General features: G+C 46.4%; 5 protein-coding genes and 1 pseudogene across 7 annotated transcripts; all 6 read left to right on the forward strand.

The window, feature by feature from the left end:
• The first annotated feature begins 10,048 nt into the window (after window positions 1-10,048).
• On the forward strand, window positions 10,049-16,878 carry LOC129085088 (keratin, type II cytoskeletal 3-like; annotated as a pseudogene).
• An 11,391-nt stretch (window positions 16,879-28,269) lies between these two features.
• Window positions 28,270-36,479, forward strand: LOC129084827 (keratin, type II cytoskeletal 2 oral-like). Of its 2 annotated transcripts, XM_054591074.1 has the most exons (10): window positions 28,270-28,878; window positions 29,939-30,159; window positions 31,505-31,565; window positions 32,267-32,362; window positions 32,915-33,079; window positions 33,188-33,313; window positions 33,925-34,145; window positions 35,565-35,599; window positions 35,995-36,193; window positions 36,272-36,479. In XM_054591074.1, the coding sequence occupies exons 1-10, from the start codon at window positions 28,270-28,272 to the stop codon at window positions 36,477-36,479; spliced, it is 1,941 nt and encodes a 646-aa protein (XP_054447049.1). The 2 variants fall into 2 exon arrangements, with proteins under 2 accessions (XP_054447049.1, XP_054447048.1); XM_054591073.1 differs by having other exon boundaries at window positions 35,995-36,479.
• Window positions 36,480-56,183: 19,704 nt separating this feature from the next.
• KRT77 (keratin 77) lies at window positions 56,184-67,924 on the forward strand. The gene is made up of 10 exons (XM_054591076.1): window positions 56,184-56,485; window positions 56,561-56,862; window positions 61,517-61,731; window positions 62,903-62,963; window positions 63,505-63,600; window positions 64,577-64,741; window positions 66,210-66,335; window positions 66,453-66,673; window positions 67,128-67,162; window positions 67,620-67,924. Exons 1-10 carry the CDS (start codon window positions 56,233-56,235, stop codon window positions 67,922-67,924), a joined length of 1,779 nt encoding a protein of 592 aa, XP_054447051.1. The 5' UTR covers window positions 56,184-56,232.
• A 9,232-nt stretch (window positions 67,925-77,156) lies between these two features.
• Window positions 77,157-82,282, forward strand: KRT1 (keratin 1). The gene is made up of 9 exons (XM_054591075.1): window positions 77,157-77,741; window positions 78,804-79,018; window positions 79,337-79,397; window positions 79,811-79,906; window positions 80,070-80,234; window positions 80,363-80,488; window positions 80,822-81,042; window positions 81,777-81,811; window positions 81,900-82,282. Exons 1-9 carry the CDS (start codon window positions 77,157-77,159, stop codon window positions 82,280-82,282), a joined length of 1,887 nt encoding a protein of 628 aa, XP_054447050.1.
• A 17,962-nt stretch (window positions 82,283-100,244) lies between these two features.
• Window positions 100,245-107,385, forward strand: KRT2 (keratin 2). Of its 2 annotated transcripts, XM_054590763.1 has the most exons (10): window positions 100,245-100,536; window positions 100,567-100,859; window positions 101,846-102,060; window positions 102,417-102,477; window positions 103,309-103,404; window positions 104,060-104,224; window positions 104,525-104,650; window positions 105,468-105,688; window positions 106,828-106,862; window positions 106,964-107,385. In XM_054590763.1, the coding sequence occupies exons 1-10, from the start codon at window positions 100,245-100,247 to the stop codon at window positions 107,383-107,385; spliced, it is 1,926 nt and encodes a 641-aa protein (XP_054446738.1). The 2 variants fall into 2 exon arrangements, with proteins under 2 accessions (XP_054446738.1, XP_054446737.1); XM_054590762.1 differs by having other exon boundaries at window positions 100,245-100,859.
• A 23,024-nt stretch (window positions 107,386-130,409) lies between these two features.
• On the forward strand, window positions 130,410-139,975 carry LOC129084567 (keratin, type II cytoskeletal 73). Its single transcript, XM_054590764.1, has 9 exons — window positions 130,410-130,856; window positions 132,367-132,581; window positions 133,378-133,438; window positions 134,146-134,241; window positions 134,982-135,146; window positions 137,292-137,417; window positions 137,776-137,996; window positions 138,958-138,992; window positions 139,725-139,975. The coding sequence occupies exons 1-9, from the start codon at window positions 130,410-130,412 to the stop codon at window positions 139,973-139,975; spliced, it is 1,617 nt and encodes a 538-aa protein (XP_054446739.1).
• Window positions 139,976-141,487: the final 1,512 nt, after the last annotated feature.

The raw sequence follows: 141,487 nt of genomic DNA on the forward strand, positions 1-141,487 counted from the left end.
GCCCTGGAGAATCTGGTTTGTGAAAGGCAGAACGGGGGCGAGGACAGTCAGAGGTGGGGGTTTGGGTATAGCCTTTGTGGACACACTGTTTCTATACTGGACCAATTCCAGGATACCTGCAGCAGCATAATCTTCCCTCCTCCAGAGAAAGACTGCACAGCTCCCCACTTGCAGTCTGACCCAAATCCCTCTTACTGAAGATACAGGAAACACTCATTTCTTTGCCCACCCAAGGGCATTTATTCAGACCCCAATCCTTCCAGTGTAGTGTCCATGGGGCCCTGATTGTGTGCACATAGACTGCACACAGTTTGCCCAAGGCCAGTCCTTGCCCATTGGGCCCCATGGAGACCTGCAGGTAGGCTCGGGTAGCAGGGGTGGCTCGGGTTGCAGGGGTGGAGCAGTGAAGGGTTAATCTGGAGGTCTTGGTTTCCCTGCACTGAAGTCTTGTGCCAGGAGCAGCCACTCCCTAGGCAGGATTCCTTGGTCCTCCACAAGCCCCTCCCTAACTTTCTCATTGTCTCAGGGGCTCACCTCAAATGTCAGAACAGGAAATCTTTGACTTCTTGCCACTGAACTCCTCCCCTAAGAAAATCCTAGACTGGCTTTTTTTCTGAGTTTCTGGTGTGTCTAGAAGGAGTCAAGGGTTGGTAAAAAGGGAAGGGCTTCTAAAGTTCACCCACTAGGAAGTTGCAGGTTACTATGGGTCACACTGAGAAGTCAGGGGTGGTGGTGGGGTTGCAGGGCAGGATAATGTATTATTCATGTCCTCTGAGCAAAAGAAGTATGAGGGCAACCACTGTGAGTGGCACTGCTGGGTCTCCAGGTTTCGGGTTTGTAAGGGAAGTAGTTATGTGAGTGTTTGTTTTTTAATTTATATAAGAAGACTCCTGTTTTACAAAAAAGAGAAAAAACATTCATGTCATCCTGTATTTCCAGAACAGTCCAGGGCAGTGAATCTTGGCCATGAGCCATAGGTTTGAAGCTGGTTGGTTAATCAAAGGGAATTACTTGGGGAGGAAATCCACTTCTGAGATAATTGGTGCCACCCTTCTCTCAGATCCCTTACATTGAATTCTGGCTAGCATTTTGTGGTCAGGCGAATGATAGAGATACAGGTTGCTTTACCTGCCCCTTGTGAGCCCCCTGCCCACCCAGTGCTTTCCCTTGACGTATACTGAAATTGTTTCTCACATCGTAATGGCTCAACTGTGGGCTGGGAAATCTTTAAATCAATTTACTTGGTTCATCTGCCCTGAATCCTGCTCTCCAAGCTCTTGACTTCTACCTGGCTGCAACCTCACCCTTGGTTGGGCTCAGGCTCCTGGCTCCCAAGCAATCACTACATTTGCATAGGCCCCTCTGCCTTTACCAAAACTCTCCGTTCTGGGTCGAATCTCAGTTTCAGCAACTTCTTACAACCAATTCTGAAGTCTCCCTCCCTTGTTGCTAGCAAAACCAGAAGGATATGGCAAAGATGAGTTTATTAGTGTTGTCCTACTGTCAGAGTTTGGTTTAGTTTACTGTTGGGACCCAGGCTTTGGATTCTAAGACCTTTGAATAAAGCATGTCTGCTATTATGTCTTGGGTAGATGGTCAAGGTTTAGTGACACAGATACCTGGGCAAATAACTAAGGGAGCTGTGCCCCTGTGTGACCTCTCAAGACATGATATTAGTGGGCCAGCCCAGAACAAAGGGAAGGAGCCATCTGGGCCACTGCTCCATCTCTTTGCTGTGTTGAAGGTAGGGACTGAACAGTCATCTCTTACCCCAGGGGGAAAAGACTGAGAGTGTAGGGCCATGGCCATGAGGGGCCTTGGTGGTGGTGAAAGTCCAGGGACTCAGGCTCATTGCTGCCCATGGTTTCCTGGTTGACTTGAGTCAAGGTAAAATTGTTCAGTATCTGTAGTTTTATTCATTGAAGTGTGGATTTGATCCTCAAAAATTCAAAAGAGAAGGTTAAGGAGAAACTAGATGAGCTAGGAAGAGGTTTTCTGGAGAAAAGTTTTTTATTTCTATTGGCCAGACACCTATCAACCATCTCCCCACCTACCCACCCATTCATTAACCTTTAGATTCTTTAAGGGCAGGGACTATGCTTTATTCATTTTGATAGTTCAGGGCCATTGTGCTTGATATATCGACATTTAACAAACAGTTGAACATGGACAGTAGTGTGGTGATTGCGGGTGACGGGGAGCAGCAGGAGAAACTCCCAGCCTCATGAGAGTTTGTTAGAGAGACCTATGGAGTCCTAGAATGTACATAAATCCACCCACCGGGGAATTAGCACCAGAACGGCCCAATTTGTTTGTGGGAAGCAAGGGAAGTGACTGAAAGTGAGCTGAGATCTGAGCAAGTGGCATTGTTCCTTCTCTGGCCCGTCCCCCACATACAGTACTACAACACAGCAACGTGGGTTGCTGCGCCCTGGCAAATATCTAAGGCTCTGTCCCTTACAACATAACAGGTGTATGGAGGCAAAGAAACATGGCCCAAATGAAAGAACAGATCAAAACTCCAGGAAAAAACTAAGCAATGAGAAGATAGCCAACCTATCAGATGCAGAGTTCAAAACACTGGTAATCAGGATGCTCACAGAAATGACTGACTATGGATGCAAAATAGAGGAAAAAGTGAAGGCTATGCAAAATGAAATAAAGAAAAATATACAGGGAACCAAGAGTGAAGGGAAGGAAGCCGGGACTCAAATCAATGATATGGAACAAAAAGGAGAAATAAACATTCAACTTGAACAGAATGAAGAAACAAGAATTCAAAAAAATGAGGGGAGGCTTATGAACCTCTGGGAGAACTATAAATGTTCCAACATCCAAATCATAGGAATGACAGAAGGAGAAAAGGAAGAGCAAGAACTTGAAAATTATTTGAAAAAATAATGAAGGAAAACTTCCCCAATCCGGTGAAGGAAAGAGACTTCTGGGAAGTCTAGGAAGCCCAGAGAGTCCCAAAGAAGTTGGGCCCAAGGAGGAACACAGCAAGACACATCATAATTAAATTATCCAAAGTTCAAGATAAGGAGAGAATCTTAAAAGCAGCAAGAGAAAGGCAGAGACTTACCTACAAAGGAGTTCCCACAAGACTATCAGCTGATTTCTCAAAAGAAACCTTGCAGGCAAGAAGGGGCTGGAAAGAAGTATTCAAAGTCATGAAAGGCAAGGACCTACAGACAAGATTGCTCTATCCAGCAAAGCTATGATTTAGAATGGAAGGGCAGATAAAGTGCTTCCCCCATAGGGTAAATTTAAAGGGGTTTAACATCACCAAGCCATTATTATGAAGTGTCAAAGGGACTCACTTATCTAAGAAAAAGAAGATTAAAACTAGGAACAGGAAAATGAAAGCAAACTCACAGCAAAAACAAACTAAGCAAACAACTGGAAGAGGAACGTAATAACAGAAATGGAGATCACATGGAGGGTTATCATTGGGGAGGGGAGGGAGGAGAATGAGGGAAAAGGTACAGGGAATAAGCAGCATAAATAGTAGGAACAAAATAGACAAGAGGAGATTAAGAATAGTATAGGACATGGAGAAGTCAAAGAACTTATATGTATGACCCATGGACATGAAGTAAGGGGGGGTGAATGCTGGTAGGAGTGGGGGTGCAGGTAGAGAGGGATAAAGGGGAGAGAAAAATGGGACAACTGTAACAGCATAATCAATAAAATATACTTAAAAATTACTCAATATACAATTTTAAATTGATTATTGAAGGGTCACTCTCAGACCATGGCAAAATATACAAAATATAAAAATAAACAACATTCTACTTTCCAGTACTGGCCAGGAAAGTTCATACAGACTTGGCAGCAGAAGCAAAGCATCCTTGACCTTGTCTGTGTGCCACAGGCTGGTGGACACTGGCCGGGGCCCTCAGGAGCTGCGTGCCAGGCAGGAGGCTGAGGTGCCAGAGCTCAGCCAGAGAAAAGAAGAGGTATCATAGAGTGTCTGAACAGGTGCTCAGCATTTCAGTAACTTACTCAGTATCCATACCCTTGTTTCCAATGCCACACCACCTCACCTGATCCCAAACCACCCTAACCAGGACAGTTAGTTGCATTTCTACATAAAAGTTCAGTGAATCCCATAATGCAGAAGGAGAGAAAGAGACTATCTCTGCTAAGGGAGATAGCGCCACTAGATGTTGTTTAGAAAAGGCTGGCAAAGCAGAGAGGGATAAACACTGGGACTTCCTGCAATGCAGTGTCCCTGCAGGCAGCACTCTGGTCGACACTTCAGTGAGGGTACTTGCGTTTTGGCTGAGCATGCAAGGGCTTTGCTCCTGGGTTCAGGTCACTGTCTGGGAACCAGTACTCTGATTGAGCCTTGCTGTGTGAGAAAAATCAGGCCCCTTTTTTCTTTTTTTGGTGGGTTGGACTCTACCATGCAGCCTTAGGATGCTGAACCATGTCCTGTCCTTTCCTTTCTTTTTGGGAAAACAAGACTTTACTCGACACTTCTGCATCCTGTGTCTTCTAAGAAGCTGGTCACAGGCTTTGTCTCCATTGAAAAGTCAGGTCGTGTCTCACCTTTGCTGAACCCTTCAAGGCCTTTGCCTCTCAGAGTGAAAAACCAGCCTTTTTCAATGTCTCAGGGCCTTGTGTGAGCTCAGAGCTTTGCCTCCCAGCTGCCTCAGCCCTCATCTCTGATGCCTGTCCTCCTTCCTCATCTGTTCCAGCTGTCCTGGTCCCACACTGCTCCGCAAACACTCTTCACACTCCTGCTTCAGTGCCTTCGCACTTGTGGTTTTCTCTGCCAGGACACCCTTTGTTCAGATGCTTGCATGCCTTGCTCCTCCACTGCATTCAGATGTCTGCTCGGGTCCACATGGACCACCGGCCATGAAACAGCACCCCTCCTCATGTCTATCTCCCTTTCCTGCTGCATGTATTTCATAGCAACTTTTCCTGCCTGACATAACATTGACTTATTTCTTTGTTGTCTGTCTCCCACTGGTATGTTAGCTCTAGGAGAGCAGGGACTTCATCTGTTGTGTCCCCTACTGCACTCCTCATGCCTAGAACAGAGCCTGGCAAACAGCAAGTGCCCAATAAGTATTCCTTGCATGGATAGAGAGAGCCAGGGCAGGCTGATCAAGGTGGACATGTTGAATCTATGGAAGAAGCAGGATATTAAATCAAGAATATAATGAAGGAAATGGGTGCTTGGGCCATGTAGATTTGGATGTGAACAAAACTAACTTCATCTTTGTGTCTGATTTCGTTTCATTTTTTAGTTTCATGCTGTGACCTTTGACCAACCTCACTGTCCTTAGCAAGCATATTAAAGCCTTCTAGCTGATGATTATCTGTGTTCCTTAAATGTAGCTATAACTATTTTTGTTAGTAATAGTCAGGATGGCAAGATAACCAAGATAAATATGAAACTAGTACTAGGATCGATTATAAGCAATCATAAGACCACCAGGAGGTATGGCCCCGAGGCTATAGCATTTTTTGTCCCTTTGCTTTGTCAATCATTAGTGCCCAAGTTATACCATAAAAAAGGACTACGACAGTTGTCTGTTAGTGGAGAATAACCTGCACAGAATACAGGGTCTTCTTTCCACTTGGATCCAATCTTCCCACAGGTAAATCACCCTTTAATAAATTCTGCTACAAAGCAGTCTATGAAGTTGCCTGCTTTGTTTTTTGGTCTGAAGGTGTCTTCTTATTATAGTGGCCATTACACCCTTGCTCCACCGTCAGACAGGTTGTCACAGGAGAATTAATTCATTGAAATAACCTGTGATTTTTCCAGAGCAACAGAAGAGGCTCTATTCTCATGTTAAGACAGAGGCAAATCCCACAGTGACACAAAATGACAAAAATTTCCCGAGTACTAACAATATCTAGGTACCATTTTCAGTGTTTGCCATACATTATTTATTCAACTCTCATAACAGCTATGGAAGATTAATCTATTATTTTCATTTCACAGATGAGGAAAGTTGCCCAATATCACACAAGTAAGAAGCAGAGCCAGGATTCAAACCCAGGACTGCCTAACTTTCATGGGTAAAGCCCATATCTTGCCCTGCAGGCAAGGTCGGTATGAGCCAACAGTTAAAGAAGGGGATAGAGTCTTAGTCTGAATTGGAAGAAGCAGGGTCCATATCACAGATGGTAAGGGTCTTCTTACTAGTTTTGGTGTACGTTACACCACGTCGAAATATTGTCTTAATTAGGCACCATGATTTTTAAGAGGTACATTAAAAAAATGGAGTCAGGATTCCTGGAAACCATGTGTACTAGAGACTGGGAGAAGCAAATTTTTGTATTTAATCTGCAGAACAACTTCTGGAATATGTTTTCTAGATTTTACCCCAAGAAGGTGGGGATCACAATGTGGGAAATGACCAAATGGTAGGAAAGTTGTTCAAGGATGTTGTGTGGAGACTTGCATTTAAGATGGAGGTGCTGGTAAACACAAGCAGCTATCACCCAGAATCGTCAGAAAATTGAGCTGTATGGAAATCAGACAACCAGGGAATTAAAAAATCACATTCAACCAGACAAGTAGGAGGGGTAGGGATGTGGAGACATGGAACCGGCAGTCCCACACCCATGTGTGGTGCATAAAAATCAATAGGGATAGCTTGGGAGTGAGGGATCCTGGCCACACACCAGACCACCTGGCCCAGTGTTCCAGTGCCAGGAAGATAAGTCTTCTGGCTGTGGAATTCAGTTGGGGCTGGAGTGGTAGAAGAAGCTGCAGGATTCTCAGGAGTCCCCTCTTAAAGTACCTGCAACAGACTTAGAACTTACACAGACTCACTCCCTCTGGGCTCTAGGACTGGGGCAGTAGTTGGAGGGGCACCAGTGGCATATGGGAAGAAACTTAAGTGTCTGGCATCTGGGAAAGTGCCAGGGGACAGCTTCCTGCCAGACAAAACTCCAGAGGCCAGGCAGCAGCATTGTCCCCTCTCTGAGCCCCCTCTCACGCAGAGCTGTAGAGTGGCTGCACCATATCTGAGACTCCATCAACCCGGTTCACATGGGTTGCCCCGCCCTGGCAATTACCTAAAACTCTGCTCCATCCAACTTATAGGTGCCCTTTTCTATGATAGGCTATGCTACTAAGACAAGGAGTCAAAACAGCTCTACCTAGTACATAGAAACACACACAGGGAAGCTGCCAAAATGAGACAAAGAAATATGGCCCAAATAAAAGAACAGAAAAAACTCCAGAAAAAGAACTAGATAAAATGGAGACAAGCAATCTATCAGTTGAGGGTTCAAAACACAGGTTATTAGGATGCTCAAGGAACTCATTGGGTACTTCAACAGCATAGAAAAGATCCAGGCAGAAATGAAGTTTACAGTAAGGGAAATAAAGAAAAGTTTACAGGGAATAAACAGTGGAGCATGTGCAGCTGAGAAGCAAATCAATGATTTGAAACATAAGGAAGAAAGAAAACATTCAACCAGAACAGAGTGAAGAAACAAGAATTCATAAAAAAGTGAGGATAGTATAAGAAGTCTCTGGGACATCTCCAAAAGTGCCAACATCAGATTCATAGGGATGCCAGAAGGAGAAGAGGAAGAACAAGAAATAGAAAACTTATTTGAAAAAATAATGGAAGAAAACTTCCCAACTTCCTGGCAAAGGAACTAGACATATAAGTCCAGGAAGCACAGACAGTCCCAAACAAGTTGGACCCAAAGAAGACCACACCAAGACACACCATAATTAAAATGTCAAAGTTTAGAGATAAAGAGAGAATCTTAAAAGCAGCAAGAGAAAAGCAGAAAGTAACCTATAAAAGGGGTTCCCTAAGTGATCATCTAATTTCTCAAAAGAAACTTTGCAGTCAAGAAGGGACTGGCAAGAAGTATTCAAAGTGATGAAAAGCAAGGACTTACGACCAAGATTAGTCGATCCAGAAAAGCTATCATTTGGAGTGGAAGGGCAGATAAAGTGCTTCCCAGACAAGGTAAAGCTAAAGGAGTTCATCATCACTAAACCATTATTACAGGAAATATTAAAGTGATTTATTTAAGAAAAATAGGATCAAAACTATCAACATTAAAATGGCAACAAATTCACAACTATCAGCAACTGAGTTAAAAAAACAAACAAACTAAGCATAATAACCAGAACAGGAACAGTCATATAGAGATCATTTGGAAAGTTATCAGCTGGGAGGGGGAAAAGGGAGAATGGGGAAAAAGAAGTACAAATTGGTAGTTACAGAATAAACAGGGGGATGTTAAGAACAGAATAGGAGATGGAGTAGTCAAAAAACTTATACGTATGACCTATGGATATGAATTAAGGTGGGGTGCCGGAGGGAATGTGGGGTACCAGATGGATGGGGGCAAAGGGGGAAAATTGGGACAACTGTAATTGCCTAATCAATAAAGTATATATAAAAGATGTGTAGCCACAAGAGACAAAAGTCTCCTACAGTCTTCCCTTCCTAAATCCAACTGTGCTTGTTTTCAGTGCTGAGCCTTGGCTCATGACCACCTGGGCTGCAATGCGTTTTCCTCCCGTCTATCCAAACCTGCCCTCCTTAAAAGTTTGAGCTTATGTCTCTTCATGAAGCCTTCCCATAGGATTCCACTTTTTCATTGCTTTTTTGATTATCCCACAGTACCTGCAACATAGCACTTAGTTTCACACAATCTTATATTGTTTGGTTTGTCTAGATTGCCAGCTGTTTGTAAAACATTCTTTCTATTATGTGGCAACTGAGAGAGTCTCTGCTCAGTAAACACTCCTCATATTTGTTCACTGATTTATCTTTGTTGGGCTGGAAGCTGAGGCCTGTTTCCCCTCATCCCAACTTGTGGAGTCCATGTGATTTCTATCTACCTAAACCCAAGCTGTGTTCACATTCCCTGTGGGCCTCACTGGCTAATTTGCAAATAGAAGCATCATTTTATTGGATGGATTCTTTTGACATGTATGAAAGTTGAAATTCTCTGTATAGCTTGCAAACAAAAATAGTTAAAAATAATAGTGAACACTGATTAAACACTTACAGTGTGCTAGATCCTATCTAGGCATGACAATGACTCTATGAAAGAGGTATCAAAGTTACTTAATTTTATAGATAAGGAAACTGAGGACATGTGGTGACAAAGCTGAGTTTTAAAAACTTGGTTTATGTACACCCAAAACTAATATGATGCATGTCAATTATACCTCAATTAAAAAATAATTTAACAAGATGTTTGGCTCTAAAGTGCATACTCTTAAATATTAATGGAAAAAGATAGCTTAATTTTTGTGATGTTTATTCAAACACCTGACAGAGATTTCATTCACCTAGCTATATTCCTGTGAGATCCAGAGGGACAGAGACGATGGATCATCTTCAATGGTTAACGATGCTGATGCACAGAATATTTAAACAGCCGTGGTTAGTCATGGGGTGGGGTCAGTCCAGCTCTGTGTTTTGCTTATTCTTTAAACTCTGGTTCCTTTGAGAGAGCAAAGACAAGGAGGCTATCTGTGTGTGGCCACCCTCTAGGGCTTGGGCTAATTTCACATGCCATCAAGGCTTGGGCAGCAGCTGTGGAAGATCAGCGCTGTAAGTCAGATATGCTAGAGGGGGAACCCCAGGACTGGGCAGGGGGCAGATTATGTGACCTTGGGTGCCCCATCAACTTCAAGTTGATTCTGTGATTGAATGATTTTTGGTATTGTAATTCTACCACATTTTTTTTTCCACTGGGGAGGAGGTGACACTCATTTTGCATGTATCTTTTCTTAAATCTAAACACCGAATGTGAGAGGTCTGGATTCGTCATGTTAAAATGATCTCAGTTAGCTTGGGCTACCAGGTGTAATGGGATTTGAACAAGCTTTTGACCAGTTTTAGTTGGTTGTAATCCAATATAAAGATGCAATTCATTCATTAGTTCATCAATTGATTGATTCATTCAACCAACCTTTATGAACATCTATTATTGACAAAGCATCCATTATTGGCAAAGGTGCTAAGAATGAAGGGAACAGTATATAACAAGACCTCCTGGAAAGTTTACAGCTTTATTCTGGGAAGGGGCTAGCATGTCGCATAACCTGGGGGTAACAAATGGGGAAGAGAAGGACAAGGTGGGTGAACCAGGCCATTGAAGAGCACTGCATTTCCTCTGCACTTGGGCTATCTCCAGCTTTCCCCAGTGAGTATTGCAAAATTCCCTGTTCTCTCCTCCTTTCTACCCACTCTGAGGACACTCCTGCTAAGGCCACGCAGGCCACTCCCTTAAAGTGCAGGAGACAGAATGAAAAAAGACCTGTCCTGAAGAGATAAGAGGGTACCTTTGGCAGGCACCACAGCTGTGCAGGAAGGTTTTCCTCTTGTTCAAGCCAAGCCCAGCCTCTAAGCCCTTGAAAAACGACAGGCTGGCAGATTCTTAGGCTTTTGGAATCAGACAGCTATGGTAGTGCTGCCGGCTCTGCCAGATCTGGCCTCCTGAGGCTGGTGGACTGGTCTGGAGGACAAGACCACAGACCTCCCACGAGCATGGTCCTTCCACCAGAGAACAGTCTGTCCCATAGGGGACCTGCATGTCTTATTCATGATTGAATCCCCAGACCCTGGTATGACTTAGGCCATCTGAGAAATTTGTCGAAGTGGTGGTAGAACTGATGTTTGGATTTCCAGTTTCCTGGAACTTGGATTGAAACCAAGAAGTGCCAAAAATGGGGGGAGAAAGAATGGAAGCCTTAGAGATATTCCAAGATGTGGATAGTGTATAGTTCCTCTACGAAGTTTTCAAAACAATGAGCAAACAAACAAGTAAACATTTTGCTGTTGAATTTTGCTAATGTTTCATCAAAGCACACAGGTGTTACCTGCCTTTTTTCTTAAAAGGCAAATGCCACTGCCTCATGAACTATAGGTTGGAATAGAGGGGGAACCAGAAGGCAGATTTGTGATCGTTCTGGGCTTTGTTTCCAGGAAGGGAGGAAGAAAGGTCACCAATTCATTACCAAATCTGGCACAGAGCTGGGCACACAGTGGGTTCTCAATGACCATGTGCTAATCGTGAAGTGAATGAATCACCCACTCTGTTGAGATATTTTCCTTGAGTCCTTGGCTGGGCTTCAATGTCTACCACTCAGACAAACATAGCCTCCCCAACCCACCTTCTACACCATCCTTTCCAGAGCTCAGCCCAGTGCTGGTAGGGCCGAGGGCACCTGAAGTGGATGAACATGCCTTCTGGGTCCTGTGAGACAAAGCTAGGAGGTGGCCGTGTGCAAGCATAGGCAACGTCAGGTACTGCCCCCTGCTGGGTAAGCTTGCCACCTTAGCACTTTTACCATTTCAGGTTATTTTTAAGGAGTGTTCAGCAGCCTGAATAAACTTATTGCCTTGGAGGCAAACCCAACCCATGACTATTTGGGATTAATTATCTCTTCTTCATTTCAGCCCAGCAACCTCCTAGATGTTTATAAAAGGATTTATTATGCAGAGATCTGCAGTTTCCTTCCCACTTCCTCTGACTCTAGGTTTCCTTGCTTCACTCTTGCACTCTTCCTTCACCAAGCTCTCTCATCATGAAGAGACAAGTCTGCAAGAAATCCTTCAGTGGCGGGAGCCAGGGTCTCCAGCCACTCTGCCGTGATCTCTGGCAGCAGCAGGATGAGCTGTGTGGCTCACTCTGGGGGAACCAGTGGGGAGCCTGTGGGGAGCCTGTGTGTTCCGGAGTGTGGCAGGTAGCTTTGGCAGTTGCAGTCTCTACAACCTGGGTGGCAACAAGAACATCTCCACCAGTGTGGCTGGTGGTTCCCCGACTGCTGGCTTTGGAGGAGGATGAAGCAGCTGTGTCAATGGCTTTGGAGGTGGCTTTGGTGGTGGGAGAGGAATGGGAGGTGGTTTTGGAGGGGCTGGTTGCTTTGGTGGGCCTGGTGGCTTTGGTGGGCCCAGTGGCTTAGGTGGGCTTGGTGGTTTTGGCCCTGGTGGCTTCTCTGGGGGAATCCAGGAGTGACAGTCAACCAGAGCCCCTCAGTGTGGAGACTGACCCTCAGATCGGGCAAGTCAAAGCCCAGCAGTGGGAGCAGATCAAGACCCTCAACAACAAATTCGCCTCCTTTATCGACAAGGTGATGAAGGTCCGACTGTGCTCTCATTTCCAGACTGGGAACTTTGAGCTCGACATTTAGACACAGTGCTTAGGATCAATTCTGGATGGGTCAGGCTGAGGGGGTTGGGGGTGAGGCAGCATTTCAGGGTCTGTGAAGATGTTCAGGGCCAATAAGAGTATCCACATGAGCATGAGAGTAGGAAAGGCAGTGGTACTCTAGTTGGACCAAGACATAACCAAGTCCCTGCTTGTCTGACTCTGTTCAAGTCTCCGGCCTGTTGCCTTAGCTAGGCCTGGGCTTGCAGAGCTGGCAGTGCATGGCAAAGGCCACAACCACTGGCAGGGAGGAGTCTCACAAGGAACTGGGGGCTTTTCAAACATAAGCTGCCCTCCAAGGCTTTCCAGGAGGCCTGTTTCCTACATGTCTCTGTGCCAGGCTAAGGAGGGGGATGCCCTAGAGGAAGGGTAAAAGGGGCTTACATGGAACCTTAGTCCCAAGGGCTGCGGGAGAGCAGGCAACCTCAGCTGTATCCCTAATCAACCTGGTCTGAAGGACAGAGGCGGTCAGTGACTTCCAGATGAGGAGAGTTCACACTGCCTGTCTCTCTTCTGTCATGATGATCATGGCGTTTCAATTAATATCAGTTCCTAGGGACTCACAGCCTTTGAAGGACTGGAGTGTCAGTGAGCCTTAGATGGAAACAACACTGCGAGGTTTAAGGTTTAAATACATTTTTGAAGAGTATACTGTATTTTTGGAAGTTATGATAGAGTCATTAAATCCCTGGGAGCACTGAAGGGTCATCTTTATTTCTGTGTCCAGGCAGGGGCTCTTTTCAGTTTCTCTGGTCATCTCTCTTCCTTTCGTTACTTCCCAAACCTTGCTGCGCTCTTAGTAGTCTGACTAATGGGACTGTCTGGCTATATCTAAGCTACAGTAAAATTCTATCTTTACAGCCTTTGTAGGTTTTTTTGCTGGGGTATGGGGGACAGACAGACCACTGTCCTACCTGAGCCAAGGCCCCTTGGATCCTCTGCTACAAGTGTTGCTTGATCTTGTTTTCCTTAATGTATTGCAGGTGCAGTTCCTGGAGCAACAGAACAAGGTCCTGAAGACCAAGTGGAACCTGCTCCAACAGCAGGGCCCAAATTCCATCTCAGGGACCAACAACTTTGAGCCCTTTTTTGAGAACTATATCAACTCCCAGAGAAGCTACCTGGACAACATCCTGGGAGAGGGAGGTCTCTTGGATTCAGAGCTGAGGAACATGCAGGACCAAGTGGAGGACTTCAAGAACAAGTGACAGGGACAGGAGTGAGTAGATGCCATGGGCCACCCTGTCTCACAGTCCCAGCCATTACTGCAGTCTTCCTGCCTGCTAGGCAGTGGTGTCACTTAGCCTAGTTTTCTCTCCTTATCTTCATAGAGGATAACCTGGTTTACTAGGTTCCCCTTCACCTTCCTTTCTCAAGGATAGTCCTTTATAAATAAAATAGTGGCAAGCAGGAGGAATGTAGAGCTGAGGAAACACTTCTTTTGAAGCCAAGTTGGGGAAGATCCTGGTTCTAGGATCTGAAGGACAACTTCAAGCTGGGACAACCCATGGTGTGTTGACCAACCATCTCAGTTTGCCCAGGACAAGGAACTTTCAGTGTTAAAGCTAAGACAGTCCACCTGGACAAACTGGAATGATTGGCCCTCCTAATAGGGAGATAGTAAAAAGAATGTGTTCACCTGAGTGGGTTGGGAGAGGGACAGAGGGCTGGAAGAGATGACCTTTCAGGGTTTCAGAGCATAGTGGTGTTTATGACTTCCACAAAACCCAACCTCAGCCATTTCTTTTTAACTATTACAGATATGAGGGTGAAATCAATAAGTGTACAGTTGCTGAGAATGAATTTGTGAACCTGAAGAAGGAAAGGGCTGTGTGTGAGGTTCCTGGGGCTTGCCGCACACATTTCTGGCTGAGTTGAAGGGAATCTCCTTACTCCACTGCCAAAGAACCACCAAGTTCAGGCAGTTAGAGCCAAAACAGAAGTCAGGTGCATCTTAGTCTGGAAAGATCCCTCAATAAGTCAGTTCATTTGCTTTTAGTTTTTGAGTGGGGTTGAACTTAAACCACCCCAATGAGATGTGAATTACTTCTTCATGTGGAGACCAGCCTGGGAAAAGGACTGATCAGTCACCAGCCCTGGTCTTCCCGACTTTTTTGCTGCAGCCATAGTATGTTGTTTGGTCTTTGGGAGAATAAGGCCTTCATGCTTATGTCTTTCTTAAGATGTGGATGCAGCCTACATGAACAAGGTGGAGCTTCAGGCCAAGTTGGACACCTTAATGGATGAGATCAACTTCCTGACAACCCTCTATGATATAGTGAAGATGTTTCCTACCGAGAGAGAGAGAGAGAGGGAGGGTGAGATGTTTTCAGATTTGAGGCTGGGGCATTTAGCATTAAGGCCTAGAAAGACTCAACCTAAAGTAAGACCCCTTGTTGGGGCTCCACAGGATGGGCTGCAGATACACTGGTTCTCTGAGGGGCTGGGGGACATGGTGGGGCTGATGCACATTTATCACTGAGTCAGTGAATGTGACTGTTGATCAAGAGTCTCTCTGGGCCTCTGGGTGCTTGTTGTAGAGGCCCCAAGACCTCTACACACATCTACACACAAATGTGTTGGCAGGAGCTGTCCCAGATGCAGAGCCACATCAATGACACATCCATGGTGCTGTCCATGGACAACAACCACTGCCTGGACCTGGACAGCATCATTGCTGAGGTCCATGCCCAGTAGGAGGAGATCACCCAGAAGAGCAAGGCTGAGGCTGAGGCCCTATACCAGACCAAGGTGGGAGATAGGTATCTCTCAGGGAGCCTGAAACCTGTGGGACTGCTGGATGATGAGTGCCCAATGTCACTGGGTGAGACCCTCTTGGTTCTACTTTCTGAAGACATCCCTTTAATGGTTGGTTGTTCAATTATAGAAAGTGCTGCCCTTGGGGGGATGTGGTTCCACTGTCTGCTGCCATGACACATGGGGCTGACTCTAGCCTGCTCAGGGACTGCAGAGCGGAAGAATCTTCTACCATGATAACCCAGATATTCTTTTTTCTGCTGCCTCAGAGGTGTCTCTGTTGAAACATGTCTCAATATCATTTTAATAAATGCTTACTAAGCACCCCAGGGTTGGATGGGCATTGTTAGGGATAGAGAAACAAGTCAGGCAAAGCTGCATGTACACCTCCCCTTCCCTTCTGTCCTCCAGGTGGGAGAGCTACATGGTCGGTAGACATGGGGATGACCTGATGAGCACCAAGAGCAAGATTGTGGAGCTCAACAGGATGATCCAGAGACTTGGGTCCAAGATTGAGAGCATCAAGAAGCAGGTGGGATGGTAATGAATGCTGGTGCCTGGGCTGGTCAGTGAGGGGTGGGGGTTAGGATCTTAGGAGCCACAGTCTGAAACGGGCTTCTGGGGTCATCTCAGGCAGCACTGGCTTCCAGGGAGTTCAAAAAACAAGCCAGTCTAGATGGCTGGTAATCCACAGGAGAAACATCACCATTGAGGAAGATGAGAGAGAAGTGCTAAGGGAAAGATGCTGTTGCCTGCCTTTAAGAAGCTTGCTCGAGGGTGATGTATTCTAAGATTCAGAGCACCTAAGACTCTCCTACTGGGCACATCCCTTCTCCTTCTTCCTCCTCCCCGAGAATGCCAACCTTTAGATAGCAACTGCAGAAGCTGAGCAGTATGGGGAGATGGCTCTCAAGGATGCCAATGCCAAGCTGCAAGAGGTGCACGCCACTCTACAGAAGGTCAAGAATGACCTGGCTCAGTTGCTGCATGACCACCAGGAGCTGATGACCGTCAAGCTGGCCCTGGATGTGGAGATCGCCACCTACTGCCAGCTGCTGGAGGGCGAGGATTGCAGGTGGGTCTCCAATTCCAACTCCTAGTCTCCTGTGACCCAAGTCACATGCTGAGGGCTAGATGAGTGACCAAGTATATGGGGATGGAGACCTGCTGTGTAGGGAGAGGGCCCCCCACCTTCCACAGGACTTACAGAGAAGCACTTGTCTTTATTAGCCCACTCTCTCCATAGTTAGTCAAAGCACATGTAACTAGTGGGTACAGGGACTGTTTACTGTGGCCCACAGAAGGGTAAAAAAGGGGGACTGATCTACCAGGCTTCTGAATTCAGTTCTGATTGTTATTCATCACGTTCATTTCTGGACTTTTTGGAAATTTGCTTTGTGATGGAGATTTCTCTTGCTTTCTCATACAGGCTGTCAGGGGAATGCCGGAATGCTGTCAGCATCTGCATGCACCCAAGGTAACCAAGACAATGAGAACTGATTCTGAAATATCTGTAGTAATACATGGCAGTAGCAACTAATTAAACAAATATTTCTATAAAATTGAAGGTGGTGGAAGGAGCAGCAGATAAGATTTTGTTATTTTTCTGGGTTCAGGCACTATTAATAAGTCTATAGCATGGGGAATATTTAATAGGAAGCCTGTTAATGGGAGGAGAAATTCTGATTCATCTCTAAGGGTTTCATCAAGAGTTGACCATACATAGTAGGAACCACTGGACAATTCATGATGTTTTAACACTATAGAGCTGAATACCTTCTGACATTAGAATGCATGATGGTCATCAGGTACAAAGCCTCCTTGAAGGCCTCTCAGTCATCCTGGGCCCAGCAGATCATTAATTATATTGAATCATACAGTGTCCTGGGTGCTGGGTGCTGGGTGCTGGATCCCTGATCCCTGTACTCTCCTCTTCCTTACAGCCATGGTTAGCAGCAGCAACAGGACCTCAGCCTCGGCAGGCGGTCATGGAGGCGGTTTTGGCTGTAGCTTCAGTGTGGCAGGGGGAGCAGTCAGTGGATTCAGCAGAGGCAGTGACTTTGGAGGCAGCAGTGGATTTAGGGGAGGCAGTGGCTTCCAAGGTGGCAGCAGCCTGGGCTCTGGCTCCAGGGCTAGCTGTGGGGCCAGGGGCGGAGGTTTCAGTTCAGGCAGCATCTGGGGCGACAGCATCAAGTTTTCCCAGTCCTTCCAGCACTGCTTCAGATAAATAACGTGCAAGGGCACCTTCACCACCCCAGCGCTTCCAGTTCCCATCTGCTTCTCCCTTCGACAGACATCAGCAACACCCTCAGCGCAGCTCCTCACCCAACCCCGCTCCCCGTCGGGCTGCTCTTCCGGGCTAGAAGACCCAGGCCTCTTGCTCCTCCATCAAGATCCCTGGCCAAACACAGCCACGAGAATTTCAGGCTCTCTCTGGCTCCAGCCTGTGTTTGTGATTGTTCAGGGGTGGCTGCAGCCACCACCTTCTGTCACCCTTGTGTTCCCCTCCTGGGTAGAATGGTCACCACAGTCCTGATGTGTGTGAGGCACTGGCCCCTCTACCCATTTGTTTTGTCACCAATAAAGTACATTGTGTTTCACATCAGGCCTCTGAGTCCTCTCTGGTCCCCTTTCTCCCTCCTGGACTGACATCTCTCATCTTCTCCCAGGGTGGGCTGTGGGCGCTCAGAACAGCTGGACTATGGTTCCTCCAAACCAAAGCAGTTAGTCCCTTTTGTCCATTGTATGGGATCTAAATGGGAAGGTTCTGGGTGTTCATTTATTGTTTGAGCACCAAGGGAAGGTCAGGGGCATGCTCCAGAAGGCTGTGTAGCCTCACAGTTCTAGGCAGAAGGCTGAACCATGCAAACATACATCTCTTCCTCGCTTTCTCTCATTGGGGGAACCTAAGAGGACTTTGAGTAACTGAGGGAATTGGGAACAGAGGGTTTCTTTCCTTGGTGTTGTCCTCATTCCAGCTGACATCCTGAAAGCTTTCCCTAATCAAAGTGTATCTGGTTAAGTGTGAGTTGCTAGAACCCCAGAGCTGCAAGGATTTCCTTAGAGTCACCTACCTCGAAATATGACCCATGTTACCCCAGTCTGTTGGGGGGGCACTGGAAGGAAGGGACCCTGTCCACTAATTCTTCCCTCTTTGGAGCCCATTTTAGAGGTTCTGAGAAGTCTTGTAGCAAAGACTACCTGTTACCTACATTTAACCCAGCATATTCCAAAGAGGCCTCCCCTGCCCACTTCCTGGTGAACAACTATTAACCACCTCAGAAAACGTCCTGCACCTGAGCACTGTCTGCAAGCTCTCGGGCCCCAGGCTTGGAAACTCTTGGCATTTGCCCTGCACCAGGAAGCTCTGAGACAGTGTTAGATGTCGGAATGCTGCCTGCACAATGCTGCCTGCAAGTTCATGGCTGGAAGGGACTCAGGCACAAGGAAGCCAGCAACTTCATTTGCAAACAAGAAGACTGAGGCTCCCAAAGGTGGAGTGGCTTACTTAGGGTCTTAGAGCATCTGAGGGTATGAGCCTGTGGTGCACCCAAGTATCCAAATCTGTAGCTCCTTTCACTTTCTCGCACTGCTGCTGAGGCTGTGCTGCTATACTCCTGGCATGACTGGTTACCTGGAGACCCACAAGACACACAGGCAATGGAGTAGACATGCTTAGCCAGGCCAGGCCAGGGAAGCAATACTTCCACCTTAGGCCAAGGCTGAATTTACTCCAGAGAAGGGGAATGATAGCTAAATAAACAAAGAAAACCAGTAGCTAGGGCCAGATGAAATTTGTGTGGAAATCCCATTGTCCATGCTTGGCAGAGCAGTTCGGTCAGTGCCAGTTTCACTCTGATCTCCGAGAAGGCTCTTTGAAGGAGGTGGGATTTAGTAGTTGTTGCCTTATTTTGGAGCAGGAAGACACCTTCTCTGGCCAGTATCCCTCTGTGTACAGGGAGAGATAAGTGGAGCAATGCAATGCCTGCCCCAGCTCAGAAGATTGGTCCTATGGGAACGTGCCAGCCCAGTTGCAACTGTGTCATCAGGATGAAGTCATTATTAATGAGTTCCTTCAACCAATGTTCATTCAGTGTTTACTCCCTGGTACTGGGCTAAATGTTGGACGTTGATTGGTGATCAAAAAACTATGTTGCCTGCTGTTCTCATTTTAGTGAGAGAGCCCAATAACATCAACAATGACAATGATGACAACAACAAAAACAAAGAGCTTCAAGTGTTGATTAAGTGTATGAAGAAAAGAAACCAGGTGCTGAGTTGGAAATATGACTGGACTTGTTAATGGATGGGATATTGGGGGTTGGGGTATAGGAGAGGGAAGATTTAACCAGGATGTCCTGTTCCCCAGAGTGAGCAAGTGAGTGGCTGATGATGCTATCTACTGAGGTGAGGAGAGATGGGATGGGTCTGAGGAGGAACTCAAGACCTTGCTTTTGGCAAATTTGAGCGGCTTAAGCGGCAGCCAAGTGGAGATATCCAGACTACAGTTGCAGATGTGAGTGTAGATTCATAAGGGAGGCTGGCCATGGCTGGAGATGCGCATTTGGACATCATCAGTGTAACAATAGTTAGGGTGGTTCCTAAAGCCATGGAACTGATGAGTTCTCCCAGAAAGCAGAGAGAAGAGTGCCCAGGCTGAGTTCCAAGGAAGCCCAGCATTTAGAATAAGGGAAAGGAGGACAGTCAGCCAGGTAGCAGAGCTGGTCCCTGTTTCCCAGAATGCCTGCACCTAAGAGGTTAAGGGTTTCTAAATGGGTTCCAACGGAAACTCAAAACAGACCTAGTCTTCCTCAGAACACTGTCCACTGGTCTCAAGGCACACGTGCAGACCTCCTGCCTTTGCTGTTCCTCCCTGCACTCTAACCAATGCCCACTGGCCCCTGTCTACTCAGTCCCCCACTACCTAAGTAGCCCTCTAGTGACAGGGGAAATCCAGGCAGTTTCTCAAAGGGGAGAGTAGCCAGGGCTAGCCTGGCTCAGGAGGAATGGCACTACAGAGAGGGCTATTTCTAGGAGGTGTTAACATGCCAGAAGAATGGCCAGGCAGGTAAGCTTGGAGCCAGAACTTGAGACTGAAGGTGTTAATTCCATGCTTGACTGGATATTCTCATCCCAGCCCTGACTATTTCTAAGCCAGGCTGAAACATCTCCAGAGAACTTCACCTGATTCGAGTGCTCCTTCTCTTCCTTTCACCTCAGCATTTCTTTGTGTGTTGAATTTTCAAGTGATCTTGAGTAGCTGGGCTTGGGTTTGCTTTCCTGTACTTGACTAGACTTTTCATTCTTTGAGTAGGAAGTAAATTGGTGCTGTGTTGTCCATTCTTGTCTTATTCTCTAAGACATTTTTTCCCCCACAAGGAAAACTCACAGAGGTTGAATACAGCTGACTTGTATGCCTGGGTCCTGAACTGGGATTTGGTGCCATTGGTCAATGGTCAAGTATTTCTTTTGCTCTTTATGCTTTGTTACACATTTCTTTTCCTTGGGGGTGGAGCAGGTACATCTTTCTGTGACAACAGAGGCAATGCAACTTCTCTTCCCTGACTCTACACCCACCCCCACTCATTCCTCTCTGTCTCCTCCTTCCTTGAACCCCCTCCCCCAACTGGGAAGAACACTAAAAATAGCACCATCCTGTTCTATGAGCTTGTTGACTCACTGGTTCACCCATCCTTTGATGCTAAGGAGGCCTAGAGGTGTTTTAAGATTTCAGGTCATTTCCTTTTGGGATGCAGCCTACACTACAGGCCAGAGCAAGTATCAACAGTGATGGTAACACAGTCACAGAAGGCTCAGTTAAGAAAATCAGGGGATTGTTTCTCATGAGAATCTCCCTGTGGATAATCCAGACATTGTTGATGATGAAGGTTTGTATATAAGGTTTTGGGTAATTTGTAGATAAATCTCTGTATGACACTTCTCTGTTTAGTCTAGAGCAGGGTGGGGTTTTTGTCAGCCAATCATCAGAAATCTTATCTTTTGGGATTTGGGCAGCTCCTTCTCCCTGTCTTCTCAGCACTTTAGCCCACGTACATTCTCTCTCTGCAGCCAAGATTAGAAATGTGGACACCTTGCAACAATCTTGGGATGACTGAGAAAAACTCAGAGCTCTGAAAACACTTCTTTACATATTTTATCTATCTCCTGCACAAGCCTCTCTGGAAGGCAAACTGCTTAATGCACATCTATTTTGTGCTTAAAATCAAGATAATCACTACCAACACTTCTGCCTAGGCTGAAGGCTAAAAGCTAGTTTGTTCTCCTAACCACTGATGGAGATATAGTAAGAGCAATCTGATACCCTTGGAATCCATGGCCACATCACCACATGGTGACAGCTTTATCAACTACTGGAGAAAGACGGGACAGGGAAGGATAGTTCTAGATGGCAATGAAGCAGTGATTCTTAGTGGGAGGCAACCCCACTCCCCCCCCAGGAAACATATGGCAATGTCTCATGGTATTTTTGGCTGTCACAACTGTAGGAGTGTTATTGGCATCTAGGAGGTTGAGGTCTGGTTGCAAATAAACATCCTATAGTGCACAGAACAGGCCCCACCACAAAGAATTCTCCAGTCTCAAAAGTCAGTAGAGCCTCTTTCAGAAACCCTGCACCTAAGCAAGAGGTCATTTCATTCACCCTTAGGAAAGAACCCATGGCTCTGATATTGGTTACAACTGAGCTGAACAGAGACCATTCTGAATTTGAGAGACATATACATATTTAGGAGATTGCTTGTTTTAAAATGGAAATGCCCTTTTATTCTTGGCAAAGGCATGGGAAGCAAACCAGGTGACCAGCGTGGTCTTACGTGGATATTTGCAAGACCCATGCCAATAGCCTGTGAGGTGCTCGCAGTTGTGGTATAAACCCTATTATTTGATACCTTTGTGCCTTTGATAATGTGTCCCCCTGGCCAGGAATACTCATTCCACATTCAGTTTCTTGACTAGTCTGGACTTTTCATTGAAGATCACTCAGGCACTGCTTCCTGAAAGCTTCTCTGAACCTCCCATATGGCACTGAATGTCTGTGTCCCCATCGCTGTCTGTTAGCCTCTTTGTGTCACTCACTATATTATTTTAAAGTGACTAGTTTCACTGTGCATTCTTCATACTGGAATCGAAGTTACTTGAAGTGATGCATGTACTTCTTCATCTTTGTGCCTGTCCAGCACAGTGTTTGGTACATTATAGACACTTTGAATGTCAACGAGCTAATGAGGTACTTGAAAAGGACAGGGGAGACTTAAATGCAGTTGTCGTACTGACATATTTAACAACATGATTAGACAGCTAACTTTTTTGGGGCTCATTCTAGTGCAAGTCATATACTCGACATTTGGCACACGTTGTCATATCATTTAATCCCCACAGCCACCATAGGAACAGGTAGTAATTATCCTCATTTTCCAGATGAGGAAACTGGGGCTTAGAGGCAGGGTAACATTAACATGTCTAGCATAAGAAAGGAACTGGCAGATCTGGGCCTCAAATCCAAAGAATACACTCATAACCACTGTGCTATGCTGCTGAACAGGGCCAGCTGACTTCTTCTTGACCTCCTGGATGTCCTCTCGTACCAACTCTGGCACATGGTGCTAACAACTCTCTGGAGTCTTGAGGAGCCAGAAACCAAACCTGAAGTTCTTATATTAGCAGGAGGGTTTCTCCAGCTGAGGCCCTGTTAGGATGGGTGGGCCCACCATCAACTCTGGAGAATTCTGATCTCCAGCAAACAGGTCAGAGATTGACTGGGAGAAGGAAAATACCTTGATAATGATGGGTGTTTCTCTTAGATGCCAAAGGAGAATTGGTATGTTTAAACCTATTTCATTAACACAGTTGATGATTTAGGGCATATCTGTCCATCACTTCCTATGGGTGGGCTCTTTAAACGTCAAAGTGGACTCTTCACTCTAGGATGATGTACTTTGGCATGCCGAAGCTCAAATAGATAAACATGATTCATGAATTTATGACAGGCTTTGGAGTTGGATAGTCTTATTAAAATCCTAGCACAATCAGCTAATTGATTTGGGGCAATTAACCTCACTAAGCTTGCTCTTATTTATAAAATGAGAATGAAAATTCTGACCTTGGACAATTTTTACAATTAGAAATGATACTTGAAAACAGCCTAATTCAGTGCCTGCTATATGGAAGGCACTCAATCAATGTTAGCCATTTTTATATTTTTTCACAAGCAGGTGAAAGAAACAAAGATTTGAAATAGGAAATTATTTTTACTAAATCATAGTCCTCACAATTCTGGGAAGTATGTGGTAGCTCAATAAATACTTTTTGATTGATGGATTGCATTACAGATGAGCCCCAAAGTGGGAAACTGGCATGAACAGGCTGGAGAAGACAGCTTTTATGTAACTCATAATTCAGAAGCTGTGATTCCTTGCAATTTTATGAAGAAATCAGACTTCTATGCTGCATTGATTTTAAACTGGGCTACCCTTTAGAACTCCTCCCTCCTCCTCAGCCTCCAGACTGACAGCTTCTAGAAGGGCTTCGTACATCAACATCCTCTTCACAAGGACTACCACATGCTCAGGACCTGCCCTGTGTAAGGGCTTTTTAACAGGGCCTTCTGTAGTCCTCGCTGGAACCTAATGAGGAGGCTATGCTAACTCCAATTTACAGACCAGAAAACTGAGGTTTGAGGGTAAAACAACTCCCTGGAGGCCATGCAACTGGAAAGTGGAATGGCTGAGCTTTTGATACAGGCCTAACTCCAAGGCCTTCATGTTTTCCACTCCTTCAAGCTTCAAGGAAAGAGAGGGAGGAGGTGCTGTCTTTTGAGTTCCAGAAACTCCAGCATGCCAATGAAAAGGGATGAGTTCCCTTTCCCGTGGTGCTCCCTGGAGGAAGATCAATAGCTTTGCAAAAGACCCAGCAAGATCCTTGGCTGGTGAGAACTACACATTGACATGAGAATTGGTCCTCATCCCAGATACTCTCTCCCAACCTCTGCACCTGCAGGCCTTAGTCTGCTCTAAGCTTCCTCCGTCTCTCTCACTTGCAGCAAGTGCTTTCTTTTCAGGGATGAGGCAGTTCTCCTTGACCTCATGCCTTAAACCTGACTACTCTATCTGAGCATTTTTTTCTATTCTGGATGCATCGTTGGACTAGTGTTTCTCCAAGTATATTCAATTGCATGTTAATAGGGATCAAGACAAAAAAGTTTTGTTGTTAAGTTTGTTTGGGAAGCTCCAATTAAGTAAAAGTAAGTGATTCTTTTCCAAAGGTCTTCTCAGGGCTTTTAATATGCGAATGAGCTTTATTAAAATCCCAAGAGAAAGCTATAGAATTTTCATTTCCCAAATTTATTTGACCCCAGACCCTTTTAATTAAGGGAATCTTGGGGGATAGACTTCTGCCCTAGACAAGCCCCAGGAGAGAATCTGGTACCAGATAAGGATTTAGGCATGAATTGAAGATTATTTTAAACATGTCTGGAGAGAAGACCAAAATTAGAATAAATTGTAATTGCTTACAGTTAAGACTTAGTAGCTAAAGGATTTAGCTTACTTTTTAACAAGCTTTAGCTATAAAGGTAGTTCTCTACATGGTAATATATTTTTACTGTTCACTTGTTAAAGTTATTTCAGTAATGATAAGTTTTTATTCTACCATGATAAAAAGGAGGGACAATGGTAATTCTCAGTCTGGGGGCAGCATATCCAGAATGATCTTGAAAATTGGATCTACACATCTACACTTTTAAAAGGGCATGCAGCTCCCAACCCTTCTTTCTTACCTCCAGGTGCAGAGGAATGTCTGCTCACTTTGACCTATAGGCAATGACTACTGTCTCATGATAACTCCACTCACAATTACATCTTAGGCATTCTCACTGCAGTGAATATCAGAGAACAATTTGGTTGGAGGAAATAACTCTGGTGACAATTCCCCCTATTTTATGGATGAGGAAATAAAGACCCAGAACACCCAGCCACCAGGTGAGTGACTAGAGCTCAGACTGTTGACAGCGGGCAGCCCATTTAGACACCACGGCTCTAAAAGATCCTGCAATGAGTAAGAAAAATATTGCTAACGACGCTAACTCTGGGTATTTCCAGCAGCTTCAGTCAACTGCTAAGAAAACAACCCCAACCGGCTAAAGGTGATGCTTTGGCAGGCTCAGGGGATGTGGATTAGGGGAACCCAACCCAAGCAGTGTTTTTGTGATCTGCCAGCCGCCTCTCTCCATTCCTCTTCTCCAGCATCGTTAGGATGGCAGAAATGAGCTGCACTTAGGAGGCTGCCACCGCTGCCTCAGCACTGGAGCCAAGGGAGGGGAAGGGCATTGGAGACACTGATGTCTGTCCCTGTTTGCTTTGGGCTCTCACCTGAGGCTTCAGGGGAGCCTGGCTCAGCAATTTTCCCGGAGGGGACATTTGATCTACTTTTAAAGGGATTTCAAAGAATAAGAATAAAGACTTCGGCAAGAGAGATTGGCACTCCATTAATGGATGGAGTAAATGTCTCCAAGAAGAACCTAACATAGAATCCCCTTTGTGAATTGTCTGGATGGGTAATTTTTTTTTCTTAAACTCCAAACATTTGTTGCTGAACACTATTTAAATATCAAAACAATCCTGCAAGTGAGGTAGAATCCTTATTTTACAAATAAGGGAAGAGTGTCTCAAAGAAGTCAAGGAACTTGTCCAAGGCCTCTACCTGGTGAGATGTAGGCAAAGGGATATAAACCTAATCTTCTGAAATCCATCATGATAGGCCTTCTGTTAGACCACAGTTATCTTACTATTGTGTGGCATTTTGTAATTTTCAAAGGACTTTCACTTACATTTATTCTGTGAGGCTTACTACAAACCAGTGAGGTAGGAAGGGATTTGACAGATCAGTACAGATTTATGTGTTAAATCACGTTCACCCAACCCAAATCCACCCTAACAGATGTCTTGCTCTCTACTCTCTCAGCTTGGTTTTCTTCCTTCCTTTTCTTCCCTCCTTTCCCCCCTCTTTCCTTCCCTTTTTTCCTTCCTTCCCTTTTGAAGAATTTATTTATTTTTAGAGACAGAGGAAAGGAGGGAGAAAGAGACAGAGAGATACATCAATGAGAGAAAGAAACATTATTGGTTGCCTCTTGTACATGCCCCAACTAGGGACTGAACCGGCAACCCTGGCATGTGCCCTGACTAGGAATTGAACTGGTAACCTTTTGTTTTGCAGGACAATGCCCAGTCAACTGAGCCACACCAGTTAGGGCCCCTGCTTGGTTTTCTTACTCTCCACTCACACTTAGCTTCCTTTCCCTACCATCCTTTCATGAATCCTGTCAGGGGTACAAAGTTGTCTTGGAACAGCTGAGGTCAGACATAAGTTATTCCCTTCCCCTACATCTTCAAATAGAGTACTAACAATAGCTAAATGTGAAGTTCATACTGTGTGTCAAGACCTGGACTGAGCATTTTATATTAAACTTTTTTAATGCTCACAACAACCCCACAAAGTACCCGCTATTATTATTGCATTTTATAGTCGAGGAAATCCAGACACATACAAGTTAAGTAACTTGTCCAAGGTCAAAGAGCTAGTGAGTGGAGCTGGGATTCTAACTAGGCCAGACTAGCTCTAGACAAACTGCTGAGCAGAGACTTGAGACTTAGCTGCAGAGCACTTAAAATTGGTTAACTTGGGGTTCTTCAGGGCCTTTTAGACCAATCCTCTGCCCGGATTGCCTAGTCTGGAAACTGTCTCAGAAAGATAGAGTGCTTGCTCCTGATTTGTCTGAAATTCTGGAGCTATACTAACCACTTATTTCTGGCGAAGTCTAGAATCACCGTCCTCTACTCCTGTTACACCTTGTCAAGTCCCATATGTAGATAACAACCTGGGAATTTCCTCTTGCCATGTGTGGTATGGTTGGGTGTGGAGGTGGGCTGCACTGGGATAGAGGACGGTTGAGCTGTTGGAAGTTAGAGCAGTAATTGTAACCACGTTACCACCAAGGGCCCCTCACTCCATCCCTCCTGGCCCAGATGGACTTCCCTGGTCATAAGGATTACCTGGAGGGCTCACTAAAAATAGAAACATTCAAGTCCTTTCTTTGAAGATTTTCACTCCATAAAACTGGGGTGGGATCTGGGTCTAGATACTTATATTCTTGGATACTGGTCATCAGTCAGTTAACACATGTTTGTGTTGTGCTTACCATATGCAAGAAGCTGGAGATTCAGAATGAGTAGGATTCAGTTCCTTCCTTCAATGAGCTAAGGGCCTGGAAGGATACTGACAGATAAATAGAGAAGTATACATTAACTCAGGGCCGTGGTGGGAAAAGTACAGGGTATGTTGGGAAAACAGGGAGGGGTATCTAACTCAGACCAGGTTGGGGAGGGGATAGCAAATACTAAGGTCTCCAGATCTGACACAGCACATGCTCTCAATTTAAGATGGATGGGGTCCATCCATCTTGACACTACTAGCCAACTGAAGGATGCCCACAGCATCCTTCTCTTGCTTCTGGACCCAGATATTACCTGCTGTTTGTCTAGGACGGTGGTGAAGAGGTTTGGTCTAAGACTCCTCTCTGCCCATGTCCCCTCCTTCTTCCCAAGCCTCACACTTGTTTGTTTTATATTTGGCCCTCACTTTTACCATGGGTCAGACATTTTATCTCCACTTTTGTTTCCCATGAGCATCATTGCTCAGTTCAAATGGCAGGTTAGCTTAAACAGATGCCTTTGGTTCAGGTGATGTCTGAGTGCTCCCTGTGGGGTCAGTGTACTTTCCGTTCCCCTCCCCCCATCCCAAGCCCTCCCCTGGATATTTCTCTGGAGAGGTGGGCACAGATAACATGGCACTGGGATGTGGCAATCAGCACTGCAGAAAGAGACTCTGTCTACCTGAAAGGATTTGTCTCATCTTTGCCTCTGTGTCATGGAGCTCAGTGGCTCCTAATCTCCTGGTGTTAAAACACAATTTAGCCTGCTGAATCAGGTGCTGTTTGAGTTCCCCAGGACCCCTAAGGAAATCACTGGAAGGGAAGGTGGAGAGCTCCAGTCTTTTGCCAACTAAGGCAAGTTTGGGTGATTAAGCTAAGAAAGAAAAATCATTTTGGTCCAGAGGATTATTTTTGAGGTGTGTTGGGAACTTAGAAGTAACTTATTGCCTAGAAGGCAAACCAAACCCAAGATGACTCTCAGCTAATTGCTGGCCTCTCCTTCTGCCAAGACAAACTGCTTGGTATATAAGGGCCAGTCTCTTCTGCTGTCCCCATGCACTGTCTTCCTTCCTATCAGCTCTTGCTAAGCGATTGCTAGCTCACCTCCAAGCTCTCTCACCATGAAGAGACAAGCCTGCAAGAAATCCTTCAGTGGCGGGAGCCAGGGCTTCTCCGGCCACTCTGCTGTGGTCTCCGGCAGCAGCAGGATGAGCTGTGTGGCCCGCTCTGGGGGTGCTGGTGGAGGAGCCTGTGGGTTCCGGAGTGGGGCAGGCAGCTTTGGCAGTCGCAGCCTCTACAACCTGGGTGGCAATAAGAGCATCTCCATCAGCGTGGCTGGTGGCTCCCTGGCTGGTGGTTTTGGGGGAGGGCGTAGCAGCTGTGGCCGTGGCTTTGGGGGTGGCTATGGAGGTGGCTTTGGCAGAGGAATAGGAGGTGGCTTTGGAGGGGCTGGTGGCTTTGGAGGGGCTGGTGGCTTTGGAGGGGCTGGTGGCTTTGGTGGAGCTGGTGGTTTTGGTGGAGCTGGTAGCTTTGGTGGGCCTGGTGGCTTTGGTGGGCCTGGTGGCTTTGGCCCTGGTGGCTTCCCTGGGGGAATCCAGGAAGTGACTGTCAACCAGAGTCTCCTGCAGCCCCTCAACGTGGAGATCGATCCCCAGATTGGGCAAGTCAAGGCCCAGGAGCGGGAGCAGATCAAGACCCTCAACAACAAATTTGCCTCCTTTATTGACAAGGTGAGGAAAAAGCCCAGAGACATGGTGGAATGTTTGGGCCATCCAGGGTGTTGGTATAGAGGGAAGCCAGTGGGATCTGGTAGGCTTAGAGGCAGGGGTGTGACATCTTGTCCTGGCTCTGCCTTGGCTCCTACAAGTCAGTAAGCCTGCCTTTCTTGCTCTTTGGGCCTTGTTTTCTCAGCTATGAAATGGGGGAAAGATTCCAGCTTCTGGTTTCCTTCTAGAAACAGGACCAGGAAAAATGAGACGACAGTCCAAACATACTCTTAGCTCTTGTTAAGAATAGGACATGAGCCATGACACGATTACAGCTAATTTTCAATTACTTTTGAAAAACAATTGTTTGATAATCTAAACTACCTGGAAATTAAGCTTGTACTAGTAGAAATCTTGAGACTGCCTCTCAGTGACGAATATTGGTAACTGACTTACCTTCCGAATGGTGCTGTGCTTCAGCCACTATTAAATTAAGGAGTCTGTGCTGGGACAGGGAAGTATGTGCTTGGTCTGGGGGGATGAACCTGGGATTAGAAGTTAACCCTAGATTACCTGTAAATCAAATAACTGAAAGGGGAAAAAACTTAAGAAAGTCTGAAACAACCTCAGAAAGGTTAGACTTCATTGACTGTTTTTACTACCGACAGAGAGGTGATAAAGTTTTCAATGATATGTAGCTTTATGTATGCTACTCTCTGTTAGTTGTATTCTGGATTCCAATAGACCAGGGAAGTGCTTCGTTCGACTCTTTGCTTTGTCACTTAGTAGCCATATTACTCTGGGCAATCTAATTAAGCTCTTTGAGCCTTAGTTTCCTTACCTACAAAATAAGGGTAATAACACCTATATAGGTTGTTGTGAGAATTAAATGAGATAGAACATGTAAAAATAGGTATAGAATAGGCAATTAACATATTCTAGCTCTCCCTTTTCTAAATCCTTATCCTTTTCAAATAACAAACAAACAAACACCCCCAACCAAACAACACAACAAAAATACCAGAAGCTATTGTAGTTTAAAAAACTGGGTTCATGTCCCACATTTCTACCCTTTGGGATGCAGGTGCGGTTCTTGGAACAGCAGAACAAGGTCCTGGAGACCAAATGGAATCTGCTCCAGCAGCAGCACCCCGGCTCCGGCTCGGGCCCCAACAACCTGGAGCCTTTCTTCGAATCCTACATCAGCTTCCTGCGCAGGCAGCTGGATTTGGCTCTGGGGGAGAGGGGGAACCTGGAAGGAGAGCTGAAGAACATGCAGGACCTGGTGGAAGACTTCAGGAAGAGGTAAGGGCCCCAACTGGGCAGTTTCCTCTCCTGGGGGATTAGCAAGGAGGCACGGCCCTTGCGGTTTTAACTTTTCCTGACTGCACCTTCAGTCAATACTCTTGGACATGTTTATTGAGGGAAGCATGACTAAGCAGAAGGGGGTGAGACAGTGGGGCTTGGGACTTTTAGGAGGATGATTATGGCATGGTTTTCAGTCTTCAGGCAGGTCCCTGCCTACCCCACCTCAGGTGGACAGGAGAGCCTCCCAGAGTTTGAAACCCTTTAAGATGGGGAGACCTACACACTACCGTACATAGGAATCCACTTGGAAGTTTGTAAAAAATACGCATTCCTGGGTTCCAGCCTTAGACACCCTGAGTCAGGGGTGTAGGTGGGTCCCAGAAGTCTGAGTGCCCCACAGGTCCCAGGGATTCTGGGCCGAGAGTCCAGGCCCCGCTTTGTAAAACACTCGCTCAGCGTGGCCAGTCCAATTCCCTTTGCTGCAGCATCAGTCAGTCTCCTCGTGTATGTTTAGTGCTGTAGTTGACATCCTCTGAGTCTGTGAGAGGTAAACAGGACCTCTTGAGGTGGGGAAGGAGCTCCAGACCTCCTTGAAGGTCAGGACCCATAGAAGTGGGCACACCTGCTCAGGGGAAACCCATTCCAATTCAGCTGCACAAACCTGGTGGACACCCCTCTGTGGCAGGCTCCCCACGGGGCTCTGCGAATCCAGTAGCCACTCATATTCTCATTGCCTGAAACCTCTTTTTTCCTGGAGTCATCCCAGTTTTTCATCTTCATGAAATCCAAACCCTTGGATGGGATATTTTAATTATTAACTGGCATGAACTCATAACTTTGATGCATTCAGAAGACACGAGTTCATTCTTATCCCAAATTCCTATAAGAAGCAACTCTAATTAATGAAAAGAGAAACAGAAACACCCCATCTGAGCAAATACCTCTTTAGGCCTCTATGCGCACACCACACGGAGCTTTGTGATGTCTGCTGGAGTGGGGCAAGCAGCTGGGCTCCTCGAAGCCTCCCTCCACCCTGCCTGCCCGCACCTCAGCTTGTCACCAGAACTCTGAGAGGCCTCTAGGCAGAACCGGCTATATACACTTTGGGGTTCAGGTGCAAAAGGACAATGCAGGGCCTTTGTTAAAAAAATTATTAAGAATTTCAAGATACTTCCAGCAGAGCATTAAACTGAGTGCGAGAACCTCCTGAGCCCAGGGCCTTGTATAGCTGGCCCTGTCTCTGAGTGAGGAGATTCTGCATGAGTGCTCGAGATCCTCACTTTTTTTTTTTTTAAACTTCTGAAATGTCACTCTCCAAGTGTGTGCCTCTTTTCTGTCCCAGGTATGAAGATGAGATCAACAAACGCACTGCGGCAGAGAATGAGTTTGTGGGACTCAAGAAGGTAAGTGAGCTGGGACAGGAAGGTCAAGGCTCCCTTTCTGGGCACTGCCATTGCCACCGTGGACAGAGGACAGAGCCAACTCTGGGGCACAGTGACCCTTTGCCCTGTGTGGGGCTTTCGTTTTTCCTTACATTTTTGGAAATGAGGTGTTTGATGAAGGAAGCTGCCCTGAGTACATTACTGGTGGGGAAGACATCTTACAATATGAATGATGAGCTGATTAGTAATGTCAACTAATAATTAACACTTTTTAATAACAGTAATCAAGGGTTTGAGCTCACAAATGTACTCGGATGTTATTAACAGCAACAGTCCTTAAATACTTGTTGCTTGTTTAAATCAGTTATCATACAGATGAAGTAATGATAAGAATGCCTTATTTCTATTCAGGAGGGTGGGTTTTGGTACTTTATAAGCAAAGTTGTATGTTAGATAAATGTGCTTTTTCTACCCTTATTCCATGCCTGGCTGATACGATTTATAGTTTGTTATAGCGCTAGGGTTTCATTGGTCAAAACAATGAAAAGAAAACCACATTTTCTTTCTTTTAAAAGGGAAAGTGGGAAGTCACAATGGAGAGGAGGGGTGGGCGAGGGACAAAGGGGAGAGATGAAGATAGGCAAAAGCTGAGCTAGGAGTGGCAGGGGAGCAGAGGGTCATTCTTCTGGTGTTCTGACCACCCTGCCCTCCCCACCCCCCAGGACGTGGACGCGGCCTACATGAACAAGGTGGAGCTGCAGGCCAAGGTGGACTCCTTGACAGATGAGATCAACTTCCTGAGGACCCTCTTTGAGATGGTGATTCCTTGGCTTGCCAAGCTCCAGAGCCTTCCCGTCTGTATCTCCCCAAACATATTTCTCAAGTGTAACTTTAGGGGACAGTCAAGTGGCAGAACACACACAAAAGCAGTGATAAGGCTCATAATGCAACTCCGCCCTACCCAGGAAATGCTAACATAGTTCCCGTAGCCTGCATGGTCCCTCTCTGTCCTCTTTACTTTCCCATTTTGTTCTACACCTTCCCTCTCGCTCCCATATGGGTATCACATCTAGCTCCTTCAGAGCACTCCTCCCTACTGCAGTCCCATGGAAACCCATGCAGTATGCTGCTGCCTGATACTTGCACAGTGATGCCTCATTATATTTGTGCATTTCCTTTTCCTTTAGCTTTGTTGTCTGGCATTCTTCAGTCTGTAGCCGGGCCTGAAATGCGAGCTTATTTTTCTAACTGTCCCACTCCTGGCCCCATTGTTGGGATATCTCTGCTGATCAAAGATTCTTGAACTTTTTCATTCCCAACATCCCCCGAGGCCAAGGGATAGTGAAGATGAACATCCATGTCCCCCACAGGAGCTGTCCCAGATGCAGAGTCATGTTAGTGACACATCTGTGGTCCTGTCCATGGACAATAACCGCAGTCTGGACCTGGACAGCATCATCGCCGAGGTCAAGGCCCAGTACGAGGAGATCGCCCAGAGGAGTAAGGCTGAGGCTGAGGCCCTGTACCAGACCAAGGTGGGAGCCCTTTCCTCTCCCCCCACTCTTGTTTTAGGTCTTGCTGACCTTCATCAGAAATGCTCCCACACTTTGCAAAACCATGTTGATTGGTTTCTCCTCTGTTAGCTTGGGGAGCTTCAGACCACAGCTGGTAGACACGGGGATGACCTGAAGAGCACCAAGAACGAGATCATGGAGCTCAACAGGATGATTCAGAGGCTACGGGCCGAGATTGAGAGCATCAAGAAACAGGTGATTCTGGGATTAATAGAGAGATCCTGGAGGCCTTCTGGACTCTGGGGAGAAGGAAAAGCAATGGATGAGCCTCTGCCACATGCTTTGTCTGATGGTATCACATACAGGCACATTCTGTTTCTCCAGATGGTCCTCCAAGGAGGCTGGGCTTCTTGAAGGCGCCCTAAGGAGAGGTGGTTGCCCATTCTGGTTTGCCCAGCAAATCTTGCAGCTGTAGGGGTGTCCTTAAACACAGCCCTCAGTAAAATCAGCCCTCAGTGAGCTATTAGTCATGTACTTCACGTAATCTTGTTAGCTAATTTGTATCACTGGAATGAAGTGATTACACAAGGGAGTTTCTGAACAGTCTTACAAAAAAGAACCACTCACTAGACCACTACTACCTTTATGAGCAAATCAGCATTCTTTTTTCGATGAGACATGAGTCAATTTCAATGGGCCAGATGAATGAACCACTGGCAAAACTGACTTCTGTTTTCTGAGCATGCTCCATTGAATTTTTAAGGAAGGGAAGGAAGGGGTGTTGGATGGGGAAGATATATCCTCTCAGGAAGGATCAGCTGTTTGTTTCTGGGTCATTATGATAATCCAATTTCCCTCTATTCCAGAATGCCAACCTTCAGGCCGCCATTGCTGATGCTGAGCAGCGTGGGGAGATGGCCCTTAAAGATGCCAATGCCAAGCTCCAAGAGCTGCAGACCGCCTTACAGAAGGCCAAGGATGACCTGGCCCGGCTGCTGCGTGACTACCAGGAGCTGATGAATGTCAAGCTGGCCCTGGATGTGGAGATTGCCACCTACCGCAAGCTACTGGAGGGCGAGGAGTGCAGGTGAGGGGTGGTGGGGTTGGCATTCTCCAGATATAAAGTGGCATTTGATAATGAAGAAAAAAGGCAAGATGATAAGGAGAGGACAACTGAGACAAAGGGTAAGAAATCTCCTGAATGACAGAGTTTAGCATTCAAGTCCCATTGTGGTTTGTTAATCAAGATCATCTAACTCTCCGCCTTACCATAGACATAAATATAGTATTACATACCTCTGATGAGCTTTTCTGTGTGTGATGTGTAAGAAAAGTCTTCGAGGTTATGAGAAAGTTATAATGCTGTCTATTGGAACTTACTGAGATGACAGAAATGTTCTATATCTGTGCTGTCTAATACAGTAGCCATTAGCCATTTAAACACCAGAAATGTGGCTAGTGCAAATGAGGAAAGGAGTTTTACATTTGATTTAATTTTAATAAATTTAAGTAGCCTTATGTGGCTAGTAGTTACCATATGGACAGCTTAATATACACAGTTCTGCAACCACTCACCCCTGAGCCCTAGTCCATGTAAGGAGGTGGCTGATACATACACACATACTCTGGAAAAATAACACACTATCAGATAGCAGAGTAGGGCTTAGTGAGTGGCTATCAAACGTCAAAAACATATCAAGAATTGAGAGATCTTTCTGCTGACTAGCTTTCCATGAAGCTCATGTTCATAGCCTCTATCCCCAGGCAGCTCCCAACCTGATGAAAAAAGCAATACTCAAGTGGGAGAAGAAAACTTAAGGATTTCTCATGAGTCTTCATGAAACAGAGTGAGAGTGAAGATGACGTTGTGTGTTTTGGGGGTTGTGTGATGAAGAGGGAGTGGTTGACACCAGTGGGGCCCATGTGGGCATGGTGTGCAGACACACTCCATGTCTGCTCTGATGTGAGCCATGCCTGGTCCATGAATGAGAATGAGGCATGGGAAATGGGTAGCATGGAAAGGGCATTTTCAAATTCATCATGTGTAGAGTGTCAGCTCCTCTCACATTTTACTCACCTCGAATAACTACTATCATCACCACCCTTACCACACCAGGAAAGCTCACTGAGAGAGGGAAGTCAGAAATAAAAAAGCCAGGGCTGGGTGAAGGAAGAGGGGAAGGTGGGAAGATGGTCTCAGCAGGGGAGGAACGGTGAGACTGGTGGCTAATCAAGGTTATTTGCCTGGAACAGATAACCTTGGGAACTAAGGGAAAGAAAATGAGATGGAGGGTGGCTGGTGGACATCTCAACCCCCTGAAGCAGCCCCATTTCCGGGGGAGGTCTGATCATGGAAACAGGCTTGGAATAGCCTTTCTTCCTGCTGGGAACTTGACCACTCATTGGGCAAATGGGAGAATGTGGCTCCCAAAGTTATGAACCCTCAGCAGTTTGACTAATGACTCATTGCAGAAATAATCCGTTTCTCCTTCTCTTCTTTTTTAAGGATGTCTGGAGAGTGTCAGAGTGCTGTGAGCATTTGTAAGTAGCCCTTCAAAAACCTTCTCCTGGGTTGTAAAAAGGGGAATTAGAAACATTCTCTCTGACCTTCAGGCAGGAGAACTTGACCCGTGCAAGTAAGCCAGGCCACCAAATGGCATCTAGGGTCTCTGGTCATGGCCACACTTTGTCCCTAAACTGGCAAACCCTTATGGTCTTGGGAAGTTCCCTAAGTTGGAGAACCAGAAATTTCTGTGGATATTGTGGGCTCCTGTTTTTGGAAAAGGGCACCAGAGGGCCAGGTTTATTATTATTTCTTTTTAACCAACTAAGGTCTTGGAGAAGTTGGGTTTTCTCTAAGTTACATAGCCCAGTGGGGTGGAGCTCTGATATAGACCCAGGTCGTTAGCTTGAATTGAGTGCTTGTTCTCCTGTAGCGGTGGTCAACAATGTCACCAGCACAAGCAGCAGCTCTGGTGGAAGCCATGGAGCCTTTGGAGGAGTCAGTGGCAGCAGCAGTGGCTACAGAGGCAGCAGCGGCAGCAGCATCAGCAGAGGCAGCAGCGGTGGCTATAGAGGAGGAAGCAGTGGCAGCAGCAGTGGCTATGGTGGCGTTAGCAGTGGCAGCTCTGGGGGCTACCAGAGTGGCAGCAGTGGGGGCTACCAGAGGGGAAGCAGTGGGGGCTACCAGAGGGGAAGCAGTGGGGGTTACCAGAGTGGCAGCACTGGGGGCTACCAGAGCGGCAGCACTGGGAGCAGGCTCAGCAGTGGAGGCAGCAGCTCTGTGAGCCAGAGTGGAATTGGCTCCAGCTCTGGTGGCGTCCAGTCCTCTGGAGGCAGTGGCTACAAGTCTAGCAGTGGAGGCGGCCCCAGTATACACTTCTCCCAGACCACCAGCTCAAGCCAGCACAGCTCCAAATAATCCTCCAGGGCCAAATTTCCAAGCTTACCTGCTTCCCTCTCAGCTTGCAACAGCGCTTCCCACTCTCTGCTTAGCATCAACAGATGCTAACCTCAACCTCGCTTTTCCTCAAGTTCCCTGGAGAAGGGGCTGAACTTCCTGACTCCTCCATGTTTAAGACGTCTCCTAGGCCTGGGAGGGCCAGCTGTTAGCCTGGGATGATGTCCTTGGATCTGACCTGGTGATGGCCCCTGATTTTGGGCAGCAACACTTGAGACCAAATCAGTGTGGACTTTCCCAGGTGGTCTGTTCCCTCTCTGGCTCATCGCCCTCTCTCACTGGGGGTGGGTGGTCCGAAGCTGGCATAGTTCAGCCCCACTTGGACTCTTGGTTCTCAGGGTGCCTTCCCCACATCTTGACTTACCTCTGTCCCCTTAATTACCTTAGCTGTGGATCCTCTGGTGATGATTATGTTGCATTTTCTTTTCTCAATAAATTGCACTGTATTTCACATTCTGGTGTTTGACTTTCATTCAAGGAGTCACAGAATAAATTGAGGCACAAGAGTGGAGGGAATCAGGTGTGGGTGGTGGTCTTCCAGAAGCTCAGTAGTGGTTATAAGGGCACTGAATTATCTTGGCTTCTCCTTTATCCATATGGTTGGGTTTCTTGGGATAGGTATGCCCAAGGGTACTTCTGTTACTCAAGAGAGGACTCCCCACAAAGAGGTCTTTTCATCCGTCCCCCCGCTGCTGGACAGGCCTCTGTGATCTGGTCTTGGAAGGAGAGTTTTGCAGTTCATCAAGGGAATACAATCTACTGGGACTTTGGCTCCTTTGCTCTGCTCCCATGCCAGGCAGACAGAGCAAATTTTCTTTCTGCAATCATAGCTCCTGGGATCTGAAGGGACCAGGTTCTGAGTCAATTAAAAAAGACAAAGGAATGAACAAATGAAAAGCCAATACTGCCTTTATTAACAAAGCAGATACTGGAAAACATGGCTTATACTTTGATGGAATGGGTTTTCTATTATAGGACCTCAGGATTAGGCCAGATTTCGCCCTTGAGCAGAAGCAGAATGGGGCCATGATGGTGTTCTCTGTGGGGTCAGACTCCTCATAGCAGATGGGAGAGTAGAACATAAGCTTGCTATAGACAGGCAGATCCTAAGAGATGGAAGGGCAAAGCTATACAAGCCTGGTTCTTCCTTCCAAGCTCACTCATCAGAAGAGAAAGGGCAGGAGTGCTGCCCTAGTAAACTCATTGTAGAGGGATATAAAATTGGAAATGAGTAAGATGCATGCATGCCTGACCTTTCACTGACATTTCCTCTCAGAAAGCTGAAACCTGGGGGTAATGGGACAGCCAGTGAGGTTTTGTAAGTCCTGGTAGGTCATGCAACACCCCCTCTGGCCCCATCTCCCTAGAAGTCACATCAGAGCTGGGCTAACGATGGGGCATCTGTACATTTGTCTGATAGTCTGAGGAGAGTGTCCAGACCCAGCCTCCTGTTCTTGAGCCTTCTGTGACCTCCTAAACTCATCCAATCAGATCTACAGCAGCCCTGGTCTCAAGACCTGAAGAAAGAGTTATTTTAAAATTCCTCTTCTTGAGGGTTCATTAAGTGCTTGCCCATCTTTTTAAAGTCTATAGACAGGAGGTAGCTCTCTTCTCCATTTGCACTTGGCACAGCTCTGGGTACTTTGGGAACAGGGCAGGCTGTTGTAGATTGTTGCACTTATGGCTTTTTAGAGACATTGCAGGAAAAACCACCAATCCCTAGGAAAATACCCCAGATGCTCCGTGTGTTGCCTAACTTAGTGGGAAGGGGCTGACTGTGCTGGATGAACCCAGCTTCTCATTAGACTGAAGCAGCAGGGATTGGGGACTCTGTGCTGTCTCTTATCCGTGTGCTGTATGTGTGGAAAGTTTGGTCCTGAGTACTGTCTCTGGGGCTCTGCTAGAGTGTGGGGCTCTCAGTGAAAGTTTGGTGGTCAATTGAACTGATGAATAGAAATAAATCAGGAGAACAGGACCAGCCATCCACCAGCCTGAAGGGAAGACAGAATGGTTGTACTCCATGGCAAAATGGAGCTGAGAGTTGACAGTGGGGGCCTGGAACTCTTATGGGGAAAGACAATAGATAGGACTACCGAGGGAGGCAGTGAAAGAGTGAAGGGCACTTGAAATTAGGAGAGGGGGTCAATCAAGGCATGTTGGAAAGGGAGCCTGGAGCAGGACTGGGAAGAAGAGAGAACCTGGGCATCATGCAGGAAGGGCCAGGGTACAGGGCAGAAGTCCAGGCTAGATCCCAGGAGAATTCCAGGGCTAGCATCATCTTCCATGTTCTTTTCAAAAAATCCTCACCAAAGGATAATTTTATTCATTTGGGGGACAGGGAGGGGGGACGGGAAGGGAGAGAGAGAAAGAGAGAGAAAGAGAGAGAGAGAGAGAGCCTCCCTTATGTGCCCCGACAAGTAATCGAACCTGCACTCTAAGTATATGCTCTGACCAGGGATTGAAGCTGCAGCCTTTTTTGGTGACTGGACGGCGCTCCAACCAACTGAACCATCCAGCCAGGGCATGGCCCATGTTTTTTTGACGCAGACTGGGACTAAACTGTGTGCAAGTGTATCAGGGAAGCTTCCAGGGTGAGGGAATCACATCTGAGGCCAGGCTAGGGGCTGGGGAGGAATAATTCTAAGTCTATGGGAGGTTGGCAATTCTGACATTTCTGAGCCTTGAGGAATCCCTCAAATCCACCTTCCATTTGAAGATAAGGTGGGGAGTCTCTTTGTCTTTGAAGGCAGCCAGGTTATGTAAAGTAAGTATTTACCTAAGTGGAATGGTCTGAGGGGTGACAGGAACCTCCCCAAATTGATACTTGGTATCCTACCAGCTATGTCTTTGGGATTAAATAATCCATGTCCCACTGGTGATTGCTTCTTTATTCTCCATCCTTTATCTTTTATTTTTTTATCTTTCACTCTTCTCCCTCTCCTTCTAAAGATCTTCTGCTAGATCATAGAAGCAACACAAGCTTATAGCAAAACTGCATAAAGTTTAGCAGTTAGATAAAGATCATCTATAATTTCACCACCCTGTGACATTTTTTCTACGTGTATGCATGTGTTTGCACACATATATACACATAATACAGATAGGTAAATGTAAATATACCATATTTTACAGAGTAAGGTCTTACAATACATACTGCTTTATAACTTGATTTTTCACTTCTATTGTGGAACTTACACGTTTATTCTTCAATGACTAGATTGAGTGCCTACCATTTCCTAGACCATTGCCAAGCTCAGAAATAGAGCAGAAAAGACTTATAGTCCCTGCCCTCATATTTACCAAATAATATTTTTCTATAACAGCAAATATAGATAAAGATCATTGTTTTCTTTTTCAGTGTTGGCTCCTATTACTGTTTTAAAAAGACCCAAAGATACACATTGGAAATTAAACTACTAATTTTTCCCCTTCTTTCTAGAGGCACAATGTTTTCTGGTCAGAAATGTCTTACTAAATATTTTATTAAATCAAAGCCAGACAAAGGACCATTAAAACCCTTTGCTACCCCTCATACCTAGGCTGACTTGGATGAGTGGAACACCATTTTGACAGGAAGACGAAGAGTTGGAAGTGCAGAGCCTGTAGAATGACACTTATACCACACTCACCCTACCCCAACCAAAACCTAAGCAACTGATGTTAAACAAACCAGCACAAATACACTTCATATACTATAAGAAAAGGATATCTTTTAGTCTATTTTCAACATATAGAGTATATTAATTGCTGCTTAGCAAAATAGTAACTCCAATGGAAAAAATATTTTTGCCTTCAACAACTAAAAAGTACAACCATTTAACACTTAGATCTTTAAGTGGGTAATCATTGAAATTTTAAGATTAAGTCTACTAGATTAGCCTGAGTAGTCAGCTATACATTTGTTTTTTTCAAAAATGGTACTTAAATAAATAGGCTTTGAAACCAGAAAAGCTGGTATTCGTGCTGCCTGTCACCTACTAGACCCAATAAGAAGAGACAGGGATTGAATTTTTATGGGCGCTTTGTTCAGATGGTCTCTGATCTGAGAAGATGGCAGATGTATACCCTAACAGAATGTCTTAAATTCCATTTTAAACTGGCCCTTTTTATAAAAGTGTAGGTAAGGGGATTGGAATTCAGGGAAAAAGTTAATCAGATAAAAGCTGCAGCATTCTTTCACCTGTGCCCTGGGCAGTGGTCTTTATCTGTGTCCTGAGTGGTGGGTGTCTCCCCCTGAGTACAATGGCTGAGATACCATCTTGATTGCTTGCAGTCCTTCTGAGGCACAAAGGTAGAACTGCTTATGGTCTCCTGGAGTCAAGGTGGGTCATACCTTCAGTTCCTGAAACAATAGCTTTTACATACACTGATTTGTAAGCTTATTAGCTATTACCTGAAACTAAAATTTTTCCAACATTTGAACCCCTCCCCCGCCCAGCCCCATCAGCTTCTCTCAAAACAGTAGGACTGCATCAAGGCTAGAAGACAAAGATAAAAAGAACTGCAAACTCAAGACTAGGAGTTGATTTTCACATGTAGATTTGGGGTAAAGGACATCTTTTGTTATTTTTTTCCCTCACAGTCCTGGCTAGTTCTAATTTTCCCATAATGGTAAACAAAAAATTAGAATGTGAGAAATCTGAAGACAGGGGCAGCTGCTTTAACACCCTAGATAACCACTCCCAAGTAGTCAAAAACTTCACACAGGTGGGCCACTGTGTTTGAAGTACTGAAATTCTTACCAGGAGCTGTGAGCACATGGCAGACACAGGCAGGGCCTGTTGTGGTATTTGGAACAGGCAGGGCTTGGGATGAAATTCTTCCACTTTGTTGACACAGGAACCTGTGTGCCCAGGGAAGGGCCTTCCAGGTGGAATGCTCCACATGGTCTTGCCCCAGGGCAGTCTCTCAGAAGCACCTGAGATGTCTACTTTGGCAGGAGTTCTAGGGGTTACTGAATACAAGAGGTGATTCAGGAAAAGGGAAGTCCTGGGAGAGTCAGATCATTATCTTTCTGTCCCACAGCACCTAATGTTAATGAAGAGCTGCAGCCTTTCAAAGATGTATTCTCCTGTCGTGAAGAGCAGCAGCCTCTCCCAGCTTACTGGGTTCATTCCATCCAGGCGGTTCCCATAGCCTGGAGGTGGGAACTAATGTGGCAGGTTGCTCTGGGAGGCTAACACAGAAGACGATTTGCACAATGAAGTCACCACTGAACCACTGCTTTGAGTCCTATATTATGCCACTTTATTGCCAACTACTGATGACTATCATTATAATCATCTGAGTTATAAAAATTGATAATATTGACCTTCCTTAATACTAAGCTCAATTTTCAAATCTATCACAAGTGTAACATCTGGTTTAAGTGATTTTTTGCTCCCTTAACCACGTGAACATGATATCAATATTACTAAATGTGATGGTAACTAATGAGAGTAATAGTGAAGCTAAGAACCCTGGTTCCCTGTTCCGTGCTGTCAGGATGTGGATACTTCCTACACGATCAAAAAAACTTAGAAGTCTGAGTGGAGAGTCTGACTGGCGAGGTCAACTTCCTGAGAGCCCTCTATGAAGCTGTAAGGATGTTCTTTCCTCTAGGATGGATCCACAACATGAGGTGTCAAATCTTTTTTGATTCCAGGGAGGTAACTTCCTTTGAGGAATCTATTTGGCATCATTTGCAAAGTCTTTCCCAACTTTATCCTCATTCCTTCTTCGTTTCTCCCATTTCACACCTCCTCCATCATATTGCCTATTTTCTCCCACTTCTTCCCATAGCTCCAGGCTTCCAGAATCTATAGTCTAGGTTTTTAGAAACCCATGCAACAGGCTCCCAAGAGAAATCTATATGGAGGGACCGAGAGGAGAGTTAGGGACAACCTCTTGTTGCCTGCTGGCAGTTTCCTACTGCCTGGGTCCTCTGGGTCATTGTCTTGTTACCCACCTTTACCTCCAGGAAGATTTAGCTTTCTAGACCCCACAATATTCCTGAGCCAGTGGATGGATGGTCCAGCACACCCCAGAGAGATGGTGATACTGCCCAATAATGTGTCCCTATGTTTAGAAGTACAATCAGGTCTTGATGGAATCCAGTGACACTTCTGTCATCCTATTCATGGATAAAAATCGACATCTGGACCTGGATGGCATGATCACTGAGGAGAAGGTTGAGGTGGAGGCGCTGTACCAGACCAAGGGAAATGAGGGTCAGTGCATCAACCTGGACCCTCAAGCCCTCCCCAGGGCTCCTGCTCCTTTACCTCCAGCCCATCCTGGCACCTTCTCCAAGAATGTACATACTATTCAGTGGGAGACCCACTGAAATTTCTTTTACAAACTCCTGTAAATTGCAGTGTTTTTTATTCTACTGCATAATATCTTTGAGAGTAACCACGATTTTCAGTTAAGTGATTCCACTCTAAATGCCTCGTGGACATTTATGTGACACTAGGACTTTCTGGACTGATTGCAATTTTATTCTCCTGTTTATATGCACATGTTTAAGATTTAGGGATAATCTCTTCCTAATTGCTCCCCCTCTTCCAGCTTGGAGACCTGCCAACAACAATCAGCAGGCAAGGCAATAACCTGAGGAACCAAGATTGAGACTGCAGAACTCAACAGCATGGTTCAGAGCCTGGGAGCCAAGACTGAGAGTGTGAAGAAACAGGCAGGTGCAGCTCCCCAAAACGCGGGATTGTAACTCTGATTACAGTGGTGCCCTGGGATGCCAGCAGGACACCTGGACTTAGCAGGATGGGCAAACTCTCAGATCCTCGATGGAACCATTAGTAATGGGGCATCCCAAGTGATACCATACAGAGAAAGGGCTTCATGTTACCTCTACTTCCGTCCATCATTTTCATGATGGAACTATGTTCCCCCAATTCAGTGGGTGAGACTCCAAGACTACATTAAATAAACAGGGTTGAATATTATATAGTATTATAATACTGCAACATTTAAAAAAATGTCTGAACTGCCCCGCCCCTTGTTTTTGGACTATCATATACATGCAGAAAAGAACACAGACCTCATGTGTTCAGGTTAATGACTTTTCATAAACTTAATCCATCCATGTAGCCAGCACCCAGAGCAAGAAATTGAGATTCCCATGAGTCCAGGCTCTCCCGCCCCATCTACCTTCCAACCACTCCCCAAGCCTACCTTATCCCAGGAAGCTGCTTATTTTGATTTTTAGTAGGAGAAGTTAGTTTTAAATGTTTTGTACTTTATATACATAGGATTATACAGTTTGTGTCTGGATTCTTTTGCTTAACACACTATAATGAGAGTCACCCAAAACCAGTTGTGCAGTTGTAGAATATTCATTCTCATTAGTCTGCCATTGTGGGACTAATCCCCAGTTTGTTTACATACTCTACTACTGATGCATAGATGTAGGTTGATTCCAGTTTTCAGCTATTATGAACAATGCTGCAATGAACAGTCTAGCACATGTCTTCGGTGAACATATACATGCACTTTATGGCTTTCTGTCTGTTTAGAAGTGGGATTGCTGGGTCCATAGGCTGTGGTATGTTCAACTATAGTAGATGTTCTAAACAGTTTGCCAAGGTAGCCATCCTAGCAGTGTTGAGAGTTCTGGTGGCTCCTTGTTCTTGTCAACACTCGGTATTTTTTTTCTTTTGTATTTTAGCCTTTTTTGCGGGGGGAGGGGGTACCATTTTATATCTTTATGGTTTTATTTTGCATGTCCCATAGTGGCTAATGATGTGGAACTCCTTTCGTAAGTTTATTGGACATTTGAATATTCTCTTTTGTGTCTGTTTTCTGCCCTTTTTTCTGTTGAGGGAGTTGTCTGCCTTTTTTTTGCTAATTTATAGGGGTTTTTAACGTGTTATACAGATAGGAGTTCTTTGTTGATATATGAATATTTTCCTCCACTTCGGTGGCTCGCCTTTTCACTCTGTATTGGAGCTTTTTGATAAACAGAGTTATTTAATTTTATTTAGTCAAATCCATCAGATTCTTTTTCTTTTGTGTGGTGCTTTTTGTGCTCTGCACTCTGCCCTCTACCCTAAGGTCCTGGAGACAGTCTCTGATGTCTTCTAAGAGGTTCAATGTTTACCTTTCACATTCAGATCTGCAGTTGACTTTTGTGTATGGCTTTTCCCCACACAGACCTCAAATTGGGGGTTCTAAAGAACTTTCATTATTAAACATAGATGGCCAGCTGGTTAATCTTGCTGGTGAGCACACAGATGTTTGTTACATTATTTTCTGTATGATTAGAATATTCTATAATGAAAAATAACATAAAACTATTTAAGCATTGATGTTTCCCTGGGTTTCATCTTTGATCTCCTGGGGTTCCCTCCCCCCCTGCCCCCCGCCATAATACATGTTCTTCCTGGGTGAGTTTGCCTACTTCCATTCTATTTATCTATTCACCTAAATTTCATTTACTATCAGTTCAGTTCATATACTGTTTGTTTGCTGACTACAGAGATGAGTCTAACATAGCTGTTGCCTTAAGAGACTTATGGTCTGGTATTCATAGGGACAAATAAATGCAGTAAAGTTCCTTGGAATAGCTATTCCAAGGAACAGCCCAGAGCACTGTTATCTTTAATGGAACTCTTCTGTCCTTGCTGCCTCCTTTTCCTGTTCTTTTTTAACAATCAACTTCATTGAGGTATAATTTGCACACAATAACAATACACCCATTTTTGTGTACGCTTCAGTGACTTCTGACAAAGTATATACCCATGTAGTTACAACCACAATAAAAATACAGGACATCCAAAATCCTCTCCCACATCCCTTTGCAGTTAGGCACCCACCACTCCTGAGGCCCAGGCTGGGGCTTGCTTCTGGTTAATTTTGCTTCTAGAATTGCATATAAATGGAATCATACAGAACATATTCTTCTTGTGTGCAGCTTCTTTTGCTCATCACTAAGTGTCTGAGATCCACTAGGTATATGCATTGCAAATATTTCTCCCCAGGCTGTGGTTTGCCTTTTTCTGTTCTCAGTATTTTGAAGCTTTTGCCCCCATTTAATCACTCTGATGGTTAATCACTCGGTGGTTCTTCTCTGGTGGTTCAAATCAGCTTCTGTGTCTACCTGGAAAGGCTGAACCCTCCTCCTGGCCTCTTGGACTAGACAAAACTCTACATCTGCTTTGAAGACAGGACAGGTGACTCTCCCTCATTGTTCTCCCAGGCTTTCATAAAAAGGTGGAGTTTTCCTCTCTTTTAAAAAAAGATTTTATTTATTTATTTTTAGAGAGAGGGAAAGGGAGGGAGAAAGAGAGGACGAAGAACACTGATTCGTTGCCTCTAGCACTGGCCTCATCTGGGGATGCAACCGGCAAGCCAGGTTTGTGCCCTGACCGGGAAATGAAGAGGTGACCTTTTGCTTTGGGGAAAAATGCCCAACCAACTGAGCCACACTGGTCTGGGTGGAATTTTTCTCTTTTAATAAAGTTAATTATAGGAATTAGTCCATCAGAATTAAAGCAAACAGTAGCTTTACAAAGCTGCAGGTGCCTGGGCCCCATTCCCTCAGATTCCGATTCAGGAGGTCAGGAGTGGGGCTTGAGGATCTGGATTTTTTAAAGTTGCCCAGTGGTCCTGGTGTGCAGTAAGCACCAAGTCCCAATTCTGCAGTTTAGCATGGAGAGAACATCATAATCAGTTTCAACCTACACCTTCAGCTCCTTTCCCATCACCTGTCCTCTTCTTTGCCCCTTATTCTGAAGGCATGTGGCATCTCTCACGAACACTTCCCTCCCCACATATCTGAAGTGTTTTCCTCTCCACCATGGGTATCTTTCTCCAGTTACTGGGCCCACTCTTACTCAACTCTCAATACCCTACTCAGAATTACTGATGGGGACTCAGAAGTTGGAAAATTTTAGATTAAGGTTATAGTTAATGCATGTAAAAAGCTTTTGTTTCAGGAACTGCAGATATGACCCACCCTGACTCCAGGAGATCACAAGCAATTGACCTTCGTGCTCCAGAAGAGATACTAAGCAATCCAGGTAGTACAGGAACCATTGTGTTCCAGGGAGAGACAATCCACTGCCCAGGACACAGATAAATAGAATTGCCCAGGACACAGGACACAGGTAAAGAAAATCACTGGTCAGCAGATGAAAAGGTGTTAGAGAAATTGCCAGACTACAGCTTTTATCTGATTAACCTCTTTCCTGAGTCTCAAATCTCTTATCTATACTTTTTTTCCCCTTGAGGTCCAAATCCCTTACCTATACTTTTGCCCCCTTATAAAAAAGACTGGCTTCAAGGGGAATATAAGATGGCCTGTTAGGGTACAAACCATGCTATTCTCAGATCGCAGGCCATCTGAATAAAGTGCCCATAAAAATTCAATCCCTGTCTCTGCTTATTGGGTCTAGTAGGTGACAGGCAGCCGAAACACCAGCTTTTCCAGTTTCATTACCTCCTTTATGATACCTTCTGCAGCTGTTCTCCCTCTTATTCCTATAGCAGTACTTTGTTTGATCTGCTATCAAAAACACTGAGTGTAGTGTGATGTGAGAAGTTGTTTACATAACTGACTCCTCCTTCAAACAACTCTGAACTTCTCCAGACCGTGGACCCTTTCTTGGGCATCATTGCGTTTTTATCCGATAGCCTGGTGCCTGACACAAGTGGTGCTTAACAAATGATTGCTGAGAGAATGAATGAATGTTTGGAAAGACGACTGAGTGTGGTCCATGGTACATCCCTGGGGGGAATGGAATCCTAGGAGGGGCACTCCTGCCTGAGTTCTCTAAAAATTGTTTGACCCTCACTCTCTGCTCTAGTTTTCATGCCTTTTGGCAAAAAGCACAGTCACTGGGTGGGTTGGGACTGCATCAGTTTTTAAACCCAGTTTACGCTTAATGCTTTTGTCATTTTCATTTAAGGTCACAGGTTGTAGGAAAGTGTTCTGTCTATGAGTCATAAAGAGGGTGTGGTCTGTGCGCAGCTTGTCTGTCAGCTCAGATCAGTGAAAGGGTTTTAAAAAGTTGAAGACACTCCACAAATGTCAGATATGAGTAACTGTTGGCACGTATGCTTGAGGCTGTGACTTGGCTTTTTGGAGGAACCAAGAACTTTCCAAGTTGTGCGAGACTGGCTGGGTTCTGGGTATGGCGGGGCTCTTCAAGGTCTGAGGCCTTCCCTCCGAGGGCTTCCACATTGGTTGAAGGGAATACAGACATTCTAGTTTGACTTATGGGCATGGTAGGGCACCAAATATCCCAGAAGCTGTAGGACAAGAAAGCTCAAAGGGACAGGCTCGTCACATAAGGCACCATGGTAGGGCTGGGCTGCTTGCTGGTTCCTAAATGATGGGTCGATTTGAGGTGTAAGGGAAAGGGGAAGAAGGGTTTTAGGTCAGAGAACTCTTGCTGATCCGTAGGGCAGTGGAAGAGGCAGCCAGGTCAGCGCAATGCCCAGCAGAGAGGTGCTCAGGAAGTGGTGGCTGGGGGATGGGTAAGGGGGCGGGAGGAGTAGCTTCACACTAGGGCCTCATTCACAGGCTGGGAGGCAACAGAGGTCACTAGTTACGAACTGCTTAGTGTCATGGTTGTCTGTGGCTCTAGAACAGCGATTTTTAAACTGTGTGCCGCAAAGATTTTTAAAACATACAGTATCTGACGATTTAGTCAGGGGCACTGAACTCTTTTCCCTTAGATTGCCAAATAAAAAAAATGACGACAGTCAACACAACAATACCAGTCCAGTGTGAATGATTCAAAATTATATTTTTTTGGTCAGACTGGCAAAAAATATATTTTTTGGTGTGCTGCAGAATTTTAGTCATTAGTTTTTGTGGTGATGAGATGAAAAAGGTTGAAAACTGCCCTTCTGGACTGCGGCATGTTGACTTGCAAAATCAGGCCCGTGATCCTCACTGGGAAGGCCTGAGATGGTGCAGCACAAACCCTACCTTCTGCTGGAGAATTAGTGCTGAGTCCTGGGGATCATGCTTGGACAAGTGGGGGTCCTGTTTGTTCCCCTTCCTCCTAGTCCACACTTTGTCATCTCCCGCTGTTTCTCAAACACGGTAAAGTCCCAGTCAATTGTTCAGAGTCAGCGCTTGTTCTGTGAGCTGAGCTCTGGGCAGGAACTGTTTGATACGATGTGGGATGTGTCTTCAAATATGAAAAATTATGAGAGCTGACAAAGAGCTTAGGCTGGTCCCGTGACAGGTCACCCCGCCCCCACCCCAGACACTGCACAGAATCCAGGCCGAGCCAGCGGTACTTGGATAGAACACGGGTTCAGCGCAGGGCCAGGGAGTCCTCTCTCAAACATGCAGGTTGGGGAAGCAAGATAAAAGATGGACAACGTAGGAGCACGAGTCTGAGTATTTCTTTATTTAGCGTGGCCCTCATTAGCATAAAAGACTGACAAAGGATGTCTGATAAATGGAGAGAAAGGACCCACCTTATGATCACAGAAACTCTTAACTAAGTAATCACATGGCTGCGAGAGAGCCAAAGGCTCAACCCCTAGAAAACACAACATATAATTGCAGCTTTGACAGAAAACGTTCTAGATATACAGTGAAAAGCTTACCTGGCATAGTCCAATTTGGAGAGAGAGAGCCTGGGGAGCCTGTGTTGCAAGGGGCAATACTGACGCCTCTCAAAAGCAAAACTGCTGTTGTCCACATATTGCCCCTAGGCAGTGAATGCAGTGTGGAGGAATCTGTCTTTAGCCTAGTGACAGGAGAGATGCTGTTGCTGAACAAATGGACCTGTGGGGCCGGGGTGGGTGCCCAGATGCCATTACTGAAACAACGACACCCACCTTCCCGTGGGGTCCCTTGGTTGTAGGTCCTTTGCCCGCTGCCCTTGGAATTATGGCTCTGAATGGCAGAATTTGGTGAAAAGGAAAGGAACTATTTATTCAAAAGTTATACAGTTTTGATTAATGGCTAAATGTCGCTCTTAAATCTCAAAATCCCCTTAAAACAACCACCAGCACACACACAGTCCTATTTCTCCAACTTTGCCCAGTTAGGCCAGTCAGGCCTGTCAGGGGTACCGTCCTTCAGAAGAAAAAGACCAGAAGTCCGGGGCTCAGCTAGGCAGGCCTCTCGCGGGTCTCTTCACCATCTGCTGCGTTGCCGCGATCTCCAGCTCTTAATCCATAACCATGTGGCACCTTCTCCCGGCCCACTAGCAAGAGTCCTTTCTCCCTTCTTTCTTCCCCCGTGATCTTCATACTGTTCCCCAAAGTCTGTGTCCCTTTGTCTCTCCCGCAGGCTCCTGTCTCTCTTCCTTCCTCTCCTAGTTACTTTTTGAATTCAGTCTTTCAAATCTTCCTGATTAGTCTTGGTGATATGCAAAATAACCTTCTTTGCATATGAGGAATGAAGCTATCCTGTTATTGACATGCAAAAAGACTCTCAACGGCCCTGCTTTAGGCTCCCATCCCTCATGGCAGCCCATCCTGGGGTGGGGGAATATATTTTTTCTTGGACACCGTAATCTCTAGACCCCGTCACAAATACCCTTTGCGGGGGCCCTGAATGTACCCTGTTACAATGCTTTTGATTTATTTCAAACTTACCAAGACATTGCCATGTTCCTTTCAGTAGATGATTGTGGAAAAGCTTTTCTGCATCTTTTGTATGACTTACAATATATCACAGGGCCGTATTTTCCTGCTCACAATGACCTTCTGATTTGTTAAGGGAAGCTGGTTGGAAAATACGGTTTGGTTAACAGAAACTGGCATATATCATGCAGCAATATAATAATTGCTAAAACCGATGCTTTCTTTGATTTGCTTGGCACTCTGCTAGCAGTTTTTTATACATCAACTCTTTTGATTTTAACATAGGTAGGGAGTGTTGTTACCTCCACTTTACAATGAGCCACAGAGAGATCCATGAACGTTAGGGTTATATGGCTAGTAAGTGGTAGAGCCAGGATTCAAACTCCAGCAGCCTAACTCCAAAGCCTCCCTCAACTGCCTCAGGAAGCAGAAAGTAATACAGTGTAGTGGAAAGTTCTCAGGCCTTGGCACCAGGCTGCCTGAGTGTGATCTGGGCCTACCACTTACAAGCTGTATGCTGTCAACAAATTGCTTGACAACTCCACCTCTCCTACCCTCCACAAATCTCATCCGTAAAATGAGGTTGTGTGGATTGAATGATATCATCTGTTTAACTTCTGACACATTGTAAGAGTTCAATAAATTGTCATTACTATTATGGCCAACATTTCAGGACCCCCCCCCCCCCATCCTTTAAATGTAGGGTATAATAATAAATCATTAATGCCTTATGTTTGTGCAGCATTTGAATCTCTCCTACCACGGACAAGGTGAGAAATTTCTGTACTGAAATTTCTGTACTGAAAATTTCCCACAGGTCTCATGCCCCTTTCCCCCCACCATGAATTTGGGATCCTGGTCCCCTGCCAACACCACTAACTACCCTCGTAACCTTGAGTCTGTCCTGTCTTCCTTTTTGGTCCAACATAGAGAAGCAGGCTCTGCCCAGATGGTCCCTGTTCCTGGCTGGGGCTTTGCAGTTTCTCTTGGAATTCAATCTGAGTCTAACCTGCAGTCTTACTTTCCTTTGAGCCCTCACCTGCACAGCTGCTCCCCGTGCCTCAGAGATGAGAGGGTGTTGTCAACTTTGTTAGTATTTGTATAAATAATCTTGGCTTCTAGCCTGTTGGATGGAAGAGCTTAATATGCTCAGGACAATGTCACCCCTGGACCTTGGCCATGAAGATGTGCAGGGCCGCTCTGACACCTTGCGAGGTCCAAGAGCACGTATTTGGTTTAATGAGAAAGAGAGACGCTGTCTGATCCTTAGTTTCTAGCTGGGCCCTGGGATTCTAGTTAAAAGGCTCTCCGAGGTGGGAGCCTGGCTGGTTTGGGGGCTGAGGAGGAACTTAAAGGTGCAGTTGTTGCCTCCAATGCCCACCCTACTCCAGAAATCAGAAGGATTTACCAGGCGCGTTGCTGTGTGCCCAGCGTCACCTTCCCATCCTGCAGGCAGGGCCAGTTAGAGATTAGAGGGGTGCTCCCTGTACGCCACCTCTCCAGGCTGCAGGAGCACAGAGGCTGCTGGGAATTCCTCATAGGCCCCCATTCTTTTTTGGATTGGGAGGGAGGATACCCGACTGGTTCTACCTGAACCACCAAGTTGTTTTTTCTGTAACTTTGACCAAGTCCTTTCCTTCTTTGTATTTATCTCCTTTTCATAAAATGAAGGAGCCAGGCTGATGGTCTCTGTCACATGTCTAGGTCTGACACGCTTCTGCAGTGAGAACAGTGGCCTAAGGTGTGGGGGGCCAGGGCTAGGAGTCTTGATGCAGGTCTAGGAGGCTGCTCTCGATGACCCCTGTCACATCACAGCCTTCCTCTGGTGCCCAGGGGTCCACAAGCTCCCATTGCAAGGAGATTAAGGGCCCCCATACCTACACCAGGGCTGCAGCTCTTCCTTCCTTTCCAGGCAGGGGTTGCTGAGTGAAATTCTCCTTCCTCCTCTTTCTCTGCCCAAGGGGCCCTGCGTCTTGGTCCCACACCCCTGCCATGCTTCTGTGCTTCCCACTGATAGCCACCCCCAGACCTGGGTGATGCGGGGTAAGATGGCGAGCAGATCTGTAGGGCCCGATCCTGCCAGTCACACCAGCAGCTCCTCTCCAGCCCTGCCTCCCACCGCTGCCCTGCCCGAGACTGATCTGCTGGCTGATAACTGCCCTGGGCCTCACCCTCTCAGCAGCTCTGGTTTCAGTCCCCAGGAGACAAGCAGGGCAAGCTGGAGTCTTCAACTAGCATCTTTCCCTTTAAAGGAGAGCAAGTGGGGAGAGATGCGGAGAGGGGGAAAGGGGTACTTCTTTCTCCAAAGATCCCCCACCTCTTCTGTGATACATGTGGGTCCTGGAGTCGGGGTGCCTGGGTTCAAATATCTATTCCACCACATTTATGTGTGTGTTCTTGAACAAGTTACTTTTTTTTTCTCCAAGTCTCTTATCCACGATTTGTAAGTAAGGATAATAATAATAATAATATCTTCTTTATAATATTGGTTTTTAGACTATGCATGCAGACCTAGCACAGTACGTGGTCCGCTGAAAGCACTGGATAAGAGGTTAGTTATTATTATGATGATCATTATTATGATGATCATTATTATTCTTTCATTCTCAGACCGAATGGAAATCTCAAGAGGCCATTTCATTCATCCTTCTGCTTCCTCCAGGCCAGTGGTGTCTTGACTTATCTGCCCATTAAAACCACCTGAGACCTTTCAAAAACCCCAAAGCTCAGCCCTGGCTTGTGTGGCTCAGTAGATTTAGTTCTGGCCTGCAAACCAAAGGGTTGCTGGTTCAATTCCCAGTCAAAGCATATGCCTGGGTTGCAGGCCAGGTCCCCAGCAGGCAACCATACACTGATATTTCTCTCCCTCTCTTTCTCCCTTCCTTGCCTTCTGTCTAAAAACAAAGAAGTAAATAAATATCTTTTTAAAAAAATCCCAAAGCTCAGACTATACCCCAAACCAGTGAAGTCCAGTCTAAGGGTGAGCCCAGGCACCAGTGGATTTAAGTCTGTCCGTGTGATTCCAACGTGAAGCAAGTTTAGAAAACACCGCTCTCAGCTGTCCAACTGGTTAAAGGCTTTCTTTTCAGGATAGAAATTTGTCCGAGAAACTTTGTCCACCACCTAATATTGACCTGGGGTTAAGTATCTCTTTTGGGGATACGTAAATTCTCTCATGCTTCACTTTGAGCCAATTTCCTCCTCTTATAAGGGGATTGAGAATAGTTATCACCCTACACCAAATGCTGAGTTAGTCGTATTTTCTGGGCACCTTTCCCCCACCTCGTAAGGGAGTGACAGCAGTCCCCCCCGCCAGGGGCCACCCAGATGATGGGACTGAAGTGTTGGCGTTGATGGTGGCAGCTGATCACAGCCAGAGACCAAAGAGGTTTTCTAAATTCTGCTGCCTGGGGCTTCCTCTTTTATTTGATCACAATTTAATAAATCCCCACATTCAGCAGAAGGGTAAGTATAAGCTGGGTGTGCTTCCTATTTGTTTAGTTGGCAATAGACACACGTGAAGGGGTTGGTTATTTGCATTCTTCAGGACGAGTTGAAAGTGAGCGATGCGGAGCCGTGCTGTGTCTGAGAGAGAGGAGGGCTCCTATGGTCTGGGGTCTTCAGGAAAGGCTGCAGGAGGTGGAGGGGGAGGGAACCACACTGGGAGGATGCTTTGGAGTTTCCAGCGTGTTCTTCCATATTTGTTCTCAGCTACTCATTATAGTCACCACATGAAGCTGGTATTATTATCCTTATTTTACAGGCCAGGAGACTGAGGCTGAAGGAGTTAGCCATATGTCTAAGCCAATGGGTCAGGAAGGGGCAGAACCAGGATTCAAGCTGTGTTCTCAAAACTGAACCCACGAATCTTTGGCCACCCTCCCTTTTCTCTGCCTCTTCTCCCTGACTCTGCCTGACTCAGAATCCTTGACTTCAGGCAACTCTCTCACACGGACTCATCCCGGTGCCTAGTTCCACTTCCCTTTCCTTCCTCTCACTCTGCTGCTTCCCTCCTTAATGTCTCCTTCCCTGGGCCCTTCCCTTTCCTACTAGAAGCTCCCTGAGGGGTTAGGGTCAGGATTAGGCTGTGCAGACCTGAGGTGCCAGGACTGGCGTAGCAACTGTCTTGACTTGCCTGGACCATCCTGGTTTAAGCACTGAAAATTTAGGAAAAGTGGGACAGCTGGCCATCCTACAAGGATCTAAAAGCAGCTAGCTTGTTGAGTGTAGTATAGTGTTCTGTGCTTTTTTTCACATGCCTTAAAGCATTGACTCCTTAAGAAATAGATACTCTGATTCCTTTAAGTATTTGAGGCTCCAGAGTCAGTGACTTGCCTAAGATCACAGGTGGGTAAAGGTAGGGCTGGGAGCTGAAACCAGCTCTTGTGACAGTACATTTCAGATTCACTCTCTTTTATCCCACGGTGTCTCCTGGAGATGGCCCACTAAAAGCTACTGAGCAGAGCTGAAGGTGTGGAGGCCGGAGGCTGCCCACACAGCCCCTCCCAGCCCTCGGGTGCCTTCTCCTCACCGCGGCTCCCCAACGCCTTGTTCTTTCTTACCGCCCACCTTTCCCCATCTCTATAGCTGTTGACAGCTGTGATTTCAGCCTCAATTTTTGCAAAAATATTTACTTATTGCTCAAATAGAAAGGCAAAGGACATTTAAAATATTAGGGAAAAAGTTCCTCTTATGACCCTTAATAAATCAATTCACCTTTTATGTTACTTTTTAAGTTTGGCTTCTCTGTATCCTTAATTTTTATGAGTTCATTTTGCACTTATTCAGCTTTATTTAACATTGTATCACAAGCATTGCCAGCGCCCCTACATGGTTTCCATGATGATAATTTTAAATAAGTGTATCAAAGCGGGCAAGCCATCATTTTTCTGAGTTTGAACATTTAGGGTTTTTTCCCCTAAGTTATTTGTCCACCACCATCATCATCAAGTTTTGGATGATAGCTACCATTTATTTGAGTCCAGAGGGCAAACACACATTTTTGTTGGCTGACTCTGATGCCTGTAATGAACTTCACCCCCTGCTTGCTCTCTGGGTCAGTGCTTCTCAGGACAGGGGCCTGCACACCAGCGCTGGTCCAGGGAACTTTGTTACTAGTTTGAGAGGAGATAAATACAGACTTTGAGGATAAGTACTTAGGAAATTAATTATTTCCCCCCTTTTTGCAATAGAATAATTTTATGTTTGTTGAATCTAAAATAAATGATTGAGGCTTATATTTTATATATCTTCAAAAAAATCTCTCTTTAAAGGTAATTCATTTTTACTTTCTTTTGCAAAAGCATTGGTCTGTAATAGATTGGAATTGAAAAGAACAGGAGAGGTTTCAGGAGAGTTTGTCTTTTGGTCTGGAAGACAATGATAGGTCCTGCCTGGTGGATGCTCAGTGAGTCTACAATCACAGACCTTTAATGCTACGGGACCTCATCTGTCTTGTATGTGAGGAGCCTGAGGTGTAGAGAGAAGCAGTAATGTGTCCAGCAAAATGTGTGCAGCCTTGGACAGAATCCCCTGGCTTTCACTTGCACTCAGTGACCACAATACCATGTTTCATGTGATTAAAATTTGGAGTGTGCATGGCAATGATAACAATGACCGGGAAGGAGCAAGGGGTGGGGACAAAACTTTTGCCCCGCCATAATTCTGTGGTAGCAGACGACTTCACCCTTGTCCCCGCTGTGGTCCCAAGGTGGCTAGACATCCCCTAACTTTGCCCCAGATCTCCTGGGCACATCCTCAAAATAAGCAACTCAATGGTGAAGTTTCTTCAGAAGATATCAACTAATAATTTGGGGTGATATTGTAGAGGAGTTTCCAGCAACTCAATCCTGAGAGATTACTGTACTCTGATCTCTAAATGGAGAGAGATGAATGATAAATGATCAAGTTGGGGAAGTTTGTCTGCACTGTGATTTCTGCAACTCATAGGTGTGAGATTTGAAACAGATGGTGCTGGCAGGCGAAGTAAACATAAATACTCCGCTGCCAGGACCAGGAAAGTGCCCCGCCCAGGTAATGCTTGTGTGTATATATAGAGGCTGAGCCAGATCACTTGCAAAGGAGTCTTGCTCCTTCCTGCCCTGGCCTCTGCCTCCTTCCAGCTGGGCTCTTCTTGTCTGCTTGCCCGGATGTTCCAGCAACCATGAGCCGCCAGTTTAGCTCTCAGTCGGCGTTTAGCTCAAGGAGCAAGCGGGCTTATGGCCTTGGCTCTTCCGCAGGCTCTGGTGGTGGGAGGTGTGCCGTGGTGTCTGTGTGTCAGGCCCGAGGGAGGTGTGGCGGTGGAGGGTATGGCAGCCACGTAAGAGGATTTGGCTCCCAGAGCCTGTACAATCTTGGTGGCAGTAAAAGTATCTCAGTGAACCTAGTGGAGAGAAGCACCAGTGGTCTCTGCCAGGGTGGGAGAGTGGGAGGGGGATGTGGAGGGCCCAGAAACTTTAGGGGCAGTAGCTCCGGAGGTGGCGGTTTTGGAGGTGGCGCTTTTGGTGGTTTTGGGGGCGGTGGATCTAGAGGTGGTGGCTTTGGAGGTGGTGCCTTTGGGGGTGGTGGCTTTGGAGGTGGTGGCTATGGAGGAGGTGGTTTTGGGGGTAGCAATTTTGCACTTGGGGGCTTTGGTTTTTCTTGTCCCCGGGGGGGCATCCAAGAGGTGACTATTAACCAGAGCCTCCTACAACCACTTGACCTGGAAGTGGACCCTGAAATTCAAAGGATCAAGACCCGGGAGCGGGAGCAGATCATGGTTCTCAACAACAAGTTTGCCGCCTTCATTGACAAGGTGAGTGCCTCAGGGGCAGGCAGTGTCACTGGTCCCTGACCGGGTGACGGAGAGGGCCCTGAGCCCTGCTGTCTCTCACCACGTTGTGCTGTCTCAGTTTGGTGGTGACAGTCACTCCTAGACATGTATGTCCTGGGACCTTAAAAAAGCATTTACCTCATTTAGGCCTCAGTTTAACATAATGAGGGAATTTGCCTCTATTTTCCTTTTGGCAGGGAAACACATAAGAGGTGTGAAAATACCCAATAGTTAAAATACATGGTATAGTAACTGCATTCTCATTCATCATTAGTCACTTTGCATCCATCCATCATTCCTTCCTTCCATTCATCCATCCATCCATCCATCCATCCCCTTATCCATCCCATAGACATTTACTAAGCATCTATTATATGCCAGACAATGTACCACAAGGTGACTCCCTGTCCTCAAAGAGCTGTAGTAGAGCCTAGGTGAACACACTGGTGAGTATGGCTGGGGGCTAATGTCAACAGCATACTAAGTAGAATTCTATCTGAGTTCCTCATTTTAGTTCCTTGAGAGCCAAGAACGGGCCAGATGAAGCTGTTGAGGCCCTTCTCCCTAGTTCCCTGATTAAACCTTAGATTAAGTCTGGCCCGGGCCCGAATCACCAAGCAGAGCCTAGTGGAAGACCTACAGTAAATACCTTCTTCCTGCATTTCCTTTTGTCCAGAGGTGGAGCCATGGTGGCTACTGTAGGATCCCCAAAAGGTTTTCTGCCCCAGAGATGTAGGAGGAAACACCCTGGATTCTCAGTGACTTTCCCTCAGTCCTCGCGGGAGTTCTGTGTTGAGGCCAGAGCTTGACTGGTGGTCTGACAGCAGAGTAGCCATGGCCAAAGACCAGCTTTGGGTTGTATACCCGGCCTCTGATATCTGGGTAAATGCTGGGGGTGGGATAGAGTGTGTGACTTGTGGGAGGAGCAGTAAGAGTGTTGAGGCCCGTAGATAGCCAAAAAGGAGTTTAACAGAGTAGAATGCTTCTGGCTATTTCTGATCACCTTGGATGGGAAATTTGGTTGAATATCATCACACCTCAGGCACAGGCAAAGGCCTGGGAGTGTTTGACTGGAGCAAGGAGGTGACAGGTGAAGGAGACACCATTGGGAGGTCAAGTGTAGACCAAGGGAGGGGCAAGGACAAAAGTGGGTTGGGGGAGGGGTCAGTGAAATGACCACAGGTGCTGGCAATTGATCTCCTGAGACTCATTTGGCTGCAGTTCCTGCCATTAATAGGATATCTGTTAGGACTTCAGGCAGAGGCCAACATGCAAGAAACTGTGGCTTCTTGTCCTTCTCAAGGACATGGCCTGTGGTGACCATGAGGAGAGAATTCTTATCCAGGAGGGCTTTGACCTAGCTAGAAGGGAGAGCTGGTCCTTTTGCTTCCACCCTTAACTCCATCCAGCCTATTCTTAGCATGACATGAGAGCCATTCCTTAAAAATATCACATCACTCCTCTGTTGGCTTCTTGTATCATTTAGAATAAAAATCAAGATCCTATAAGGTCCTATATAATCTGGCCCTCCAACTCACAGCTGCTGTTAACCCCTAGCTTGCATTCGTGAGAATCAGGCACTATTACCACCACCACATGAAACAATTCTCAAGCTGCAAGTTTTAGTAACAGAGTAAGGGCTGGAATTTAGCTCCTCAGGGTACGAACTTACTGTCTGCAGTAGCCTGTGCTCCCTCTCTACCTCCTCTTCTGCTTCCCTCTTGCTTACGAGCACACTATTGCATTCTTGCCTCCTCCAGCACCCCAAGCATGGTCCTGCCTCAGGGCCTTTGCACTTGCTATTTTCTCTGCTTGGAACTCCTCTCTCCAAAGAGTGGGCTGGCCTCCCCCTCAGGTCTTGGCTCGGACGCCACTGTCTCAGAGAGGCCTTCTCAGATCTCCGTATTTGAAGTAGCACTCCCATCTCAGCATCCCTACCCACCATACTTGTGTTACTTTCCTCCATAGACCCTACAGTCATTTGACACCCTGTATATTTTGCATTTCTTTTATTTTTATTTTTACTTTATTTTTTTTAAGTTGGCATCAAAGGACATACATATTTATTGATTTTTTTTTTGGTGGGGGGGAGAGATGTGAGAGAGAAGCATCAATTAGTTGCCTCCCGTATGTGCCCCAACCAGGGATCGAACATGCAACCTAGGCATGTGCCATGACCAAGGATTGAACTCACAACCTTTTGGTGTACAGAATGATGCTCCAAACAACGGAGCCACCTGACTGGGGCTATTTTGCCTTTCTTTACAGTTTTTTTCTGAATAGAATGTAAACTCCTGGAGAGCAGAAATTTTGTCTGTTTTGTTCATTATTGAATCTCCAGCACCCAGAACAGTGCCTAGCACATGACAATTGCTTAATACATCTGTGTTGAATGAAAAATTGAGTCAGCCCTTTATGGTTCAGGCTTGCCTCTCAGAGAGTAGGAATGGAGACAAGGGCTTCTTTTAGAACTAATTATAAGGGACAGGGTCCTTAGGGGAAAAAGGGAAGTCCAGCTCTTCCCATGGAAACACTGGCTTGATTTTGTTCAACTGATCTTGAATCCTCCATGCCAGGCAATTCCAAAGCCCTTAGTATTTCATTAGTCCGTGATGCTTATGAACTGTTTTCTCTGGACTGGGCACTGTGTGTCCATGGGTCTTAGCATCTGTGTCCACTGGACAACAAAGCAAACATGGACCTGCCTTCATGGGGCTTACTCCTAGCAGAGAGGGACATGCTAAAACAACACCAAAAGACTACAAATCATGAGAGATATCATGGGTGAAAACCAAGGCTGACGAAGGGGAGATACCAGGGGCTGGTTGCCACTTTGGTTGAGATCTAAAGTGTGAATATGAGTTAGCCAGGCAAAGAGTTGGGGAGATCTGGACTGCTGGCGGCACCAGGAGATCTCTGTGGCTGGAGTGTCATGAACAGGAGGGACAGGGGCACAAGAGGTTGAGTGTGGTGTGTTTTTTCTAGTAAGATGTTTAGCTCAGTATGATGCTGAATGTCAGTCAAGCTTCCCCTGAGTATTGCTGGTGAAGTACACAGCCCAGAAGTGTTTTGGGAATCCTGCGGAAAACCCGCAATGACTTTCAATGATCTTTCTAGTTAAATCCCATTAAAATTGCCTCCCCAAAGCCAATCTCTGTTTTTGCAGATTGGGGGGCCTAATGAGAACCATGGTTTCTTTGACTCAAGGGGACTCAGGCTAAGCCCAAAGCACCCAGACTTGTCCGACTGCACCCTCATTGTTTGACGTGGGGATTCCCTGTGGGACCATACAATTCTTCCTTTTGGTCCCCACAACGTGGAGCACAGGTCTGTGAATAAGTGTTCAATAGATTCCTCCACTCCCTGGGAGTGCCGCCTGAGTTAAAATAGGCCAGGTGGCAGAAATTTCTCCCAGGGGTGTTATGAACTGTGCTGACAAACTTGTGAGAGCTGGTTTGCTTATCTCTGGCTCTGATAAGTCAAACAAAAATAAGCCGCGAGAAAGTGTTCTCTGCGCATGTTTTTCAGCCTAGAGTCAGAACCCAAAGGGTGTTAACAAGGGCTGGACCCTCAGATGGGCAGTCTCAAGGGCTGGGGATTCTGGGCACGCGCCTTAGTGCCATATTGTGGGGGGTGTCTTTAGGGTTCTCTTCTGACAGCACAAGCAATGGACTTGTTCCCATAGACAGCTCCTCGACAGATTCTAGAGAGGAAGTGTGTGCTCACCTGAGCAAAGTTCAGAGGCACCTGTGGTCTTCACCTAAGATATGGGAAGGGAAGACCCATCTGTGGGCAGCTGGCAGAGGAAAGGTGAGGGCTGATTATGATCATGCAAAGGACAGTCCATGCACTTAGTCTGTACAGCCAGCCAGCTCTCTGGACCCTGTACCTGACCTTTGTGTTCACAGTTTTGGGAAAGACATGCTGAGAATATAGGACGATATCCACTTTTGATTCTCAGTGTGAAGTAAGGAAATAGCAATCTCAGTGGTTCCCGAACACTAGACAACCCCAAAGTCCTGACTTTGGGACCTTGGAATGCATTACACAACATGAAAAAATAAGAACACTTACTTTTAAAATTCTATCTGGATTGTAAAATCATTTAAAGAGGTGACCTTCCTAAAAAACACACTAGCAGACAGTAGAGGTGATAGGGGTGCCCAGGCAACTGGGCTCAGAAATCAGTTGATACTCTAAGCCAAATTGTTCCTTCCCTCCTCTTATTTTCCTTGCTCTTCAATCACACAACAAAGCATTTCAACCACAAAGAGGAATGTGCCTGGGATGACCAATGTTTCAGGTGCCTGATTGCCATTTCCTCTTGTTGGCACAGACACACTGAGGGGACAGTGACAGCTCTATGGTATAAATGTGGGTGGCTAAAGGCAACAAGGGGCTGGGTTGGAGGAATTTACCTTTAACACCAGAGTTAGCTCAGTGTTAATGTTAGGCTAATTGACTTTATAGCCGTTGGTCAACCATCAGCAACCACACTGTGCTCATGTGTCTTGGTCCCAAGGGCCCATCCTGACTCTGAGTTTTGGACATGCTAGAGGGATGCCCATCCTCCTCCTCATGGGGGTGCTTCTCAGACCCATGACCTGGGGTAAACTTGAAGGTCTCTTGCTCTTAGGTGCGATTCCTGGAGCAGCAGAATCAGGTGCTACAAACAAAATGGGAGCTCCTGCAGCAGATAAACACGTCGACTCGGACCAACAACCTGGAGCCCATCTTGGAGAGCTACATCAGTGGGCTGAAGAAACAGGTGGACTTCCTCAATGCAGAGCAGATGCGCCAGAACTCGGAGATCATAAGCATGCGGGATATTGTAGAGGACTACAGGAACAAGTGAGGCACCCCGGGGGACAACGCACTCAGGGAGGAAGCATGGCAGGGAACTGATTCATGGGGAAGACATTCTGCTTCAGTGTTATTTTGTAAGGGGTGGAGCGGGGCCACAGGTACAGCTATGCGGGCTCTGCACTGCACAATTGCAGGGGCACTGTTTTGTTCACAGTAGCTCTGGTATTGCCAGTCAGCTCTCGATTGTTGGGATGGGGCACACTAGTTCCATGGATGTTGGAGGCAGAAAAGCCTCAGTTCCGGTGTGGGCTTTGCTCCTTTCTGGCTGCCTGCAAGTCCATCTGTCTAAGCCTTTAGTTTTCACATTAATGAAGGTGGGGGCGGGTAGTAAGTACCCTCCTTGCTGGATTGCTGTGAGGGGTAGGTTGTAGCTCTCAAACTTTAGTGTGTATCAGCTTGTTAAAATCAGATCGATCAGGTAAGTATGGGATGGGGCTGGAGTGCTTGCATTTCTAATACTTCCAAGTGATGGCAATGCTGGGAGATGGGCGACCACACTTTGAAATCCACTGGTTTAGATAAAGTTATTCTTAGTAAGTTCTTAGGCTGTGTCTGTACCCACTAAGCACTCTGTATGCACTAGTTATTAATAATAATAGTAGGGGTAACAGGACTTGTTTAATTATATATTGGCTGCTCCGCACCCTGCAGACAGCAGAGCGGCCTCTCCCTCCCCATGCTGGCAGTACAGGGAGCTGCTTTTAACCTCACCTTGACAAGCTTACTGTGTTGGGCCAGTAGAGAGTCAAGTGTGTGTGAGTGGAAAGGGAGAAATGAAATTCACAGTGAAGGTGTTGGGGCAGCGGCAGAATCATAGGTGAAACTTTTTCTCTATAAAAAAATTTAGTAAAAGTGGTTACTTAAAGTTCTTAATTCAAAAAATGATTGGGCCTGACCAATTTACAAATAAAAATGGACTCTGGGGGTGTTCTATGTGGCCCTAGGTTTTCCACCTTGGGTCATGGTCTCCTTTGTTGACCTGGAGCACCAAGAGCTAGTGTGAGCTGCCTGTCAGTGAGAGGGGCAGGCCCTGACAGGGGTTAAAGTCCAGGACAGTAAGCATTTAAGGAATTCTGAACCTCCCTACACAGGGAGAATTCCCAAGGAGCCAAGGTCAGCCGCTGCAGCCTGTCTGTTTCTTACCTTCCCCCCACAGATACGAGCAAGAAATCAACCAGAGGACCAACAATGAGAATGAGTTTGTCATCCTGAAGAAGGTGAGGCATGGAGGTGTCCCAAGAGGGACTGTGGGCCCCGAGGCTGAGCAGAGTGAGGAAATCCTGTGGGATGTGGTGTCACTGAGAGATGGACAGGGTGACCTTGGGGGTTGGACTGTTGAGTGTGTTGCCCAAATGCTGGGACTCTTACACCAAAGGGGAAAGCCTGAAAGTGATGCCAATGTGGATCTTCAGGAATCCTGGAGTTTTTAATCTCTCTAGTGCTCTGCAAGTGAAATTAAATTAACTGACAGCTTTTGAATGTCATTTATGTATGACCTTGGGGCTTGGGGAGGGACAAGGGAGGGACCTGAGGTGCTGTGTGTGAATGACCAAGATGAAGAGCTTGGTGTCACACTTCCTTCTGGCCAGGAAAGCTAGGTCCCTGGCTTTGCAGGTCCCTTATTTGAATGAGGTGAGGAAATTTTGCAGGCAAGGAAATAAACCCAGAGAAGCTTTGCCACTTGCCTTGGCCACCCAATCAGCTGGTGGCAGGCAACACCTGGACAAAAAAGTCAGACTATCGTTGTTTGCTGTTCAGGATGTGGATGCTGCTTACCTACAGAAAGCAGACCTCCAGTCCAAGGTGGATGTTCTGTTGGGAGAGGTCAATTTCCTGAAACATTTATTTGAGATGGTGAGTTCATGAGCAACCCTTGTCTTTTCTCACACTTCATAAGGCATACGGGCTTTAAGACAGGGGGCAGCCTAAAATGAAACAATGTCCATTAGGGAATTCTCCCCCCAGTCATCTCAACCATCCTCTTAACCCCTAGTGCTTAGGATTCCTGGGTGTGTGCACAGCAGAGGGGGAGGCAGAGAAAGTCCTGAGTTAGGAGAAGGTGAAGGTGGTCCCATTTCTGTCTGGGAAATGAGGTTAACACCCAGGACATTCAGGGACAAAACCAACCAGAAATATTCAATAGCGCTGGGAAGTCAATGGGGCTGCTAGGGAACCCCATGGGAGAGGACACTGTGGATCTCAAAGGGAATGAAGGTGACTGGGACAGCAGTGGTGAGGAATAACATGCTCTTACCACCCCTGGTCCTGCAGTCACCCATGCCTAACATGGGAGCGCTGCTCTTGGCCAGATGCTGTGCTAGGATATTAACTATGTCCTGGGTATTTCCATTATACAGATGAAAGCTGAGGCACTGAGAGATGAAATCACTTGCTCAGTTACCCAAGTAGTCAAGGTCAAGTCCAGGCTCAAAAGTTAGTGTGAGTGACCGCACATATGGGATCTTTTCTATTGCCTCGAGAGTCCCTGTGCTTTCAAGGAGCAAGTCTGCCTGTCAGAGGGCCCAGCTCATGGTGGTGCCCAAGCCAGAGTAAGGCAGACATAAGGGCACAAGAGTGGTGTGATGAGTAAGTGACGTCCACCAGGGCTCTGAGTTCAGGCTCCTTCATCTCCCTGGAGGCTAGGCCTGGGTGCCTTTACCTTTAGTTAAGTATCTCTCAGTATACAGCAACAATTCAAAGACCTTTCCCCTGGGAATCCCATTGGGCTCAAGCTTCTGGCTTTCCCAGAGAGCCTTGAGGAGACAGAATAGGGAAACTGAGGCCCCAGGTGAACAGTAGAAGGAGTCAGCCTGTGGTCCATGCCTTGCAGGAGCTGTCCAATATGCAGACCTATATCAGTGAGACCAATGTCATCGTGTCCATGGACAATAACCGCTCCCTGGACCTGGACAGCATCATCAAAGCCGTGCAGGCCCAGTATGAGGAGATCGCCCAGAGGAGCAAGGAGGAGGCCGAGGCGCTGTACCAGAGCAAGGTGAGCCCTGCTGCCCCACTGCCCGCGCCAATACCAAACTTAACATACCTCCCGGAACTTGTATTGTCTCTTATTTCTGAAGAAAAATGTGTTTTTTACAGAAAACTTAGAAATTACAGACAAAGATGACTCACCTCCCTCTACCAATATTAATATGTCAGCATATTTCTACCAGTTCTTTGTAGCTAATATTTATTGAAAACTCATATGTGCCAGACATTGCACTAAGTGCTTTACATATATTATTACATTTAGTCCTTGCAACAACTCTATGAGAAAAGGATGCCATAATCCCTATTTTACATATAATAGAGTATGAGATTACCTCATTTCTCTAAGGTCTCGTGGCTAGTAAGTGGCAGGGACAGAATGTAATAAAACTCAGGTATGCCATCTATCAACCATTATAACAGTTTTATTCTTATTTTTTCATAATGAGATTTTTAAAAATATAGTTTTGTACTTTTCTCTTTTACTTATCACTTTGAATGACGTTCTGTGATATTAAATATGCTAGATCATGTTTAATAGCAGTGTGGTGTCCAGGTTAAGAGCAGGCCCTCGCTTTCAGATAAACATCTTTGTAGTTAAGTCTTTGGGTACATCTTTGGTTACTTTAACATAAATTAACCTGAAACTTTTTGAAGGGTGAAGGCTCTGTAGTTAAGGGTCAAAGGCCAGTTACTAAATTCTGAGCAACTGGGACTTCCGATCTGCTTTGTGGATAGATTACTTGTGGCGAACTCCAATCTTGCTGGGCTCTGTCCCACTGTCCTGTTGGTAGCTGTTCTGAATGGCATGGATTTCAGCATCAGACTGAAGAGATAAATGGCCAATAGTGAAAACATCAGAAGCAGAGATTCCCTTGAGCCAGCCCTCCCATTGCTTCCTTCAGAGCCATAGCCTGTAGGTAGAGTTCTTATTGCTAGGGCTGTGAGGACGTGAAAAAGGAGAGAGAAAGGAAAATGCGAATAAACATTGAGTACGTTGAGGGTCCCTGAGGAGATGAGGGCCTGACTGCTAGGGAAATCATTCTGGAAAAGGGTAGGAAGAAATATATCACAGTAGAAAAAGTGATAAGGGTCCCACTGTGGGTAAGGACCAATGTGAAGGCTTAGATATGGGAAGAAGGAGGTAAAAAGGGCATCAAGAAGCAGGTTTATCTGTCTAGAATGTAGGGCTGGCCCAGACACTGGTGGAAATGAGGAAGGCTGGGGGGCGAGGGCCTGGGGGGATGTGTGGTTGCGTGTGTGTGCTTGTGTGTGTGTGTGTGGTCACAGCTCAGATGAGGGAGGTTTAGTATAGCTGTGAGTGTGTGTGTGTGGCGGGGCGGGGGAGGTGCGGGGAGTCTGGGAACTTTCCCAGGGGACAACGTTCTTGGGTAGGGTCTGGGAAGGTAGGTCCACTCCCTCCTGGAGGGGCTCATGATAAGCAGCAGGCTGACCATGACACTGCCTTTGCCCCTCAGTACCAGGAACTCCAGCTTACAGTGGGAAGACATGGAGACGATCTGAGGAACAGCAAGATGGAAATTGCAGAGCTCAACCGCACCATCCAGAGGCTGCAAGCTGAGATCAGCAATGTCAAGAAGCAGGTGAGATGGGTGCTCAGGGTGGGCTGACCAGATACTCCACCTCCCATGATGCCCTTCTGGACCTATCCTGATACTTAACCTTTGCACACTTCTTCTCTGTGACCATCTCCTGAGCAGGTTGACCAGATGCACGGGGTCATTTCAGATGCAGAGGAAAAAGGAGATCGGACCCTTCAAGATGCAGCACAGAAGCTGCAGGACCTGGAGGAGGCCCTGCAGCAGTCCAAGGAGCGCCTGGCCCGGCTGCTGCGTGACTACCAGGAGCTGCTGGGGGCCAAGCTGTCCTTGGATGTGGAGATTGCCACCTATCGCAGGCTGCTGGAGGGCGAGGAGAGCAGGTAGGCCATGCTTTGGGGCCAAGGTGCAGGTTGTACTGCTGGAGCAGTGGGGCTGCATATTTGGAGAGAAGACCACCCCAGATTTTCTGGGAAGATCTGTAGCCCAGGATGAACAGAAACATTCAAGTCAGAAGCAGAGGCTGTATGATTTGGCAGGGTCATTGTCATCATTCTCCTGCCTCTAAGCAGAATGTTTCTGTATCCCAACCCAAGCCACTGCAGCCAGGTGGTGACCCCCAATGCTAAAAAACTTCCAGAAAATGCTTAAAATCCCTTTTGGCCCCACAGGTCCCTTGACCTCTCTGCCCATCCACACACCTTTCCCATGCATAACAAAACTTGGGGACAGCTCTTACTTCCCACAGGACATCTCTGCTCCTGATGTCTCCAGGCTGCTGCATGCCTTCGTTTGGGCTTTGCAGGTGTGGCTTATGTGTGTACTTTGGTTTTACAGGATGTCGGGAGAGCTGCAGAGTCACGTGAGCATCTGTAAGTACTGGAGTCCTGGACCTGGGCTGGTTGGTGCTAAGGGGAGGGAGGGCACAGCAGGGCTGCCCAGCAGCCAGCTGGCACTGGGAATTTTGGTTTCCAGTCCCACACAATGAGCACAAATGAGCAAATACAACTGCAAAGCCTGGAGAAATTCGTTGAAATAAATTGTGATTTTAGCTCTTCAATCCCTAATACCCAGCACTGCTTAGAACTCATTAGGGTCTGTCAATAATGAAAATGTGCCCTCACGTCCCTTTGTATATGAAGAATACTTTGGAAATGGGAATACTTTCACCCAATATATCTTTCTGAAGTCAGATGCCATCAGTGATGGAGCACGTGGGTGGCTGTCCTGAGGGTGGCTGCAGGCAGGCGGTGGGGAGGCACCCCCCAGGAGATGACCCCCTCAAACCCTTCCTTCTGACCCCTATCTGGGCTGTTCTCTCCCTCACAGCTGTGCATAGCAGCCAGATGTCTCTCAGCGGCTCAGGAGGCGGCGGTGGCCGAGGCTCTGGAGGTTACGGGGGCAGCAGAGGCAGCGGAGGCGGAGGAGGAGACAGCAGGGGCAGTGGCAGCTCCCGTGGGGGTGGCGGGGGTTCTGGAGGGGGCAGTGGAGGTGGTTATGGGAGCAGTAGTGGCGGAAACTACGGAGAGAACAGCAAAGGCAGCAGCAAGTCAGGGAGCAAAAGCGGCCGCTCCTCCAAACTGCAGATTATCCAAACTTCTACCAACACCTCCCACAAGCATATCGTGGAGTAGAGACGAAGGTCTCCATGACCTTCGCTCCTGTTCCCTTCCCCACGCCCTTCTCATCCTCTCTCACTTACCTTTCCCTGATGGGTCTCAGCAGTTTGGTCAATAAAGTCCACTCTAGATGGGGAAGCAGGTGGGTCACAGCGAACAGCACATCTATCTATGGAGGACCCCAGCTGACGGTCAGAACACAGCCACTCACATTCTCGACTCAGACTCCACCTAGCAGGCTCTTTCCCCGGGCAGGCCCAGAGTCCAGGTTAGCTATGGGGTAAAGAGCATCTACAAGGTGGATAATGGAAAACATGTCAAAAACACCAGGTTTCTCAGTCTCAAGCTCCCTTTCCTGTCCCTGGGCTGCCCTGGGAACAAGAATCCATTCCTCAGGGACCCACAAAATGAGGCTTTTGGTGAGTGGGGGATGACAAGGCAAGCTAGCTTGTCCCCCTGCCAGGGACCAATTCCTTCTTCTTGGTCTGTAGCCTCACACTGTCATATTGATGGAAAGCGTGGATTGGCTGCCCACATCAGACATCCATAAGTCATATCTGGACCTGATTCTGAATTTCTGTCTCAAGAAGCACCACCCCCAAGATTAACGGTCCCGGGTGGGAGTATTTCAGAAAACCCAAGTTTTTGTCCACAGAGAGGACTGTAGTGAGCAGCAAATGGAGGAGTTGATGGACAAGAAATCAAGTTCTGTTCTGTCCTGCCCCTCCTACCAGCTCCATTCTTTGGAAGCCTGGCCCTTTCTGGGACCTGCTCCATAGCAGCCTTCCTGAGAATTGTCCAACAGGCTGGACAAGTGCCCAAGCTCTGCTCTTTCCAACTGCCCAAGGCCTGAGGAGTTTGAGGCTCAGACTTGGGTCTTGGGAAGTTTAATCTGAACCAGGATGCAAGATGTTTTTTGCTTGCAAGGTAGCTTAACGCTCTTTCGCAGACTGCAAAGTCCCTTCTGGCTTCCGTTCTCTGTGACTGAGCACTGTGACAATTTGATTCTTTATTTTTGACCTTACATAAGATGCTTCAGATGTACTGAAGGGAACAAGAAAGGGAAAGTATTGGTCAACTAATGGACTTTGAGAGAGGGAAGGTGGCTTTGCCTCTAAGGTCTGGAGTCACTTTCATTTGCTTGCTGAGTCCTAACACAATGTCCAAGTTTGTGATTCTCGTGGAGTATCTCATATGCCCTGTGTGGGTCCCTTGGGGACTGCTGTGACATCATCATTTCCTGGTTGAAGGTGTTTCTACAATAAACTTTTCTGTGATCTTAAACTGCTTTTTGGCCAGCAGATTAGTTATTTCTTCTTTAAGTTCTGCAGACCTCTGAAATTATTCATATTTGGGAAGTAAAATTTATTATTTTTTTTATTGCACAAGTAATACACGATCTTGAAAAACCTGCAGACACAATCTTATTAATCCTTAAAGTGACTGATCATTCAAAAGTCAATTTGACATTTGTTCAACAGGCATTTATTTAGCTCTTAATGTGCGGCAGGCAGTGGACTAGGCACTGAAAATGCAATGCTGAATGAACATATTTCTAAATCTGAAGGATGCTTACAAGCAAAATGATATGGGGGAGGGGAAGGTTCAGAGGCAGGAGAAATCAGAACATGTGCCCAGCACAGCAGGTGCAATGGGACCTGCAACAGGTGCCAATGCTGGGGAAGGGACAACCCCACAGATTCCTGGAGGGCTGGAAAGTGGAACAGAGCTGAGGAACAAAGTCAGGGCAGGTGTGGGCAGGAAGTCGGGAAAGGGGCCTCTGGACAGTCTGCTCAGAGACTCAAAGATAAGAGAAGGGGAATGTGTGTGAGTCAGAGGGGGCAGCCTCACAGGAAAAACTGATCTGGGGAGAGAAGAGGCTGAGCCATCAACCCTGCAGGGGTCATGGGCATGAGTGTTGCCTTTCACTGATGCCCCGCAGGGAAGCATAGATGCAGAAATTCAAGAATGGAGCAAGTTAAACTATCACCTCATTCTACCTGATATTTCTGAGTCTGTGTAGAGAAGTCACATAAAAGATGTGACCTACTTTCTCACTCCCTGAAGGAATTACATGGAAGTTGGATATGAGACTCACTGAAATATCACTGCCACTCATATTAATAAGACATTGTGTTCTCAGGCACACCCCTACATTCTCTCTTAAAAGTTTCTCTCCATCTCATCTGTCTTGGTGGCAGACCTGTGGGGGAGGGGCTGGGAAAGGGAAAGGTGGGCAGGGGGCTGCCTGAAGAGAAGGAGGGGGAGCAGACATGCAATTCCTACACTTGAAGTCCATGACCAAGGGCATGAGGATAAGGACAGGAAGACAGGTATAAACATGATTTAGAGTGTTTGGTTGGCAGTGGCAACACATGAACAAATAGGCATTGGGGCCAAGAAGAGAATACTGCGCAGAGCCTGCTTTGTCTCTTCTGTAGTCAGACCACCCTGAGAATATTGCTAAATGGGAGCCCATTCAGAGGACAGTGGCTAAGACGGAGGTGATGGGGAATCAGAAACCTGGCCACATGTGGACAATGGATGGTCCTGGAGAAGAGAAGTCTTTGGGGGCAGGGGGATGTGATGAATAACTGCAAAGATTTGAAGAGTTTCCCTAACAAATGGGGGTTGACCCCTGTTGGTGACCCAGATGGACAGGTGGGAACCACAGTAGATTTGGCTCAATATAAAAAGCACCATTGTATTGATCCTAAGATGAGAGAGGGAGAGGCCACATGGGGAGTTAGCACATTTCAAGCCGAGGTTGGCTAACCATTTGGCAGGAGGTTGAGGGAGGAAGTGAAGGATGGGTGCGGATTTGTGTATGGCAGCATGTTGCATCTTTGCTGCTCTAAGAATTCATGTGATGAAGGCTGAGAAAAAGGAAGAAAGGAATTCTCTCTATTTTATATTTGGGAAAATTAAGATCAGATGCCAGGGGAGGATCTAGTCATGGAGAGGTCAAGGGCTCTAGCCAGGATTGTAAAATGAAGCCAAGTTTTCTGGCACCATCAGAACTATTACAGAGTGTGGACTTGATTCTCTCTGGATCATACCTGTGTGTATAATACTGTTAGGAAATCCACATTGGTTCTGGGGAGAATGCAAAGGGAACGGCAACCTGAGGTCATTTTTCCCATCCTTATCCTTCTGCATAGGAATTGGGATTGTCCCAGAAAACATGGACCCGTTTTTTCTCTTCAGGAGACTTGACCATCTTAGTCATGGTCAAAGAGGGAACTGTGTGACTGAATTCTAAGAAAAATGGAACAGAGATTTCACAGAGCAAGGACCTAAGAAATGAAGGGCAAGGAAAGAGCAGTTAATCAAGGAGAATCTCAGAATCTAAATGAAAACTCTTAAAGTGATATTCTGGGCCTGAGCAATGGGGGCCAGCAGTAAAAGACACCAGAAGAAGTTCCCTGGGACCAACAATATTCCTATTACAGGCAAGGAACAATCCCATTGGGAGCAATGAGCAATTCTTTAGCTCTTTACTGTATACAAAATGCTCCCGCATGTGTGATCTCATACGATTCTCTTTGGCCCTAGGAGGTGGGCTAGGGATACCATGTGTGGGGGTTTTGTGGTCCTTCTAGAAACCATGGAGCACTCCATTCCTGTTTCTGGACAATGCTATTCCCACCAGGCAGATACTCAGAGGGAGAACAAGCAGTTCCTTCCATTTATCAACAGCGGGACAGACAGTAGGAGGGAACACAGCACTCAGCACAGCAAGACTCCTAGGGAAAGTTTGCCAGATGTTCCTCCCTCTGAGAGGCCATGGCAGGGTGGGGCGCTCTGGGAATCTAAATTTAATTCCACCAGCTTCTCATTTACATAGATTTTAATCTGGGGACATGGTGAGCAGGAATAGCAACCATTGGTTTAATAAAATTTCCACTCTGTCTGACCTGGGACTAGGTGTGCACTTCTGGGCTGGGAAAGTTCTCGGTCTAAGGAAGTTTTTCAAGAATGTCACCTCACCCTCAATTACTGGCCAGTTGGTTCAGGTTGTGTCTTCTAATTATGAGCCATGTGCTTTGACTGTCCTTTTTCAAGCACAGTGTAACCCCCATGATTTTGATGGACCTGCTGCCCTGGTTTTGTCAGCTCTCTGATCAGTAAGTACAGGGAACTGCATGTCTTCAGGTTGATCAACACTCTGTTAGAAAGCTGAGCCTGGGAACTTGGGATATTGGGAGGTTCTTGAGCATGGAGAGTTGGTTCTACATGTCTCAGTGCCAGGCTGGAAGGTCTTGTGAGGGGCTCTGAGTCTGTGGCCTGGCTTCTGCACCTGTCCCAATGTGCTTAGCTCTGGGGATCGCTCTCACTCTGCAGAGAAGGCATTCGACAGTGGGAGTAATTCCCAATCTGGCCTCACTTTCTTCTATTCCAGGTGTGCTCAGCATTCCTTCCTGTATGTGATGGGCCCCCCACTTCCCTGGTACAGATTTATGGACCCCCTAGAGATTTCTCCCACAAGATGGCTCTCTTTCAAGAGTTCCTTTCCTTTCCTTTCTGAGTCTTTCCACTGTTTCTTGTAAAACAGGGGCTTGTTCTAAAGCTTTTCCTGATTGTTATATAATCTTCTGGGTCCTTCCAAAAGCAAGAGAGAGAGAGAGAATCCCTCCTTCTCCCTCTATCTATCATCTACCATACTCCAGTTTCCCTGTAAGGTAGATACGGTCCTTGTTTTACAGGCCAGGGAACTTAGGAGGCTCAGAGAGGATAAATGACCTTCCTAGGTCTGCACAGCTATAAATTTGCACTCAGAAGTGGTGCCTGGTCTGTCTGACTCCATGCCTCAAAGTAAGACCACCTGCACCTTCCTCTTCTACATGCTCATTCGTGGCTTCCTCCTTTCGGGCATCTACTCTCCTCCTGCACTGCTAGTGGGTAACTCCTGGGGGCCTCCTTCTTTGCTGCCTGTCCTGAATAAGCTGCCCCTAGTTCTGCACCTCTCCCTCCTGTATAAGAAGCCTCAGCCCCTCCTCTGCTGGTTCCCAGCTTTCAACATCTCACCCCGCCTCCCCATTGTTTGTGATCCTCCTTTCCACCTCCCAGGCCTTGGCTTTCCCCACTCCCCTGAAATTTCCTTCTCCCACATTCCTGGTGGAGTCCTGCAGGGCTGGGCAGCTTGTCATTGCATGTTTCTATTCAACTCTTTTCTCAGCCCCATCCCTCAAAAAGCTCTCAAAACATCACCACACCTGTCCCAGCCATGGCCTGTCTGTGGAAACCTCATCTTCATGATCAGTTTTGGGGCACGTGTGTGAGTCCTTGGGGCTGGAAGTGCTCTGGTGTTCTGTTACCCAGCACTGATGGTGGTATCCCTCAGGTGCAGGGGACTGTGTGGGAGGCTGGGGAAAGAGGGGGTGCTAGGACGGCACCCAAAGACACAGAGGACTGAGTCTTGCTTTTGTAAAGCTTATAGAACAATTGTGGGACCAGCTAACACACACACACGCACATAAACACACATGTACACGTGTACACACATGTGAAAATGGACTAATCTATATTTTAATATGTATTTGAATCTGGCAGCAAATGGGTTTAGAAAAAGAAACCAATGGATCAGCTGAGTGGTGTTAATCAAGGAAAGCTCCCTGGAGGAGCCAGCCTTTCTGCTGCCTGGTAAAGCAGAGGAGATGTAGGCATTTGCCCTCAAGGCCTGATGGACCAAACACAAAATCAGGCCCAAGTGCTCATGAGTTGAGACCTTAGGTGCTCCAGAGCTAACCGGTGGTAGACAATGGGTAGGAGTATGAAGAGAATTGCTAAGGCAACTGGATGGCCTTTCAGAGAAGAGACGAGTACAAGTGGGCTTGGAAGATAGAGAGCAGCAGAGAAAAAGGGAAAAAGAGGACTGAATAGTCTCAGCAAGCATGGGAGTGCAAAACCCAAGGTGAGAGGGTTATAAGGAAATCTTTAAGTAACGCTGGTGGTGGAGCAGACCAGTGACAAGAGGAGGCCCATGGCTGGAGGTGGGCATGCACTTGGAACCTGGGCATGTATTTAAGAACCTGAGTGGCCTTTTCTTTAAAATGGGGTTAATGACTATCACCGTGTGGACTTTGTATGATGTTTAAATGAGATGTAGCTCCTTGCACATAGTTGATGCCTATAAATATTAATGCCTCTTTTCTTTTTCATCTTTTTTTTATTTTCATTTTGCCTTTATTTTATAAATTCAGAGTACACAAATCAGCCAGGCATGAGTGTGTGGTTAACTTTAATGTCCTGCTTTACTATCACCATGCACTCTCCACAGTCCTGGGACATCACAGGAAACGATGAGGTTGATTAGCTAGCAGAAGGGCAGTTTCCAGCCCTATTGGGTTGCCTCAAAGGTAAGCAGTAAAAAGAGAGTAGGAGTTTAATTTAGAAATTGAGGGATTCTCAGGCATTGATTGTATGACTTGGAACCATTTTTCTCGATAGACAGGTTAGATGGTGGGGTCTCGGAGTTCCTGCAGATGGGATATGCTGTGCACTCATTTATGGGAACCAGTTCCAATGGCTTGTCCTTGAGCCTCTTCTCCAGTTTAGAAGGAAAAAAACTTGAATTAAAACCAGAAAACTCAGGTGTTAGTCCCAGAGGTGTCTTTTCCTAGCAGGAGTGTCAAAGCAAGTCACTTAATATCTGTGATCCTCAGTTTTCTGTTTTGTAAAAATGGTTTGACTGCCTAGTCCTCAGGGCTCTCCTCAGGATAGTATTTGTGTATGTTTTTGTTGGGGTGAACTACGCAAATATAAGCTGATGGTGATTTTTATGCCTTCTTTTTCCTTCTAGTCCCTGTGTCTCTCCCTCTTCATGGTAGCAGCTAGGGCAAATTTTTCCATTCTGAAAATTGCCTGTTGATTACCTGACGGCCCGCCTCTTTGATTTTTCTCTATGTCAGTTTCTTGGTTGGAGGATGAAAGCACAGATATGTTGCAAAGATCTGTTGTTGGCTCGCAGAGGTGAGAAAATGAATATACACATGCATATACATCTGATGCAAACACATATGCACACCCCTCCAAAATGCTAGAAGGAATCAGTTGTTCAGTGTGATATATGTCTCATGAGGGAGTATGCTGAACTAAAAAAAATTTTTGATTGCCTCTCAGAAGATGATTAGGCAACAGTCATTACCACACCAAGACTATCCCAGGTCCCATTGTTCCTAGTCAGAAACAAGATCTGGATTACTCATTCTGTATAGAGTTGGTTGGTTTAGCAGCCCAAGGATGTTAGCGTTAAGACAGTTCTGACAACAGCACCATGGAGGTGGCAGGGAAGGAGGAGGAGCAGTGGAGAGGCAAGGGACACTTTCTGAAGGAGGGTATAGGACAAAACTGTGGGACAAGTGGGAAAACAAGACTTAGTGGCTAGAGAAGGCTGACACTTGGCTGTCCTGGTTCAGAACCACAGGGTGATGACAGGACCAGATGGTTTTCACAGACTCCCCTTTTCCTACATATCTTGTGTTCCACAGCGGAGAGCACCTGTACAGTTCTATGATTTACCGCTTAGAGTTGCTTAGAGCGAGCTGAAGGTAGTGCTGGCTTCTCCTCACTGAACTGGAGAATTCTGTGTTTTACATGCAAGTGTGGGGAGCATGTCAGGCTTATAAGAAGTCTTGGAATGAAAGTCTGTGTGGAGTTGAGGTCTTTCTGGACCTCAGTGCCAGTACTACCTGTTAAGATTGATCAAGTGATGCTCTCCAGGCCGGACCAGAGGGTTACCTGGCCCATTGCAATGCATGCTTGGCACCCTTGCACCTGGACAGAAGTAAAATCTCCCCATGCATGCTGTGCCTCCAAACAATCTCCTTTTCTCAGAGTGAATTGAAGAACATTTTCCAAACATGTGCATGTGTCTGGAACCAAGGATTCAGAGGGATAAGATGGGCCTCCTGCTGTTGGAGTTCCCTACAGTGAGAGAGCTTCCCATGCTGTCTGGCTTTATACAAAGCAAGGAGCCCTAATTCAATTGCTGTGCTGTTATAACAACACACTGGTTACAATCTTGTGCACTATAGCTAAGTATTCAAATCTCAGTGATGCAATTTACCATCTAAGTAAACTTGGGCAAGCTATTCAATTCCTGTGCCTCATTTTTCTTATTTTAAAATGGGTAACATAACAGCATCTATCTCAAAGTTGTGAAAATTAATATATAATATATGTAAAACAGTGCCTGGTACATGGTCACTTTTTGATACATTAACTATCATTTTATTATTATTACTATTGATATTACTATTGCCCAGAAACAATCTTAGCTTCTAGATCAGGCTTTCCAGTTGCTCTTTCAAATCTACCTTCATCTCTCCGTATTGCCTAGTGTGAAACTTGAACCACCTGTCAAGTCATACCTCCAACCCTTTGCTTTACAAAATGTATAAAATAGCTTCTACCTGCTCACCTTACTGCTTTCTGTGTTTTTGAACTGTCATGTGCATGCCATCTGTTTGCATCTGTTTTCTGTTGCTGATGTCTGTCTCCTGTCCTGGTCTATCTTTGAGAACGAACTGGAAAACTTGGGAAGAACATGTCTTTCCCTTCTAATCCTTCCAGATCTCCTACCTATCCATTCTGTTTGATGACAGCTTCTCTTCCTCTCATATTAATGCAGTGCATTTATAAAGCTTACCTTTAATAAAAAAAATAACTCCTTTTGACTGCTTACTTATTAAAGCTCTGACTTTGTGTCAGGAGATAAAACTTGGAGAGCTCCCGGGTTTAGAGGGCAGATCTCAGAAATGGGCCGAAGAGCTCCTTCTGAGATCAAGTGCAGGGAAGTGTACCTGCCAGGCCTGAGGACAGAATATCTTAGTAGCTTACAGGGACAAGGCAAGAGTGAGAACTTGCACATTTTTGCGACAGGAGGTTATGAAATCCTATGAAGAAGCAGCAGGTGGCAGATATAGGGTCCTCTTTTCCCAAAGTCACAAGCACTTGAAGAGAGATTTTGTCTGATAAAGTGATTACCACATGAGCAATCTTGCATGCACAGCAATTTTGAGAACCATTCTGGGAGTGAGCTGCGTGGTGTTTATTGTATTGTTGAGGCGCGTAAAAATCTTGTATGGCTGCAGGCAAGCCAAGCCCTTAAGTAGCACTACGTCCCGCCGACTTGAGGACCAAACCCAATCCCTCCCTGAATATAAGGGGAAGTCTCTGTGCTTGCGGTAGAGGAGTGTTAGCTCCTTCCCTTTCTGCACTTTGCTCCTACTCTCTCTAAGTCAACATGAGTCGACACTTTAGTTCCAGGTCTGGGTACCGGAGCGGAGGAGGCTTCAGCTCTGGGTCTGCAGGGATAGTCACCTTGCAACGCAGAACTACTAGCAGCTCTGTGTGCCGCAGGGGGGGAGGTGGTGGGAGATTCTCAGGTGGAGTATGTGGTGGTGGGGGTGCTGGTGGTGGCTTTGGAAGTCGAAGTCTTGTGAACCTCGGTGGAAGCAAAAGTATCTCCATCAGTGTGGCCGGAGGAGGTGGACGTAGTGGTTTTGGTGGTGGTTATGGCTTTGGGGGTGGTGGTTTCGGTGGTGGTGGATTTGGGGGTGGTTTTGGCAGTGGTGGATTGGGTAGTGGCTTTGGCAGAGGAGGTGGTTTTGGTGGAGGTGGTTTTGGTGGAGGTGGTTTTGGTGGAGGTGGTTTTGGGGGTGGTTTTGGGCCCGTCTGCCCCCCTGGTGGCATACAGGAAGTCACCATCAACCAGAGCCTTCTGCAACCTCTCAATGTGGAGATTGACCCTGAGGTCCAAAAAATAAAGTCTCAAGAAAGGGAGCAAATCAAGACACTCAACAACCAATTTGCCTCCTTCATTGACAAGGTGAGTTGACTTGCTCAGTGTACTGGGAGGGCTGCTCCTGGTCCGTTGAGATTGGTGCAGCTGAGGGGTGTTTGGGTTGAGCCTCGACTTTCTGTGCTTAGATGATTAAAGAGTATTTTTAAGAATTGTCTTCTAGGAGATATGTTAGAAGTATGCTTGTGAATGATGTTAATGACTAAACTCTCTCTTGGACAAAGGGGTCTGAGGTCTACATAAATGTAGGTCAATTTGACATCATCTTGAAGTGTTTTTAATTCAGCTCTTGGGCTGAATGGGGACTTACATATGTTGAATGAAGATAACAGAAATCAGGTGAACTCAACTTTCTAGGGAGCAAACAAGAACCCTGGAGAAGTCTTCCTAAGCATAAAAAGTGAGTTGAGTGTAAATAGAGTGCATTAGATATTGTAGCAGAAAGTATGCAGTTAGAGCCAAACGTCTTTTGCTATCAGAAGGGGAGGTCTGCCCTTTGAGAATTTAACATTGGTACCATATTATGGTGGAGATTTTTTTTGTACTTATATTTCTAAGCATCTGCTCTAGAAAAAACATGCGAACCACTTTTTAACTTTTTGCTTAATCATCAATAATAATGTCATCTCAAGTTATCCACAATAGATTTAGTATTCAATTTGGATTCTTGCAATATACTTTTGAACTGTGTGTATGTAAACCAATTTTTATTGACCGAAAAGCAATTGGAAGGCAAATCTCTTAAGTGTTATGTATCTATTTCAAGGTGCAGTTGCAGAAATTTTATATCTGTTTTGCTGTTTGGTTTTTGTATAGCTACCTTCTTCTAAAGCTCCCACTGAAATACTACCATAATTCCATTCTCGGGGAAGTTAAAACTTCACTGAATTAACAATGAGCTGGGTTTTGTTTTGAAGATGATGCTAACTCGATCACCTTTTTATTTTTCTGCTTGTCACGGCTAAGAAGACAGGAATCAAAGTTCTTTTCTTAGTGAGGTACGGGCCTCGCTGTGTGGTAGCCCTTGGCACTCAGTGTCCATAGGGTGCCACGTCTGTATCAGTGGGTAACAGGGTTTTGTGTTTTTAGGTGAGGTTCCTGGAGCAGCAGAACCAGGTGCTGCAAACAAAATGGGAGCTGCTGCAGCAGGTAGATACCTCCACCAGGACCCAAAACTTAGACCCCTACTTTGAGTCATACATCAACAATCTTAGAAAGAGATTGGACCAACTGAAGAGTGATCAATCTCGAATGGAATCAGAATTGAAGAGCATGCAAGACCTGGTGGAAGATTACCGGAACAAGTAAGGAGATCTGGCTGGGCGATTCTTGACATTCATTCTAAAATATTTCCAGAAAGTGGCAAGCTAAGACTGTCAACAATATGTAACCATATCTTTTCTCAGGTTAGAAGCAAATCAATTTGGCATTTTCAGAAATCTTCATCTTTTTGGAAGCTGGAAATTGTTTAATGATTTTACTACTCAGAGGAAAGGGGTGGCCAAAATGTCCTAGGCTAGTAACAGAAAAGCAATGAGAAGCAGCGCCTAGTTTAGTCTAGAAAGCTAAACTTCACGCCTCACTTTCTGTGACGCTCCCATCCACTTCTGATTTCCTTGCAGGTATGAGGAAGAGATCAACAAACGGACAAATGCAGAGAATGAATTTGTGACCATCAAAAAGGTGAGCACACCCTGTAGGATGGACCTCACATCTAAAAGAAAGAATAGTACAGGGTCTCTAATTACTAAACAGAAAGAAGTCACGATGTTGAGAGCCAGGTAGTGGGCCTGATGAATAGCTGAAACAGTTTTCCTGCCACATTATGTTGGACCCAGACTTATCCAGACTCTGCTTCTCCAGAGCCCTCAGCACTTCATGTAGTAAATTGGGAGGCAAGTTCTAGCAGGTCAGGCAAGCTCCTTTGTGATGGTGATCCCAGCGGTGGGGCAATTTAGGGGTCCTGATCCACCTGTGACGTAAAGGTGTGGAATAGACTCCAAACACCCTTTCTACTTGGAAAAATCCCCTCAAAGCTGCTGAGAGGGATTTGCCCTGGAAAGACTATGACTTCATGCTGCCTATTGCTCCTTTAGGATGTGGATGCTGCTTATATGAACAAGGTGGAACTTCAGGCCAAAGTTGACAACTTGCGCCAGGAAATTGATTTCCTCACAGCCCTCTACCAAATGGTAAGCCCTCTCATTTCAACCATGTTTACCAAGTGGAGAACTTTTAAGCTTGAAACCACAACCACCCAGAAGAATACATCTTCCATCTCCTGATCCCTCCCGGTGTCTAAGCTGTTTTCTGATTTAACACGGTAAGAGTCACTGAACTACCTATGTTTTCCAGGAGCTGTCTCAGATGCAGACGCATATCAGCGACACCAATGTCATCCTGTCCATGGACAACAACCGCAGTCTGGACCTGGATGGCATCATCGCTGAGGTCAAGGCCCAGTATGAGGAGATTGCTCAGAGGAGCAAGGCTGAGGCCGAGGCCCTGTACCAGAGCAAGGTGAATGGGCTGTCTGACCAGCTTTCCTGAAATGTCTTATTTTGCTACCTTATTTTCTCTCACATTGGGGTGTGTGAGACAGGGTATATGCTCTGTCACATCTAATTGACTTGATTTACCATCTTTAGTATGAAGAGCTCCAGATCACTGCTGGCAAACATGGGGACAGTTTGCAAAATTCAAAGATGGAGATTTCTGAGCTGAATAGAATGATCCAGAGACTTAGATCTGAAATCGACAGTGTAAAGAAGCAGGTACTTGTTTCTTCCTTCTACTTAAAAGGTGGTGAGTGAGAGAAAAGGCAGCCAAGAGGTTGCAGGGTAGCATTTAGAGGGATGCCATGGGGTAAAGAAGCCTCAACTCAGGGCCAAGAGAGTCTGCTGCATCCCCTTTAAGGGCTTTTAAGGAAAGCAACATAGTGGTGTGCTATCCAACAGGTGAATGCATGAGGTGACTTAAGCTCTTGTGGTTCTGCTGGACCCAGAGTACTGGCCTCACTGGGGTGGGGAGATCAGTTTGAGATAAGAAGGCCAAGGTGGGATTAGGTATTAGGAGAGTATGTAATGTGCTGGATTCTCTGTCCTCAGATCTCTGCGCTGCAGCAGTCTATCAGCGATGCTGAGCAGCGGGGTGAGAATGCCCTCAAAGATGCCCAGGGCAAGCTGAACGAGCTGGAGGATGCCCTGCAGAAGGCCAAGGAGGACCTGGCCCGCCTGCTGCGGGACTACCAGGAGCTGATGAACACCAAGCTGGCCCTGGATGTGGAGATTGCCACCTATAGGACCCTCTTGGAAGGAGAAGAAAGCAGGTGAGAAAGGGACCCTGGGCAGTTTGGCTACTTCTTATGTGCTCCTCCCCTTGCAAGTTCACAGCTGTTGAAGATGTGGCTGTGTAACTGCAGCTTGTCCTCAGTGTGGGGAAGGAAAGGTACGTCATGTGGGATGAAAGACTTGGTTTCCCTCTGGGAGCCACAATCCATCACTTTCCTTTTCTTTCCTTTTCTTTTCTTTTTTTGTTACATATTTAAACATTTTTATTTATTGATTTTAGAGACAGGAAGGAAGGGAGAGAGAGAGAAACAGTTTGTGGTTCCACTTATTTATGCATTCATTGCTTCTTGTGTGAGCCCTGACTGGGGATGGAACCCGCAACCTTGGCCTGTTGGGATGATGCTGTAACCAAACGAGAGACTGGCCAAGGCACCCACACTTTTCTTTTTTGAGTGCTATAGCATCTCTATGAAGAGATGCTTTGAGATGGAGCCATTTATTCTTTATCTGGGCTGGCTCAGGCGTCATCTGACCTACAGTCAACGCCTTTAGAGGTAACCTGCATTAACTGCCAAGACTCTTGTCTAATTTATATGGGGATTTCTTCCTGTTTGTGAGAAAAACGACAGTTTGGGGAGGCCAGAGGGGACCGGATTAGGTTTCAGACCAAAGAGGAGCCTGAGATAGGGAGATTTGGGACAGCTGCAAGGGTCTGGGACGCACTTTGTGAAGCTGGAGAGTGATGAGGTCTTCACTTTTCTTTCTCCTGCAGGATGTCTGGAGAGTGCGCCCCCAACGTGAGTGTGTGTAAGTACAGCACAGGGGCCTGTGCAGTTTTTTTGGGGGGAGGATGGAAAGGGAGCTGGGGTTGAAGGTAACTGATGTCCCCTTGCAGCTGTGAGCACCAGCCACACCAGCATCAGTGGAAGTAGTGGCCGAGGAGGCGGCGGTAGCTTCGGCTACAGCTCCTCTGGCGGTGGCAGCTATGGCGGCGGCTCCGGAGGTGGCGGCTACGGCGGCGGCTCCGGAGGTGGCGGCTACGGCGGCGGCTCCGGAGGTGGCGGTGGAGGCAGCTACGGCGGCAGCAGCGGAGGACACAGAGGCGGTTCTGGAGGGGGCGGCGGCTCTGGAGGCAGGGGTTCCGCGGGCGGCGGCGTCTCCGGAGGCAGCTTCGGCTCCTCGGGAGGCCGGGGATCCAGCTCTGGGGGCACGAAGACCTCCGGTGGCAGTTCCAGCGTGAAGTTTATTTCTTCCAGCTATTCCCGAGGGACCAGATAAAGAGGCGTTCTCTGCCCCGTTAGCTGTCCCTCTTCATCACTACCAAATATGCTTGGCAAGACCAAAGTCAGTTGCCCCAGCCTCATTGAAGAAAAAAGCTGCTGGTTAGTTACATTAGTTCATCTTATTCCCCCAGCTCTTTCCTTTCGGCTCTGCTTCCCAAAGTTTTTAAATCAGCAGCAGCATCAGTCCCTGGCTATGACCCTGCTTTGTGCTTTGCCTCAGGAACAGTTCAGTCATCACGCTACACACATTACATTTCAGAAGGCCTCCTAAGTCAGCCAGAGGAAGGCTGGTTAGACCCACAGCTTCTTTGTCACGCACAGAGCCACATGGTCTGGGCAGCTCATTACTATCCTGTCCCTTGCAGCAAACTCTGTGCTGCTTTGGTTTTGTACCTAAGGTGTAAGCAAGCTGTTTGACTTTTGTGGAGAGGTCTTGAACTCCTGTTTCCCTGTGTTGCTGCAATAAACTGCATTTGAAATTCTCCATGCGTCTCACTCCTTTGTTCATGGCACCATCTATCCTGGATGGGTACTTTGTGGGAGGGAAAGAAGACCCTAGAGCTGCAAGGCATAAGGGGAAGTTGGGGTGCATGAACATGAACCGTGTGGGGAGGCTGATCAGGCAACATTTAACTCTAAACATTCAACATTTATCTAGACAAGTGCTTTACCATAGGGTAGATATGTCATGGAGGAATGGAGAAACCAGGGTAGCAGCTTTTATTTATTTGAGAAGGCTTTCTTGAAAAGGGCAGCGAGTGAGTAGGTTGGGATGGAGGAGTTTGGCATTGAGAAGGGGAGAAGGTACTGCATGGAAGAGTAATTGTTCATGTGGAACAGCCAGTGATGAGAAGGGTGTGGGTACTGCGAGGTCAGCAGCTACTGCAACCACAATACAGACTTTGGCAGGCAGAATTCAGGGACCAAGAGGAGTAATGGAGAGCTGGATATCCATTTGTCCTCTCTTTCAGGCCACTACCCAAGGCTCTGTTTAATCTAAGTTCATTTGTGGACATAGAGCCCACTCTGGTGAAGTAATACAGCAGGATATCATAGTGGCCAGAAACATGGATGGCTGGATTCAGATGTGCTTGAGTTTGGGTCTTTTTAATTTCACTTAACTACTTCTATATAACACATTCACAGTTCACAAAGCTTTTTCACATTATGTATTTTTACCATCTTGATGTCTAGAGGTAAATACTTTCATCCTCATTTAACCTACAGGACCACCATCATTTACTAGCTCAGTGATAATGTACAAGTTACAGACCTCTCTCCACTTGAGTTTTATTATCTCTAAATTGGGGATTATTGTGCTAATTGAATAGGATGATTAGCACATAGTAAATGCTCAGTGAGTGTCAATTTTAATGGTAATGGTGATGATGATGATGATGTCTATGGCCTGGCTGTTGTAACATTGTTCCTTGGTCTCCAGGCCACTCAGTAGATGCTTGTTCTGAGGAACAAATGAATGTCAGCTTCCCAGAGGTTTTATGACCATGAGAAAGTCAGTCCACTTCTCTGAGGATCAGTTTTCTTAGCTTCTCATTAGAAAAAGTATTCTTAGCTTCAGTGTCAACACAAAGGAAATAGAGGGTATAGATCAACACAGTATTTTGTAAGTACTATTTGTGGAGCTCTATCCCTCCTCTCCAGTCACACTTCCACCAGAGCCGCCTCCTGTCTGGACTGATGTGAGAGTTTGGAACACATGACGGTGGATAGAAAATTCAAGGAACTTTGATTCAGAGTTTCATCTACTGTGATATTTAAGGGGCCGACAAAGAAAATAACCCACAGCTTACAGGATGTGTGGATCCTTGGACAAGCCACATGACCATTTTGAGCCTCAGTTTTCCTGTAGGTTAAATGAGGATGAAAGTATTTACCTCTAGACATCAAGATGGTAAAAATACATAATGTGAAAAAGCTTTGTGAACTGTGAATGTGTTATATAGAAGTAGTTAAGTGAAATTAAAAAGGAGTGACAAAGAAGTAGAGTGCAATAGCTGGCTGTCAAGGACACTAAGAAGGAAAATAACTTGATCTGGTTAATGTGGTCCAGTGACAGCTCTGTAGGGACATAAAATTGATTTTCTTAATGCACTCAAGTTGAATCTGCTCTAGAGGATAGCTATTTGTGAACCAAACACATGAGAGAGGGGTGTATCAACTGAAATGTCCATGCCTTAGTTTGTGGGGGAACCTACATTTTCAGTGACTGAAATACCAGTACCTCCGCATCCTGTTGTCATGGTACCAGGGAAACTGAATGAGTCACAAAAGGCAGATTCAGAACAGAGGGAGTTGGGTGGCCCTGAGGGAGGGAGATAGTTTACCTTCTCCATGGGTGAGTGGACATCTGGGGTCACCAGCTACAGCACTGGGACACTGTTGAATGAACAGGGATGTGTTCTAGTACTCTGACATACACATTTTCTAAATTCTTTCTAAGGTTACAACTTTCTTTATTCACATTGTAATATTGGGAATACCCTCTGTTCATCTTGTTTGGACTTTGGTTTTCTTGGTAAGGTCAGACATGAAAGAGAGACCACTGTAATGTACAAGGAAACTTATCAAAACTTGTAAGGTCACAATGACCCAATGAAAACCCTGTGTAAGTCAGTATATCATGTAGAACTAAACTGAATAAGATCAAATGCCCATATACATTCATATTAGAAAGGTAGGAAAGGAGAAATCTGGATTCCATTCAGTTCAATGTATAGTTCCTGCACACATACTGTGTGTCAGGGATGAGGGCAAACATTGGAGTATTATGATGAGTGTGACATGGTCTTGTTCTCAAAGACCTTAGAAACCTGGGTGTAGAGAGTATATAAACATGTTATTACAATGCACAAGACCCATGCTATGTTAGAACATATACAAGGCATAGAAACGGTAGCTATGGAAGTGAGGGTGATTAAAAGTGATGCCTGGCAGGTTTTAGAGGATAAATAGGAGTTTGTCAGGCAGACGAGGATATTTAAGTCAGAGAAGTACACTTCAGGCAGAAGGAATAATATGGGTAAAGACATGAAAGAAAAACATTGCACAATTTCTGAAATTCATCTGAAGGAACATGAAATGAGTGACAAGAAGTGAGGGTGAAGAGTTAGGCATGTCTAATCAAGAAGACCTTGTAGGCATTCAATGGAGTCCAGAGTATAGTTTATGGGTCAGAATTCCTTGATGGAGTTTTTGGACTTACTGGTTTATTACAACCTACTATGTACTGGGCCAATGAGAGAGAAGGGGGCTGCTTCACTGATACTGGCATAAGAGTCAAGCATACACCCCAGTTTGGCTTGTACTTGAGTATCCCCTAAGAAATTTGATCTGCCCAGGAAAGTGCCATTTTTCAGGCATTTTATGGTTGAAACAGTTGTGATAGACAAGGAAGAGCCAGTAAAGAGATTTAATAGATTGACTTGGTCAGATTGGTGTTTTAGAGAGATCAGTTAGGCCAGATTGGAGGGGCCCATATTGGAAGACTTGTTAGGAGATTGTTGCAAAGGTGCAGGCAAAAGATGATTGAAGTTTACATTTTGGTTCTAGTCCTTAGAGGTGGTCGAGTGGCCAGAAATGAGGATGAAGATTGCATTCTAGAGACTGTTAGGAGTCAAATCACTTGACTTGGTGATGGATTGAATGGTGGGTGGGTGGGGTGAGGCAAAGGGAAGAATCGAGGGTGGCTCCATGTTCCTGGCTTTGGTAATAACAGAGAATATAGCAAGTAGGCTAGTGGAGAGAAATGAATTAGTTCTTTTGAGGTGTCTCTTCTCTATCCACGTAATTATTGGGGCTATACATGTAAACTAAAGAGTCATCAAAATTTGAAAGTTAGAGTACACCATCGGATAACTCAGGAAGAAAAGGTTGAGAGGGAATTGCAGATAACTCCCCGGAAGAAAGCCAGAAATATATGGGAAAAACTTGATTAAGTAGAGAAAATTGAAAGAACATAAGATCATTGATAATTCTTCTGGGACTATCTAGCCAAGATACCAAGGTCCTCCAGATCTGGTGATGACCTCACAAAATCTTAGACTCCAATATTTCATTCTTGGCTTCCCTGTGTAGATTTGAGATTGGTGTTATCCAAGTAATAATATTCAGAAGGAGGGAAATCCACAATCAAGAGTGCCAATAAAAATTCTATCCCCCACCACCCAGTTCCCTTTATGGCAACCATAGTTTCTTGCGTATCCTCCCAAGGTATCAATACACATGCAAGCAAAAATGTGCATGTGTATTTATTCTCCTTTCTCAGATGTCTTCTGGCCCTAGCAGACATGACTGTCTCCACTCCACTGGGATTTGAATTGTACCTTCTTCAGTGGGTAAGCTTTTGGAATCTGGCTGTGGCTCCTGCCATATGGCACAGCCTATGACCCAGTCTCATCATTTTGCCCTAACTTTAAGATATCTGCACACACCTCTTCTCCTTGGGTCTAGACCCATGTGTCTCCCCCCATGTGTCTCCCTCCTAGAGTCTCCTCTGGAAGGACAGAATCCTTCCCTCTTCCCAGTGGCCAACAGAGCCTTGGGGATCCCTTGGGGCTATCCTTCTTCCTTGAATGTCCACAATGTCACAGCTATCAGTTTGGTGACTAGCCTTCCTTCTACAACCTGCCAAAGTTTCTTTCCATAGCAGTGTGGCTCTTACACAGCCTCTCTAATAGAGCTCTTGGATCCATTTAACTTCAGAGAAGAAGAAAATTCCTACCTTCTTCCCTCCCCACACACTGTCTCCTCTCCAAAAATTCCAGGCCCAAGACTACTGCCTGAGGTTCCTGGGGAAAGAGCAGAATGCAATAGCTCTTCCTGCAACCCCTGCTTCTCAGATCCTGGTGGAGTTTAGTTCAAATCCACCATCCTACACCTTCCCTTGGGGGAGGGTCTTCACTAGGCTCAGGGGCTGTTTATTAGCTCACTGAAGAGAGAATTCCAGACGATGATTTTGAACCAGAGCTTACAGTTTCACATGGAATTTTAGGAACCAAATCCCCAGGACAGATTTCATTGGAATAGGAACCATCTATTGGTCCCTTGGTGGAACTATGAGGAAGTCTCATGTGACTGCCCAGTTTATGTGTGGGAATTTTAACAGGGGTTTTGATGAGTGTTTCTTTTAAAAAAGAATATTCTTCCTTTAGGTTAGTAAATCTAAAGGTAGCAGTCTTACTGACTTCTTTTATAACAAAAATTAAAGTGCCATCCTTATAGTGCCAAGAAAAGAAAAACATAGATAGTGTACCTTATAATCACATATAATTTAAGAGTATCAACACAATGCCTTACCGGCAATATAAAGGAAACACAAAAGGGAAAATACTGGTAATAATATCATATATATTTCAGTTTCAAAGTTCTCAGGCAGGGCTGTATTGAAACACATAATGAATTATCAGGTGTTTGCACTGACAGGTAGAATTAGTTTCTGTTTCATTTGCCATTAAAGAAACAAGAGAGAAAAGCATGAATAAGAAGAAAATCCCAAGATCACTCTGCCTAAGGAAAAGACAAAGGCTGAAATCAGTAAAAATTGTAGAGGAGCAGTCATGGAGGATGGGAGAAGTGAGGGAGGCTGGTGTCATGGAAACCGAGAGGGAAGCACATTTCAAAAGCATTCAGAAAAAGAAGTCAAAAGTAAGTGAAAGTTTTCCGGAGGAGCTGCATGTTGAGAAGAGCCTAGAAATATGGTCAGGATTTGGTCAAGTGGAAGGGATGAAGTGGGCCCTACCGGCTTCTTTCCTTGTGAACAGGGCAAGGTAAATAGACTACCTATAGTCTGAGGCCAGAGATGTGGTCTAAAATAAAGTTGCTCCCTGAAGCTATGGTTGTATGAAGTCTTGTGCCAGAAAGGGAGGGTAAAAATGCCCGTGAGACATTTGGGTGGTGCCAGCAATTTTGGGTTGTTTGTTGGAAGTATGGATACCCAAGATGCCTTGGGATGCTCTGTATCACTGTGCTTGCCTCTCCCATATTTGCTGGAAGGAATGTGGCACTTCTTGTCAATCCATTATCAGAAATATGTCACAGTCTTAGTCAACTTGTGACCTTCCCAGGTTCACATAGGGTTATTCCCACCCCTCCCTGGTGCCCACGCCCAGTTTCCAATCTGTCAATGGGCCCTGTTAGTTCTGTCTAGACAGGATGGAGTGTCCTCTGCTGGTACAAAGGCTTCTTTACACACTACAGTGGGACCTGTATGGGTCACGGGCAAGGCAGCAGCTCCCAGAGGTGGTGAGAGTAAAGATGATGTAACATGGATATTTCAGAAAACTTCTTGGGAAAAAGTTTTTTCAAAAAAGACTTTTTTTCTTGGTTCTGTTCATAAAGACATAAGGAAGCAGCTAAATCCCTCTTGGAACAGACAGTCTCTTAGTACAGAAAAAGTTCTCCCTCTGGGTGTTGAATTCAGTCCTGAGCATTTGAAAAAGAGCTCAGCAACCCATTGAGAAGCTAATGTGAGCTTAGGGGCAAAAACTGGGGCAGAGAAGGGACTTAGAAGGGACCAAAGAGGATTGAGGGTGGGTGTGACAGTCACGTTCACTGAAGATGGACCAGGGAATTGTTGTACGGAAGAGGGTCAGGACTGTTTTTGCTTGGATGTGACAGGGGTCACCCTGAAGAGTTTCCAGCCAGGTCCAGTGTATGCCAAATGTAAAGGCGGCCCTTTGAGACGATGAGTGAGTCTTCACTGAAGACACACAGGCAGACTCGTCTTTTCCAGGGAGGGTCTTCAGAAGGGAGTCAAACCCTGGGTGGGACCACTTCCAACTTGAGACCCCATGGCTGCCTTCTTTCCCCATAATCTTCCCACATAATCCATAATTCTCTCTTTTCCTCACACAAGTCTCAGATTCATCTTCCAGAATATTTTGACCAGTTATTTTTAAAAGTCATTGAAGTTTGGTCTTGGTTTTGAGCTGATCTGATAGGTGACTTGGAGATATTTTTGTTTATCAAGAAAATGCCAGAATTCAGTTCTTGAGCACTTGGGTTATTCATGGCAAGGTGTGCATGAGACCAAGACTGAAGCAAGGCCATCTCGCCTCTCCTCCAATTCTAGGTCCTTAATTCACCTCAGTGATATGGAAGATGCGAAAGGGTGTGGAGAGGGGCCGGTCCCTGGCTCAGCTTTTTGGATCCAACAACCTATTCATTTCTACTCTGTAAACAACGGGACTGTTGATTTTGTCCCCTTTGTTACCAGCCTTAAGTTTCCCTTGTCATCAGCACAGTTGATTTCCTTTTGTCCTACACTTGGTGGAGCTGGATGAACATTCTGGGCAAGTGGAGAACACAGTGCAATCTCTCTGTGTCCCTGAAGGAAGCATTAGATGGTACTCCAATTTAAACCATCCCTTAGCAACATTCACAGGGTAACATTTGAGATTAATAGGGAGTGTCCCATTTTTGGCTGCCTTTTTTTCAGTACTTTTCTCTCTTGTTTTGATAATACATAAACAAGGTTTCCATAGTAAGGACATTAGGTTGTAAGGCAAGGTGATGTGACAGGAGCCTCATGCCACCTGATTGGCACTTGTGACCTGCCACGTGCTACCATGAAGAGGTGTGCATCTTCCAGGACCAGGGGAAGAGATGCAGTCCCTCCCATGGCAAGACAATCATCAATATGTGGCTATTAAGGAGCTGATGGGGCAAGGGTTGGTTTATCTTGTTTCTGGACCCAGTTGATTAGCCCCTTTCCTGTCCACCCATAAGCATATGCATAGGAAGGAGGAGTCGGTTTGATACGGTAACATCCCCAGGCAGTGTTGCAGTGACAGATTTAGAAGCCTGGAAAGGACACAGCTCCTGTCCACTTTCTCTCTTTTTCATCATTGTGGATAATTACTTGTTGACTTTGATATTTATTAAGGCACTGCTGTTAGCCTGCTTGAGGTCTTTTCTGGCTCTGAAATTCCACACTGTCAGGGCAATGTGGTTTGGTGGCAGAGCTGCTGGGCTGGGTTCCTGGTCTGTTACCTTTTAGTCACAAGACCCGACAAGTCACTGAACTCAGTCTCTTTATCTTAAGAATGAAGGTAGCAGTCGGAATGGTCTCTAACATGTTTCTGACAGATACTAGACTGAGGCGGAGTGCCTTTCAGAGGGGCAGATCATTCTGATTAAATCTCTGTGTTGAGAGCAGGGATTGGGCCTACAAGCGTGGAGTGGGTAGGAGTGGGGCTCATGGAAGAATGTGGGTCTTGAAGATGTTGATCTTAGGTCTGCCATGTACTCATCTGTTGATCTCAAGCAGGTCTCTTCATTCTCTTTGCTCATGTGTGAAATGGGCATAATAACATTTGCCCAACTTATTTCAGAGGGGGATTGTCACAATGAGATGACATCTGTGAGAGTGATCTGAAATGTTACAGGAGGGCAGCTATCATTACCATTGTTGTTCTTCCTTGAGAACATGCTGGAGTGAGGAGTGTGACCAATGAGCAGAGGCAAGGCCAGGGCACCCAGGAAAGGCTGCTTTCTTGGGAACCAAGGTGGAGCCCTGTCCCTCATTCTTCCCTATGGCTTCATTCTCATGGGTTTTGAAGCATTCAAGAGTCTTCCCTTTAAAAGAATAATCGTGGGGGGAAGGCTTATATCCTAGAACCACTACCATGAGTGTTGTAACGAGTGGCTGGTTAATACCTGAGCAGGACTGAGCCACCCGCTAGCTGGGACTTGGGGTGGAGAAAGGACCAGAGCTTCTGTACATGGTCAGGTGGCAGGAAATAACCTAGGAGCTGGTGTTGTTTTTTATTTTATTGCCACAACATTGGGATTTCTAGACGTTTTCTATAACTGGGATAGCTAGAAAGTGGAAACCTTTGCTTTCTGTTGGAAGCTGTGCCAAGTGCTACATGTTTGATTTCATTAATTTTTCTACTAACTCTCTGAAGTGAATATTACTATCTAGCCCACTTTACAGATAAGAAAATAGAGGCCACCAAAATGTAAGTAACATTTCTAAAGTCAAGAAACTAATAAACAGTGAGGTCAGGATTTAATCCAGGTGTGTGATACTAATTCAAGTCCCTCCTTTAACCAGGACACAGTATGGCCTTTGTTTAAGACAAGGCATCCCACAAGGAAAATCTATCATTATAGTGTTTCTCTCCCTAAACAAAGAATTCCTCAGAATATTTCTCTTGGGATACTGTAGTCACTTTTTACACTGGGACAAGGGCAAGGAAAAGACATAAGGGACAGGAAGAAGCCTCAGAGGCCCAAGTGTTTGAGCCTGCGGTTTCTCACCCAGGCAGAGCAGGGCAACTCATCCTCAGAAGCTTCCTTCTCACCCCCTTTCCCAGCCAGAAACCTCTCGGGCAGGGGGCAGGGGGTGGACCCAAGCCCTCTCAGTCCTTGGAAGGGCCCCTGTCTGCCTTGGCTCAGGGGAGGCCACTGCCGCCATAGCCAAGCAGAGAGCCGAGTGTGGCTGCTAAGATGCCAGTGAGGAAACCTGACCTGGCATCTCCCAGCCTCATCATAAGGGCAACCTAAATCTCCCCTCCGCTGGTGGCATTGTTCCTCCCCGGCTCCCAGGGGAAGCAGTGGAGACTGCTCACCCCTTGGCAGATGATTGTCGGGGTTTTAGGGCAAAGGCTAAGTGTGCTTTTCCAAGATCATCTAAGCAGCCATCCTGTCCAGGTCTGATGTTCCCAACTTGCTGTCCGGGAAGCAGTTGTCCTTAGAAGGACCAGGACACCACGTTCTCACCAGAGCCCAGACCTGAAGCGGGCCTGGGAGTGTAGGATCTTCTGCAGAAACATGGAAAAGGAAGGGGCAGTGTAATCCTGGGGATCCCGCTGAGCTCAGCCTCCCAGCTGCTAATTCGGGAAGGGAAGTAGACCTGGAAAGTAGCAGGAGGAAGGTGGCTGGTGAGTAAGAGATCAGAGCTCAAGGGTGTGGATCTGTGAAAATACTGTGCGGACCACCTTCTACTTCTTTCCACAGCACTGAGATTTGCAGCAGCACAAGCTGCTCACTCTTCCTGCTTCCTCTCCACTCTGCCCTGTCCTCCCAAGGGTATCACTCAGCCCAGTGTCTGCCCCTGGCTGGCCCTGTAGCCCCCAGCACTAAAGGGCCAGCTCACAGCCTTCCAACAACTGCTAAGACCCCCCTCCCCGGGGTGGTAGGTGACTCCTGTATAACGTGGGTGGCTACTACCTAACCGGCACCCGTGATTGACTCCTCACTTTCCACTGCCCCTGGAGAGGCATCCCCGGATGGGGCAGGGTGGCTGCCTCTCCCCATACTCTTCTTGTCACGGCACACCTGGGCTCAGGCCCGAGCACTGCTGTGCCAGCGCTTCCGTGCCCAAACGGAACAGGAGGAGGGCCTCTGAAACTGGTTCTTACCAAGGTCCGTGGAAACTCCCTGCTGTTTCCCGCAATGCCATACCAAAGCTGAGAGCATGGCGGGGAAGGATGCCAAGATCCATCCAGTCCTTTCTAGTTTGTGACATAGAGATGTCCTGGGACACAGGAGGCAGAAGGTGACCACCCCTCTTTCTCACACTCAATCTGATAATCTATCATACCTTCTCCTCCCAGTCCTCCTGGGCTCACGCCCACAGCAGTCTCCCTGCCCACCACCTCCACCCTCTTGGGTGTGAGTAGAAACCCAGGGCATCCTGACACCATAAAGTCCTCTTCCCGTGGCTGCCGTGTGTGACCAAAAGAGTAGTAGCCAGAGAGACAGGGTTAGCTGGCAAATTTGTGGTAACTTGGCAAGTCATTCTGGTAGTCAGGCCTAGGGCAGGTGGCAAGAAACACCAGGAAGTGAGATCTAATTCAGGACAGTGTTGTGGGAAGAGCTTTAGTCCCTCTCCTCAGCAAAACTGCATACTCCTGAGTAAGCATCCCACTTTGCAAGAACTTCCCAGAGCCCGGCCAGCGACTCTCTGTGGACTCCAAGTTACGTTGGGAACGTGTGAGCCGATACACACAAACATGGCTTGGCCACTTGAGAAAGTGGGCTAATATATCAGCTAAATAAGAGGAAACAAAGGCACGGGCATGATAGAGTGAAGAAGCACAGAGTCTAGGGGGAACTGGCGCCCCATGTGATTGGTGAGCAAAAGCTTTCTAGAAAAAGGGGATTCCGAGCAGGAGAGGCTTGGGGAGATGAAAGAGGGAGAATATGTGGAGAGGAGCTGGGGAAGGTGGCAGTTGCAAACGGCCAACGCCCTAGCATCTGGAGAGATGTTGGGAATCCCTGTGACCAACAAAAATAGCTGTCCTGGGCACAGGCCCTGGGTTGTCAGGAAATTAAAAATGAGAGCGAGACAGTAAAGACAAACACTCAGTGAAGAACAAAGTTCTGTGCAAATGGGAGATGTCCGAGGTCCTGCCAAGAAGGCCAAACAAGTTGGACCCGTCCCTTCCCAGGATCAGTAAAACCAGATGCTATGTCCACTGCACAAGTGGGAAGGGGTCCTGAGGGTGAACTCCTTGGTCAAACCTGATACTCCTTTCTGCTGGCTGTGGAGGACTGGATTTGTGCTTGGTTAGTGTCTACACAGAACAGGACAACGACTATGTCAGCCATGTGTCATGGCTTCACTACCTGCCTTCCCAACCCTCACATGTCCCCATTATAAATTCTCTCATTATCACCTCTCTTACCAGAGAAGCATTATTCCTACTTGATAGTAAATGTGGTGGAGTTAAACTTACATAGAGAAGTGCAGGCACCATCCTCGCCCTCTGGGGACTTCCAAAGTGTGGATGTGAGCCCACTTCATGATGTAGTAATGGGTCTCCAGAGGATGGACTCTGGTCAGATGGTGTGGCTGTATGGGGTCTGACCTGAAGTATGGGGGCCAGGGAAGCCCTAGGCATGTATGGTCTAGTGTTTAGGTGCCAGCTGAAATGGTGATTTGGAGGGCTGGTAGGGGAGGTGGTGTTCATACAGACTCTGTGCCTCCACCTCTGTCCCCTAAGATCTCTGTTGAGAGGCTCCACGACCTTCACGCCTTTGAATCTTGCTCTGTGTGGGAAAGACAGCTCTGAAGCATGCAACACCAAACAAGTCAGGTTGTTCAGACAAATGTCAGAAACAGCCAAGGTACTTCTGTGCAAAGGAGGAGAGAGAGCCTGGAGATTTTATACCCCAGAGACCCCAAAACCCAGACAGACAGATTTTTGTTAAAGTTTTTCTCAGTCGCTAGTGTGGCTGAAGAGGTGAAGTTCCCTGCCTGCTCCCAGGTGTGCTGGTGAACTCTGACGCCATGGAGAGAGAAAGAGTGAAAGGAGAAGTAACCCACCTGGGTCCTCTGCCTGCCTTGCCACTGCCATTCCTTCCTTTGTCCTTCAGTGAGAAAATAAATGAAAGCAAGATCTGCGTCTGATCTGTAGTTCAATGTCTCCATTTTGCAGATGACAAAAACCAAAGCTCAGGAAGGCTGCAGGCTACCCCTAGGTTCTGCTCAGTTGGTCACAGGGCTGCAGATAAGATGTAGGCTCTCTGACACCTGATCTGATGTTTTTCCTATGCCAGTTGATTTCCAAACCCCTTAGTCCACAGTCAAGAAAAGGTAGATCTGGCAAGAGTGGTAACCTGCCATGGTCACATGGTTAGTTTCTGGCAGAAGATTAGACCTTTACACTAAATACGTTCTTCCCAGTCTATCATATAATTCTCCTTGTAAAAGACTGTACAGCTAAACAGAGACAAATACACTGCTTTGAATACCTGATGGGCTGTGAAGTGTGCCTATGACTCATAAAGATATAACTGAGTGTCATAAATTTGGCACTTCCCAAATGGATGACTATATTAGCTCTATTAAACATTTACTACCTAAGTAGCAATGATTTCACTCTTCTTCTTCTTCTTTTTTTAGAATTTAAAAGACTTTCAAAGAAGACTTTGAAGGACCCAATTTTTAATTAAAAAAAAAAGCTGTCCACAGAGTTTTGAACAGTTTCCTCCTCCTCCTTCTTCCTCCTCCTCTTCTTCTTCTCCTCCTCCTCCTCCTTCTTCCTTCCAAAATAAGGCATTTTGGTACTCACAGGTGCAAAGGCACCTTGAAGTCCTTTGCTGCTCGACTGGAGAATGTGAATCTCTTGAAATAAGAAACTATTTATTTGGTCTTTAATAATTCCATTTGTTTTCATGCTTTTCTCTCTCTTTCTCATTATTTTTTCTCATGGGGGGAATATTTCTCCACCTGTTTCTTCCTACCATTACACCCAGCCAACCCAACACAGGAAACCTTGAAAGCAATAACAGGGGTCACATGGAGGGGGGCAGCTTTAAGTGATGGGGCAGGGTGAAGTGGGAGCTGAGGGTGGGAAGAAAAGTGTGGACTGAGAGCACCTGATGGAACTCCCCACGAGCAGCTGGCATGAGGATGCTGCTAAAGAAACATCAGGTGTCCAGATAGAGGCGCTGATTGTGAATCACAGCTGTGAATGCAGCAGTACAAGATCGGTTTAGCAGGAAGGCCCCCTAAGAATGTGAGACTGGGTAAGATGGGGGCAGCATTAATCTGGGGAGACTTGGAGGAATATATGAATTGCAAGGAAGGCATAAGTGGTGTAACTATAATCACTCCATTTTTCTGAAATCACCAGGACAGGGTGGCGATTTCAGAAAAATGGCTGTCTTGTCTTTCCGTGTTGGGACAGCTACATGGTAACAGGCGAGAGTGAGAATATTAGTGCCTGGAATGAAGATTGGGGCTGGGAACGACAAGAACTTCATGGGAAACCCCCTTTTGGCTTATGTGAATGCAGACACACAGGTGAGAACACACATGCATATATGTCAGAGTTTCAGTAGCAAGATAGCATTGTACCAAATAAGGCACATGCCCCAGTGTGTGTCTGCAGCCGTGACAGGAACTGAAGTCATTCAGCTGTGGATTGATTCCGTGGAGAACCCAGCTAGGATGTGTACCTTCCCATCACCTGGGTCAGAGCTGCTGGGGTCCCATTGGTAACTCCGAGTTGCATATGAGTTTTTGGCCACTGCAGCGGGAGACATTTGTTGAGCACCTACTGAATGCCAGGCATGATGCTGGAGGCTTCCTTTGTTGGTTGCTTAATTGCTTCATTGGTTCAACCGACATGTGATGATCCCCTGCTGTGTCCTGCGCAGAGTCCCTGCCCTCATTCCTCCTCTGTGTCTGGGGTCTGCCTTGCTTCAAGCAGCGGGCACATCCTGCTCTCCTGATGAGCCTGGGAGTCCCTACATTGCACAATGGACTTCTGCACAGTGGGGTGTTGGGCTTTTCATAGGGTGGGTGGGCCTGGCTGCCTGTATGCCTGGCTTCTCAGTTAAAATCAGTTTGCCCAGGGCACTGTAAAATTGGTAGCTATGGGGTTGGTGGTAAGTAAAGAGGTGGTTTGGGGGGAAAAAAAATTAAAAAGAACACATTAAGTAAGAAAGGAAGGGAAGCCCTAGGCTGCAATGGAGAACTGGGTCAGGGGCTGGGACTATAGATGAGTGAGCAGTTTTAATGTATTACTTACAAAGAAATGCCCTGGAGGAGATATTGAGCAAGTGACTCCTATTGGGAGCCTGGAAGTCTCCTGTCCCACCTTCCCTTAGAGCTGCGGGAGCAGTTCTGATGGAATGCACTGGGCTTAGCCGGCAATGGGGGGACTGGGTACGGCTACCTCGAGAGCTTTCTGGTGCAGGCCGGCCTGCCGACAGCTGGCTTCCAGCCACAGTTTGTCATCTCTCTGTTTTCTGAACTTCTTTCTTGGTGTCATTGGATGCTATGGATGTTGTCCCCTTGAGCAGCCTGAACTCAGCAGCAGGAGCTGGAAGAGAAGGGTTTGTGGTTTGTTTTGTTTTGTATTTGAAATCTAAACACTTGGTTTCCATTCTGGGGCCGTGTGAACAGATACCTTGAGGGCTTGGCAGCTCCGTTCTGCTGAAGCTTTGAGTCTTTGGAAAAGAGAGAGTCGCCTTGCTGGCCTGTGAAGAGAAGCCCTGATGGGGGATGGGGAAGGTGGGACAGAACCCTGAGACAATGTCCAGGTGAGATCAGTAGAGAAGAGGTACGTGGCAGACTGAAGAATTTTTAAAGACCAAAACACCAATCACATATCCATGTCAGGAAAAAGCTGTAATTCCAAACCCCAAATTCAAGAAATCGTTTTTGGAACAAAATGATTTTTGTTCCCTGAGTGACTGTTGTGTGCTAACTGTGCAGAGGTTGAAGGTAAAGATAGATATGACCCTGGCTCTGCCGGGAAGAAGCCTAGGGACATGACACTTTGTAACACCAGGAGGGTTGTGAGGAGGTTGTAAGCGAGGTACACATGCTGCTAAGGGAGTAGATGGGAGGGGGAAACCAATTCCTACCTGGAGAATCTGGTGTTGGCATCCACACTTATTTCCCACAGACTCAACACTTCACCCCCTCTCTGCTTGACACTGGGACCTTGCTTTTCTGCTCCTTTGGCCAAGGGATATGCTTCTGAAAACCTATGAGGAAAATCATTCAGGAGCCTGGGCTTCCCGGCAGCTTGTTAAAAGGATTTTGTCCTTCAGCGTTGCTCTTCTGCTCTCAGAGACAGCAAAGCTAAAACCTATCACACCAATAGGTCGATTTCCTTGTGGGACAGTGAGGATTTAGGATAAATGTTCCCATTTTATAAATGAAGAGAGCGAGGACCATAGTGGAGGACAGCCGCAAAATCACAGTCGGAACCAGGCATCTTAACTCCCATTTCACTCTCTTAAAGAATACAGAATTTGTTATCTAGATGAGCACATTGACATTATGTAAAAGGTAAAGTTAAAAAAAAATGGAAATAAAACGTTATATAATATTCATATTGCATTCTTCCACCCTCCACATTTCAAGAGACGGGGAGGACTCTACCTTTTCAACTTGGCTTTCAAGAACTGGCGAAGGGGTCTAGAAAGGGAAGGTGGCCGGCAAAGAGACTGGAAAGGGAGGCCCGGTGTGAGAGCATAAAAACATGCAGACTGCATGCCCGGCACCAGCCTGGTGCACAGTAGATGCTTACCGAATGTTTGCTCCTTTCCGGCACAGAGACTCTAAGACCCTCCTCCCTCCCCCACCTCCGAAGCTGGCGTGCCCTCAGCACAGTCATGCTGGAGTAATGGACAATTAGGGCGTAGTTCAGATAGCCATAGATAGTGACACACTTAACTTTGGATTGAGGCTCTCTCCAAAGTCTTTAGCTTTATGATTTATTTGCATACTTACAATTATATAAGCCCAACTGGGGAAAATAAATAAAGGAGACACAGATTTGCTTCCTTCAGCATTCTCTTATTGCAAATCAAACCTCTTGAATAACGAGCTCCCTGTTCTTTATCCTCATTGCCACCTTACTGCTTAGTTAAGACATAGGACTGGAGACTTGGGGGAGGTGGCGTGAGAAGGTAAATAGCACTTTCTGAATTTCTGCTATTAACTAGGAACTGTGCTTAGCACATGTGTCTATTATCTTGTTCTGTTTTCACAATAGCCATATTCTCCTTATTAGTCGCTTTTCACAGACGAGGGAACTGAAGCTCAAAGAGGATTGTGAATTATCTAAGGTCATTTAATTAAATACAATGAAACTAGGACTTAAACTTGGAGCTTCTATTTTTCACATTAATGTGGGCTTACTCTGTCCTAAGATTTGAAAAAATCCTGGTTCTGTAACTTAGGTGACTATGTGGAATTCACGGTCATAGCACATGAAAAGAAAAGGAGAGATCTTTGCTTCACCCCCCAAACCAACAATACCTAACATTTATATTGTGTGTCATTGTTTTCCAAACATTTTAGATGAATTTCTCATTTTATAGCTACAATACAGGACTGAGTTTAATTCAGTGTCACAGAGATAGTAAAATGCAAAACTGGGGCACAAACCCAGAATTTCTGACTCTAAATTTAATTTGAATACTCCATTGTGCCTCTCATGTATTTGGCCACATGGACAAAGGAAGGACTGTGCTTGAATTTAAATGTGGGTGCTCTGTGCATATGGTGACTTGGTGGGTCTTCTGATACTCATCTAACCCTGTGTATCATCGAAGAGCCCTCCTTCCTAATTCCTTACCAGAATCACTGGCAAACCATGACTACTGACTGACGAAATCAAAGTGCACTTGGATCTTAGAGTTGTGGAGAGCCTTTGATTGCAAACTTTTTTGGGTGTACAGAGTGAGATAGACCCAGATGAGGAACTTTCCTTAAGCCCCTCATTTTCTGGCTTTCATGTAGAAAAATGACAGAGTTGATATTTATAAAATCTTCTGGTTACAGGAAAGAACATTCTCCTCTTACCAATGCCTGGCTATCATGCGTTCCTGCTGTATGACAGGAAGGAAAGGGTCAAATTTTTGCAGTATCCTAGGTCAACTTTTTTCTGGGAGAGGATGCCTGTTTCCCCACATCACATGCAGAGGCACGTGTTAAAACTCTTCCTGGGGCAAAAGGAAATGCAAGGCGAACAGTAAGGCTGGTATGGAGGGGCCCCCACTGTCTCTACACTTGTCACCCCCTATCAGCAGGGCTGCGGCGGCGGGCCAGCACAGGCCCGAGTGGTAGCTGGCCTTCTTTGGGTTGGTCCAGGACAGGGAGCAACATTCTGCAGAAGGTCCTTTTCAGATTGAGAAACACACATTCTGATCTCCTCTTCTGATGATTTTACAAAAATCAAATTGCATGACAGATGCCTAGATAAGCAGGAGAAGTTTGCAATCAAAGCAGGTTCTGGGATAGGGCAGGTTATAGATTTTTAATGGCTATTAGCTTGATAATCACACACCAGGAATTGCTTCCAGGCAGACCAAACCCATGCATAAGTGGGCCCACACCCATGCACACAAACATCTGGCTGGAGTATAAAAGGGGACCCTGACAGTCTCCTGATAGCAGAGTTGAGTTTCCAGCCTTAACTCTTCTCAGGAGCCTTCTACTTTCCTTGCTGGTCAAAGGCATCATGAGTTGTCAGATCACGTGCAAACCTCGAAGAGCAGGAGGCGGTGGAGGAGGATTCCGGAGCTTCAGCAGTGGCTCCGCTGTGGTCTCTGGTGGAAGCCGGAGATCAGGCACCAGCTTCTCCTGCTTGAGCCGCCATGGCGGCGGCGGAGGTGGTGGAAGCGGCTTTGGCAGTCGGAGTCTTGTTGGCCTTGGAGGGACCAAGAGCATCTCCATTAGTGTGGCCGGAGGAGGAGGAGGTGGAAGCTTTGGCTCCGGTGGTGGATTTGGTGGCAGAGGAGGTGGCTTTGGAGGTGGCTTCGGAGGTGGCAGTGGCTTCGGAGGTGGCGGCGGCTTCGGAGGTGGCGGTGGCTTCGGAGGTGGCAGTGGCTTCGGAGGCGGCGGTTTTGGAGGCGGCGGCTTTGGTGGAGGCCGCGGTGGCTTTGGAGGTTTGGGGGGTCCTGGTGGTTTTGGGCCTGGAGGACTCCCTGGTGGAGGCATCCATGAAGTCTCCATCAACCAGAGCCTCCTGCAGCCTCTCAATGTGAAAGTCGACCCGGAGATCCAGAATGTGAAGGCTCAGGAGCGGGAGCAGATCAAAACTCTCAACAATAAATTTGCTTCCTTCATCGACAAGGTGAGTCATGAGAAGCTGGCTCCATCTGATGCTTAGGATGCCCTACTTCTAGTGTTAATTGAAAAGCCAATCATGGAGATTTGTTTATTTTAGGAGCCATCCGTGTAGTCACATAAGCCTGGATTAGTAGCAATATCCAAATGGGAAGGCTGTCTGCTTCGTGGGCTGCATCTTCTACAACAGTCTGCAGTTAGGAGTTATTTGTGCCCTTGGCTTTATTGCTTTTACCTAAATAAATAGTATTTATGGAAAATTCTGAAAATCATAGGAAAGGTGATATAGATAAATAATAGACTGACTGGGTCAGGCCATGTGACAGCAGGTTTTGGAAGGACTTGGTGAGACAATTTCTTCTCAGATCTTCTTTCTTTCCCTAGAAGTTTTTACTCTGTTAAATTCTGGGAAGCTGAATCTGAAATATCTGCTTGGGGATGAATGAAATTCCTGCTTCGAACAGAAACACTCTCAGTTTAGTGACCCGTAGAGTCTTTATCGGTGTCACTGTGGTTTGTTATAGATGTTTTTGTTTTTGTTTTCCTATTTCAAGGCTGTTGAACCTGTCTAAGGAAGTTACAAAGCTCCTAAAAACCAGACCAAGGAGCCCTGCCTTCCAGGGCTCTCACATTCATCACCCTTAGGAGCAGTGCCAGTGGAGGCCTGCTTTTGGTTTTCCCCGGAATTTATGGGACCTTTGCCTAGAATTCACCTGGGACAGGGAAGGAAATGGCCTGGAGTCTTGGAAGTAGCCGCAAACAAACTAGTGGATGATGAAGTAGGAAAAAGAGTTCTGAGCATAGAGAATGCTGGATGTAATATTAGGAGTCTGTAGAACTTTCCCAGTGTGGAGGCAGGGAGCTCATAAGCTCTGATTGGCATGATCTGGCATGACGTGTCATCCAGCTCAGGAAGATGAAGCCATGTAGACTTCTCTAGGTCCCGAAGCAGGGCAATCCAGAACTCACATCCCATTTTTCTGGTCATGGCAGGTGCGGTTCCTGGAGCAGCAGAACCAGGTGTTGCAGACCAAATGGGAGCTGCTGCAGCAAATCAACGTCAACACCCGTTCCGCCAGCCTGGACCCCATCTTTCAAGCGTACATTGGCCAACTGAAGAAATATGTGGATTCGCTCTCTGCGGAAAGGACAGCACAAGATTCAGAGCTGAACAACATGCAGGATCTCGTTGAGGAATATAAGAAGAAGTAGGTGGCAGAGAAAACATTGAGTGGAGATACCGATCTGAGCCACATGATTATTCCCCCAGCAAGTCACTCATCTGTCAATTGCATTTATGGTGATAAAGGGGAGAGGCATTGGGATCTTTGTTGGTTATTTGTGAGGAAGACATTCAGTGCTTTAGAAATCATGTTTTTTACATGTTTGAGAGTTTATTGGAAATCATCTTCATTTAGGATATCATAGTTTCAACTTAGACCATTTAAGAGTGCTTAATATTCCAAGAGAAGAAGGTAATTTTGGTGAATCTACTAGGAAATGGAAAAGAAAAAAGTAAATAAAGTAAAACTAATCTAACACTATGACTTTTGTGTCCCGACAGGTATGAGGATGAAATCAACAAGCGCACAGCTGCTGAGAACGATTTTGTGACACTTAAAAAGGTGAGCAAGAGAATGTCATGACTGGGGTGGTGATGAGGGTGCTTCAGAAGCCTGTGGTATCCAAACAGACAGGCTGGAGAACAATTCTGAGTGAAACGACCAGTGGCCAGGGAAAGGGGTGAGGCATGTCTATCACTGATCCCCTTGGAAACAAAAGTGTTTCTGTAGTTCAAGCTTCTGGAGACAATTTTCAAAGATGTGGTGCTATTTTTCTGGAGCCTTTCTTACTAATAACTTATTAAAACCTATATTGGATTATGAAAGATAAAAATGATGAGAGCACTTAATTCTTCTAAAGAGTTGAGAAAGGAATGGGACTTAGAGTGTCTGCTGAAAGACGCTGTCAGTTGTGCTGATGAAGGTTTGAGCTAGAAGACAAAAGGGCTCTACAAGGCTAGAAGGGTTCTCAGATGATTACTAAAGAAACTTTGATATAAAATCCAAAGAAATTCAGGAGAGGTTGAGATGGACAGACAGGATGGGAGAGCTGAGGACTGTTAAAAACCACAGAGGCCACTATGTCCCATAATGTATCAAACAAGAGGGAGAGACTGGTGGACAGAGCTTGGTCCCATCAGAAATCTGATGGTGTCTAGGAACATGAGCAGTGAACATGGGCGTGGAGCCCCCAGGAGAGGCACAGAGTAGACTCCATGCCCAATGAGGTCCCATGGGGACATGGCTCATCTGGAGGTGCCTGGGATATTGGAGACCAGCTAACAGGGACTGGGTGGAATGGAGTGTAGAGAGAGGATGGGACCCATGCCCAGATTAGAGGGTGAGTCAGTGGGGGTCATGATTCTCACCAGAGGCCCCTTACCTTTCTTACAGGATGTGGACAATACCTACATGGCCAAGGTGGAGCTGCAATCCAAGGTAGAAGTGCTGAACCAGGAGCTTGAGTTCATGAAAGCCCTCTTCGATGCGGTAAGGAGGCTGCTCCTTGACAGAACTCTTCTTCCCACCCTTCCCACCAAAGGAAAGTCCTTCTCAATTGGTGGAAAAGTGGTATAGGTGAGGTGTATGGACTGGCTGACCTCAACCTGCCATCATTCCAGGCCACTAGGGGCCTTTTATGGTGTAGGCCTTGGAGGAGAGAAATTTTCTCCTCTGATGTCACATGGAGTAAGGCTCAGGAAACACTAGGACAACTTACCCTTACTCTAGTCCCCAAATGTCCCACTTCTTTTAAGAAGAGATCTGTTCTCATCCCTATGTCCCATATACTTTGGGGGTCAAACGTAGCATACATCTCTGTCCAAATGTACATACATGACTTTTGTAACAGGAAGTAAATTGTAAGGCATTTACTATCAACTAGCTGCTTTCTGGAGGCACTAATCAAAACTGCATAAATGACGAAGGCTGTTAACTAGGAAGCTGAGAAATATAGATCCTTAGTATTTCTCACAATTCTCCCTCAATTCTCAGGACAAACTTGGCAGGGGCTTCAGAATTATAGAACTTTAAATTCAATGCAGTGCATGCTGAGCCTGAGAATTTGTGTGTTTCCCGAACACTGGGGAGGGAGTTCTTTCTCACTGGACAGGGAAACCATGGCTGGAAATCCCTTGTGTTGCAGGAGCTCTCCCAGACGCACCAGACTATCACTGATACCAACGTCATCCTGTCCATGGACAATAACCGAAACCTGGACCTGGACAGCATCATTGCCGAGGTCCAGTCCCAGTATGAGGAGATCGCCTATAGGAGCAAGACTGAGGCCGAGGCCCTGTATCAGAGCAAGGCAAGTACTAGGAGCTCAGGGAGAGCCATAGCTTCTAACCAACCAGAAACTGTACAATAAGATTGTTGGTTTTTTATCTAATGGAAATTTGACATCATTCCCCAGAAAGAGTGTCCATAGTACCCTAAATGCCCTCCATCAAGATTGGCACTGTCTTTCTGGGGGTGTGAGATGGTTCCCGCCTCCCGTGAATGCACCATGATATCCAGCTTGGCTGACTCTCCCCGGACCAGTACCAGACTTTCCCTGCTGCAAGCCAAGCTTCTTCCCAGCTGCAACTGTCTTCCTCTTCCTGTACAGTATGAGGAGCTCCAGATCACTGCTGGGAAACATGGAGACAGCATGAAAGAGATCAAGATGGAGATCAATGAGCTGAACCGCATGATCCAGAGACTGAAAGGGGAGATAGACCACGTGAAGAAGCAGGTGGGGCATGGCCCTGAGGACCGGTGCAGCTCCACTGGTGGAGCGGGGCTTAGGGTGGGGTGCTAGGCTCTGAATGGGTGTGTGCAAATGTGTGTGTATGCGTGTGTATGTGATAGAGAGGGAAACGGAGATGTTCTAATCTAGGCATATATTAATCTCAAATACCTTGATCTTAACTTAATTGAAGGCTTATAACTGTTTTTAGAGTGGCCTAAGAGACATTCTAAAGCAAGGAATAATACAATGAAAGCATTGTCTCCACTTTTTGATTGCTTACACCAGTGAAAGGGAATGATAACAAATAGAGCAGGGAGTCATAGGACTTGTCATGGATTGCAGCCCTAGTGTCCCACTGTGGCACAGCTCTGAGCATAGCTGGTTGCACAGCCGGCTGCATGATGGAGAGGCAGTGAGTGTGGCAGGGAGTTGGCATAGGGCCAGACATTAGCTTTGAAAGAGATGATGTGGGACATGGAATCTACTCCATATGCAACAGAATTTGTGAGGCAGTCCACATCAGATGTTTCCATTTACAACTATAAAATGGGATAATGATTCTGGCCCTCTGTTGTGAGGATCAAAGATCTTTAAGGGGAAATCAGAACAGTCCAGTCAAAGGTGACTTGGGAAGACGATGCTCCGGAGACAGCAACAAGTCTTAGCACAGTTGTTTGGGGCTTGTGTTAACTCTGGCAGAACGCAACATTTCCAGGGCCAGTGATTCTGGCTTCCCACACCCTAAACACCTCTATTGCCTCTCTGTGGGGCAGATTCCAGTCTCTGTATAAACAGAAAGCTTTTTCTCCTTCCCTCCTAGTGTAAGAATGTGCAAGACTCCATTGCAGATGCTGAGCAGAGGGGAGAGCACGCCATCAAAGATGCCAAGGACAAACTCACTGAGCTGGAGGAGGCCCTGCAGCAGGCCCGGGAGGACCTGGCCCGGCTCCTGAAGGACTACCAGGACCTCATGAACACCAAGCTGGCCCTGGATGTGGAGATTGCCACTTACAGGAAGCTGCTGGAAGGCGAGGAGTACAGGTGAGGAGCACTGGGAGGGCGGAAGGGAACCGGGTTCACCCTCCCTTCTCCCTTAGAATCAAGGCTGGAGGCAAAGGCAGGGAAGGCAGTGGTGGAGCTGGGCCTTCTGAGGGCTGAGAGCTGATGTTACTATGTACCCCAAACAGAGGGTCAAGACATAAAACATTATTGTATAATGGTAGATTATTGATATAGAATGACTAACAAGGCAGAGTAAGTTAAATTGAGCTAAGCAATAAGTTAATTGTGCTATTTTCTGAAAAAGAACACAAACTGCTGTTAGTCCTAGACAGTTTGAAACCTTGCTTTCTGGGTCTGTGGGGCACGCAGTCTCTTCTCCCTCCACGCTGTGACCTGGAATGGGGAGGTGGTGGGTTGGAACGTCCTGACTGGCTGGGGCATGCTCACCCAGAGCAGGCGCCAGACCTAATTCTTTGCAAGTTTCTGGAGGCATGAACAGAACCATTTGCTAACTCCCCCAATGGCAACCTTTCTCTTCAAGGTGGCGGGAAAACTCTGTCAGTGTTATTAACATCCCCAGTGATTTACTCTGGCTATAAGCAGCTGGAGGGGGAAAGCAGCCCGGGGCCACCAGCAAGCCAGTAATGACAGAGAGGGAGCTGCTTGGCTCAGGCTGTTGCTCTGTGCCTGCCTGCAAGGCCAGGCTTCATATCCCCCAGCTTGCAAGAGGCAGCGGGAAAGAGTTCAGATGAGGCAGAGGAGGGTGGGGCAGGAGGGTGGGACAGGGAGGCTGTACAGAGTTGCAGTTCTTGGTGTACTAAGTATTCACGCAGTGCAGCCTCATTTCAAAATTTTTGGTGTGGCTTGGGTTCTAAATATCAGATTGCCTAAGATGGATTTAAGTACAAAAACAGGATGCCAAGTCAAAAGTGACTTTGCCTTCTGATTATTTTTATCAGAGCAAAAAACGGGGATGGATTGGGATACTAGGCAGTGTGGAAACGCGGGGCTGGTTCCAGCTCTGTGATCTGGCAGCACAGAAGAGAGTGGGCTCTCTAGGGCTCTGGTGACTGATGTTAGAGGCTACCCTGTACACTTGTAGGTGGCACTTGTAAAACAATATGCAGGTAGAACTGAAGTGCTTAGCCTTTAGTTCTTTTCTCTCTCTCCCCTTACAGGATGTCTGGAGACCTCAGCAGCAACGTGACTGTGTGTAAGTAGGGGGTATGGTCTTGCCCTCTGGATGGTGTGTTGGGTGGAGGTAGGCGGAAGCAGTCAAAACTTTCAATGGTATCACCATCTTTCTCTCTGCAGCTGTGACAAGCAGCACTATTTCTTCAAATGTGGCATCCAAGATCAGCTCTGGAGGCCATGGTTCTGGAGGTAGAGGATCTGGTTCTGGAGGTGGCGGCGGCGGAGGAGGAGGATACAGCTCTGGAAGCGGCAGTTATGGCTCTGGAGGCAAAGGGTCGAGCTCCAGAGGTGGCAGTGGAGGGGGCTATGGTTCTGGCGGCGGTTCCAGAGGAGGCTCTGGCTCTGGAGGAGGATATGGTTCTGGTGGAGGATATGGCTCTGGAGGGGGCTCTAGAGGAGGCTCTAGAGGAAGCTCTAAAGGAGGCTCTGGAGGTGGATATGGCTCTGGAGGTGGCAGTAGATCAGGAGGGGGAGGTTTTAGCTCTGAGAAGGGTGGCTCCAGTGAAAGTTATGCTTCCAACGTAAGCTTCTCTTTTAGATAAAGATAGAGTTCTGCTCCTGATTCTCCCACTCCAAAATGTAGAAGCCTGTCTTTGAACATCTAACTGGCAGCAAATCAAACCTTGTCATTCACCTCTGATAGCATTTTGGAGGAAAGGGATGCCCACATAGAGTTTTTGAAATATCTCCTCTCCAAAAAAATTAGTTGAAGCCACTGACCCTCTGTCCCCTGGGGGAGAATCTGCATTGCCTAGGTTTGTGCTTCCAGCCATGCCCCGCCCCCACCAGGTTCCTGGCCACTCCTTGCATTGCCCCATGTGGTGGTCCTCCCCCACCACAAGCATTCTGTTGAGGATCCCATTCCAAAGCCTGTGCCTTTCCCCTGGCAGTGCCCCCAGGAAAACAAGTTTCTGTGTACATAGCCTGTTCTGCTGGCTCTGCATCTCAAGTGCTGTGGTCTTGGTGTCTGCACAATAAACTTCATTTGCAATTCATAGTATGTGATGTGTGTTTCATGTCAAGCCTTGGCAGAAGTGGGTAGCCAGGGGTTCTTACTCACTGCTGTCTAACTGAACACACCAGAAAATGAAGAGATTTGGAAGGGTAAGAGAAGAGTCCTGAAGGAGAATCATGTTGCCCTGCGGCAGTGCCACTGGGAGGAGCCAAGGTTGTTTTTTCCCCTCTGTAATTCTTTAAGAACAGTGATGAAGAGGGGCTAGCCCTGAGTCAGGGGTTGAATGTGTGTCATGGGCATATGTTCAAAATATAGTCTTTCCTATAAGCCAGCCTTCAGTCCCTGCTCGGATGGTCTGATCTGGGCCTGAAGAACCAAAAGCGCTTGGTAGCCTGTATGACCACCAGTTCTACAGGTGACACTGGCACCTAGAAATAACAGGGAGCCAACACAGGTGGCTATGTTATTCACTCAGATCTTATTAATTCAGGTTTACTTAACCTGTATTAATGCATATTTAATTCAAATTTATACTAACCTAATAACAATAGTCAGAAACAATTAGTAATAACATTATACAAGAGAATTGGGGGATTACGAACCTGAGTCCCAGAGTTTTAGTCTGCGGGTCTGGAAGAGAGCACAGTGGGCAAGGGAGCCATCAGCATCTTGCAGGGAAGAATTTCCAGAACCAGGTGGGCAGCAGGGCAGACGAAATCCTCAGTCCGGCAGGGCAGAGCCTCTAGCGGCCAGTGCCAAGGGAAGTCAGCCTGGTGTAGAGCAGCCCTCTGGTGTGTGGGGCTCAGCTGTCTCAGCAGTGGCCTGGAGCCTGCCTCAGTTGTACCATTGAAAGTGGTTTACTCTCCCCCTCTGGGTCTCTTGATAGGTGTCCTGGCACCCCTGATGGCAAGTGGGGAATTTCCCCAGGAGCCTATTTATTGGTGGTCCTGCTTTGCAGACATGGCTGTTCCGGTCATGTATACAGATATCTTAGGTATGTCTCCTTGCCAGATGTGTCTAAGATGACTTAGGTAGTTTGAACCAAACTACCTCTTGAACCAAAGTGTCATGGCCACTGGCAGACATCATGGTTGATGTGAGTAACTCCATTTTGTTTTATATACTTTATGTTATCCTGACTGGACCAATGCCATTTTAATGGTGCTGCACTCCACAGTGTGATGTTCTCAAAAAGTATTTGCCAGATATGGGGACTGTAATATTGCCAGGAAGCTGACAGCGGGATTTGTGGAAAATTCTCTTTTCCAGAAAAACCCACTCGTCTTAACAAGCATTTCCCAAAGATGGCACCCTACTCCTGCCCTTTCTGAGAAAAGCTCTGATCTGAGGCCATTTCTCCTCAGGGCAAACCAGCTGAGCCCCCTGAGCTCCCATGTAGGCTGCCTGCAGCTCTGAGCTTTCAGGGCAGACCCTCAGTCTGACCTAGGTCATGGGCTCTCTATGTCTCTGCAGTCCTATGTCCACTTGAGGCGCTCTCAACAAGGACAAAGGAGAATATCTGGGGAAGTCTCTGGGACTATAAAGTGACCTCCAAAATAAGAGAATGTTATTTTCACAGAACATTCCCCCTCCCATCAGAGAAGTCTCCCAACACATTCAGCAGATACCAGACCACTCTTTTCTCCTCTGTAACCCTCTGTAAGCCTCCACCCCTGAACGTCCCAAGCAAAGCAGCTTTTTCCTGTAAGTATGAAGATGATGTCAGTCCCTTTCCCCCAAAACGCCTTATCACCTGACTGGGACCTCCAGGAGCTCAGGAGTGGCTGGGCAGGCAGGATGGGCTCTTGGAGTTGGTATCAGACTGGCTAGAATTGCATAAATGGCAGTTGGTTGCTTAGGTTTGGTCAGGTGAAGCGTCATGTATGTGGTGTTCAGATACAGCAGATGTGGTCTGAAACCACTCAGAAAAAAAGATACCGAGCCGTTCTTCTCTCTTTTGTTCTACTTTAGTGTCAAAACCTTGGTGAGACCTCTGCTGAGTCTAAGAGACTCTTTCTGTTCCTAGAGGTTGTAGAGATGGTTTTGAGAAACGCAGGGGGAGGCATTAATAGACAACAGGTGATTTCACCTGTCCCTAGACCAGCCAGCCCCAGGTTTGAGAGCGACGGGCAGGAAGTGCTCTGAAGGCTGCAGGCGGCAAGGTGGCAATACGTGAAATTGACTATTCTGGGGTGACCTGGTGCTCAGAGAAGGGCCCTTGGTCAGGTGGGAGAGGCCTGGGGAAGTGAGGGTGTAGACTGGGAAGGAGAAGTGCAAGGGTCCTGGCCGTTTTAGGGTGCATATACCATGCAGACATGAACATGACCTTAAACAGGGACGGATGTCCCAGAAACTTAGGGTTAGAAGGGAGCTTTAACAGTGAATTTGAATTTCTAATTTAGGTCAGAAAACAGGAAAAGCATAGAACCAGGCCTCCATCACTGATTCACACACTGTTTGAAGGCTTCAGGAATGGTGAGCCATTTGGTAACTTTCTGAGGGGAAAGAAGGTGAGGCAGGTAAAGTGGCAGTTTTTATTCCGAACAACCTTAATTCCTGAGACCGTCAGTGTGTGAGTCTTCTATGGCTCATAGCTTCTCACTTCTACCCCACCCGGAACACAGCCCTTCTTTTCAGATCTACTCAGACACCTGTTATTTTCATGTTGGATTCCAAGCAAAATTAATCTTGTAAGTTAATTCAGAAATAAAGGCCTGAGGCCTGAAAGAAATCTGACTGTAAGCAGGTAATGGAGTGAGGGGCCAGCTTGAGGAAGAGATTCCCCTTTCCCTCCTAAGAGCCCCAGGAGACTAGTCCACAGTCTGGGTCACGCCCCTCCCACCAGGGCCTCAGCCCACCTTCCCCGAAATCTGGTTATTCATTTGTAAGGTCCTGGGCTTCAATAAACAAACAAACAAACAAACAAACAAAAATAGATGGACACAAGCACAAGGGTTTTATAAGCTCTATTTCCATAGGAAACTGGGCTAAATATTTATATTTTGATGATGTTGCAGAATATTTGAAACATGCTCTCTTTCATAGTTTCCTCCCTTTCTCTGTCTGGGAGTCCAAGGATGAATTCAAAGGAGTCTCTTTCCTCCCCTTCACCAAAATGTTCCCTGTCAACTTAAATGAGAGTCCCGAGACAGCTCACCTCCTCCAGGAAGCCCAGTTGAATGGAGCACTCATGCTCCCTCTACTTGCTGAGGTGGAGAAGGCCGTGCACTGGGACTTGGAAGACTTAAATGCAGATCTTCGTCTTAGGGGGTAATCATTATATGACATTATACTAGTCATTTCTTATCCCAAGGCTGATTTCTGCATCAGTTAAAAGAGATGGAATGAGATTATCTTTATGTATCTCCCCAGCTCTGATGAGAAAAGCCCTCTGTGCTGCTGGGTGGACTCATTTGTTAAGCCTCCCAGCTGAACGGGGGATTTGGGACACAGATTCAGGAAAGAAGCTTAGAGACACAGTGTGTGGATGAGTGTGAACACCTTAAGGTCTGTGTTGTTTTCATCCTATTTCACTTAATTTCATTTCATTTCATTTCATTTCATTTCATTCCATTTCAATTTTTAAATCTGAAGATCTAACTAGCTTTATTAAGTGATCTGTGAATAGGGCACCGTCCCATCTAGCAAGTAGAGAGGAGCTCCTCATTCCATTTCATTTTAGTTCAGTGATTGTTGGACAATTTTGAGGGTACCAGTACTCACAAGACACTGCATCCCACAGGGAGCTTACGCTCCTGTTAGGGGATGGGTGAGAAATTTACAAGTAACTATTAATATAAGAGCTACTCTGGGAGTAGAAGTGGTGCATTAAAATCACCTGGGGACCTCATTCAAAATTCACATGCTTCTTTGCAACAGCCTTAATGTTTTTCCTTTAAGATTGGAAACAGGCAAGGACAGCTACTGTTACTACCTCTACTTGTTATTGTGCTAGACTTCCTAAACAGTAAAATAATGCAAGAAAAAGAAACAAAAACATACAGATTGGAAGGAGGTAATAAAACTGATTTTATTCATATATAATATGATTGTCTATGTAAAAGATCCCAAAGATTCTACACAAAAGCTACTAAAACTAACATGTGAGCTTAGCAAGGTTACAAACTAGCAATAAACAGCTGAAAATTAAAATTAAAAGGCAGTATCATTTACTATAGCACCAAGAAAGCATAGCATACTTAGATATACAGGTGAAAAATTTGTGTATCAATGTGCTCAAAATTAAAAAACAATGATAAAAGAAATAAAAAAAACCCCTAAGTGGATGAAGAGATACACCATGTTCATGGATTGGAGGACTCGTATTGTTAATATGTCAATTCTTCCTAAATTAATCTATATGTTTGATGAAACTTCAATCAAAATTACAGCAAGATTTTTTTGCAGAAATTGATAAGATTATTAAAAATGTACATGGATGTCAAGGTAGCTCAGTTCGTTAAAATGTTGACTCAATACAGTAAGGTTGCAGGTTCAATCTCTGGTCAGGGCACATACCAGAAGCAACCAATAAAGGTATAAGTAAGTGAAACAACAAATCGATGTTTACCTTTCTCTCTCTCCCTTCCTCTCTTTCTCTCAAATCAATGAGTCAATAAAAAATTTCAAATTGTGCATGGAAATGCAATGTACCTGGACTAACCAAAATAATATTTAAAAAAAAGTTACAGGACTCAGACTACTTGATTTCGAGACTTATTACAGTAATCAGTATAGTATGGTATTGGTTAAAGGACAGATACATAGATCGGTGAAATGGAGTAGAGAGTCAGAAATAGACTATAAACATTCTAGAAGAAACAATAACAAAATTTCTTTGTGACCTTGGGTTAGACAAAGATAGCTTAGATACAACACCCAAAGTTATGAGCCATAAAAGAAAAAGATTAAATAACTAAACTTTATCAAGATTGAAAACTTGTTTGTGAAAGACACTGGAAAGTGAATGAAAAAACAAGTCACAGCCTGGGAGAAAATATTTGCAAGACACAAATTGGTGAAAGACTTGTATCTAGAATACAAATTCTCAAAACTTACTAGTAAGAAAACAGACACATTAATAAAAATGGGCAAAAGATTTGAACAGATATTTCTTCAGAGAAGAGACAGAGATGGCAAGTAAATACATGAAAAGATGCTCAGCAGGATTAGTCATTGGGAAAATGCAAATTGAAGCTGCAATGAGATGCCACAACAACCTGTTAGAATGTCTAAAACAAACAACACCAAGCCCTGGAAAGGATGTGGAACAAGTGGAACTCTCACGCATTGCTGTTGGAAATGCAGAATTGTACAGATGCTCTGGAAAGCAATGTGGCATTTTGTTTTAAATTTCAATATACACCGACCATGTGATCAGACCACTCACGCCTGGGCAGAGTGAATGCATGGTTTTACATTTCCATCGGCAATATAGGGCAGTTCCGGTTGTTCCACCTCCTCTCCAACAATGGGTATAATCAGTCTTTGTCATTCTAATGGATGTGTATGTTATTCCATTGTGGTTTTAATAACATTTTTCTGATTCTAGTGATGTTCAACACCTTTTTTTTGCCCTCACTGGCCATTTGTGCATCTTTTTGGGAGGGTCTGTTCAAATCTTGCACAGATTTTTACTGGGTAGCTTGACTTATTGAATTGCAGGAGTTCTTTTTTTTTTTTTTTAAGATTTATATTTTTTTTAAGGTTTTATTTATTTACTTTTAGAGAGAGGGGAAGGGAAGGAGAAAGAGAGGGAGAGAAACATCAGTGTGCCGTTGCCTCTTGCACTCTCCCAACCGGGGACATGGCTCACAACCCAGGCATGTGCCCTGAGCGGGAATCGAACTAGTGACCCTTTGGTTCACGGCTGGCACTCCATCTACTGAGTCACACCAGCCAGGGCTGCAAAGAGTAAAGGTCTTAATGTTGATGAATTCCAGTTTATCAATACTTAAAATGATTTGGGCTTTTGGTGTCCTAGTTAAGATATCTGCCTCCCTAATGGTCAAAAAAGTTTCTCCTAAAATAAAAACCTATGAGGGGAAAGGAAGAGAGAGAGTGTTGCACAATTATATTCTGCCTCTGCCTGGGAGCCACAGTTCCCCCCGACCCCCGTCACTTTCGTCATTGTTAATCTCTTCAGCTCTGACTTGGCTTGTCTTCCCACCTTTGTCTCACTTTTACCCTTCTAGTTCTCTGTGACCCATCTCAGACCCCCTCTTTCCCAGCCCTCACACCTAGTGGGGCTCCCCCAATGTCTTTGTAAAGACTGTCCTCTGTCCATGCTCCCCACTTCCTCTTGAACCTCAAAGCTCCCAATCTATGTCTACTCAATATTTATGAATTCAATATCTGATTCACTTCAACACTTATGTATTAAATTCTAGAATCAATCAACCTTGGTTCAAATCCCACCTCTACTACTAAACTAATTGCGTTGTTTGGGCAAAGCAGTTAATCTTTTGAACCTTCGTTTTCACTTCTAAAAAATGAAAATAGTCATAGAGCAGTTGTGAGGATTAAATGAAATTACTGCCAGAAAAAGGCGTGGGCTGAAACATTTTTACTAACAGTAAAAACTAACATTTACTTTCATTCTCTTCAATGGTTTATATAACACCCTGGTTAAGCAGCAAGGGCAGGTGTCATTATCACCCTATTTTGAAAAATGACAAAACCAAGGCTGAAAAGTTCACAGGCACAAAACTAGGAAGTAGCGAAGCCGGCATAAAAAATCAAGGCTATGCTCTTACATACCAAACTATTTCCACTGTACCCTGCTCTGTTTTCCTCCTATTCCTGGATTTCCGCCCAGTGAAGGGACGGAGGTGTTCACACAATAGGTGGGGGCTGCTACCGAGGCCTGGCTGAGCAGGGCGTGTACAGGATTACAGGTGGGGAGGACATCCCAGCTTCTCTTCTGGCTCTAGAAAAGGAGACCAACTGAGAGAGTCGCTGAGCCCTGCCAGTGCATGTGTGTATGCACAGCTTGCTGAGTGACTTCTGCCAGGCCTGCAGCTTCAGGGAGGAGAGGAGAACAAAGGGCCCATGATGGGACTGCTAGACGGTGGGATAACCTGCGTTTTCCTGGCCTAGGTGAAAGGTAGTGTGGAGAGCTTGGGTCCAGAATATTCCCTCAGGAAGCGGTCCCCGTAGTGAGGGAGCGAGCAAAAGAAGGAGTCAGGGTCCTTGGCCTGAGTTTTCTAAGGGAAAGGCTGCTCTCACTTCCCTGCAGGGATGTTTGCAGCCTGACAGGGCTTGACTGCTTTTATTATGGAAGTAAAACCTACTGATTATTTTAGGCTGGGAAAAATAGAAAATTAAAAAATCAACTATTATGCGAAACAACTACTGTTAACATTTTAATATGTATTTTGAACATATTTTTCTAAAATATTTAGCTTTAGTCAGTTTTAAAAAAAATATGATTATGCTTATACTATATCTCCAGTCTTATTGCAAGCCTTCTATTCTGTGCCTTGGATTTAGTGGTCATACTGGTTATTCAATTTTGATTTCTCCTTTTCTCACTTAACATTAAAACGAAATTTTTTATGTTTGTACAAACAAACCCTGTAACTATAATTTTAATTATCTATATAATAGTTCACTGATGGACATAGTTTATTTGACTATTCTTTATTTGTTTTTAATTTGTTTTGGGAAAAAATTTTTTTAGTAGGGAGGTTCTGCCTCCCTATTGGGTGGGTCTCTCTGAATCACCATTCTTTCTAGATATCAGTTTCTAATTTATCAGTGTCACTATGCTACAGCTCCTAGGGGATGTATCTAGAATTTCAACACCAATCTGGTGGAAATTAAAAGCGGTGAAATATGAACAATCTCAGAAAACACCCTATTTGAGAGCTTTTTGGTATAAACGTCTATATCTCATATTGCTGAGGTCAGCTGATAGCTGATAGATAAATAATAATAATAAGCAAACCCTGCTAACTAAGCAATAATGATTTGACATACTGTTCCCAAGTAGATGGTGTTATTTATTTTCTTGTCACTTTCAGCTTTGGGGAGCCAAACCCATGAACCTATCCTTGGCCTGCTGCCGACTCCAGGAAATACATAAGGGGAGGCTTCCACGCTCCAGCAGGGAACATTGAGACAGCACTTCCCACCTTCTCAGTGGCACTCACTCCCCTTGAGTCACCATGAGCAGGCAGGTCTATGCCTTGAAGGGTCAGAGTGGAAGCTTCAGCAGCGGCTCAGCCGTCCTGCCAGGAGGGTGGTGGAGATGCGCAGGAAACTCTCTCTGGGTCCAAAAGAGCAGCCATCACTGCTGAGGTTATGCTGGTTTGGGAGGCTACTGTATCTGGAATCTCATTAGTCTTGGCGAGAGCAGGAGCACCTCCATCAGTGTAGCTGGAAGTCTGGCCCATTGCAGCAGTCTGGGGATCCACGGGGATGGATGTTTCGAGGTGGGCAGCCTCGGCGGTGTGGGCTTTGGCCATGGCCGTGGTTTTGTGGGGCTGGGTCAGTAGGCCCAGCAGCTTAGCCTGGTGGCAACCAGGAAGACATAGTCAACCCAAGCTTCTTGGAGCCTTTGGATGTGAAGATCAACCCTGTTGTCCAGGAGGTGAAGCAGCAGGAGCAGGGGCTGATTAAGAAACTGAACATTTTTGCCTCCTCCATCGACAAGATGAGTGCTGATGCCTGGAGACCAGGGAGCGAGGCCTGGATAACTCTAGGGACCTGCAGACAAGGCCTTTCTGCTAAGAGGGAAATGTGGCTAGTGTCTACCATGCTGGTCCGTGCAGGTCTAGATCTTTTGAGGTCAATTAGTTCAGTCCCTGTCTCTTAAAGCTGGTCCTGCTAGAAGGTGTTCACTTTGTTTTTCATGTTCTCCAAATCTCCCTATGAAACTGGATCTGAACCTCAGCAGCTCATTACTGCCATGTCAAACTTGGGTCCTTCCAGTCTTGCCCTGAAGTAAAGGTGATCCCTCCTGCATGAACAGTAAATTGGAGTGGGATGAGAGGTCCAGTTTTTCAAAAGCCAGAATGGTTAGTGGGTGTCTTGCAAGAGGACACATTAAGACATTGGCAAATTGTTTCCTCTTTATAAGTTGCCACGTGATTTGAGTCTAAAAGTTTCTCTCTGAGCAAACTGGCATTTCTGCTCCCAAAACCAGTGAATAGAGATCATCAGAATCAGATGGTGCCCCGTTAATGGGCTCTGGAAAAGGAGCACGAAACCAATGCAAATGATTTGGCCAGGCAATTTTCAAATTCTGTTGGTCAGGCTGGGAGGGGTGAGCTATGTCCATAGCCTTGAGCAATTCTAACTTTCAGATCTTATCTATTCTTAACTCCACAAGGGGGCCAGACTTCTTCAGCTAGCTAGCCAAACAATCTTTTTTTGGACCGGCCTTAGATGGAGGTCTACCCTGAATAGCTCTGGGGAAAACAGGGGGGAGGAAGGCTGCATCTTGAGTTTGCATCAATGGGATACTCAGAATTATGTGGAAAGAATTATGTGCTTAGCCCCACCTTCCCCAGGGTACTCTTCCTTAGGTGCGAGCAGCTACGCATTAGCACTATTGCAAGGACTTGGAGCTTGGAAAAAATGAGAAACCAGTCAGAAGTAACGTAGAATTAATGAATGTGCCCCATACACCCTGGGACAGCTCTGGGTTTGGGCAGACTTACCAGTGTAGATGGTACATTGAGGAACTGTGCTCTTTCCTGGTGGCCGTAGTTGGTAACACTATCGTATAATTAAAATGTGCTAACAAAGTATAACTTAAGTGTTCTCTCTCACACACAAAAAGGGTATATATGTGAGGTGATGGATGTGGTAATCAAATTGATGGAAGGGACTCTTTCAGAGTGTTGTGCTCTTTAAATATATTATAACTTTATCTGTACATTATACCTCAATAAAGCTGAAAAAAAAAGAGGTGGAAAATTGTATGGGGTTCCTGCTTGATTAAAGCTCTGGCCTGGGGAAAAAAATTAAACTACATTCTTCCTTCTCGGGCCTCAGAGGCCTGCTGCGCTGTGAGATGGGGCAGGTGGGTGGGGATGCGTTCCAGGGAGATTTGCTGTAGGGAGACATGGCTCCTGATCTTTATCAGGAAGGTGCTCAACAAATTCAAGGTGCACATTATCAGTTAATTCTTCCGTTTTGCTCCTACTACTGCTGTCTCTTGCAACGTCATCAAGACAGTGAGAAGGGCAAGGGCAGGGAACATATTGCCCACACCAAATAGTTATGGCTATTTGTAAAAGAACATTCCTGAGGGAGAGTTATTTTGCTGGTTCATTGATGAGTCTCTTCCTGACATCCTTTCTTCCTAAATGATCTAGGCCAGTCCTTCTCAAACTCTGGGGGAATCAGAATCAAGTAGGGAAGCTGGTAAACACAGAAGCCTACACCCCGTCCTACACTGAGAAACCTGGACCTCCACGCTTTTTCTGATCTCCCAAGTGATTGATTCTAATACCCTCTAGAGTTTGAGTACCGCGCTTCTAAGCAATTGGCCATATACACATAACTGAAATTTCTCCAAATGATGTGGCTAAACCAGCCTCTATCATGGCATCCTGGAAGTTAATGCCAAATTGGAATAATTTGTCCCTCTTGCCAGGTGAGCAAGGACTTTTCAAGCCCACTACGTTGTCCTGGGGCTGAGCCCTTGGAATTCCAGTTTTAGGTGCGGTTCCTGGAGCAGCAGAACCAGGTGCTAGAGACCAAGTGGGCGCTGCTGCAGCAGCGGGATGTCAGCACCCATGCCACCAGCCTGCAGCGCATCTTGGAAGGCTACAGTGGCCACCTCAGGAGGCGGGGGGATAACGTCACAGCAGAGGAGACCAGGCACCAAGCAGAGCCGATGAGCACCCAGGGTTCCAGGGAGATATACGGGAAGAAGTGGGTGAGCAGGTGAAGGTGGGACATTGCTGTTCAGCCAAAATAGCAGCTCCTGCTGGGTCAAGGTCTGAAAGAAGTGCGATGGCACGAACTGAATTTCCTTTCCAGGAATCCTTGTTCGTTTTCTTCTTGTGAATCTGTTTGTGGATGTATCTTCAGGGTGTGGGAGAGCAGAGAAAATGTAGTATCTTAGATGTAACAATCTTCTTACCTACCGAATCCCATCAGAGAGGAAGCAGAAATCAACAATAGGACAAACGCTGAGAATGACTGTGGTGCTGAAGGAGGGGAGAGGCAGCTGGCTTTCTCCCCTCTTAGTTCCGGCCCTCTTCACCCTGCTGTGCACCAGGCTCAACTTCCTCAGCTGTGAATGACCCCCAGCTCCAGTTAACCTCTGAGCCAGCGCTGCGCTGAGTGTAAGACTGTGAGAAGTAGTAAGAACGAATGCACCTCCAGCCCTGGCCAGGTGGCTCAGTTAATTGGATCGTGGTCCTGTATAACAGGAGATTGCGGGTTTGATCCCAGATCAGGGCACACACCTAGGTTGTGGGTTTGATTGCCAGTTAGGGTGTGTCCAGGAGGCAACTGATCAATGTTTCTCTCATATCAATGTCTTTCTCTCTCAGATGAGGATTAAAAATAAAGAATGAAGGCAACTCTGATTTCTGGCTCAAAAGTCCTTTTTTTTTGATTTCTTAAGAATATCATTGCTAGATTACAAATGCACTTGGCATTGTTCTTACTCTGTTAGATTTTCAGATGTGTTTAGGGTAGCCCTGTTAATGCTCCTCTCCCCCGGCACCCTGACAGTGCCGGTAAAGCTCTTGTGGCCCTCAGGGCCCACTGCCCCCTTTCTTTCAGGACACTGACAGTGCCCACCTGGTCATGGTGCACCGCAGGGCTAAAGTGGATGTCCTGCAGCGGGAGATTGAATTCCTCCAACTCTTCTATGTGGCTGTGAGTTTGGGGGTCTAAGGTCCATGGAATGCTTGGAAAACCAAGGAAGAAGAAGGTTCACTGGGCTGCCCCTGAGCTTCCACATGGCTGGTGGCAAGGTGGCACTAGGAACCCCAAAATGTGGGTGATTTTTCCTAAGGACTGATCTCTGCCCTGCTGCACAGGAGCTGGCCCAAGTGCAGCAGAGTCGAAGACAACAATGTGGTCCTCTCTGTTGATGACAATAAGCACCTGGACCTTAACAGCATCTTCTCTAAGGAGATTGCTCAGTGGAGCAAGGCTGAGGTCAAGGCCATGTGCCAGTGTCCACCTGGAGAAGTGTCCCGTGCTGGGTTATGCTCAGAAGACATATAAGGGTCCCCCACTTGCCAACAGGGATTGACCTGCTCCATTGACCTTGGGGTCGGTAGGGTTTCCTGACCTCATATGTCCTGTACAGAGGATTAATGGGCAGGATATCTGTGAAAGTCTCTGGCTCAGCCACCACTGCAAGTTACTAGGGCTCTGGATTCCTACTGGCTCTTGCCAGTCCTATGCTAGAGGAGGAAACCCAACTCTGCAGACCCAGGCACATTTAGAGACACCAAGGTGGCTTTCTAACCAGCATAGTCAGCCCTTAATTCCAAATATCACGGCAGCCAGTATTTCAACCAGGCCCACTTCCTTCTTTCTGTACACACTCCCCTCTGCCTTCCCACCCCACCTCCATGGAAACACATTTTCAGGAAGCCTGCCATTGCTTTGTTTCCTCAGCTAGACCATATATTCCTGGAATATAGGAATGTGTCTCCCCTGTAAGTTGGTTTCAACCACAAAGACCAGACAGGGTGGGTGGCTTAGAGGCCTGGGCTGAGGAGCCCTGGGTTTGGCTCTCCCTGTGCTACCTTTTCATGCTTGCCATTCCCTGGTCCAAGTGCCAGGAGCTCCAAGTCCCTGCTGGGAGAAAGGGTGATGACTTCAAAGTGACTGAAATGAAGGCCAGGGAGCTGAACTGAATCACCCAGAGGCTTCGAGCAGAAATTGCCAAACTTGAGAACCAGGTGCGATACCACTTGGTGGTGGTAGCCTTTAGGGGAGGAGGTTATGATAGATTTTTCCCCCTTACTTTGTGTATTCTCACACTTTCTACAATAGTTTGTGAAGGTGGGCAGGAGAGAAACCCAGCCACGTACAGGTAGGCACCTGGTCTCCTGCGCCTTCCTTACTGTCCACTGTTGGCCCTTGGCAGAGCACTGCCCTGCGAGACGCCATCCTGGAGGCAGAGCAGCAGGGTGAGGCAGGGCTCAAAGATGCCCAGGCAAAGCAGGCAGCCGTGGAGGCTGCCCTGCAGCAGTTAAAGGAGCTGCCGCGCGAGTACCAGGAGCTGCTGGGAGCCCAGCTGTCCCTGGATGTGGAGATTGCCACCTACTGCAAGCTGCTGGAGGGCGAGGAGAGCAGATGGGGGGCCCAGAGGGGAGAGAATGGGCAAATGTGCATCAGGAGTGACCCTGTGCCAGCATTCCTATCTGTGTGATGGGACAATTAATTAACACACTTGTTATTCCTGAAAGGACACCTGAGTTTTGCCAGTGGCGGTAGGGTATGTGTCCAGTCAGAGCCTTTGTCCAGAGTATACATAATTAGCATAGATCCTGGCCATGTATGCTGGAGTTTTTAACTCCTCCAAATATCTTCCTAGACCTCTTGACCAAAGGGAAAAGTGGGGAGATTTCCCTCCAATTGAGGAAGACAGAGGAAAAAGGTATAGCTTTCCTTAGCTTTGCCCAATCCAGGATGACTGCACTGAGCCCCAGCTGGGGAAAGGGTGCAGAGGCACTTGAAGGCCAAGGGGACCGGGGAGTGAGGAACTGAGTCTGGAAACAAGGGTGTCAAGCTCACTATGGTGGGAGCATGGGTCCTTGTTGCTCCAGGCGAGAGCTGATGCAATTCTGGGACCCAGGTATTTTCCAGAGTGAAACTGAATTGCAATTTATGGATCAGACCTAGGATATTTTTCTGGAAATTATCCTCCTCTGAGTCTCGGTCAGAGGATTTATTGATTCTTATGATTGTTTTTGTGCCAACAGGCTTTCTGGAGAAGTCACCAACAATGTGAGCTACTGTGGGTATTGCAGAGCTCTCCTTTGCTGGCCTGTCAGGAGTCACCCTTCCCCTTGCCTGAGATAAGGAGAGAGGATCCCTCTGCTAAGAGGCTGGGGGCCTGGGGCCCTGGCCTCACTCTGCCGGCACTGGCCGTGTAGTCTTAGTCACTCCTTGTCCTGTCGACTGCTTCCCAGAGCTGTGAAGCCTTCAGGAGCCAGCAGGAGCCCCCAGAGATCCAGACCTCAGGTTGGGAATTCTGGAGACACTCATTCTGGTGAGGGAATGAAGAGTCAAATTCAACAAGAAACCAGGACTCCAGTTCAGGGCACAGAAACCTGTAGATTTCGCTCCCAGAGGCAAAGCTGAATCTTTGGCCTGATCTTGTGGCATATGTCAACTTGAGTATTTCACAGAGAACATATACCCTCTGGTCCTAACCTCACCTTGTATTTTCTTTGGCAATTTGGAGACAGGCTTCTGGGTCAAAACAAGTTCTTCTTTTTTTCCACATACATTCAAAGGCTGGGGCTCCATTGATTCCCTTCACATGCAGTCTCAATGGGATAACAGGTCTGTCAGTCACCCTTTTCCTGCCTTGCCCTGCCCCCCCGTAGCGCTCTTATTCCATGTCCCCTTCAGTGCTGCAGAAGCAAAAGCTCTCCTCCACCTTGGTGCTGAAGGACAGGCATGCTCACCTCCTTTCCTGTGATCACTGTCAGTTCTCAGTTGTCCACCTTCATGGTGTCAGTCATTATACTGATACTCTGCTTCCATGGTTTATCAAGAATTCGTTTCAGTGTGATTTTCTAAAGCTCCATGTGATCCATCCAGTCTGGGACTCCACCTCCCATTGATTCACAGACCCTGGGTGAACGCACCTCTCAGGGGTCCTGACAATCTGAAGGTGAGCATAAGGTCTTAGATGCAAAGAGAACCTTGGAACTTTCTATTCAAGTCTGTTCCATGGGGCCATGAGACAAGAAGCAACTTGTTCAAAAACACACAGCCAGTGCCCACAGACTGAGGCCAGGGCCTCAGGCTTCCACCAAAATGAGGAGGAGAGAGGAAGACCTCTGGGGACCCGGCGGGTACAGGTGTGCCTGCCTGGCCCCATCCATTCACCTGAGAGCGCCAGTGTGGCTCGCCACCTGAAGACAACGTGAGAGGGCTTCACACGTCTCCCCTTCTCCAGGGACGAGGATAAAAATGGAAGGGAAACAAGTATGTGTTAGGACCACACTTCAGATGGAGTCCAGTTGGATGTAAATGTCCAGTGTGACCTGCTGGACTACAAGGGACATCAGGAGAGCCCTGGGCCCCTACTCTCTTTGGAGAAGATCTTGTGTCCTATGTTTCTTTTTAAAGATTGCCTGCTTCTGCCTCTACCCCCGCTCCCCGCCCCCGCCCCAGCCCTCTCTACCACACTTTCCAATAAACTTCATGGGAAATTCATTCATTTGGTAACTATTATGCATTGACCAGATGGACCCTGAATATTGTTCATTTCCATTAACCTTCTTGCAACACACACACACAAGCTCTCTCGCTGTTCTCCCCACTCTCTGCTGACAGAAGGGCATGCGATTTTCATTTAGCTTTGGAAGGTGAGCAAATATGCCCCTTACATTCCCTCTTTATTGGGAAAGCTCCATTTTTAAAATAATTAACCTCAGGTCCTTGAGCCCTGCTTGGCAGCCAAGCTGGTGTTATTATTGCCTAATTGAAGGGTATTAAGATTTCTATCATTGTTATAAGGATTATTATCAGGTAAATGACCAGAGGGTGTTTAGTGGGAAGCAGCAGCCTGGGGGCTCAGGTTGGGAGGGCAACTGTGTTGCTTTGTCTTCCGCTTTGCTCAGAAAGCCATTCCCAGCCCAGCGTGCCATGGAGTCCTGCGGTGTTGGAGGGGGGAGGGGGTTCTCATCAGTTCCCTGTCATGAGCGCTTAGAGGAGGGAAGGTGGCCAGGGAGAGGATGGGCATAGCCCCTTGTGTGAGCAAGCCCTAGGCTCTTGGAGTGGCAGCATTTATTCAATAATCATTAATTGAGTACCTATTATGAGCCATACTCTGTTCTTGATACAGGTACAAAAAACATGACCAAGGCCTTTGTCTACTAAGAAGGCAGGCCAGGGGTTGTGCATTTGGAGGGCAGTGGTAGAGTACTAACTATCTCAGGGAGGTGCGTGCCAGGAGCCAGGGGCCAGACTAGGGCCATGGGGAGACTTCCTTGATGAAGAGCCCTGAAGCTGACACGTGGGACTGGAAAGAGGAGGAGGAGTTAGCTGGGTGTAGGGAGTGTTTTAGATAGAGGCGCTGTATCCCCTGTGAGGCAGCCAAGCCCATAGTAGGTGGTCAATAAATATAGGTTGAATAAATGAAAAGGAGATTGATGAGAGCATGACTCTCTGGGCTCTTTCAGGAAAGTGAGGTCTGGCAGAGCTTGGAGAGAAAAGTAATAGGAGAGGTGGGTTGGGCCAGATCATGAGATGAGAGCCTTTCTGGGTAGATTAATCAACTTGTTCTGTTTTCCTGGGACATGCCTGGTTTTAAAACTGAAAGTCCCATGGCCTGAGAACCCCCTCAGTCCCAGGCAAACCGGAACGGTTGGTCACCCTGCTGCTGCATCACCTGAAGAGGTTTGGACCTCATCGTGCAGTTTAAACGGCAGAGGCATATAGGGACAAGGACGTTGATTTAGCTGACAGTGTGCCCAAGCCTGCTGTTTGATCCCTAGTGTTCTTTCTTCTCTTCTGCTCCAGAAAAAGAAATTGTAGATGTGACCTGGTTACCCACCTAAAGACTACATTTCCTAGACTCCCTTGCAAATAATTCTGGCCATGAAATTAAGCTCTAAACCATGGAATGTGAGCGGAAATTATTTAATGCTCCTGATTGCAACCTTAAGAGCCCCTGAGAATGGGATCAGGCTCCAAAGAAAAAAGTGTGGGGAAAGGTAAGAAACTTGACAAGCTCTGGCCCTGCCTTATACCTTTTGAATAAGAATGTCAGAGGTGGGGAAATGGGTTATTTAAAAAAATTTCAGGTCATAATGGCTAACTGCCTGCATCCTACAGTCGACTGCCTGGCTTCCACCTCTGGCGCCCAGCTGTGTGACCTTGTCCAAGGGTCAGAACCACTCTGTGCTTCAGTTTCCTTACCCATAAAAATGTATGCTAATTGTTTTTCCTTGATAGGGTTATATTTAGGATTAATGTGCTCAGAACTGTACATGGCACATAGTAAGTGCTCAGTAAACATTTCAAGATGATAGCACCTTGCAAGACAATAGTACATCACAATATATCGGTACATAGGATATCGATACGGATACAGGTAAGATACAGAACATTTCCGTCACCATAAGGTGATGGCTCCTGTTGTCTTTGATGCACCCACTTTCCTCCTGTGGCACCTCCTTCCTTACCTCTGGTAACCACTATCTGTTTTCCATTTTTATATTTCAGGAATGTTATATAAATGGAACCATACAGTATGGAACCTTTTGTGACTGGCTTTTTTCACTCAGCATAATTCTCTGGAGATTCATCCAGGTTGTTGCAGATATCAACAGTTTGCCCCTTTTTGCTGATAAGGATACTCCCTGGTATGGCTGTACCACAGTTTGTCATGCATTGAAGGGCATATGGGGTATTTATATTTTTTGGCTATTACAAATAAAGCTGCTATAAACATCTGCGTGCCGGTTTTTGTGTGAACATGAGGTTTCATTTCTCTTGGATAAATGCTCAGGTGTGTGATTGCTAGGATGTGTGGCAGTTGCATGTTTAGTCTTTTAGAAATTGCCAAGTTGTTTTCTAGAGTGGCTGTATCATTTTACACTCCCAGTAGCACCATACGAGTGATCCTATTTCTTGGAGTCCTTGTCAGCGTTTAGTGTTGTCATAAAGTTTTATTTTAGCCATTCTGATAGATGCACGATGATTTTCATTGTGGTTTAAACTTGCATTTCCTTAATGACTAATGATATTGAAGGTCTTTTCACGTGCCTACTTACCATCTGTATGTGCTGTTCAATGAAATGTCTCTTCATCTGTTTTGCACTTCTTCTAAATTCATTGCTTATGCATTTATTATTGAGTTTTCAGAGTTCATTATATATTCTAGGTACAAGTCCTCTGTTGGACATGTGATTTGCAAATAATTTCTCTCGATCTGTAGCTCTGTGTTTTTATCCTCCTAACAGGGATCTTTACAGAGGAAAATTTTTAATTTTGAGGAAGTCCAGTTTATTGAATTTTCCTTTTATGGATCATGCTTTTGATATAAAGTCAAAAAGCTCTTTATGTAGCCCAGTGATTTTCAGCCTTTTTTATATCATGGCACACATAGACTAATTATTGAAATTTGGTGGCACAACAAAAATATATTTTTTACTGCTCTAACAAAAAATAGATACAATTTTGATTCATTCACACCAGGCAGCCATTGTTGTGTTGGCCGTTGTCATTTTTTTATTTGACGATGTAAGGGAAAAGAGGTCAGTGTTCCTGACTAAATAGCATGTTTTAAGAATGCTTGCAGCCCACCAGGTGCCTGCCACAACACACGGGTTGAAAATGCCTGACCTGGTTCTGGATCTTAACGTTTATTTCCAAAAGGTTTTTAGTTTGTTTGTTTTTTTCCCTGTTAGGTTTAATTCTGTGATCCATTTTAAGTTACTTTTTTGTATAAAGTGTGACACTTAGCTTGAGGTTTTGTTTGTTTCTTTGATTTTGGCTTATGGATATGCAATCCTTCCAAGACCGTTTGTTGAAAAGGCTATTTTTCCTCTACTGAATTACTTTTGAACTTTTGTCAAAATTAGTTGGGGTCCATTTATTTCTTTTTCCTTTGTTGCTTGTATGTTTGATGTCTGTCATGGGCTAAATTGTATCCTCCAAAAAAAGATATGTTGAAGTCTAAACATCTAGTACCTCTGAAGGTGAACTTCTTTGAAAATGAAGTGTTTTAAAAACTTTCTCTTGAGACTTCTTGTTTGATCCAGTGATTTCCAGTTTGATTCCTTGTGGTCAGAGAATATACTTTACATGATTTAAATTATTTTCAATTTGTTGAGATTTGTTTTATGGCCCCAGATATAGCCTATCTTGGCACATGTTTTGTGGGAACTTGAAAAGAATACTGATCCTGCTTTTGTTGGCTTTAAGATCCTAAAACTGTCAATTGGACACTGTTGCTTGATAGTGTTAATGAGTTCTTTTATATCCTTGATGATTTTCTCTGTAATTGTTCTATTCGTTATTGAAAGAGAGATATTGAAGACTCTAACTTTACTGTAGCTTTGTCTATTTCTTCTATTAGTTCTCTCCCTTTTTGCTTCACATATTTTATATTCACATATTTTGCTTATATTTGTCTCATATATAATATCCAGGTTTTTAGTTGCAGTAAGTGGAAGTCTGTTCCTCTCTTCCTTTTACCAGTTCAAGTGAAGTGAAGAAATAATTAATTCTCACATTCCTTTACCCACTGTCATGTATAATATAATTTCTTCAATGTTTCTTCTAAATATATTTAGAATCACATCAGACAGTGTCATAATTTTTGCTTCAATGATCAGACATAACTTAGAAAATTCAAGAGGAAGAAGGAAAGTCTATTGCATTTACCCTTATTTTTTGTTACCATGTTCTTTCCTTCTTCTTGGTATTCTGAAGTTCCTTCTTTAATCATTTCCTTTCCTTTCAGAAAACCCCCTTTAGCCATTTTCATAAGGCAATCCTGCTGGCAACAGATTCCGTTAGTTTTCCTTCATCTAAGAATGTTTTGAAACACAGCTGAACACAAACTCTAGGATTCCTGCTCTGCTTTAGTGGGTGGGGTGGGGCTGCAGTGTTTTCTGTAATGTCGACTGGAGTAGAGTCATCACTGTCCATGAAGTTTCTGTCTTGCTGGGCTGCCCTGTTCCTCCAGGTTTGGCTGACAGATAAGGCTTTTGTTAGGGCTTTTAAACACCTGTGCCCTTCCCAGTTGCTGCTTTCTTCTGCTCCAAGTCTGGAATATATGAAACAAATAGAAAACCAGGGAGCTCCCTACCTTGTTGTTCCCTGGCTCCTGAGGTCCCTAGCTGGTGTCCTCCGCCTTTCAGAATCTTCTTACATTTGTCTCATATATAATATTCAGGTTTTTAGTTGCAGTAAGTGGAAGAATGGTGTTAATACCATTTCCCTTGCTAGAGCAGTATAAGATAAAGTGCTACTGCTCCATCTATCAGAATGAGAAATACTTAATATTGGTTTACAACAGGATTTTATTGCACCTGGGATGATGGGGGTTAATTTCCTCTTTCGCCAAATCCGGATGAGACACCTGCCCTAAAGGCCTGGATGAAGGCCCATGGCAGCACTGCCCCTTTGTGGGAAGTGGGCTGACTTAGTAATTGGGTGAAGGTGAATAAGGGTTCAGCTGATGTCGAGTTTCCCCTGTGGAGAGCAGTGGCAAGACGCAAAATGTAAGGGCCCGCTATTGAAAAAGTCACTGAAGAAAGTTTTAAAGACAGTTGCTAAGAAGCCTGTCCTCAGGGGCAATGATTTCAAGGGGCCCCTAAGAGTCTTTTTGCACCCTCCAAGACTTCCTGAGAATCTGCTGCCCCATGGCTGTGGGCCGTAGGTAAAGGGGACTAGAGGGAGAATGGGTCTTGTCCTCAAGAAAATTTCTGGCTGTCGGGGAAGACTGGCACACACCTGGAACACAGGTAGAGGTTCTGAATTAGAGCTGAGAAGTGGTTGCCAGACAGGAGTAGCTGGATTGAGATGGGGCCAGAGGTTTCCCAGGGTAGCTTGTGGCAGGTTCACAAGGAGAGAAGGCTGGGGTGGGAGAGGGGAAGTGAAGACCAAGCGGGATGAGGGGCTAGCTGCGTGTTTACACTCAGGCACCATACCACAGAGCTGGCATTCACCGTGTGAACACTTGCTTTCAGCCCTGTGGTGAGCAATCTTAAGACCTGTGACAGCAGTTTGAAGTTCTGCAGAGACAGGTGTCTGAGTCACCTCTACCTTAACTCTGGTGAGCTGAAAAGAGTCCATTAGGGAGTGATTCTGGCTAGAATACTCAACGTCGTCATCATAGCACAGTTTGTTGGTCTTCACTTGTGCCTTACAAAAAAATTGCAAAGAGATAAATCCTGTGTGTCTAATGGAAAAAGACTGTAAAAATTGCCAAGTACCATTTCTGGTAGTGAAATTGAGACCATTTAAGAAAATGATTATTCTTAACTAGATGATAGCTGTTTTGTATAAAAAAAGAAGGGAAGGTTGAATTTGGCAATTGTCTGGTACAACAGTATTAGAAGTATAGTGTTGTTGTGTTATGATCTATACTACAGAATAAGGCCATAATCTCAGTGCAGAGATAGAAAACAGGGATTGGCAAACTTGTCATTGAAGCTTTTCAGCTAGTGAAATAATTGCATCTTTTATGGAGGAAATGACGTACTGTGAATATATTTGGGATCTGGGAATTGTGAATACTTTAGCAATGTCAAGGGTCTAATGAAATTTAAGTGTCTGCCCTTACCCTAGAATTGTGAACTAGGTTTTTATCTTATTAATTTATGACCCTGGAGTCTATCATGGTACCCAGGACAAAGTCAGCTCTCAACAGAAGTTTGTTAAATGAGTGGATGGATGGATGAATGAATGAGCAGGTGAATGGCTTTCTGTCTTGCTGAACAGAGAAGTAAGGACTGCACAATAAGACCCTTCTGAATGTGGGAACAGAGACCAGCCAAGAGAGTACTCAGGACCAGGGCCTAGGTTTCGTTGGGTGTTAGCATCCTTTGGGATTCATACAAAGAAAAGGCTCATGAAATGCTCACTGGCCTCAACTATCTTAGTCTTGGTCTTCCCATTTGTCAAATGTAGATCATCACAGCTCCTCCCCAGGTCAAGTGGATTAAATGTGCTAGGCGCTTTTTTAATGCTGTAAAGCATTGTACCAATGTGGGCCATCATGAATAGTAGCAATACCATTATTTTAAGGTTAAATGTAAGGATGGTAGAAAGAGGCAGGAGCAAAGTCAGTGTGTGCAGAGCAGCTGGCCAGCGCAGATGAGAGGAGAGCTGCCTGAGAGGCCGCGACAGGGGCTGGCAGCCAAAGGGCTGGGTTGGATTCCTAGTCCTGGCTCATCGCCCATGGTCCTGGCCACCACAAACACTGTCTCCAGGAACCCTGGGAAGCTAGACTGTGGTCTGTTCCTAACCACATAAAAGGGGTCCCAGAAGTAGCCCATCTGATGCTGGTATAGTCGTGAGATCTCTCACAGATGACACTGTCAATTAAAGGTCTCCTCTCTGTACCCCCGCAATCCACCCACTCCCCTTATCACTCCCTGGGGAAGGGCGATTGAGTCTGACAAACCTCCTGGCCAAGATCTTTCTAGGCATAATTTGGCCAGGCTAAATACCCCATGTTAATTAGATAAGACTCAAATTACACGAGCAAGGCTTGCAAGCCTATCACTTTGGGGCGTTTCAAGTTATTTACCTGGTATCTCTGAGTTTGCAGGGAGAAAATTATTTCTTGCTCCCAGGCAAACTAAGCCCACAAATTAGAGCAGTGGCTGCCTCTTGAACCCTATAAAGGGAGAGATGAAGTTCACAGACTGGTGAGTTGCTTCTCAGCTAAGGATTAACTTTTTATTCCAGATCTCTGGCCTTTCCAGCATGAGCCGCCAATTCACCTACAAGTCGGGAGGTGCCACCAAGGGGGGTTTTAGCGGCTGCTCAGCTGTGCTCTCGGGGGGCAGCTCATCCTCCTACCAGGCAGGAGGCAAAGGGTTGAGTGGGGGCTTTGGCAGTCGGAGCCTCTACAGCCTGGGGGGCACCCGGAGCATCTCCTTCAACATGACCAGTGGCAGTGGGCGGATAGGCAGCTATGGGTTTGGCCGAAGCCGGCCCAGCGGATTTGCTGGCAGCATGTTTGGCAGTGTGGCCCTGGGGCCCGTATGTCCATCTGTGTGCCCTCCAGGGGGCATCCCTCAGGTCACCATCAACAAGAGCCTCCTGGCCCCCCTCAATGTGGAGCTTGACCCTGAGATCCAGAAAGTGCGCGCCCAAGAGCGGGAGCAGATCAAGACCCTCAATAACAAGTTCGCCTCCTTCATCGACAAGGTGAGACTTCTGGAGAAAGCTGAGTGTGGAGCCCCTTCCTTCTTCCACCTTCACTGCCTTTGGGGGCTCCCTGTCTGAGGCAAAGGCAGAATACCCTCCCAGGATGCAGACATAGCTGAGGACAGGGCAGGGAAGAACTGGACAAACCCTGGAGATCAGTGCTGAGAGATCAGGGTGGCCAGAGGAGTGGGAGGAGCTAGACAACTCAGTCTGGGAAGGTCTCCTGGAGGCAGAGAAAGTGACATGAGCTGAGAAGTAAGACAGTGATGGCGTGTGAGACTCAGAAACCAGGCCACAGAGAGGCCCATGGCAGCCTCGGCTGTGTAGAATATAATAAGGCTTCGCTCCTCCTCTTACGGGACTCAGACCAGCTCAGATTCTGGTCAGAAAACAGACTCATAGCCTGTAATACATCCAAACTTTAAGGCGAGGCACATGGCGATCAGTGTTACACTGGAGTAGGAGTTCCCCAAAATGGTCCTTGAACTGGCAACATCAGTATCACCCGGTCACTCATTGGAAATGCACATTCCCAGGCCCCACCTCATGCCTACTGAACCACAAACTCTGGGAGTGGGGCCTGAGAACATGTATTTCTAACACACCACAAGGGTGATGCTAAGGCACACTCCAGTTTGAGAACCACCGAGGAACAAAGGGGCAGGAGCATCTTGGGAAGTAGGCTTCCTGAATTTTGGGGAGTAGAGGAAGCTGACCAAAGGTGACAAAAAAAGTAAAGTGGTCAAACCTGAGCAGGAGTTTGCCAGACAGAGGTGGGGGAAGGCCACTTAGGGAGAGGGAGCCGTCACATGCAGCATGAAGCAGCATGTCCCCTGGAGAGCAGGGGCACCTTGGGTTTTTGTGGGTGCTAGGTGAATAGTGGAAGAGGAGCCGGGCACATTGTGAGGAGCATAAAAAAGAATTTGGACTTGGCTCTGTAGGTGATGTGGAACCACCATAGGGTCTTCTGCAAGGGGATGGTACAATATTTGTAGGCTGCCACGAGAATGCTGGGAAATGCTCTGACATCATAGAGAGTTGGACATGAACAGAGGAGGGGCTGAGACCCAAGGTCAGCTGAGCACTGACCTCTGGCTAGGCTGGGAAAGACCATGACTGAGGAGACAGAGAGTAGACAGAGCACAGGCCAGGCCACTGGGGCCAAGCAGAGCCACCCAGGAGCATGAAAGCCAGTATAGGCCAGTTTAGATGTCTAAGGACTTGCCCTAGAGAGCTGGCTCGGGCTGACCACCAAAACTGGTCCATGCAGATTTAGACAGGTGCAGAGGGGACAGATCTTGACTAGAGAGTGATGATCTTAGGGGCTGCTACCAGAAAGAAAACCCTCAGTCAGACAAGGGGTCTGGGTGGGGAGGGGCATGAGTGACTTTTCTAAGGGTTGAGGCTTACCCTTTAGGCTAATGCAGCATAAGAGAACACAGCTCTCATCCAGGAAAGGAAAACCCACAGCCTCTCTCCTTGATATAGTCCCTGTTGATCTGGGTTCCAGGTGCGGTTCCTGGAGCAGCAGAACCAGGTGCTGGAGACCAAGTGGGAGCTGCTGCAGCAGCTGGACCTGAACAACTGCAAGAACAACCTGGAGCCTGTGTACGAGGGCTACATCAGCACCCTGCGGAAGCAGCTGGAGACGCTGTCCGGGGACAAGGTGAGGCTGGACTCGGAGCTGAGGAACATGCGGGACGTGGTGGAGGACTACAAGAAGAGGTGAGTGGGGATCCTGCACCCAGGTTGATCACCTCCTGGTCTGGGCTTTCCCAGCTGGCACTGGGACATTTGCCCCTGGTCTCAGGAGCACTGAGCTAGGTGGGAGTGACCCATCAGAGCTCCTCTGCCCAGGGAAGATGAGGGCCTTCTCTGGGTAGCTAGGTAAACTGCACAGAGGTACAGCCAGCCTCTTAGAAAACAGCAGGACTGTCCTGATGGGTGACCTCCTCTTGGGCATGTTCTCTCCTCTCCCCACTCACAAGGGCTCAAGTGTGCATACCCCACAGGCTCTTGGCACCTGAGTTCACTGCTTGCCTCTGAGTTCCAAGGAAACTTCCCAGCATGGCCGGGAGGTGGAATTTCTGTTGAGCTTCCTTTCTTATTTTCTCTGGTCCTGGCCATGCTTCTCCCTTCCCCAGGGGACAGTTCTGGCTTCCTTGGGACTTGTGCTTGGGGATGAGGTGGAGTTATGTCTAGGGGTGTCAGACAGCTGGGTGACACAAGAACCATACTGCTAAAAGGGACAGCAGTATGTTCCTGTGATTTGGAAACTGCGTGAGAGGAGGAAGAACCTACTCATTCTCCAGGCGGCAAAGGAAATCCAAACCCCAAACCATCCAGTCACCTGGCCTGGGAGGTTTGCTGCAAACCCCGCCCATGATGTTGAACAAATAGTTTTAGTGAGTTGGACAGATCTGTAAAGATGTAGAATAATACCTATTAAACCACACACACACACACACACAGACACACATACACCCCTGCTCCCCTGCTCACTGTGGGGCTTTCTCTTCAGGTATGAGGAAGAAATAAACAAGCGCACAACTGCTGAGAATGAATTTGTGGTGCTTAAGAAGGTGAGAAGGGGGTGCATCTCCTTTGGTCACCCGGGGAGTGGAGTATAGAGGGCGGAGGGTGACATCAGAGAAGAGACTGAGGTCTGTGCTCCCTACAAGGGTCTGGAGCTGAAGTGTCAGGGCAGGTGGAAGGATTTGTTCCTTGGGACATGTTGGGACACCTTGATGTTTATTGAGGACACATCACTTTGTTAGTCCCTATGTTTTGTGTAAATGAGCAGGAGCCTGAACCTGGACAGTCTATCTCCAGGTCATGCCCCCTTTGGCTTTAGGAACAGGACATGCTTTGAGAAGGGCTCCAGGTTTACCTTCTTGTTTCCCCTCCACCTTCTCTACTTCTTGGCCAGTCTCAGATGATAGATCCCTTCCTGTCTCTGGCAAATCACCATGGCTGCCCTTGGCTCTGACTACTGAATGGTGGACTGTGGGGAGTGTAGGGTGGGGATAGGGCTCCCTTCCATACCTTCTATTTGAGAAATAGAGGCAGTAAAACCATCCCATTGTTGTATGGGGCAGAAGGAGTTCCAGAGGCACCAAGGACTTGTTCAAGGCCTCACAGTGAGTCATGGGTGGAAGTCAGGTGCCTGCCCCCTGGGTCTTGACTCCATTCCCTGAGGAAGCTGGTCACAGAGTTGGGTGCCTGTTCCCAGGAAAATGCTGTCTGGGCTTGAAGAAAGACAATGTCGGGGGTCTCTGGATTCCCTTAGGACGTGGATGCGGCCTACATGAGCAAGGTGGAGCTGCAGGCCAAGGTGGATGCCCTGGATGGAGAGATCAAGTTCTTCAAATGTCTGTATGAGGGGGTAAGGCTACCTCACCCCCACCCCAATTCTGTCTTCTGGAAGGGCAGACGTGAATGAGCAGTTACTTACTCATCACTAAATTTAAGAGCTGAGGAGATCTCCAGTATTTGGATGCTGGGAGCTGTGTAGATCAAAGACACAAGTGACATCTATCCCCATTCCTCCAAATGATGTGTGCCATCAGTCCCAGCCTGACCTCCAGTGTCCTGCTGCCACATCCTCCAGGAAGCCGTGGGTCTTAAAGGGTTCCCACTGACCTTCAGCGGAGCACATTCTCATTTTTGCCTTTCTTCTCCCTGCCACTTGGGAAACTTCCTCAGGTCTTTGTCAGAAATCTCCAGGGATAGAAATGGGGAGTCCTCAAACCCTTTCTATTGCTTCAAGCCTCAGCCTGTTGGCCAAGCAACTATGGGCTCTAATGTCCTTAGTGTCTCTTGTGTGGTGTCCAGGCTGTTTCCCATCTAACTTCTCTACTTCTGACCAGTCTCAGAGGACAGACATGTGGGCTATTTCTTGCTTGGGCTGCTTCGAATGCACTCAGCAGCTTTTAGTGTCGTGTTGGAACCTCTGGGCTGGTGGCCTCCATTTTTATAACCTTTGGAAAATGCAGCTTCCCCTGTTCTAGGTAGATGGGTAGATGGGTATATGGGTTGGGGGCTCCTCTGCTGGGACAGGGCCATTACCTTAACACCTTCTTCTGCTCACAAAAGACATTTCATGCTTCCTTGTTTCCCTTGAAGGAGATCGCTCAGATCCAGTCCCACATCAGTGACACATCTGTCATCCTGTCCATGGACAACAACCGTGACCTGGACCTGGACAGCATCATTGCTGAGGTCCGCGCGCAGTACGAGGAGATCGCCCTGAAGAGCAAGGCTGAGGCCGAGGCCCTGTACCAGAGCAAGGTGAGCTGCACACCTTCCCAGAGTCACGTGTTCCAAGGCTTCTGGCCCAGGCCCAGGCCCATGACCCACAATGGCCCACACAGTGGCTGGGTCATGGCACTCTCCATGGCACTGGGGGAAGCCCTAAGGGGGTGAGAAGACAAAGCTCTGTCCTTAGGATCCACATAGACTATGGGAAGCCATGGGACAACACACACTGCTAAATGCAAATGAATGTGGCACAGTGTCATGAATGCAGGGGAGACAGAGGTTAGGAAACTAGGATCAAATGGGGCAGATTAGGAACAACTTCTGGAAGCAGAGTTGTGAACTGAGTCTGGGAAGGAGGAAAACATGGGAAGTTAGCATCTCAGCTCTCTTGTTAATTATAATAAATTAAGGGGTCTCTTCAGTGTGCTCTGAGATTAGGTCACTCTTACCTTTTCATTCAAGTCCAACTCCAAGAATAAAGGGGGTGTTTGAGTCCTTTAGATCTTAACTTCTCTAATGAGTTGTGGGTGGGGAGATAATTTTTTAGATAATATGGTTTCTCAGATCTAGATAGCAGCTTCCTAATTGTTCCTTGCTGTTTATCAGGCTCCTTCTCAAGGGAAATCCACACTCTTGAGATCTTATCTTGTCCACCTCCCCACTCCACCTCCCTCCCTTCTTCCTTGCTATCTTAGGGACAGAAAAATTTGGCCTGCAGAGCTGGGAGGAAGGGAGGCTTTGAAAGCCTAGGAGACAACAAAGGCCTGAGCTTCTTTAGATAAAGATTTCAATTCAAGTCCCCAGTCCCCAAATCCCTTTGCGTTACTGATGCAAACCAGGGTCTGGGATGGCAGTGTGACTTAACAGTCAGGAGACTGCTTGGTGTCAGAACGGGGAGAGTTAGAATGTCCTCTGCCCCAGTCAGGGTGTGGGAAGGGCCACTGTGCTCACACAGCCTTGCAGGGAAGCAAGAGAAGGCTGCCTGTCCTGCCCTAGTGTTTTTTGTCTCAAGATTATCCCCCTGAGATAAAAAATGGGAGCACAGAGAGAAGACCCCTCCCTTTAAGAGGAATCCTGAATCTAGGGCAATGCCAGGGCCAGATACGAGACAACTAGCGATGCCAAGCACTCAGGGACAGAAACAGGCAGAGCACAGCCACCAGAGGTCTGAATGCCATATGTTTTTGTGTGCCCCTTAAATCAAATTCTGGAGTAGAAATGGAATACTTTCTGTTAATTATCCAATGTATGACATCAAAGGCAAGAATAATCTTAACTAGTAGGTGACCAAAAATTCCTGACTAATCGTATTGGTGTGTAGCCAAATCTATCCCCACTACACATGCACTGAATGTCCTTCCATGCCCAGCAAGACTGCTGGTAACCTGGGGTCCAGCTGAACTGTGAAGGGAAGGAAGTCACAGAAAATACAGATGATCAGCCCCCTTTTTGGATCATTTATTCATCAATCGCACCTCTTTTGTGTACCAGACAGGCACTGCACTAGATACTAGGAATTCAGAAATTTAAAAATAAAAGGTCCCGGCCCTTCAGTCATTCTGAGTCTGATGATAAAGACTTAAAAACTTGTGATCACAGTACAGTGTGGTAAGACCTATGGACTGGTATGGCAGGGGCTATGGGGCAGAAGAGCACCCAACCAGGGGATCAGGGAAAACATCCTGCAGGAAGTGATTTTGTACTAACTGAGTTGGAGCCCGAGAGAGAACAAAGACTCAGAGACTTGAGAACATGTGGGACATTGAGGGAACTTGGAAGTGATGGGCAGGGGCTGTGAGGAGTGAGTTGGAAAGGCTCGTGGATGCCAGATTTCAAAGCACCTTGATGCCACACCAGGAGTTTGAATTTGACCTTGACTTTGAAGGGCTAGAGGCAAAGGAGTGCTGTAATTGGAGTTGTGTGTTATAAAGTTGCAGTGTGGAGGGTATGGGACTTTCAATAGTCCTATGGCCAAATCTAATCATCAGTGAGAACAACTGCACTTAAGGAAAACAAACAAACAAACCAATCAATCAATCCAATGGTTGAGTGGGAGGCTACTGTTAGACCTGGTGAAGTTGGGGACCCCTACGTACCTCTGCCACTCTCCCCACACAAAGACACAGTCTGCCAGGCTGTGAGTCAAGGTTCCTGCTTTGACCCATCTCCCTCTAGTTCCAGGAGCTCCAGCTGGCAGCTGGTCGGCATGGAGATGACCTTAAACACACCAAGAACGAGATCTCAGAGCTGACCCGGCTCACCCAAAGGCTGCGCTCGGAGATTGAAAGTGTGAAGAAGCAGGTGAAAGGGCTTTAGGGGTTCCCGACTCACTTCCAAGGGAGGGATAAAGTGCCCATCACACATACTCCCCCATTTTCTCCTTCTCTTGGTTCTCTATCTCAGAACCCCCTCCTCAAATGGAGCCCCTGCTTTCATCCCACACACTTAGCCCCCATCTGAAGTCTGGGAACAATTGGAAGGGTCTTTTAAAAAAGCCAAGGGGCTGAGGATAGCATCCCTCCCAGTCCCAGTGACAGGACTCCATTGCCATGGCTGCAGCTTTGCTCTGTCCAACCACTGTGAGCACATGGATGAGGGGGTATAAAGTGAGGTACAGGGTGCCTTGTAACTCAGGGGGATGTTACCTCCTGGCCCTCAGTGCTCCAACCTGGAGACGGCCATCGCCGATGCAGAGCAGCGGGGCGACTGTGCCCTGAAGGATGCCCGGGCCAAGCTGGACGAGCTGGAGGCCGCCCTGCACCAGGCCAAGGAGGAGCTGGCCCGGATGCTAAGGGAGTACCAAGAGCTGATGAGCACAAAGCTGGCCTTGGACATTGAGATCGCTACCTACCGCAAGCTGCTGGAAGGCGAGGAGTGCAGGTGGGTGATAGGAGGGGTCTTAGAATGTTAGAGCTGGCAGAACTCTTGGAATCCCCTGACTCAGTTTCCTAGAGTCTTGGGGAGCAGGCTGCTGGAGAGGCTGGAGGTGATTTTCACGTTACCCACAAACATAGCCTTAAACAGCATCCGATCAGATGAAACAAATTTCCTTTACAGTTCTCCTTCTAGTTTTCAGACTGGAGAGAGTCTTGGTGTGGTGCTACTATGTCTTTAACACTGCCCTGGTACTTGCAAATATCCCTATTAATAAAAACAATAGATCCAGGTTCAGTCTCTAGGCAGACAACGACATCTTGCCAAAGAAATTTTTTAATTGTTATTATATTTATTTTTACTGCTACTGTGTGTGTGTGTGTGTGTGTGTGTGTGTGTGGTAGTAGTAGGTTCTGGTTGTCTATTTATCCTGGTGATATAAAACTTCCTTTTAAGAGAAGTGCATTTTTGTTATAAAAAACAGAGTTAATGAAAAATAGTAGTATGAGTTATAGATGGTCATAGCAACACATGGGAGGGTGGTACATGAGGCACTGACATTGAATAAAACCCTGTTTTAACTTAGCACCATTTAACACACAAGAGCCATAGAAGACAAGCTACTGGTCCTGAAATCATAGAGTCCATTGGTGGCAACTCCTGATGCTCACATTTCCGCATGTACTTATTCAGGCAATAGCTTCTCAGGAATGAAAAAGTGGGCTAGAGAGAAATTTGGCAGGAGGGACCCTTGAGGTGGTGTTGCTACTGGGGTCTTCAAGGTTGCAAGTTCATATGTCTCTGAAGTCAGGAAAGTAGACTGAGGATGGAGAGGGAGGTGCTTAGAGGCACGCAAGTGCAGTTTATGCCTGGGCACGAGCTAGTCTGGCCGAGGATGTCAGGCTGTGGTGAGGGTAGCTTGGATTCCACATGATGGCGATTCACCTGTGCTTTTCTCTCCATGCAGGATGTCTGGAGAATACACCAACTCTGTGAGCATTTGTGAGTACTTCACGCCTCTTGGGAAATATTTTTAGTCCATTAACAAATACAAAGTAAGTGGGACCCCCATGAAACAGCTCCATTGTCATAATCACCTCCCTTGCTGAGATCTGGCTCTTCTTCTCCTGTGGAGTCAGCTCGCCATCACATTCTAAACTTTCACATTGGCCCAGTCCCCTCAAAAGCTCCCCCATGCTGAGATGAAACTCAGCTTTTACACATGTAGAAGCCTGGGAGCCGTGAGCAGGAAGAATCACATCTACTCATTGAGAATGGAGACCAGGCAGAGACATGCTGTGCACAATCAGTTTTAATGCTGGCCCTACAGGGTTCAGCTCGGTCTCCTTCAAGAAGAAGCCAGCAAAAAACTCCCCTAAATCAACCAATGGGGAAATTCCTTGAAAAAAAAAATTAATACTGTATTCTAAAGTTAAATGCATCATTTAACTTTAAAAGTTGGGCATCACATTTTCTTCAGGGAAAGCCCTTGCTACTCCTGTTTGTTCAAAGGAGGAGAAGCTGCCTCATTTGGAGATCCTGTGGGATCTGGGCTGCTTCTCCTGGTGCTTGAGCTGCTCAGGAATTGAGTGGGTGTCACTAAACTCCATGGCTGCTGTGAAGTGTTTGCTTAAGGAGGAGACATTTAAATTAGCTGGGACTGGAAGTCTGGAGGGGACTTAGGACCTCCCCTGTCCTGGGATACACACTTATTTCTCCCTCCATCCTCCTCAGCGGTCATCAGCAGCTCCACGGCCGGGACCGCGGGTGCAGGGGCCGGCTTTGGGTTCAGCGGTGCAGGCACCTATGGCTACCGGCCCAGCTCTGTTGGCTATGGCGTGCTCTCTGGAGGCTGTGTCACTGGCAGCGGAAACTGCAGCCCTCGCGGGGAAGCCAAAACCAGGCTGGGGAGTACAAGTGAATTCAAGGACTCCCCGGGGAAGACCTCAGCTCTGAGCTCGCCCACCAGGAAAACCACAAGATAAAGACAAAGACAGCGGGTGCCTTGTCCCGGCTTCTTCTGGACTCCCTTCTCCAGGAAATTCCTGTCATATTTCCTCTTGCTTTTCTTTGCCACTATCATCTCCTCTTTCCCATTTCCCTGCCTTAATTTTTTCTTAATGTAGAACCATTAAGAAAGACTATCCTTCTGCCTCTGTACCAGGAGACCTCTTAGCTCAGCCTCCCCTTCCTGAATCCCAATCCTTGTAGAGGAAGGTCTTTTTTCTCAAGAGTAACCCCAGTCCTCCTGCTGCCCCTTCCATGCTCTGGTTTAGGGAGTTATCTGGCCATGTGCTCTGTGGGTACATAAGATTATAGGCCTACTGAGAGACCTGTAAGAACTGTCTCCTGTGAGAACAACACCAGCTCAGGGGAGACACCTGGTTATAGGTTGTACCTTGCATTGTCCCTGCAGATTTTAATGCTGGGAGTACACCTGTATGCTGTCTGATCAGTGAAGGGATTCGTGCTGTCAATATGTGGGTTCTTGTCCTTGTTCAGACCTCACCTCCCTGCTTCCCACATCTCACCAATAAACTTATAAAACTCATGCAGCAACAGGATGCTTCTCTCAAGGGAATCCTTATCTCAGGCCACGTCTCTTCTATATATGGGGGTCAGTGACGTGGAACCTGGGGCATCTGAGGTACAGTGTATTCCACAGAGTCCCAAAGAACCTTTAGATCTGAGTGAAAAAGATGCTTGCACAACTGCCGGGCCCAACCTGCACCTCCACTGAGTGTTGAGATACTCAGGATTAATTTCTATTCCTCATCATCTGCAGATGCACCTTTTAAGTCATGCTTTTCTCAGGCCAACACTCCAGTGAATGGGCAATCTTTAAGAACATTCAGATATTCAGATGGGATAGGAAACCAATACTTGAGGCAAAATTTCAAACTGGTCAAGAGTTAGCAGAAGGCTAATTCCAGAAGCCTGAGTCTCAAGTTATGGCCGTTGTCCAAAAAAGCCAAAGATATATTCTCTTTAACGTAATGACCAATGTTCTTTTTGTCCTCGGTGAAGTTTAATTGGGTTAAATATGGGTGTGAATGTGTATTTGTCTGAGTTGTATTTAAACATGGGGCCACCTCTGTTGTATCCACCACTCAGCTTCCAAAATGCTCAGAGATTTCTCATAGGTCCCCAGGCCATGATGATGCTCTCAGGACATAACAGGCTACAAAGAGCAAGTGAGAGGCTGGCACACATTCATGCTGGGGCTCCTAGGGGTATCTGAACAGGATCACAGTGTGTCCAGGAGGAGTCCTAGACTTGAAGTCAATAGCTTTGAATTCAGACTCAGACTCTGCAAGTAACTGGGGGTCATGAACACAGCTTGCAACTCTTTGGAGCCTCATTTCTTTAGCTCTAAAATAGGCAGAACAATACTCCAGATTGTTGTTAGGATAAAGTGAGACAACATGAGAATGTCTTATGCAATGCCTGGTACAGAGTTTGTGCTTGATAAAGATTAGTGGAAACAGAATCTTGTC

Source organism: Pteronotus mesoamericanus, unplaced genomic scaffold, assembly GCF_021234165.1.
Source record: "Pteronotus mesoamericanus isolate MK-2021 breed Mesoamerican mustached bat unplaced genomic scaffold, CSHL_Meso_final scaffold_21, whole genome shotgun sequence".
In the NCBI taxonomy this organism is placed as follows: Eukaryota; Metazoa; Chordata; class Mammalia; order Chiroptera; family Mormoopidae; genus Pteronotus; species Pteronotus mesoamericanus.

Coding starts and splice junctions, on each gene's coding strand:
- LOC129084827 (XM_054591073.1), top strand. CDS start 28,270: ATGAAGAGACAAGCCTGCAAGAAATCCTTCAGTGGCGGGAGCCAGGGC. Junction 30,160..31,504: donor GTGGAAGACTTCAGGAAGAG/GTAAGGGCCCCA, acceptor TTTCTGTCCCAG/GTATGAAGATGAGATCAACA. Junction 33,080..33,187: donor AGGCCCTGTACCAGACCAAG/GTGGGAGCCCTT, acceptor CTCCTCTGTTAG/CTTGGGGAGCTTCAGACCAC.
- KRT77 (XM_054591076.1), top strand. CDS start 56,233: ATGAGCCGCCAGTTTAGCTCTCAGTCGGCGTTTAGCTCAAGGAGCAAG. Junction 56,863..61,516: donor TTGCCGCCTTCATTGACAAG/GTGAGTGCCTCA, acceptor TCTTGCTCTTAG/GTGCGATTCCTGGAGCAGCA. Junction 62,964..63,504: donor AGTTTGTCATCCTGAAGAAG/GTGAGGCATGGA, acceptor TTTGCTGTTCAG/GATGTGGATGCTGCTTACCT.
- KRT1 (XM_054591075.1), top strand. CDS start 77,157: ATGAGTCGACACTTTAGTTCCAGGTCTGGGTACCGGAGCGGAGGAGGC. Junction 77,742..78,803: donor TTGCCTCCTTCATTGACAAG/GTGAGTTGACTT, acceptor TTGTGTTTTTAG/GTGAGGTTCCTGGAGCAGCA. Junction 79,907..80,069: donor TCACAGCCCTCTACCAAATG/GTAAGCCCTCTC, acceptor TATGTTTTCCAG/GAGCTGTCTCAGATGCAGAC.
- KRT2 (XM_054590762.1), top strand. CDS start 100,245: ATGAGTTGTCAGATCACGTGCAAACCTCGAAGAGCAGGAGGCGGTGGA. Junction 102,061..102,416: donor GTTGAGGAATATAAGAAGAA/GTAGGTGGCAGA, acceptor GTGTCCCGACAG/GTATGAGGATGAAATCAACA. Junction 102,478..103,308: donor ATTTTGTGACACTTAAAAAG/GTGAGCAAGAGA, acceptor CCTTTCTTACAG/GATGTGGACAATACCTACAT.
- LOC129084567 (XM_054590764.1), top strand. CDS start 130,410: ATGAGCCGCCAATTCACCTACAAGTCGGGAGGTGCCACCAAGGGGGGT. Junction 137,418..137,775: donor TTGAAAGTGTGAAGAAGCAG/GTGAAAGGGCTT, acceptor CCTGGCCCTCAG/TGCTCCAACCTGGAGACGGC. Junction 138,993..139,724: donor CACCAACTCTGTGAGCATTT/GTGAGTACTTCA, acceptor CATCCTCCTCAG/CGGTCATCAGCAGCTCCACG.